We start from the raw sequence: 144,179 nt of genomic DNA, 5'->3' as shown, positions 1-144,179 counted from the left end.
TGAAAATAAAATGAACGCCTCACAAGCAGGGATTTAAATGAATTTGTCCCCACTCATTTAGGACAATTGCTGCAAAGGCAAAAGATCTGATGGTGAAGTGTTTTTCTTTCAGTTATAGGGAGCAGCAGCAATCACTGCTGTCAATGCTCCTTCAGGAAAATCACAAAGGGCATAGATCCGTATCTGTTATTAAATCTGGGAAAGGCACTGTACCTCGGCATTATATTTGTATCAGTTATTGGTGGGAAGTTGGGTGGCTGACTGATCCAGCATTTACTGGCCGTACATAATTGTCCTTAAGAAAGTGGAGATGCAACAGCTTCTTGATTAGTTCCAGTGTGTATGTTGGTGGATGACCCACAATGTCCATAGTGAGGGAGTTCCAGCATTTTGACAGTAAAGGCGCAGCGATACATTTCGAAGTAATGATGGTGATTGTCTCGGACACATTCTTGCAAGTTGTCTTGTCCCCATGTGTTTGCTCCCCATGATCATGTAGATGGAAGCAGTCGTGGGTTTGAAAGGTGCTGTCTGAAGATCTTTAGTGAATTCTGTAGTGCATTTTTAAAGTAGTACAAAACATGCTCCTGAATGTTGGTGGTGGAGAAACAGATGTTTGTGGATGTAGTGCAAATCAAGAGGAATACTTGAGTGTTGTTGATGCTGCTTCCATCCTGAGTACTGCCTTGGAGGTGTTGAGCAGTCTTCTGGGAGACAGAAGGCATGTTCCTGTCGCAGAATTCCTAACCTGGATTTATTGTCGCCATCTTTTACTGGCAAATCTATTTGAGTCACCCCAAGGATGCTAATAATGGCTAACGTTTTCAACTGTGTTACGCTTTTCCATCATTGAGGATGGGGGCATTTGTAGCTCCTCCTGCAATGATTTGTTCCGTAAAAACACCATTCACTGCATGTGGCACTTCTGATCCATTGTTTACAGATCGCTTATATCTGTCTACCATTTGCAGATTATGTTGTTTGGCATAAGACCATAAAACCAAATGACACACAAGCAGAGCTAGACCATTCAGCCAATTGAGTGCTCCGCCATTCAATCATGACTGATAATTTTCTCAAGCCGTAAACCTTGATCGACTTGAAGAACCCATCTGTCTCAGTCAGAAATACACTCAATGTTCTCGCTTCCACAGCCTTCTGTGGCAATCAATTCCAAAGACTCAACACACTCGAGTTAACCTCCGTTCTAAAAGATGTCCCTTTACGATAAGGCTGTGGTGTCGTGACCTAGGCTCTCCTGCCCATAGAGACACCTTTCCTATCTTTACTCTGACTAGGCTCTGTATGTTTCAAATATGTCCCTTCTCCTTCTCAACTCCATCGAGTATAGACCCAGAGTCCGCAAACGTTCTTCATATGTTAAGTTTTTCATTTCTGTGATCATTCTCATGAATGGTTTCTGTGCATTATCCAGGGCCAATAAATCCTTTCTGAGATATAGGGGCTCAAAACAGTGCACAATACAAATGTGGCCTGACTAGAGTTTCATAGATCCTCGGAAGTAAATCCCTGCTTTAATATTCCAGTCTATTCAAAACAATTGCCTTCATTGCGTATGCCTGCCTAACTATTGACTCAACCTGCAAGTGTACCTTGATGGGCTCATGAGCTAGAAGTCCCTTTGCACTTCAGAATTCTACTTTTTTCCCGATTTAGGAAATACTCCATGCCTCTATTCTTCCGACCAAAGTGCATGATCTCACATTTTTCCACGTTTTACTCTATATGTTCCTTCTTTGCCCACTCTCCTAAGCTGTCCAAATTCTTCTGCAGCCTCCCCCACAATGTTACCTGTGCATCTACCTATCTTTGTTTCCACTGTAGCCTTAGCCAGAATACCATCAGTTCCTTCATCTGGATCATTAATGCATGAAATGAATAGTTGTAGCACCAAAACTGAGCTTTGCAGAACACCACTTGTCGTCTGCTTCCATCCTGAGAAGTACCTGTTAATCGCCACTCTCAAATTTCTGCCAGACAGCTGTAATGGCATAGCGGTGAACCCCTCAGTTAATTAAACCAAACACCCAAAAATAAAACTCACCATCACTCGTAATCGATTAATATATGAGTAAAACAGAACTCCTAAATCCAATCATTTTTAAAAAGGCATCTATTTATTTTTTAATGCTAAGAGTGCACATTGAAGAACAGCTAACCACACTTCTAATACCCCGCATCTCTTAACTGCTTATTATCAGCCTCCAACGCTATAAAATTATACTGTTCCAATAAAACTCTAATTAAAATTACATTAAAGTTCTCCCTGAGTCGTCTTCCTTCTTTTATTGCGAGTATGTTTCAGGCGAGGAGGTACCTTTGACAGAGACTGTTTTAAATGGCAGTTGCCATGTCGATACTCTGCCTGACGTTAAACTGACTGCTTTTTAATATCCAAACATCAGATCGTTTGATTGGTTCGAGGTTAACAGAGCAATAAATTCAAACACGATTGTTTTTATTATACTGATGCATAATTTAAGCTGATTGGTTACATTCGGATTGTTGTCAAAACAGCAATGAACTCAGGTATCTATGTCACAGCCAAATGTTACATATTTTCAATGTTCCACTCCACTCAGCTAGTTAGTTATAAGACAGATGCTTGTCAGCTCTCAGTGCATACAGCATTTACTCTCTCTTCGAGGTAACGTACACACCTTCAACTTCACAATACATCCAAGCTACTATCTATATTGGCACCTTATCTCTGATACCATGAACCCTCATCTTAGTCAGTAGTCTCCTGTGAGGCATTTTGTCAAAGACTTTCTTGAACTCCAGTTCGATAGCAGCCTCTCCTCAGTCTAACCTGATCATTAATTCCTCAAATAATTTCAGCAGATTTGTCAGGTATGACTTCCCCTTGATGGAACCATGTTATCCTTCTGTTATTTTCCCGTGTGCTTCCAAATACTCAGAAATCTCATCCTTCACAATAGATTCCAGTAGGTTATTCAGGCCCAAAGATGGGCTAATTGGTCAGCAAGTGTTCCTCTTTTGAGTTACTCCCTTTTTAAACAGGGGTGTCATGTTAGTGATTTTCCAGTCTTCTGGGAACCTTCCTGTTTATAGCGATTCCTGAATTATCACCACTGACACCTCCACCATCTCTGCCAATATCTCCCTTCGAACTATTGGGTGTAATACATCTGGTTCAGGTGTTTTTACACCTTCAGGCCACTCTGTTTTTCTCGCACCTTCTCGTTGGTGGTGGCCACCATACAAAGCTCTGCTCCCTCACTCTCTTGAAATTTTGAGATATTTGCCTGTATTCCACTGTGAAGCATGATGCGAAATAAGTATTTCCATTCTCATCCATTTCCTTGTTGTCCAATGCTATCTCTCCAGCGTCAGTTCCCAGCCGCCCAGCGTCCACGTTGCCCTCTCTTTTGCCCTTGAATTATCTAAAGAAACTCTTGCACTCTTCCTTTATATTACCGGATAGCATAACTTCAAATTTAAGCTTTGCATTCCTTATTTCTTTTCTGTTGCCCTCTGTTCATCTTTGTGAGCTTTCCAATCTTTTGGTATCCCACGGCCCTTCGCCACATTGTATGTTCTCTGTTTTGCTCTTACGCTATCCCTGACTTCCCTCGTCACTGTGGTTGCCTGAACCTACCTATACCATTGTTCGTTTTCCTCAGTTTGAATCTCTGCTGTGTCTCCTGAATTACTCCCAGAAGCTCCGGCCATTTCTGTTTCATTGCCTTTCATGCTAGGCTCATCTACCAGTCAATTCTTCCTGCTCATCCCTCCCTCGACGTTGCTGCGTTTTGTAGCTTCATTCAGTTGACGTGGCATTTTTGTGTATGCTTGGTGCTACTCCTGCTGTACCCTCCTGCACATTCCACTAAACAAGGTTAATTCCATCATTTTATTTTAAGGTTTGAGTGGGGAGTATGCTGAACAATATGTTGCCGATTTTGATGGAAGACAATTTTGTTACTGTTGATGTCTGACCGGGCTTTATCGAACCTGAAATTGCTGGATCTGCTTGAAGTCTGGCCCATTTAGCCTGGTGACAGTGCCACATAACACATTGGATGGTTTTTAAATTCGTCTCGTCAAGGTCTGTGCGGTAGTCACTCTTGACAATATTTTCCTGTGCAAATGCATTTGCAGTCGGCATAGCAATAAAGATGAAAGCAAGTGTATTTTACCCCTCACCACCTGCCATGGCCCCATTCTAGCAACTTTATCTTTAGGACCCGAACCGTTCGATCAACAGTGCTACTGCTAATACACTGTCAGTGTTGAATATTGCAATTCACCACACATCCATTGTCCATTTTGCGCATTTGCCAGACTCGATGCTTATCCCATACATTATGCAGCATGTAGCAGTACTGATTCCTCAGATGTGGTAATCAGCATAAGTTTTCTTAACCATGTTTAATCTGACGTCACAAGATGGCAAGGGACTAGTGTCCATGCAGAGGACTTCTAGATGAACTTCATACCGATTTTAGGCCACTGTGCCGCCACCTTTGCTAGGACTTTCCTGCAAGTGGGACAGGACATATCTATGATGGCGATGGTGACATCTGGTTAATTGTCTCCACGGTTGACGATGTAAGCAAAATTAGACTAATGATGGAATAATCTGTGAAATAACTTTTGCAAATTTATTACTATTGTCAGATGTTGTAAGGAGGACTTGCAGGGTGACAGGGCTTATTGGATCTTAATCTTTCCCAGGACTTTGTTCGATGCCAGGTGATCCATCTGGATTTGTTTCTTTGTTGAAACGTCGAAGCGATTGTGCAACAGGATAGCTTGCTAGGCCATTTCAGAGGGTATGAACGTCAAGAACGGTGCTGTAGATCAGTACTCACTTGCAGTTCAGAGCAGATGAGGTTTCCTTCCCTGAAAGAGATTAATTAGCAAATGGTGTCATTTTTTCCAGCAAATGCACACGGATTCATGGCAATCAGTAGATTCTTCATTCAGATGAGTTATTTTGCATCGAATTAAAATTCCACCATCTGCTGTTTGAAGATTTGAAAACAAGTCCCCAAAGCGTTCGCTAAGTCTCTGGATTTCGAACTCAGTGAAAATACCACTGGACTCTTGCCTCCATGAAATACGTGGCACGCCGGCAATTATTCAGAAATAACTGGATTAAAGAGTTCCATCTTTGATTCATTCTTATACTGTATCTCCATTCCTTCAGATCCAAACACTGCTGAAAATGGGAACGACACGACATATTCAACTCAGAAACCGACAGAAACTTCTTCATCAAACAGAGCAGTGACGGCAGAAGCAGGTAACAGCCAGAGCTGAATCGCTGAAAAGTAATCTTTTCACAAAAGCAATTAATACAAGAAGAGTTATGTGCCAGGTGGTTTTAGCGGAGGGGAGAGTGACGTATTGACCAAGAAAAGAGGTACGCATTGACCAGGTTAGTCGTGTTCAGCTGTGTAATTGGAAACAATGAATGAGGGGAGTGAGATTAAGTGACTGGGGATCGTGAACTTGAGTAAATGATGGTGGTGAAATGTATTGACTGAGAGCAGTGGAAAATTGTGACAGAGGCAGCTGTCGTGTCATTTGAAGTGGACAGTGGGATGTATTGACTGAGGTAAATCGGATTAGTGGCTCATCTGTGTCGAATATCATATCAGAAATAGGGTTTTACGATGTTATTGAGCATAATGCCATTTAGAGATTGAGGGAAGCGATATGCAGTGACCGAATGAATTGCGTGTTCATGAGTGATGATAGTGTGATTGAATAACTGTAGTAAACGGAAGGTGATGCATCAAGCGAATCGATTAAATGACTGCAGTGAATCTGTTGGTGCCGAGAGGAATGGAATTTCGTGAGTTAATGCAGTGGGATATAATAACTAAGCAGACTTAGATACTGTGACTGAGACATGTGGACCTTGTGACCGAGAAAAGTGTGATAGAGTGACTGAGTGAAGTGGGATGTCAAGAACTATGATATAGATCTGATTGCACTTGCAGTTCAGAGCAGATGAGGATTTCTTCCCTGAAAGAGATTAATTAGCCAGTGGCGTCATTTTTCCAGCAAATGAAAATGGTTTCATGGCCATCAATAGATTCTTCATGCCAAATATGGTTTTTTGCATCGAATTAAAATTGCACCATCTGCAGTTTGAAGATTTGAAACCAGGTATACAGAATATCTGAACTAATAATAGTGAAAATACTGCTGGGGTCTTGCCTCCATGAAATACATGGCACGCTGGGAATTATTGACAAATATCTGAATTAAAGAGTTCCATCTTTGATTCATTTTGAAACTGTATCTCCATTCCTTCAGATCCAAACACTGCTGAAAATGGGAACGACACGACATATTCAACTCAGAAACCGACAGAAACCTCTTCATCAAACAGAGCAGTGGCGGCAGAAACAGGTAACAGCCGGAGCTGAATCGCTGAGAAGTATTTTTTCCACAATAGCAATGACGAAAAGCAGAGTAAAGTGCCAGAGCGCAGGTGGTTTAGGTAGGACAGAAGTGGTGGAAAGAAGGGAGCAGGGTCTGCATTTTTGTATAAATGGTGTATCAAGACAGTAATCAGAGATGAAATAACTGAAGGATCACCCAGTGAGGCTTTGTGGGTGGAGTAGAGAAATAAGACGGGGATGGTGACATTACTGGGGTTGTATTTTAGTCCCCCAAATAGTCAATGGGAATTAGAGGAACAAATATGCCGGGATATTGAGGATACCTGCAGGAGCAATTGGATTGTTATAGTAGGAGATTTTGATTTTTCTGACATAGACTGGGAATCCCATAGTGTTTAGAGATAGATGGGGTGGAATTTGAAAAGTGCATTCAGAAAACATTACAAAATCTGTATACAGAGGTCCGACTCGGGCAGGGACAAGTCTTGACCGAATCTTGGGAAATAAAGCAGGACAGCAAAACTATAGTGACAGAGGTGGAACCCTTTGGAACCATTAACCCTCGTTCTATTCACCTTAAAACCGTTTATTAAGAAGGACGAAACACGTCCACAGAAACATGTTCTAGATTGTGGCAAGGCGAATTTTGATGGAATTACACATGGTTTGCATGAGTTGATTCGAGTAGTTTGTTTCAGGCAAAGGCAAGTGGAAGGCCTTTAAAGTGGGATAGTTAGAGTACAAGATCTATATGTTTCTTTGAAGGTGAAGGGCAAGATTTGCAGGAATAAGGAACCCTGGAAGCCAAGTTTTATTGAGGCTTTGAACAGAAAAAAAAGAGGCATGGCTCAGTTGCATGCAGCTGGAATCAAGGGAATTCCTGGAAGGATATAGGAGAAACAGAATTTTACTGAGGAGAGGAATCATGACGGGAAAGTGGGCTCGAAATAGCCGTGGGTGAGTCGGTTATGGAGAATCCAAAGACGTTCCTTAAGTGTATTAAAGGAAATGCAATAATGAGACAGAGAATAGGACACCTCGAGGAGTATAGTGAACATGTAGATTTGGAAGTGTCAGAGATGGGCGACGTCCTCTACGAATATATCTTCTTTCTGTTTACTGTGGAGAAAGAGTTTGGAACTGGGCGAAATTAGTGGTCATATCTTGGGGACATTCCTTCCCAGCACAGAGGTGATATTGAACTTACTATAATGTGTGAAGGCGGATCAAACTTCTGGTCCCGACAAAATACATGCAAGAAGCATTCAAGATTCCAAAGAACAAATTTCGGGGGACCCCCAGCTGGCAGTCCCAGTCTATGTCAGTCATGGGTGAGGTCTCAGATGACTCGAGGGTAACGAATGTCGTACTCTGCTTCAACAAGGACTGCAAATAAACATCTGGGAACTATAGACCAACAATCCTAACATCTGAGAAAATTCTGGGAGGAAATGTATACATGAGTTAGGAAAAGCAGGGTTTGATTAGGAGTGGTCAGCATTGTTTTGTATGTGGGAGACCATGCCTCACAAATTTGTTAGAGTTCTTTGATCTATTAACCAGGAAGGTTGTCGATGACAAGGCGCATAAACTTGTCTATATTGATTTCAGTCAGGTCTTTCATAATGTCCCACGTGGTAGACTGCTCTGGAAAGTTAGATTGCATGGAACCTAGAAGAAGATGGCAATTTGATGCCTTGATGATAGAAAGCAGACCTTAATAGTGGAAGGATGCTCTTCGGACTGGAGGCCTTTGAATCGTGGAAGGCCTCAGGGGTCGGAGCTGTGACCATTCCTGATTGTTATCTATATTAATGATTTGGACGAGAATGTACAAATCGTGATTAGTAAGTTTCCAGATGACACTAAAACAGACAGTGAGGATGTTTGGCAGCAGAACGCGAAACATCTGCGACGGTAGGCTCAGAAATGGAAAATGGAGCTAAATATAGAGAAGTGTGTGGTGTTGCATTTTGGAAAATCAAATCAATGTTGGATTTTCGTGGTGAATGGTAGGCCCTTAAGGAGTACAGTGAAACGGAGGGATCTTGAGGTTCACGTGCACGATTCTCTGAATGTGTAGTCACAGGTAGACAGGGCGTTGAACAATGCTTTGGGCACATTGGTGTTCATCAGTCAGTGTATTGAGTATAGACGTTGGAAGCTATGTTGCAGTTGCACAGGACGTTTTCGAGGCTGTACCTTTGGGATTGTGTTCAGTACTGAGCGAAAGTCCACTGTGAGATTCTATTCCAAATCTGCTGCATCTTGTGCACCAGGTTGGGACATCTCTCTGACTTACATCTCTCTGATAATGCCTCAAATTTCCTTGATACATTCCCTCTCAGACGAAGTGCACGTTAATTCTGCGATTGACACTGCTATGAAGGTCAAAGCATTCACACTTTTCGTTAGATTCAAAAGTTGATGCAGGATTAAATTCAGGGCACTGAGTGTAAGATGCACACCCGAAAGGGAGGGTGATTTTTTTGAATGAAAGTTTGAGGTAAAGTTACTTTGAAAGGTACAATGAATTCACTGAAATGAATATATGGCATCGACTGCTGAGAATATGCTCTATTAATATGTTCTATTAATGAATAATAATTCTATTATTGGGAATAGAATTTCTTTTTGGTGTGACTTGTGCAGTTTGACTGTTTGAAGTGGAAAGCCATTATAGATGCCGCTAATTAAATTGACTTGAACAGAATCCTATTCCTTTGATGTTCTTATCATGCTGTATGAAAGGGTAATGCTTGCATTTTGTTAGCCTGGGATCTATTGACAGGGAAAATACCAATTGTTCAGGATTGGTCTTTATATTGGGACAGACAGCTGTGATGTCTTGACCGCTAATTTGTTGTGTTGCTCTCTCATGTGACTCCTAGATGTTTCAGCATTTCTTTCTTGCAGTGACAAGACTTTCATCAGCTCTGGAAACTGTAGGTATAAAAATCTCCAAAGTCCACTGAAAAATCGTCTTCCAAATCCATTCCATATCTGTAACATATAGTCCACCATTCTGATCACATCTCTCCGATTACACAGCATGCAGTGACCAAGTTAGTGGTGTTCAGTAGTCTGGTGTTGTGACTGAGCATAGTTGGAAACAATGATTCATGGGAGGGTGATTGAGTGACTGAGGAGAGAGAGGTGGATTAACTGATGCAGCTGATATATAGTGAGAGAGAGCAGTGGAATATTGTGACTGTGGAAGCTGTCGTGTCCTTTGAGAAGGAGAGTGTGAGTGAAATTAGTTTTACCATGTGTTTGAGGGTAGTGCCATTTAGACATTGCGGGAAGCGTTATGCAGTGACTGAGCGATGTGACTGAGGGAATTGCGTGTTTGTGAGTGATGGTAGTGTGATTGAATAACTGAGTAAAAAATTCCTGATGAAGGGCTTATGCTCGAAACGTCGAATTCTCTATTCCTGAGATGCTGCCTAACCTGCTGTGCTTTGACCAGCAACACATTTGCAGCTGTGATTGAATAACTGAGGCGAGTAGAAGGTGGTGTATCAATTGAATGGATCAAAAGATTTCGGCGAATCTGTCGGTACAAAGGGGGAATAGAATTTCGTGAGCTAATGCAGTGGGATGTCACGACTAAGCAGACTGCGATTCAGTGACTGTCATGTGTGGGACGTTGTGACTGAGGTAAGTGTGATAGAGTGACTGAGCGAAGTGGGATGTCAGTAACGTTCCTGTAGATCTGATCTCACTTGTAGGCGAGAGCAGATGAGGGTTTATTCCCAGAAGAGATTAATTAGCTGGTAGTGTAATCCTTTTTCCAGCAAATGAATATGGTTTCATGGTTATCAGTTGATTCTTCATTACAGATATATGATTTTTCATCGATTCCAACATCTGCAGTGTGAATATTGAAAACAGGTCTCCAAAGCATTCGCAGATTCGCTGGATTAGTAACTCAGTGAAAATGCTATTGTATCCTTGCCTCCATGAAATAGATTGCACCGCTGGGAATCATTACAAAATGTCTGAATTAAAGAGATCCATCTTTGAATCATTCTTAAACTGTATCTCCATTCCTTCAGATCCAAACACTGCTGAACATGGGGACGACACGACATATTCAACTCAGAAGCCGATGGAAAGTTTATCATCAAGCAGAGCAGTGACAGCAGAAACAGGTAACAGCCAGAGCTGAATCGCTGTGAAGTATTCTTTACGCAATAGCGATTAATACAAGCAGCGTACTGTGACAGGATACGGGTGGTTTGGGCGGAACAGAAGTGGTGGAAAGAAGGGAATGGGATTTGCATTTTTGTTAAGGCAAGTATCACAGCAGTAATCAGAGATGTGACAACTGAAGGATCAGCCAGTGAGGCTTTGTGGGTGAAGCTAAGAAGTAAGAAGGAGATAGTGACATTACTGGAGTTGAAATGTGTGCCCCCAAGTAGCCAACGGGCAAGAGAGGAACAAATATGCACTGGGGAGACTTGCAGGAGCAATTGGATTGTTATAGTAGGAGATTTTAAGTTTTACGACATAGACTTGGACTGCCATAGCGTTTAGTGGTTAGATGAGGCGGAATATGTTCAGTGCTGCATCAGGTGGAGAAACTGTATGAGTTATATCTTTCAGATAATGGCTCAAATTTCCTTGATATATTCCCTCTCAGCCGAAAGTACACATTAACTCTCCAGTTGACACTCTCATGAAGTTAAAAGCAATCTCACCTTCAGTTAGATCCACAAATAGCTGCAGGATTGAATTCAGGGCACTGACTGTGAGATGCACGCCCGAAAGGGAGTGTGATTTTTTTTTTGAATGAATGATTGAGGTAAAGTTACTAGAAAGTGTGCAATGAAGTCACTGAAATGAATATGTTGCCGAACTGCCGGAAATATGATCCAATGACTATTGCGAGTAGGATTTCATTTTGGTGTGACTTGTGAAATTTGTCTCTTTGGAGTGGGCTGCAATTGCAGATGTCGTGAATTAGAGTGCCTTAAAGCAGAATTCTATTCTTTTTGATGTTCTTATAATGCAGTAAGGACTGGTCGATGCTTGTATTTTGTTAGCCTAACTGTGAAATATTGACAGGAAAAAGATAAATCTTTCAAGATTGGCCTTTATATTGAGATGGACAGATGTGACATCTTGAGTACTAAATTATTCTGTTCCTTTTCCATGCGACTCCTAGATATATTTGCACTTCTTTCTTGCAGTGAGGAGACTTCCAACAACTCTGGGACCTGAAGGTATAAAATCCCCAAATTCACTGAGAAATCGTCTTCCAAATTCATTCCATCTTTTGTAACACATAATCCACCACTCTGATCACCATCTCTCAGATTACACGTCAAAATTAATTGCTAAATTCCCTCTTAGTCGGAATTACGCTTTCCATCTCCGATTGATTCTTTCATGATGTTAAAAATGCAAACACTACTTCAGATACATTCCACAAATATCTGAAATATTATGTCGAAAGACTGTCTCTCTTCCTCACTAGCATTTCAGTTCAGAGTAAGTGCAGGGTATTGCGACTTTTTTCAATGACTCCTGTGGATTGACGTTTCTGGGAGATGCGTAATTAAGGCTTCACGGGAAATGCAATGAAAGGATTCACTGGAATCATCGGCTATGAATATTGCATGTTGATCACTGTGACTTGTCCGCATTGATTTTTTGAAATAGAAGTTAATGGCACATGTCTAAAGCTATAAGCCTTGGGATTTGAACGTATTATTTTATATATTGTCATCGTGCAGATAGGACTGGGTGGTGCTGGCATTCTGTTATTCTAATTTTGATGAAGTGCCTGGGATTAGGACAGGTATCCAGGACTCTTCTCTATATTCAGACTGATGTTGTCAGGCTTGGAGGATTTGATCTATAAGGAGAGGCTGAACAGGCTGGGGCTGTCCAGAACTAGAGAGCATAGGCTTAGAGTGAAAGGAAAACTTAGAAAAGAGACCTACGGGGTAACTTTTTCTGCAGAGGTTGGTGCATGAATGGAATGAGCTGCCAGAGGATGTGGTGGGGGCTGGTACAATTGTAACATTTAAGAGGCATTTGGATGGGTATATGAAATAGGAAGGGTTTGGAGGGATATGGGCCATGTGCTGGCAGGTGGGACTAGATTGGGTTTGAATATCTGGTCGGCATGGACGGGTTGGACCGAAGGGTCTGTTTCCAAGCTGTACATATCGATGACTCTATGATAGTATATATGATATCATGCCTGACATTATGTGGTGCTCCTCTTTTCTGTAACTCCCAGAGATTCTTGCATTCTTTTATTGTAGTTCCAAATTTCCAACAAGTCATGGAACTGCAGGTAAAACATTTCCATCATCCTCTGAAAGATAGTTATCCAAACCGTTGCATCTTCTGCACCAGGATGTACTCACATTCGGATTATAACCCAAATTTGATTTTTAAATCCTCTCTTAGTCGGATTGGATTTTTTCCAATGGGTATTTTTGAGACATTGAAAGCAATATCACCAATAGGTCAGACAGTTGGCTGTAGGTTGTGCCAAGGACTCTGCCTGTCCTTCAGTAAGTTGGTATGCAGTGTGGAAAAGGTGTTATGTACTCTGACACAATTTATGAGAACAAGGGCTCTGAATTGTGAACCACGGCACATTCCACTCAGAAGAACAGCTCAGACTGAGAGTTCATGAACTGCAAACATGTGACTTCTGTGAAGGAAGTGAAACAGATTGACTGAGGGGAGAGTGACGTATTAACTAAGAAGAAAAGTGTGCAGTGACTAAGGGTGTGGTGTTCAGTAATGGGAATGAGCGTTGTTGGAAACAATGAATGAGGGGAGGGTGTTTGAATGACTGAGGCGAGAGAGATGGATTAACTGATGGTGGTGAAATGTAGTGACTGAGAGCAATGAAATATTGTGACAGAGGAAGCAGTTATGTCATTTGAGGTGGATATTGGAATGGAATGACTGAGGTGTGTAGGATTAGTGGCTCCTGTTTGTAAGATGTCATGTCTGAAATTAGTTTTGTGACGTGATTGAGGGTCATGCCATTTAGAAATTGAGGGAAGTGATTGCAGTGACTGAGGGATGAAGGATGCAGTGACAGAGTGAATTGCGTGTTCATGAATGATGGTAGTGCGATTGAATAACTGAGATAAACGGAAGATGTATGAAGCAAATTGATTAAATGACTGTGATGAATCGGTAGGTACTGAGGGGAATACAATTCGTGAGTTATGGCAGTGTGATGTACTAACTGAGCAGACTGCGATACAGTGTCTGAGACGTGTGGGACATTTTTACTGAGATGTGTAATAGAGTGACTGAGCGAAGTGGGATATAGTGACGGACGTGAATGGGAATTGGTAGTTGGGTCAATGTGATTTAGTGACTGAGGCGGTATGGATGTAGAGAATGAGATGTGTAAAACGTAGGGCTGAGGTGCAGTGGATCGGAGTGACTCAGTGTGAATTGGGACATTGTGCCTGAAGCATGTAGTGGCTGCAGGCCGTGGGAACATATTAAATGAGATCCCCACTATGCATTGACTGAGTGAAGGTGATGGCTATGGTGAGCCTTGTAGTTCCATGGGAAACTGTGATCCTGTTCTTTCGGAAGGCCATATATGTAATTAATGCAGCGTGAGTTTTTCACTTTGTCAATCTTGTCTGTGACATAGTGACTGTGATCAGGCCGAGAATTCACAATTGTTCATGTTGAGAATGCCCTTCATGATTTCCCACACTCCTTTATGTTGTGTTTCTCCTTGGTATTGCTTCTAGCCATGTGTTTTCGCTCCTTCATTGCACTTGCAAATGTTTCAACAACTCGGGGATCTAAAGGTCTAAAAATTCCAAAGACCACTCAGAAATTTTCTTTCAAATCTTCTTTTTCAACAGATATTACGACTCCGTTGTTATCTCTCAGATTATTCCCCAACATTGATTCTTAAGAAAGGAAAGAGAAGTACGGCACAGGAAAAGGCCGTTCAGCCCTCCAATCCTTTTCCAATCATCATGCCCACTCAGAAGCAAAAAAAACAAATCGTCATCCCTTATTTGGTCCGTATTTCTGTATTTCCCTCCAGTTCTGATAACCATCCAAATGCCTCTGAAATGTCGCCCATGTGACTGCTTCTGTAATCTTCTCTGGCAGTGCATACCCATCTCCAACTCCTCTCTGCAACAAAAACTCCTTTGTACATCTCACCATCTCACATTGAGTCTGTGACCCCCTTGTAATTGAAACAAAGATCAAAGATAATTTACAGCCCAGGAACAGGCCCTTCGGCCCTCCAAGCCTGAGCCGATCCAAATGTACGTCTAAACCTGTCGGTCAATTCCTAAGCATCTGTATCCCTCTGCTCCCCACCTAATCATGCATCTGTCCAGATGCATCTTAAATGCATCTACCGTGCCTGCCTCTACCACCTCTGCTGGCAACGCTTTCCAGACTGTGTGAAGGACATGCCACGTATATCCCCCTTAAACTTTCCACCTCACACCTTGAAAGCGTGACCTCTCGTTATGGAATCCTTCACCCTGGGAAACAGCTTGTCTCTATCCACCCAGTCGATACCCTTCATGATTTTATAAACCTCAATCAGGTCCCCCATAATCTCCTTTTATCTCATGAAAATAAACCTAATCTACTCAACCTCTCTTCATAGCTAGTACCTTCCATACCAGGCAACATCCTCATAAACCTTCACTGCACCCTCTCCAAAGCGTCCACATCCTTTTGGTAATGTGGCGACCAGAACTGTAACACTGTATTCCAAATGCTGTACAATTTTAACATGACTTGCGAGCTCTTATACTCAGCACCCCGTCCAATGAAGGAAAGCATTCTATATGCCTTCTTAACCATTCTATCCACCTGTGCAGCAACATTCATGGTACTATGAACCTGCACTCCCAGATCTCCCTGCCCAACAACTTTTCCCAATGCTCTTCAATTCATCATATTATTCGCTCTAGAATTAGTCTTGCTTCAATGCACCACCTCACATTTGTCTGAATTGAAATTCATCTGCCATTTTTCGGATCAATTCGCCAGTCGATCTGTATCCTCCTGTATTTTTTCACAGTCCCTTATGCTTTCTGCTACTCTATCAGTCTTCGTGTCATCTGCAAACTTGCTGATCATACCAACAGTGCCCTCTTCCGGATAATCTATATATATAACGAAAAACAGTGGCTCCAACACTGACCCCTGCGGAACCACACTGAACACCTTTCTCCATTTTGAGAAACGCCCTCTAGCTAATACACTTTGTCTCCTGTTGCTCAATCAGTTTTTTCATCCTCCAAGCTGGAACACCCTGCACACCATGTGACTTCACTTTCTCCATTAGTCTACCATTGGGAAACCTTATCAACACCTTACTAAAATCCATGTATATGACATCAAAAGCCCTTCCTTCATCTATCAATTTGTTCACTTCCTCGAAGAACTCTATTAAGTTGGTAAGGCACAACCTCCCCCGCACAAAACCGTGTTGCCTATCACTGATAAGCCCGTTCTTTTCTAAATATAAACAGATCCAATCCCTCAGTACTTTCTCCAGCAACGCTCCCACCACCGAAATCAGGCTCACTGGTCTGTAGTTATATACTCCCACTACCCTTCTTGTACAGGGGGATAACCTTCCACTCCTCAGGCACCTCACCTGCATTTAAGGATGCCACAAATATATCTGTCATGGCTCCAGTTATTTCCTCTCTCCCCTCCCTCAGCAACCTTGGATAGATGCCATCCGGTTCTGGGGATTTGTCCACCTTAATAACCTCTAGCCTACCCAACATCTCTTTCCTACTTATGTCAACGTGATCCAGGCTAATCAAACTTCTATCTCTAGTCTCAAGATTCATATTCCTCTCCTCAGTGACCACTGATGCAAATAATCATTCAGATTCTCACCCATTCTGTCAGGTTCGACGCACAGCCTTTCTTAATTATTCTTTGGTGGACCAATCCTTTCTCTAGTAACCCACTTGCGTCTTATATAAGAATAAAATGCTTGAGATTCTCCTTAATTCTGTATTTCATGACTGCTTTTAGTCCACTTAATTGCTCGTTTAAGACTAGTCTTATTCTTCCTATATTCCTCCAGCGCCTATTCTGTTCTGAGCTGCCCAGATGTTATGGACGCTTCCCTTTGCCTTTCAGCTAGTCGTACAATTTTTCCTGTCATCTACAGTTCACGAATGTTGCCCTTCTTACCCTTCAATGCGATATGCCTATCTGACACTATCTTTAACCTATCTTTGAAAGCCTACCACATATCAAATGTGGACCTCCCTTCAAATTGGAGCACCTGGAGGAAACCAACGCAGACAGGGGGAGAATGTCAGTCAGTCGCCTCAGGCAGGAATTGAACCTGGGTCTCTGGCGCTGTGAGGCAGCAATGCTAACGACTGTGCCACCATGCCACCCTGATGAAGGGCTTATGCCCGAAACGTCGAATTTCCTGTTCCCTGGATGCTGCCTGACCTGCTGCACTTTTCCACCAACACATTTTCAGTTCTTCCCTTCAAATAGCTGTGTTCAAACCACATTTCAGAGCTCCAGCCTAATTTTGATATAATTGGCCTTGGCCCAGTTTAGTACTCTTCCTTTAAGACCACTGTCATCTTTATCTACGAGTATTCTAAAATTTACAGAATTATGGTCACTGTTCCCAAAGTAATCCCCCACTGAAACGTCTACCACCTGTCCTGGCTCGTTCCGCAGTACCAGATCAAATATGGCCCCTTCCTTCATTGGACTGTTGATATACTGCTCTAGAAAGCTCAGCTACACACTTCGTACAAATTCTACCCCACCCAGACCACTGACGCTAAGTGTTTCCCAGTCAATGTTCAGAAAATTAAAATCTTCCATCACCACTAAACTAATGCCTCTACATCTTCCCATAATCTGTTTATTATTTGTTCTTCTACCTCACGCTCACTGTAATACAGCCCCAACAATGTAACTGCACCCTTCTTATTTCTCAGTTCCACCCATAATGCCTCACTGCCTACTATCTCCATAGTGTACTCCTTTAGCACAGCCGTGAGATGATCCCTGACGAGCAAAGAAACTCCACCGCCCCTCTTTTATTTCCCCCCTCTCCTTTATGAAGCGTCTATAACCTGGAACATTCAGTTGCTAATCATCATGCCCTTCCTTCAACCAAGTCTCTGTGATTGCAATAACATCATACTCCCAGGCACCAATCCAAGCTCTAAGTTCATCTGCCTTATACGCTATACTCCTTGCATGAAAGTAGATGCATTTCAGGCCACAAGTTCTTTTGACTTTATCCATTCCCTGCCTACTCTTCCCTTTATTAATGCTATCTTCATGATGCTTATAGTCTTGAGTTGCCACCTCGTTACCTACTTGTTTTCTCTTCTGGTTCCCAGTCCCCTGGCACATTAGTTTTAAAACTTTCCAATAGCAGTATCAAAAACTCCCCCAAGACATTGGTGCCGGCCTGGTTCAGATGTCCATCCATTTTATAATAGTCCTGCCTTCCCCAGAAGCGGTCCCAGTGTCCAACAAATCTGAAGCCCTTCAAAGTGGAGGAAAAAAAACCCTGACTAGTAAATACTCTAGGAATCGAAATTACCTGTTCTTAGTACCTGTATAGCAGTCTATCTCGGATAATCATCAGAATTCCATTTAAACTTTTCCTCTGATTTAAGTTTTCATGTGATTAAGAGATGAGAAGTGTCACGAGAAATCCTCAAAAGTTGTGTGATTGAGACTATGACTGAGTGCAGATTTCACTAAGAGTTCAAAGAGGGTTAGACACTAACAACATGTACTTGATCTGGTTTTGTGATTCGTGTATCATAGGAACAGACCAGTCAGTTGAAATTTAAAACCTGCATGTGCTTCCTGTTATTCTCCTTCTTCTAGCCCTGACCTTCTCCTCTTTCTCACTCAGGTCCTTAATCAGATTATGCATTGTACCAATTATTCCAGATAATTCATAGCTGTAAAGGAGCTTCCAGGATCTGTGTAATGTTTTTATTTTATATTTGTTGTCAAAATTATATCGATCACGTCAATCGACATTCTCTCCTCTCTCTCGCCTCATCTTCACCCACTCCATACTGTTAAAGTCCTACCTTTGCTCCATCACACTGACACCTGTTCCTGATTACATGATCGTCTAACGACCTGTTGAATGCTTCAACTGAGCCGAAAGTCTTCATTCTTCTCGATGATTCATCCCAAGTCCTAACACTTCTGATTTTTTTGCAACTTTTGGAACCATGTTTAAAACAGTGTCCGCTGGTTTTACAGCCAGTTATCACAAGTAAGAGATTCACTCCATCGACTTCAACCAAACTGCGATTGTAAAAATCTTTACTCATCCTCTTCTGCAGCTTGTCTTTATCAATGAAGTATATGGAAGGCTCCAGTTTGACAGTCGCTGACAGTTGTTTGATTTGAAGTCACAGCCACAGAGATTTAATCGGGTCATTTGATCTTGTTGTCTCGCGTCATAACCATCTCGTTTGGTATGGCGTTGATCTCGTTCCTGTATGCATTTAGGAAACATGATAAACATAACCTCTGTGTAAAGCTCTAACCCTGTGTTCCAGCATATCTAATTCTCCGACACCCCGTTCCAACATGTTATTTTCTTACTCTGTCGGTATTTCTTTTCTCTGCCCATATTCAAATCTTTACACGCATCATAATCTCGACAGCTCTCTTAACATCTCTGTATCACGAGTTATTTCCTCAATCCACGTCTCACGTGTTTGTCTTTCATTCCAGAATCAACAAGCCCTGCAACAGAACCACCTACTGAGTGCAAACGAGCAGATGATGAACATTTAACACCAGGTATCCAAAAGCTGCTGAGAGGAGAAATTCAACTTAATTGTTTCAGGCATTAACTTTAGAAATACTCCGTCTCTCACATAATCATTGGTGGTTCGTAATTGAAACTCTCCATGAGCCTGCTATACACATGTCCCTCTCATGTCTGAAAATATATCCCAAACCCTCAATCACTACATCCCACTGTCCTGAGATATTATATTACATTTTTCACTGTCACGACATTGCACTCACTTGAGTCACCATGTTCTACTCCCATCCTCACTGCATCCATTTCATAAATGTAAGTTGGACCTGCTGGGCTGAGCTGTCCGTTTATGTGGTGTAGAATTCACTTTTCCCAGTTACAGTACACTGTCAAAGTTTCGGTCTCTCACTTCTTGGTCTTAACACAGTACTACCATTTTCTCAAAGGACACATCGAATCCTAGTCTCATTCCCACATTGATTTGAAAACGTTTCACAAATGCGACAGAGAATGTAGGATATGAAAATAAAATGAACGCCTCACAAGCAGGGATTTAAATGAATTTGTCCCCACTCATTTAGGACAATTGCTGCAAAGGCAAAAGATCTGATGGTGAAGTGTTTTTCTTTCAGTTATAGGGAGCAGCAGCAATCACTGCTGTGAATGTTTCTTCAGGAAAATCACAAAGGGCATAGATCCGTATCTGTTATTAAATCTAGGAAAGGCACTGTGCCTCGGCATTATATTTGTATCAGTTATTGGTGGGAAGTTGGGTGGCTGACTGATCCAGCATTTACTGGCCGTACATAATTGTCCTTAAGAAAGTGGAGATGCAACAGCTTCTTGATTAGTTCCAGTGTGTATGTTGGTGGATGACCCACAATGTCCATAGTGAGGGAGTTCCAGCATTTTGACAGTAAAGGCGCAGCGATACATTTCGAAGTAATGATGGTGATTGTCTCGGACATATTCTTGCAAGTTGTCTTGTCCTCATGTGTTTGCTCCCCATGATCGTGTAGATGGAATCAGTCGTGGGTTCGTAAGATATTGTGTGAAGATCTTTAGTGAATTCTGTAGTGCATTTTTAAAGTAGTACAAACCATGCTCCTGAATGTTGGTGGTGGAGAAACAGATGTTTGTGGATGTAATGCAAATCAAGAGGAATACTTGAGTGTTGTTGATGCTGCTTCCATCCTGAGTACTGCCTTGGAGGTGTTGAGCAGTCTTCTAGGAGTCAGAAGGCATATTCCTGCCGCAGAATTCCTAACCTGGATTTATTGTCGCCATCTTTTAGTGGCAAATCTATATGAGTCACCCCAAGGATGTTAATAATGGCTAACGTTTTCAACTGTGTTACGCTTTTCCATCATTGAGGATGGGGGCATTTGTAGCTCCTCCTGCAATGAGTTGTTCCGTAAAAACACCATTCACTGCATGTGGCACTTCTGATCCATTGTTTACAGATCGCTTATATCTGTCTACCATTTGCAGATTATGTTGTTTGGCATAAGACCATAAAACCAAATGACACACAAGCAGAGCTAGGCCATTCAGCCCATCGAGTCTGCTCCGCCATTCAATCATGACTGATAATTTTCTCAAGCTGTAAACCTTGATCGACTTGAAGAACCCATCTATCTCAGTCCGAAATACACTCAATGTTCTCGCTTCCACAGCCTTCTGTGGCAATCAATTCCAAAGACTCAACACACTCGAGTTAATCTCCGTTCTAAAAACTGTCCCTTTACTATAAGGCTGTGGTGTCGTGACCTTGGCTCTCCTGCCCATAGAGACACCTTTCCTGTCTTTACTCTGACTCGGCTTTGTATGTTTCAAATATGTCCCTTCTCCTTCTAATCTCCATCGAGTATAGACCCAGAGTCCGCAAACGTTCTTCATATGTTAAGTTTTTCATTTCGGTAATCATTCTCATGAATGGTTTCTGTGCATTATCCAGGGCCAATATATCCTTTCTGAGATATATGGGCTCAAAACAGTGCACAATACAAATGTGGCCTGACTAGAGTTTCATAGATCCTCAGAAGTAAACCCCGGCTTTAATATTCCAGTCTATTCAAAACAATTGCCTTCATTGCGTATGCCTGCCTAACTATTGACTCAACCTGCAAGTTTACTTTGATGGGCTCATGAGCTAGAAGTCCCTTTGCACTTCAGAATTCTACTTTTTTCCCGATTTAGGAAATACTCCATGCCTCTATTCTTCCGACCAAAGTGCATGATCTCATATTTTTCCACGTTTTACTCTATATGTTCCTTCTTTGCCCACTCTCCTAAGTTGTCCAAATCCTTCTGCAGCCTCCCCCACAATGCTACCTGTGCATCTACCTTTCTTTGTTTCCACTGTAGCCTTAGCCAGAATACCATCAGTTCCTTCATCTGGATCATTAATGTATGAAATGAATAGTTGTAGCACCAAAACTGAGCTTTGCAGAACACCACTTGTCGTCTGCTGACATCCTGAGAAGTACCTGTTAATCGCCACTCTCAAAATTCTGCCAGGCAGCTGTAATGGCATAGCGGTGAACCCCTCAGTTAATTAAACCAAACACCCAAAAATAAAACTCACCATCACTCGTAATCGATTAATATATGAGTAAAACAGAACTCCTAAATCCAATCTTTTTAAAAAAGGCATCCATTTATTTTTTAATGCTAAGAGTGCACATTGAAGAACAGCTAACCACACCTCTAATACCCCCGCATCTCTTAACTGCTTATTATCAGCCTCCAACGCTATAAAATTATACTGTTCCAATAAAACTCTAATTAAAATTACATTAAAGTTCTCCCTGGGTGGCCTTCCTTCTTTTATTGCGAGTACGTTTCAGGTGAGGAGTTACCTTTGACAGAGACTGTTTTAAATGGCAGTTGCCATGTTGATACTCTGCCTGACGTTTAGACTGCCTGCTTTTTAATATCCAAACATCAGATCGTCTCATTGGTTCGACGTTAACAGAGCAATAAATTCAAACACGATTGTTTTTATTATACTGATGCATAATTTAAGCTGATTGGTTACATTCGGATTGTTGTCAAAACAGCAATGATCTCAGGTATCTATGTCACAGCCAAATGTTACATATTTTCAATGTTCCACTCCACTCAGCCAGTTAGTTATACGACAGATGCTTGTCAGCTCTCAGTGCAAAACAACATTTACGCTCTCTTCGAGGTAACGTACACACCTTCAACTTCATAAGACATCCAAGCTACTATCTATACTGGCACCTTATCTCTGATACCATGGACCCTCATCTTAGTCAGTAGTCTCCTGTGAGGCATTTTGTCAAAGACTTTCTTGAACTCCAGTTCGATAGCAGCCTCTCCTCGGTCTAACCTGATCATTACTTCCTCAAATAATTTCAGCAGATTTGTCAGGTATGACTTCCCTTTGATGGAACCATGTTATCCTTCTGTTATTTTCCCGTGTGCTTCCAAATACTCAGAAATCTCATCCTTCACAATAGATTCCAGTAGGTTATTCAGGCCCAAAGATGGGCTAATTGGTCAGCAAGTGTTCCTCTTTTGAGTTACTCCCTTTTTAAATAGGGGTGTCATGTTAGTGATTTTCCGGTCTTCTGGGAACCTTCCTGTTTATAGCGATTCCTGAATTATCACCACTGACACCTCCACCATCTCTGCAGATATCTCCCTTCGAACTATTGGGTGTAATACATCTGGTTCAGGTGTTTTTACACCTTCAGGCCACTCTGTTTTTCTCGCACCTTCTCGTTGGTGGTGGCCACCATACAAAGCTCTGCTCCCTCACTCTCTTGAAATTTTGAGATATTTGCCTGTATTCCACTGTGAAGAATGATGCGAAATAAGTATTTCCATTCTCATCCATTTCCTGGTTGTCCAATGCTATCTCTCCAGCGTCAGTTCCCAGCCGCCCAGCGTCCACGTTGCCCTCTCTTTTGCCCTTGAATTATCTAAAGAAACTCTTGCAGTCTTCCTTTATATTACCGGATAGCTTAACTTCAAATTTAAGCTTTGCATTCCTTATTTCTTTTCTGTTGCCCTCTGTTCATCTTTGTGAGCTTCCCAATCTTTTGGTATCCCACGGCCCTTCGCCACATTGTATGTTCTCTGTTTTGCTCTTACGCTATCCCTGACTTCCCTCGTCACTGTGGTTGCCTGAACCTACCTATGCCATTGTTCACTTTCCTCAGTTTGAATCTCTGCTGTGTCTCCTGAATTACTCCCAGAAGCTCCCGCCATTTCTGTTTCACTGCCTTTCATGCTAGGCTCATCTACCAGTCAATTCTTCCTGCTCATCCCTCCATCAATGATGCTGCGTTTTGTAGCTTCATTGGGTTGACGTGGCATTTTTGTGTATGCTTGGTGCTAATTCCGCTGTACCCTCCTGCACATTCCACTAAACAAGGTTAATTCCATCATTTTATTTTAAGGTTTGAGTGGGGAGTATGCTGAACAATATGTTGCCGATTTTGATGGAAGACAATTTTGTTACTGTTGATGTCTGACCGGGCTTTATCGAACCTGAAATTGCTAGATCTGCTTGAAGTCTGGCCCATTTAGCCTGGTGACAGTGCCACATAACACATTGGATGGTTTTTAAATTCGTCTCGTCAAGGACTGTGCGGTAGTCACTCTTGACAATATTTTCCTGTGCAAATGCATTTGCAGTCGGCATAGCAATAAAGATGAAAGCAAGTGTATTTTATCCCCTCACCACCTGCCATGGCCCCATTCTAGCAACTTTATCTTTAGGACCCGAACCGTTCGATCAACAGTGCTACTGCTAATACACTGTCGGTGTTGAATATTGCAATTCACCACACATCCATTGTCCATTTTGCGCATTTGCCAGACTCGATGCTTATCCCATACATTATGCAGCATGTAGCAGTACTGATTCCTCAGATGTGGTAATCAGCATAAGTTTTCTTAACCATGTTTAATCTGACGTCACAAGATGGCAAGGGACTAGTGTCCATGCAGAGGACTTCTAGATGAACTTCATACCGATTTTAGGCCACTGTGCCGCCACCTTTGCTAGGACTTTCCTGCAAGTGGGACAGGACATATCTATGATGGCGATGGTGACATCTGGTTAATTGTCTCCACGGTTGACGATGTAAGCAAAATTAGACTAATGATGGAATAATCTGTGAAATAACTTTTGCAAATTTATTACTATTGTCAGATGTTGTAAGGAGGACTTGCAGGGTGACAGGGCTTATTGGACCTTAATCTTTCCCAGGACTTTGTTCGATGCCAGGTGATCCATCTGGATTTATTTCTTTGTTGAAACATCGAAGCGATTGTGCAACAGGATAGCTTGCTAGGCCATTTCAGAGGGTATGAACGTCAAGAACGGTGCTGTAGATCAGTACTCACTTGCAGTTCAGAGCAGATGAGGTTTCCTTCCCTGAAAGAGATTAATTAGCAAATGGTGTCATTTTTTTCCAGCAAATGCACACGGATTCATGGCAATCAGTAGATTCTTCATTCAGATGAGTTATTTTGCATCGAATTAAAATTCCACCATCTGCTGTTTGAAGATTTGAAAACAGGTCCCCAAAGCGTTCGCTAAGTCTCTGGATTTCGAACTCAGTGAAAATACTACTGGACTCTTGCCTCCATGAAATACGTGGCACGCCGGCAATTTTTCAGAAATAACTGAATTAAAGAGTTCCATCTTTGATTCATTCTTATACTGTATCTCCATTCCTTCAGATCCAAACACTGCTGAAAATGGGAACGACACGACATATTCAACTCAGAAACCGACAGAAACTTCTTCATCAAACAGAGCAGTGACGGCAGAAGCAGGTAATGGCCAGCGCTGAATCGCTGAAAAGTACTTTTTACACAATAGCAATGACTAAAAGCAGCGTAATGTGCCAGAGCGCAGGTGGTTTAGGCGGGACAGAAGTGGTGGAAAGAAGGGAGCAGGGTCTGCATTTTTGTATAAGGGGTGTATCAAGGCAGTAATCAGGTGAAATAACTGAAGGATGACCCAGTGAGGCTTTGTGGGTGGAGTAGAGAAATAAGACGGGGATGGTGACATTACTGGGGTTGTATTTTAGTCCCCCAAATAGTCAATGGGAATTAGAGGAACAAATATGCCGGGATATTGAGGATACCTGCAGGAGCAATTGGATTGTTATAGTAGGAGATTTTGATTTTTCTGACATAGACTGGGAATCCCATAGTGTTTAGAGATAGATGGGGTGGAATTTGAAAAGTGCATTCAGAAAACATTACAAAATCTGTATACAGAGGTCCGACTCGGGCAGGGACAAGTCTTGACCGAATCTTGGGAAATAAAGCAGGACAGCAAAACTATAGTGACAGAGGTGGAACCCTTTGGAACCATTAACCCTCGTTCTATTCACCTTAAAACCGTTTATTAAGAAGGACGAAACACGTCCACAGAAACATGTTCTAGATTGTGGCAAGGCGAATTTTGATGGAATTACACATGGTTTGCATGAGTTGATTCGAGTAGTTTGTTTCAGGCAAAGGCAAGTGGAAGGCCTTTAAAGTGGGATAGTTAGAGTACAAGATCTATATGTTTCTTTGAAGGTGAAGGGCAAGATTTGCAGGAATAAGGAACCCTGGAAGCCAAGTTTTATTGAGGCTTTGAGCAGAAAAAAAAGAGGCATGGCTCAGTTGCATGCAGCTGGAATCAAGGGAATTCCTAGAAGGATATAGGAGAAACAGAATTTTACTGAGGAGAGGAATCATGACGGGAAAGTGGGCTCGAAATAGCCGTGGGTGAGTCGGTTATGGAGCATCCAAAGACGTTCCTTAAGTGTATTAAAGGAAATACAATAACGAGAGAGAGAATAGGACACCTCGAGGAGTATAGTGAACATGTAGATTTGGAAGTGTCAGAGATGGGCGACGTCCTCTACGAATATATCTTCTTTCTGTTTACTGTGGAGAAAGAGTTTGGAACTGGGCGAAATTAGTGGTCATATCTTGGGGACATTCCTTCCCAGCACAGAGGTGATATTGAACTTACTATAATGTGTGAAGGCGGATCAAACTTCTGGTCCCGACAAAATACATGCAAGAAGCATTCAAGATTCCAAAGAAGAAATTTAGGGGGACCCCCAGCTGGCAGTCCCAGTCTATGTCAGTCATGGGTGAGGTCTCAGATGACTCGAGGGTAACGAATGTCGTACTCTGCTTCAACAAGGACTGCAAATAAACATCTGGGAACTATAGACCAACAATCCTAACATCTGAGAAAATTCTGGGAGGAAATGTATACATGAGTTAGGAAAAGCAGGGTTTGATTAGGAGTAGTCAGCATTGTTTTGTATGTGGGAGACCATGCCTCACAAATTTGTTAGAGTTCTTTGATAAATTAACCAGGAAGGTTGTCGATGACAAGGCGCATAAATTTGTCTATATTGATTTCAGTCAGGTCTTTCATAATGTCCCACGTGGTAGACTGCTCTGGAAAGTTAGATTGCATGGAACCTAGAAGAAGATGGCAATTTGATGCCTTGATGATAGAAAGCAGACCTTAATAGTGGAAGGATGCTCTTCGGACTGGAGGCCTTTGAATCGTGGAAGGCCTCAGGGGTCGGAGCTGGGCCCATTCCTGATTGTTATCTATATTAATGATTTGGACGAGAATGTACAAATCGTGATTAGTAAGTTTCCAGATGACACTAAAACAGACAGTGAGGATGTTTGGCAGCAGAACGCGAAACATCTGCGACGGTGGGCTCAGAAATGGAAAATGGAGCTAAATATAGAGAAGTGTGTGGTGTTGCATTTTGGAAAATCAAATCAATGTTGGATTTTCGTGGTGAATGGTAGGCCCTTAAGGAGTACAGTGAAACGGAGGGATCTTGAGGTTCACGTGCACGATTCTCTGAATATGTAGTCACAGGTAGACAGGGCGTTGAACAATGCTTTGGGCACATTGGTGTTCATCAGTCAGTGTATTGAGTATAGACGTTGGAAGCTATGTTGCAGTTGCACAGGACGTTTTCGAGGCTGTACCTTTGGGATTGTGTTCAGTACTGAGCGAAAGTCCACTGTGAGATTCTATTCCAAATCTGCTGCATCTTGTGCACCAGGTTGGGACATCTCTCTGACTTACATCTCTCTGATAATGCCTCAAATTTCCTTGATACATTCCCTCTCAGTCGAAGTGCACGTTAATTCTGCGATTGACACTGCTATGAAGGTCAAAGCATTCACACTTTTCGTTAGATTCAAAAGTTGATGCAGGATTAAATTCAGGGCACTGAGTGTAAGATGCACACCCGAAAGGGAGGGTGATTTTTTTTGAATGAAAGTTTGAGGTAAAGTTACTTTGAAAGGTACAATGAATTCACTGAAATGAATATATGGCATCGACTGCTGAGAATATGCTCTATTAATATGTTCTATTAATGAATAATAATTCTATTATTGGGAATAGAATTTCTTTTTGGTGTGACTTGTGCAGTTTGACTGTTTGAAGTGGAAAGCCATTATAGATGCCGCTAATTAAATTGACTTGAACAGAATCCTATTCCTTTGATGTTCTTATCATGCTGTATGAAAGGGTAATGCTTGCATTTTGTTAGCCTGGGATCTATTGACAGGGAAAATACCAATTGTTCAGGATTGGTCTTTATATTGGGACAGACAGCTGTGATGTCTTGACCGCTAATTTGTTGTGTTGCTCTCTCATGTGACTCCTAGATGTTTCAGCATTTCTTTCTTGCAGTGACAAGACTTTCATCTGCTCTGGAAACTGTAGGTATAAAAATCTCCAAAGTCCACTGAAAAATCGTCTTCCAAATCCATTCCATATTTGTAACATATAGTCCACCATTCTGATCACATCTCTCTGATTACACAGCATGCAGTGACCAAGTTAGTGGTGTTGAGTAGTCTGATGTTGTGACTGAGCATAGTTGGAAACAATGAATGAGGGGAGGGTGATTGAGTGATTGAGGAGACAGAGGTGGATTAACTGATGCTGCTGATATATAGTGACGGAGAGCAGTGGAATATTGTGACTGTGGAAGCTGTCGTGTCCTTTGAGAAGGAGAGAGGGAGTGAAATTAGTTTTACCATGTGTTTGAGGGTAGTGCCATTTAGACATTGCGGGAAGCGTTATGCAGTGACTGAGCGATGTGACTGAGGGAATTGCGTGTTTGTGAGTGATGGTAGTGTGATTGAGTAACTGAGGCGAGTAGAAGGTGGTGTATCAATTGAATGGATCAAAAGATTTCGGCGAATCTGTCGGTACAGAGGGGGAATAGAATTTCGTGAGCTAATGCAGTGGGATGTCACGACTAAGCAGACTGCGATTCAGTGACTGTCATGTGTGGGACGTTGTGACTGAGGTAAGTGTGATAGAGTGACTGAGCGAAGTGGGATGTCAGTAACGTTCCTGTAGATCTGATCTCACTTGTAGGCGAGAGCAGATGAGGGTTTATTCCCAGAAGAGATTAATTAGCTGGTAGTGTAATCCTTTTTCCAGCAAATGAATATGGTTTCATGGTTATCAGTTGATTCTTCATTACAGATATATGATTTTTCATCGATTCCAACATCTGCAGTGTGAATATTGAAAACAGGTCTCCAAAGCATTCGCAGATTCGCTGGATTAATAACTCAGTGAAAATGCTATTGTATCCTTGCCTCCATGAAATAGATTGCACCGCTGGGAATCATTACAAAATTTCTGAATTAAAGAGATCCATCTTTGAATCATTCTTAAACTGTATCTCCATTCCTTCAGATCCAAACACTGCTGAACATGGGGACGACACGACATATTCAACTCAGAAGCCGATGGAAAGTTTATCATCAAGCAGAGCAGTGACAGCAGAAACAGGTAACAGCCAGAGCTGAATCGCTGTGAAGTATTCTTTACGCAATAGCGATTAATACAAGCAGCGTATTGTGACAGGGTACAGGTGGTTTGGGCGGAACAGAAGTGGTGGAAAGAAGGGAATGGGATTTGCATTTTTGTTAAGGCAAGTATCACAGCAGTAATCAGAGGTGTGACAACTGAAGGATCAGCCAGTGAGGCTTTGTGGGTGAAGCTAAGAAGTAAGAAGGAGATAGTGACATTACTGGAGTTGAAATGTGTGCCCCCAAGTAGCCAACGGGCAAGAGAGGAACAAATATGCACTGGGGAGACTTGCAGGAGCAATTGGATTGTTATAGTAGGAGATTTTAAGTTTTACGACATAGACTTGGACTGCCATAGCGTTTAGTGGTTAGATGAGGCGGAATATGTTCAGTGCTGCATCAGGTGGAGAAACTGTATGAGTTATATCTTTCAGATAATGGCTCAAATTTCCTTGATATATTCCCTCTCAGCCGAAAGTACACATTAACTCTCCAGTTGACACTCTCATGAAGTTAAAAGCAATCTCACCTTCAGTTAGATCCACAAATAGCTGCAGGATTGAATTCAGGGCACTGACTGTGAGATGCACGCCCGAAAGGGAGTGTGATTTTTTTTTTGAATGAATGATTGAGGTAAAGTTACTAGAAAGTGTGCAATGAAGTCACTGAAATGAATATGTTGCCGAACTGCCGGAAATATGATCCAATGACTATTGCGAGTAGGATTTCATTTTGGTGTGACTTGTGAAATTTGTCTCTTTGGAGTGGGCTGCAATTGCAGATGTCGTGAATTAGAGTGCCTTAAAGCAGAATTCTATTCTTTTTGATGTTCTTATAATGCAGTAAGGACTGGTCGATGCTTGTATTTTGTTAGCCTAACTGTGAAATATTGACAGGAAAAAGATAAATCTTTCAAGATTGGCCTTTATATTGAGATGGACAGATGTGACATCTTGAGTACTAAATTATTCTGTTCCTTTTCCATGCGACTCCTAGATATATTTGCACTTCTTTCTTGCAGTGAGGAGACTTCCAACAACTCTGGGACCTGAAGGTATAAAATCCCCAAATTCACTGAGAAATCGTCTTCCAAATTCATTCCATCTTTTGTAACACATAATCCACCACTCTGATCACCATCTCTCAGATTACACGTCAAAATTAATTGCTAAATTCCCTCTTAGTCGGAATTACGCTTTCCATCTCCGGTTGATTCTTTCATGATGTTAAAAATGCAAACACTACTTCAGATGCATTCCACAAATATCTGAAATATTATGTCGAAAGACTGTCTCTCTTCCTCACTAGCATTTCAGTTCAGAGTAAGTGCAGGGTATTGCGACTTTTTTCAATGACTCCTGTGGATTGACGTTTCTGGGAGATGCGTAATTAAGGCTTCACGGGAAATGCAATGAAAGGATTCACTGGAATCATCGGCTATGAATATTGCATGTTGATCACTGTGACTTGTCCGCATTGATTTTTTGAAATAGAAGTTAATGGCACATGTCTAAAGCTATAAGCCTTGGGATTTGAACGTATTATTTTATATATTGTCATCGTGCAGATAGGACTGGGTGGTGCTGGCATTCTGTTATTCTAATTTTGATGAAGTGCCTGGGATTAGGACAGGTATCCAGGACTCTTCTCTATATTCAGACTGATGTTGTCAGGCTTGGAGGATTTGATCTATAGGGAGAGGCTGAACAGGCTGGGGCTGTCCAGAACTAGAGAGCATAGGCTTAGAGTGAAAGGAAAACTTAGAAAAGAGACCTACGGGGTAACTTTTTCTGCAGAGGTTGGTGCATGAATGGAATGAGCTGCCAGAGGATGTGGTGGGGGCTGGTACAATTGTAACATTTAAGAGGCATTTGGATGGGTATATGAAATAGGAAGGGTTTGGAGGGATATGGGCCATGTGCTGGCAGGTGGGACTAGATTGGGTTTGAATATCTGGTCGGCATGGACGGGTTGGACCGAAGGGTCTGTTTCCAAGCTGTACATATCGATGACTCTATGATAGTATATATGATATCATGCCTGACATTATGTGGTGCTCCTCTTTTCTGTAACTCCCAGAGATTCTTGCATTCTTTTATTGTAGTTCCAAATTTCCAACAAGTCATGGAACTGCAGGTAAAACATTTCCATCATCCTCTGAAAGATAGTTATCCAAACCGTTGCATCTTCTGCACCAGGATGTACTCACATTCGGATTATAACCCAAATTTGATTTTTAAATCCTCTCTTAGTCGGATTGGATTTTTTCCAATGGGTATTTTTGAGACATTGAAAGCAATATCACCAATAGGTCAGACAGTTGGCTGTAGGTTGTGCCAAGGACTCTGCCTGTCCTTCAGTAAGTTGGTATGCAGTGTGGAAAAGGTGTTATGTACTCTGACACAATTTATGAGAACAAGGGCTCTGAATTGTGAACCACGGCACATACCACTCAGAAGAACAGCTCAGACTGAGAGTTCATGAACTGCAAACATGTGACTTCTGTGAAGGAAGTGAAACAGATTGACTGAGGGGAGAGTGACGTATTAACTAAGAAGAAAAGTGTGCAGTGACTAAGGGTGTGGTGTTCAGTAATGGGACTGAGCGTTGTTGGAAACAATGAATGAGGGGAGGGTGTTTGAATGACTGAGGCGAGAGAGATGGATTAACTGATGGTGGTGAAATGTAGTGACTGAGAGCAATGAAATATTGTGACAGAGGAAGCAGTTATGTCATTTGAGGTGGATATTGGAATGGAATGACTGAGGTGTGTAGGATTAGTGGCTCCTGTTTGTAAGATGTCATGTCTGAAATTAGTTTTGTGACGTGATTGAGGGTCATGCCATTTAGAAATTGAGGGAAGTGATTGCAGTGACTGAGGGATGAAGGATGCAGTGACAGAGTGAATTGCGTGTTCATGAATGATGGTAGTGCGATTGAATAACTGAGATAAACGGAAGATGTATGAAGCAAATTGATTAAATGACTGTGGTGAATCGGTAGGTACTGAGGGGAATGCAATTCGTGAGTTATGGAAGTGTGATGTACTAACTGAGCAGACTGCGATACAGTGTCTGAGACGTGTGGGACATTTTTACTGAGATGTGTAATAGAGTGACTGAGCGAAGTGGGATATAGTGACGGACGTGAATGGGAATTGGTAGCTGGGTCAATGTGATTTAGTGACTGAGGCGGTATGGATGTAGAGAATGAGATGTGTAAAACGTAGGGCTGAGGTGCAGTGGATCGGAGTGACTCAGTGTGAATTGGGACATTGTGCCTGAAGCATGCAGTGGCTGCAGGCCGTGGGAACATATTAAATGAGATCCCCATGATGCTTTGACTGAGTGAAGGTGATGGCTATGGTGAGCCTTGTAGTTCCATGGGAAACTGTGATCCTGTTCTTTCGGAAGGCCATATTTGTAATTAATGCAGCGTGAGTTTTTCACTTTGTCAATCTTGTCTGTGACATAGTGACTGTGATCAGGCCGAGAATTCACAATTGTTCATGTTGAGAACGCCCTTCGTGATTTCCCACACTCCTTTATGTTGTGTTTCTCCTTGGTATTGCTTCTAGCCATGTGTTTTCATTCCTTCATTGCACTTTCAAATGTTTCAACAACTCGGGGATCTAAAGGTCTAAAAATTCCAAAGACCACTCAGAAATTTTCTTTCAAATCTTCTTTTTCAACAGATATTACGACTCCGTTGTTATCTCTCAGATTATTCCCCAACATTGATTCTTAAGAAAAGAAAGAGACGTACGGCACAGGAACAGGCCCTTCAACCTTCCAATCCTTTGCCGATCATCATGCCCTCTCAGAAGCAAAAAAACAAATCGTCATCCCTTATTTGGTCCGTATTTCTGTATTTCCCTCCAGTTCTGATAACCATCCAAATGCCTCTGAAATGTCGCCCATGTGACTGCTTCTGTAATCTTCTCTGGCAATGCATACCCATCTCCACCTCCTCTCTGCAACAAAAACTCCTTCGTACATCTCACCATCTCATATTGAGTCTGTGACCCCCTTGTAATTGAAACAAAGAACAAAGATAATTTACAGCCCAGGAACAGGCCCTTCGGCCCTCCAAGCCTGAGCCGATCCAAATGTACGTCTAAACCTGTCGGTCAATTCCTAAGCATCTGTATCCCTCTGCTCCACACCCACACATGCATCTGTCCAGATGCATCTTAAATGCATCTACCGTGCCTGCCTCTACCACCTCTGCTGGCAACGCTTTCCAGACTGTGTGAAGGACATGCCACGTGTATCCCCCTTAAACTTTCCACCTCACACCTTGAAAGCGTGACCTCTCGTTATGGAATCCTTCACCCTGGGAAACAGCTTGTCTCTATCCACCCAGTCGATACCCTTCATGATTTTATAAACCTCAATCAGGTCCCCCATAATCTCCTTTTATCTCATGAAAATAAACCTAATCTACTCAACCTCTCTTCATAGCTAGCTCCTTCCATACCAGGCAACATCCTCGTAAACCTTCACTGCACCCTCTCCAAAGCGTCCACATCCTTTTGGTAATGTGGCGACCAGAACAGTAACACTGTATTCCAAATGCTGTACAATTTTAACATGACTTGCGAGCTCTTATACTCAGCACCCCGTCCAATGAAGGAAAGCATACGATACGCCTTCATAACCACTCTATCCACCTGTGCAGCAACATTCATGGTACTATGAACCTGCACTCCCAGATCTCCCTGCCCAACAACTTTTCCCAAGGCTCTTCAATTCATCATATTATTCGCTCTAGAATTAGTCTTGCTTCAATGCACCACCTCACATTTGTCTGAATTGAAATTCATCTGCCATTTTTCGGATCAACTCGCCAGTCGATCTATATCCTCCTGCATTTTTTCACAATCCCTTATGCTTTCTGCTACTCTATCAGTCTTCGCGTCATCTGCAAACTTGCTGATCATACCAACAGTGCCCTCTTCCGGATAATCTATATATATAACGAAAAACAGTGGCTCCAATACTGACCCCTGCGGAACCACACTGAACACCTTTCTCCATTTTGAGAAACGCCCTCTAGCTAATACACTTTGTCTCCTGTTGCTCGATCAGTTTTTTCATCCTCCAAGCTGGAGCACCCTGCACACCATGTGACTTCACTTTCTCCATTAGTCTACCATTGGGAAACCTTATCAACACCTTACTAAAATCCATGTATATGACATCAAAAGCCCTTCCTTCATCTATCAATTTGTTCACTTCCTCGAAGAACTCTATTAAGTTGGTAAGGCACAACCTCCCCCGCACAAAACCGTGTTGCCTATCACTGATAAGCCCGTTCTTTTCTAAATATAAACAGATCCAATCCCTCAGTACTATCTCCAGCAACGCTCCCACCACCAAAATCAGGCTCACTGGTCTATAGTTATATACTCCCACTACCCTTCTTGTACAGGGGGATAACCTTCCACTCCTCAGGCACCTCACCTGCATTTAAGGATGCCACAAATATATCTGTCATGGCTCCAGTTATTTCCTCTCTCCTCTCCCTCAGCAACCTTGGATAGATGCCATCCGGTTCTGGGGATTTGTCCACCTTAATAACCTCTAGCCTACCCAACATCTCTTTCCTACTTATGTCAACGTGATCCAGGCTAATCAAACTTCTATCTCTAGTCTCAAGATTCATATTCCTCTCCTCAGTGACCACTGATGCAAATAATCATTCAGATTCTCACCCATTCTGTCAGGTTCGACACACAGCCTTTCTTAATTATTCTTTAGTGGACCAATCCTTTCTCTAGTAACCCACTTGCGTCTTATATAAGAATAAAATGCTTGAGATTCTCCTTAATTCTGTATTTCATGACTGTTTTTAGTCCACTTAATTGCTCGTTTAAGACTAGTCTTATTCTTCCTATATTCCTCCAGCGCCTATTCTGTTCTGAGCTGCCCAGATGTTATGGACGCTTCCCTTTGCCTTTCAGCTAGTCGTACAATTTTTCCTGTCATCTACAGTTCACGAATGTTGCCCTTCTTACCCTTCAATGCGATATGCCTATCTGACACTATCTTTAACCTATCTTTGAAAGCCTACCACATATCAAATGTGGACCTCCCTTCAAATTGGAGCACCTGGAGGAAACCAACGCAGACAGGGGGAGAATGTCAGTCAGTCGCCTCAGGCAGGAATTGAACCTGGGTCTCTGGCGCTGTGAGGCAGCAATGCTAACGACTGTGCCACCATGCCACCCTGATGAAGGGCTTATGCCCGAAACGTCGAATTTCCTGTTCCCTGGATGCTGCCTGACCTGCTGCACTTTTCCAGCAACACATTTTCAGTTCTTCCCTTCAAATAGCTGTGTTCAAACCACATTTCAGAGCTCCAGCCTAATTTTGATATAATTGGCCTTGGCCCAGTTTAGTACTCTTCCTTTAAGACCACTGTCATCTTTATCTACGAGTATTCTAAAATTTACAGAATTATGGTCACTGTTCCCAAAGTAATCCCCCACTGAAACGTCTACCACCTGTCCTGGCTCGTTCCGCAGTACCAGATCAAATATGGCCCCTTCCTTCATTGGACTGTTGATATACTGCTCTAGAAAGCTCAGCTACACACTTCGTACAAATTCTACCCCACCCAGACCACTGACGCTAAGTGTTTCCCAGTCAATGTTCAGAAAATTAAAATCTTCCATCACCACTAAACTAATGCCTCTACATCTTCCCATAATCTGTTTATTATTTGTTCTTCTACCTCACGCTCACTGTTGGGAGGCCTGTAATACAGCCCCAACAATGTAACTGCACCCTTCTTATTTCTCAGTTCCACCCATAATGCCTCACTGCCTACTATCTCCATAGTGTACTCCTTTAGCACAGCCGTGAGATGATCCCTGACGAGCAAAGAAACTCCACCGCCCCTCTTTTATTTCCCCCCTCTCCTTTATGAAGCGTCTATAACCTGGAACATTCAGTTGCTAATCACCATGCCCTTCCTTCAACCAAGTCTCTGTGATTGCAATAACATCATACTCCCAGGCACCAATCCAAGCCCTAAGTTCATCTGCCTTATACGCTATACTCCTTGCATGAAAGTAGATGCATTTCAGGCCACAAGTTCTTTTGACTTTATCCATTCCCTGCCTACTCTTCCCTTTATTAATGCTATCTTCATGATGCTTATAGTCTTGAGTTGCCACCTCGTTACCTACTTGTTTTCTCTTCTGGTTCCCAGTCCCCTGGCACATTAGTTTTAAAACTTTCCAATAGCAGTATCAAAAACTCCCCCAAGACATTGGTGCCGGCCTGGTTCAGATGTCCATCCATTTTATAATAGTCCTGCCTTCCCCAGAAGCGGTCCCAGTGTCCAAAACTCTGAAGCCCTTCAAAGTGGAGGAAAAAACCCCTGACTAGTAAATACTCTAGGAATCGAAATTACCTGTTCTTAGTACTGTATAGCAGTCTATCTCGGCTAATCACCAGAATTCCATTTAAACTTTTCCTCTGATTTAAGTTTTCATGTGATTAATAGATGAGAAGTGTCACAAGAAATCCTCAAAACTTGTGTGATTGAGACTATGACACAGTGCAGATTTCACTAAGAGTTCAAAGAGGGTTAGACACTAACAACGTTTACTTGATCTGGTTTTGTGATTCGTATATCATAGGAACAGACCAGTCAGTTGAAATTTAAAACCTGCATGTGCTTCCTGTTATTCTCCTTCTTCTAGCCCTGACCTTCTCCTCTTTCTCACTCAGGTCCTTAATCAGATTATGCATTGTACCAATTATTTCAGATAATTCATAGCTTTAAAGGAGCTTCCAGGCTCTGTGTAATGTTTTTATTTTATATTTGTAGTCAGAATTATATCGATCACGTCAATCTACATTCTCTCCTCTCTCTCGCCTCTTCTTCACCCACTCCATACTGTTAAAGTCCTACCTTTGCTCCATCACACTGACACCTGTTCCTGATTACATGATCATCTAACGACCTGTTGAATGCTTCAACTGAGCCGAAAGTCTTCATTCTTCTCGAATGTTCATCCCAAGTCCTAACACTTCTGATTTTTTTGCAACTTTTGGAACCATGTTTAAAACAGTGTCCGCTGGTTTTACAGCCAGTTATCACAAGTAAGAGATTCACTCCATCTACTTCAACCAAACTGCGATTGTAAAAATCTTTACTCATCCTCTTCTGCAGCTTGTCTTTATCAATGAAGTATATGGAAGGCTCCAGTTTGACAGTCGCTGACAGTTGTTTGATTTGAAGTCACAGCCACAGAGATTTAATCGGGTCATTTGATCTTTTTGACTCGTGTCATAACCATCTCGTTTGGTATGGTGTTGATCTCGTTCCTGTATGCATTTAGGAAACATGATAAACATAACCTCTGTGTAAAGCTCTAACCCTGTGTTCCAGCATATCTAATTCTCCGACACCCCGGTCCAACATGTTATTTTCTTACTCTGTCAGTATTTCTATTCTCGGTCCATATTCAAATCTTTACACCCACCATAATCTCGACAGCTCTCTTTACATCTCTGTATCACTAGTTATTTCCTCAATCCACGTCTCACGTGTTTGTCTTTCATTCCAGAATCAACAAGCCCTGCAACAGAACCACCTACTGAGTGCAAACGAGCAGATGATGAACATTTAACACCAGGTATCCAAAAGCTGCTGAGAGGAGAAATTCAACTTAATTGTTTCAGGCATTAACCTTAGAAATACTCCGTCTCTCACATAATCATTGGTGGTTCGTAATTGAAACTCTCCATGAGCCTGCTATACACATGTCCACTCCAAGGAGGTACACTCAAGTCTCACAATATAAGACTAGTTGAAGAATTTCTACAGCACAGGATGAGCATTTCGTCCTCTATTGTCAGCACAATTTCTTTGAAAAAACAAATCAATCAAGATTCCTTGTAAATGACCTACCCGCCACGCCAGCAGTAACCAGCAGTGCAAGAAAGTTGCTCTTGAATCGCTACATTATCCAATGCCGTCGCTCCCCAACCTATCCTCTTGATTTGCTTTCCGTTCTTTCCCAGTAACTCCACGTTTTCAGTTTGAGACTGTTGTTGCATGAGATGGAAAAGTGCTCCTGTCCATTCCCCGGATCAATACTGTCTACGTCCAAAATGATTTTGAAAATGTCTTGATCTTCACCTCTCCAAAAAGAACAGTCCTAAATTAACAAAGTTATTGATGTTATTGAAGTGCAGTGGCAGCAGATCCATTCTTGCAAATCTTTCCCTGTTCCTGTCTAATGTCACGGTCTTACTCTGAATGTCCGTCACCCATAATTGGATGTAATCATCCACTGAAAGCTGAAAGCATGTCTTACACAGTTTCATGGAGAAAGTGAGGATTGCAGATGCTGGAGATCAGAACTGAAAATGTGTTGCTGGAAAAGCGCAGCAAGTCATGCAACATCCAAAGAGCATGAGAATCGATGTTTCGGGCATAAGCCCTACTTCAGGAATGATTCTTGAAGAAGGGCTCATGCCAGAAACGTCGCTTCTCCTGCTCTTTGGCTGCTGTCTGACGTGCTGCGCTTTTCCAGCAACACATTTTCAGCTTACACAGCTTCATCACAACGTCTTTGATCTTCCGCTCTATGCGAAAATTAATCAAGTCAAGATAGAATCATAGAACCCTTACAGTGCAGAAACAGGCCAGTTGGCACACCAATTCCACATCAACCCTCTGATGAGTATCACAACCATAATCTATTATTCACATTTCCCCTGAATAATGCACCTAACCTACACATTCTTCAACAAAATGGGTAATTACCAAGGCCAGTTCACTTAACCGGCACATCTTTGGACTGTGGGAGCAAAAGTGACATATACAGACGAAACCCACACAGACAGGGGGTGATTATGCAAATCACACACAGACAGTCGCCTGAAGCTGGAATTGAACCTGGCAGTCTGGCATTATACAGGTGCAGTGCTAACCACTGAACCATTGTGCCATGGAATTAAGCACCTGTGCCAACCAAAGTGTGAGAATCACTCCTAGCATACTTCTGATACTTTTAAAAAATGTTTGTGGAGCCTTACGTTGAGAATATTTCTCAGCTATTAATCATATTCGGGGCTTTGATGTGTTGAAGCTGAGTCCATATCCTCTCAACATTTTAGTGAGACTGGACTTGTCAGAGGAAGATTGTGAACATATCAATGGCCATGCTCAAGTGATGTACGTTGGCAGGAACAAGCTGGACACTTCTGACTATCTTGAAAAGGTAAGAGGTTTGTTCTGCAGTTATACTCAGTTACTTCAACCCCTGATTAAATGATCATAGTCAGCATTAACTGATTATCCGTAGTTGTAAATTTTAGCATATCATGGGCTGCATCATCAACATATCCCATGATGGTTATGGTAAACTGGCACTGACGAGTCTTCACTTTCTGATTCAGTGATGAACGGTCATTGATGGATTGGGAGACAGTTCCTCATAACGTAACATCCATATGACGGGATTCGTCAGTCATTGATGGGACAGGAGTTCTCATTCTTATAGACAAAATTGATATCAATGGTGAAAGGGGTTTGGTGATGTCTCCTGAGTTCATTCTGTCAGTTGCAGTATAACTGCAATTCCTCATTTTCATACCCGATTCCTCACCGAAAAATTGCATCTCTCCCCAGGTACAGATGATGCTGAAAGATCATCTCCCATGCAAGAATCTGCTGCCAAACTCGAAAAACACGGGAAAAAAGCACTAATGACCACTAAAGTGAAGAATATTCAGTGGTTGCGTAACAACTGAGAACTGGATCAATGAGTAGGATGTAGTCGGGGTAGGGCATTGGTGGACTGGAATTGTTGGGTGAAGGTGTTTGTGATATTGTGTGGCGTGTGTGTGATTGCGTTGGTGATGGGGTTTTTATGTACTGTGAAATGTGTATTATTGTGTCCGTGAAGACACTTTTCATACACTGTGCAGGGTGGAGTATTGTGTTTGTAAACATGCTTTTAATATTGTGAGAGGTATGGCTTATTGTGTTGGTGAAGGGATATATGATCTTTCGTGTTTGTTGGAGTATTTCGCATGTTAGACTTATACAGGGGAAGAAGGAAGATGTGAACAGTGTGAGAACTCGGGACCTGCAGAGAAAAACAAAGTCAATCTCGATTCTTTTCTTTTACTTTACAGACAACAGGGCAATCGCAAGGGGACCCTTCCAATAAAAAAATGGTGAATTCTTAATTTATGCTGCCTTTGGATAATACACAGAAATAGACACATGTCATTCCTCTCAAAAGACTGTAGAAACAATTTGAAGAGTGGGGTTAATGGTAGATTATTTTTAAAAGGAACAGTTGTGATTGCACTTAATGCCGTTCTCCAGAGGACGATTTTCTTGTCCCTTCTTCCAACTCAAACAGGAAGAAACTTTATTTCATTAACAGGTTTGAAGGTGTGAATTTAATTCAAGCATTCCGAGAGTTGTTGTTCTGTATGGGCTCACTGAGACTATTAGTAGGGGAGGCTGCAAAGGAGCAAAATTGACATGTCTGCATTAGCACGTTGCCAGTATATTGGAGGAAGTTCAGTCGGTACAAGGGCTTGCCTCATGAAGAATGCAGCATGGCAGTACACAGCTGGAAGGAACAGCTCTGAGTGGAGGCTGCATAAGCCCGTGTTGCTTACTGTGAGCAACCAGGTCGAGCAATATGTATAATTGAGAGAGGCATGGTCGTGGTGATGAGGAAACAGGTGTCTCCCTTCGACTAAGGGATACCAAAAAATGGGCACATTGTTTAACCATGAAATACAGGATGGTCACAGGGGAATTGTCAAGGCTATTGGCCGAGTGTGCAAATGGGACCCCTTTTGATATGGTATAGCTAAGTTAGCAGAGATTCGATGGATCAAAGTGCCTCTTCCGCATTGTGTTATTCTAAGATTCTATGAAAGAGGTTGGGAGACATGGGACTTTGCACGAGTAAGGACTCATATAAGATCACCAGAGATTGCAACATATTTGAAGAATGTCTGGTCGCAGCCGTAACGTAAATGATATTTGAATAGAAAATAAAACAGATTTGAGAGTGACTTAAAAATCAATATGTTTATAACAGAGAAACGAACATCAACACTTGGGATCATAGACATTAAAATATTATCACAAAAATGTTGCACACAACAGTCACTTGCGAATTTCTCTTCCATTCATTTCAATGTTTCATTTGTTAAAAGCTGGTCTCTGGAAATATAAGGAAACTTATCAAAAAAAACTATTTTATTAAACTTTGCTGAGACAATACACGGCAAAAAAGTCTGACAAGTCATTCAGAGGAGCAAGCATAATTAATCAGATATTGTATCGATTTCTAAAATTCTTTCCTCAGCATTATCCTTACCAAAACTGTTCATCCATTTGACAACTTCCTGCTGTACATTTGAAGATGTCACGGGGATTTGATAAATTAGCTAAATATCTGGAACATTACTCTGCAAATTAAATGAACACTGATCGAAACATATTGAAGCATCAATTCAAATTTCATAGTTTTAAGAATTTTGGTTTGTTTGTGTATTTCGTTAAGTTTGCTTAATAAATGAATGAAGTCTCAACTTCACTTCCGCAACTCACTGTGTTTTGGAACTGCATTACTTGGATCTCGTGTATATTGATTTTGGTCATGCATTTCATAAGTTTTCCCATGGCAGGCTCATTCAGGAAGAGTGAAGAAGAGATGCAGGGAAGCCTGTCTGTGTGGATGCTGAATTCACTGGCCCATAGAACACAAATGGTGGTGGTAGACAGGAAATATTCAGGCTGGAGGTCAGTAATCGGTGGTGTCATACAGGGATCGGTTCTGGGACCTCTGCTTTGGATGATGTTTTAGAAATGACTTGGACGAGGAGGTGGAAGGTTGGGTGAGTTTGTCCATGACACGAATGTTGGTGAATTTGTGACCAGTGTGGAGGGCTGTTGTAGGTTGCTACGGGACATTGACATGATGCAGAAATGGTTGATAAATGGCAGATGGAGTTTGAACTAGAAAAGTATGAAGTCCTTCACTTTGGAAGGTTGAATGTGAATGCAGAATATAGGGTTAAAGGAGGATGCTTCGCAGTGTGGAGGAACAGAGGGATCTGGGGATCCATGTGCATAGGTCCTCAAAGTTGCCACCCAAGATGTTAGAGTTCGTAAGAAGGCATATGGCATGCTTGCTTTCATTTGCAGGGAGATTGTCTTTAAGAGCTGCGTAGCCCTGGGGAGATTTACCAAGAAGCTGTCTGCCTGGAGCGGATGTCTTATGAAGGAAGGTTGATGGCTTTTCTCACTGGAGTGAAGACTGATGAGAGGTGACTTGATCGAGTTGGACAAGATGTTTAGAGGCTTGGATACAGTGGATGATCAGAGACTTCTTCCAAGGCCAGAAAATTCTATCATGATAGGCCATAATTTTAGAGTTATTGGGAGAAGCTTTATGGAGATGTCAGAGATAGGTTCTTTACTCGAAGAGTGGTGGGTGTGTGGGACGCACAACCAGCAGTTGTAGTACAGTCAGATACATCAGGGAGATTTAAGCGACTCACGGATAGACACATGGAAGTTAATACAATGAAGGTATGTAGGTTAGTCTGATCATAGAAGAAGATAAAATGTCGGCACAACATCAACGGCTGACGGACCTGTACAGTGATATACTCTTCTGTATTCTATGTTTTATGCTTGTATAAACAAAGACTTTCATTCTCCTGAAATATTTTATGACTCGTGACTCCAGCCCTTCGCTGTTTGGTGTTGGGCTACACATGAACTCAAATCCGCAAATCTGCCTTAGAAAGACACCAGCTGATGTATTTTGCTGCTAGATCATAACTCTCTCCTCCTTCTCTATCCAAGAGACGCATCCCACACTGAGAGTCTTGCTTTTTCAAGAGTGTAGTTTACAAATTCAATGACACCCATCTGTCAAACAGACACAGCAGTTAACATGGATGTTACAGCCGTGTGTATGAGTACAATAGTGGCTATCAAGGATGGGACATGGAAATGGAAGTTATCTTTCAATGACACTCCACTCCACAACGAAGGCAGAGCAAACCATACATTTATGCAATACAGAGGAGGACCGTTGCCCCAGAATGCCTGAACTGGTAAAGATACAAAAACTGTGAACGTGACCCACTTTCCAGAAATGGGACTCAGCCTTGAATGTTATGAAAATGTAAATGCAGATTTGTAAGGCTTGTGAGGACGCCAGTCTCAACATTCCTCTCAGGCAGTGCAAGTCAGACACCCAGGACCTCATGTCAAAGTTTTGTTCTCTTCGAATCTTCTCTGAAGCCGCTAACTTTCTTTTTAAAATTAAACCTCTCATTAGAGGAATTAAAATTAAAATTAAACCTTTCCCTTTAGAGGAATCGCATCATTTTGTTCACCCTTTTCATTTTCCGCCAAACCTCATCATTAAAGATGAAATTACAGGAGACTATGTTCCTACATATCTAGTGCTCTTTCCTTGCAGATAATGGTGGTACTGGCTTTGGATAGAGCCAAGATTTTCTTCATTGCACCTGCTGCAGGTTGTGCATTGCTGCAACTGATGTTCGGGGGTGGACCGGGTGTCTGATTACAGATGCAGGGCCATTCAGTCAGGACGCTTTGCCTTGGATTGTCTGAGAGTTTTCTGATCATTGCTGAAGTTTCATCCGTTTAGACAAATGAGGATTATGTGATCACCCTGCAGATTTGTGCCTAGTCGATGATGGGAATGTTTGGGAATCAGCAGATAAGTTAATCAATATAATATCCCGAGCCTCACAATCCATCTTGAACGACAGGGTAATTAATGGGTAACCTGTGGTTGTAAAACGTCTGCTCTTCCAGAAGGTTGTTGAAGAAGTGTTGCAAAAAATGATAACATGCAATGTTAAATTATTTGGGGTTTTGACTAATTTCTAAGTTTGGGTAGAGGATTGATTCACCATTTAAAAACAGAAAATAGGAAATCACAGTAAATCATTCACTATTCCTCGTTGGCAAGATGCAGATATTGGCATACGACAGGTTCAGGTCTCAGGGGCCAACTATTTTCAATCAATATTGCTGAATTGGATGAGGAGATAGAAAAAAAAACAAAGAGAGAGAAAAAGAAAAATGCTGATGACTCAAAAACAGTGGGGAATTCAGCCGCATTAAATAAACAAGACATTTATACATGAGTTTGGATTGCTGTAGTGATTGGCCTACAAACTGGCTGATGGATTTTCCTGCAGATAAATGTACAGTTATGTCTTTAGGAAGACGACGTACTATTTAAATCTGGAAAGAAACCAGAAATTATTCTTCAAAAGATTTAGAACTGTTACTGCCCCCAGAATCAAAATCGTCAACAGGTAACTTTGAGCAAGTGAAACAAAGAGAAAAGTTATGTATGAATGATTGTGGCATTTTCTGTTTAATTCTGAATATCAACAGCTCTTTACTAACAATATCAAAATTGAAACATTTATTAATATTTTATACAGTAAGGTACTGATGGATTTTTTTCCGTCAGACAATGTAAACTCATGAAAACATATTAGAAATTGCAGATGTGTTTCAAGTGGAATAACGTAAGATTAAAAACGTTTTAATTGATCAGAAAACAAAACACTTTTAAGGTATCACTGTAGTACACGACTAAGAAAATGACATTAATTCAGTTGGACAACTCACAGTAAGGAGCAGAAATAAGACAGACCTGCTGATTGTGGAAGTATGAAAGACAAACAGAAGTGGCTGGAGAAACTCAGCTGGTCTAGCAGTATCTGTGGAGAAAAAACGCTGTCAAGTTTCGAGTATAGTGTCATGTTTTCAAATCAATGTTGAATAATTAAACTTCAATTAAAACCGTAAGGATGATGAACAGTAGCACGGTATTTGATTCCACCAGCTTGCACTGTCAATCATGAAGGTCATGACTGGTCAGACAATCCTCACGTACACATTACATCCAGTTTCTCATCAGTGTTTATTCCTCTACTGACTAATAATCTATCTATCTCAGCCAGAGATATACAAATTTACCTTCTGGACAATGCTTTGTCACAGTAAGGAGCTCCAAATAGACAGGAACTATGAGAGAAGAAATTCCTCCTCATTCCAGCGTTAAGTTGGTTGAGTGAAGACCAAAGTCTGGATGCCCATATAAGAATGGACCCTTCACACTCTTTCAGCAATATTAGAGTCATAGAAATGTACAGCATGGAAACAGACCCTTCGGACCAACCCGTCCATGCCAACAAGATATCCCAACCCAATCTAGTCCCACCTGCCAGCACCCAGTCCATATCCCTCCAAACCCTTCTTATTCATATACCCATCCAAATGTCTCTTAAATGTTGCAATTGTACCAGCCTCCACCACTTCTGCAGGCAGCCCATTCCATGCACGCACCACCTTCTACATGAAAACATTGCCCCTTAGGCCTCTTTTATATCTTTCTCCTCTCACCCTAAACCTATGCCCTATGGTTCTGGACTCCCCGACCCCAGGGAAAAGAATTTACCTATTTATCCTATTCATGCCTCTCATAATTGTGTAAACCTTTATAAGGTCACCCCTCAGCCTCCAATGCTCCAGGGAAAATAGCCCCAGTCTGTTCAGCCTCTCCCTATAGCTCAAATCCTCCAACGCTGGCAACATATTTTCTGAACCCTTTCAAGATTCACAACATATTTCCGACAGGAAGGAGACCAGAATTGCACACAATATTCCAACAGCGGCCTAACCAATGTCCTGTACAGCCGCAACATGACCTCCCAACTCTTGTACTCAATACTCTGACCACGGTGGCACAATGCTTATCACTGCTGCCTCACAGCGCCAGAGACCGGGGTTCAATTCCCACCTCAGTCTGTGAGGTGGGAATTGACTGTGTGGAGTTTACACATTCTCCCTGTGTCTGCGTGGGTTTGCTTCAGTTTCCTCCCACAGTCCAAAAATGTGCAGGTTAGATGAATTGGCCAAGCTAAACTGCCCATAGGGTTAGATGAAGGGGTAAATGTAGGGGAATGGGTCTGGACGGGTTGCATTTCGGCCGGTCGGTGTGGACTTGTTGGGCCGAAGGGCCTGTTTCCACACTGTAAGCAATCTAATCTAATCATAAAGGAAAGCATACCAAACTCCTTCTTCACTATCATATCTATCTGCGACGCCACTTTCAAAGAGCCATGAACATGGACTCCAAGATCTCTTTTTTCAGCAACACTCCCTAGGACCTTATCATTAAGTGTATAAGTCCTACTAAGATTTGCTTTCCCAAAATGAAGCACCTCGCATTCATCTGAATTAAACTCCATCTGCCACTTCTCAGCCCATTTGGTCCAGATCCTGTTGTAATCTGAGGTAACCCTCTTCGTTGTCGACTACACCTCCAATTTTGCTATCATCTGCAACATTACTAACTGTACCTCTTATGCATGTATCCAAATCATTAATGTAAATGACAAAATGTAGAGGACACTGCAGTGATCCTTGTGGCACTTCACTGGTCACAGGCCTCCAGTCTGAAAAACAAACCTCCACTAGCACCCTCTGTCTTTCACCTTTGAGCCAGTTCAGTATCCAAATGGCTAGATCTCCCTGTATTCCATGAGATCTAACCTTGCTAACCAGTTTCCCATGGGGAACCTTGCTGAAGTCCATATAAGTCACATCTACCACTCTGGCCACATCAATCTTCTTTTTTGCTCTCTTCTATAAATTCAATCAAGTTTGTAAGATGTGATTTCCCTCGCACAAAGCCATGTTGACTATCCCTAATCAGTCCTTTCCAAATGCATGTACATCCTGTCTCTCAGGATTCCCTCCAGTAACTTGCCCACCACCGACGTCAGGCTCACTGGTGTATAGTTCCCTGGCTGATCTTTACTGCCCTTCTTAAACAGTGGCACGACGTTTGCCAACCTCCAGTCTTCTGGCACCACACCTGTCACTATTCATGATACAAATATCTCAGCAAGAGGCCCAGCAATCACTTCCCTAGCTTCCCACAGAGTTCTTGGGTACACCTGATCAGGTCCTGGGGATTTATCCACCTTTACCCGTTTCAGCATTTCCTCCTTTGTAATCTTGGCATTTTGCAAGATGTCACCATCTATTTCCCTGCAGTCTATATCTTCCATATCCTTTTCCACAGTAAACACTAATGCAAAATATTCATTTAGTATATCCCCCATTTTCTGTGGCTCCACACAAAGGCCGCCTTGCTGATCTTTGAGGGGGCCTATTCTCTCCCTAGTTACTCTTTTGTCCTTAATCTATTTGTAAAATCCCCTTCCATTCTCCTTAATTCTATTTGCCAAAGCTATCTCATGTCCCATTTTTGCCCTCCTGATTTCCCTCTTAAGTATACACCTACTTCCTTCATACTCTTCTAAGGATTCACTCCATCTATCCTGTCTGTACCTGACATATGCTTTCTTCTTTTTCTGAAGCAAACCCTCAATTTCTTTAGTCATCCAGCATTCCCTATACCTGTCAGCCTTCTCTTTCACCCTGAAAGGAATATACTTCTCTGGATTCTTCTTACCTAATTTCTGAAGGCTTCCCAGTTTCCAACCGTCCCGTTACCTGTGAACATCTGCCTCCAATCAGCTTTCGAAAGTTCTTCCATAATACCGTCAAAATTGGCCTTTCTCCAATTTAAAATTTGAAGTTTTAGATCTGGTCTATCCTTTTCTATCACTATTTCAAAACGAATAGAATTATGGTCGCTGGCCCCAAAGTGCTCCCCACCCCCGACACGTCAGTCACCAGCCCTGCCTTATTTCCCAAGAGTAGGTCAAGTTTTGCACCTTCTCTAGTAGGTTGAATCAGAAAACTGTCTTGTACACACTTAAGAAATTCCTCTCCATATAAACCTGTAGCACTATGACAGTCCCAGTCGATGTTTGGAAAGTTAAAAACCCCTATCATAACTATCCTATTTTTTTTACAGATAGCTGGCTGAGATCTCCTTAAAAGTTCGTTTCTCAATTTCCCTCTGACTATTAGGGGGTCGATAATACAATCACAATCTGGTGATCATCCCTTTCTTATTTCTCAGTTCCATCGAAATAACTTCCCTGGATATATTTCTGGGAATATCCTCCCTCAGCGCAGCTGTAATGAGATCCCTTATCAAAAATGCCACACACCCCCCCACCCCCCCCCCTCTCTTGCCTCCCTTTCTATCCTTCCTGTAACATTTGTATCCTGGAACATTAAGATGACAGTGTTGTTCGATTTTTTTAAAAATGCCATAGATGTGTTTGTCAACACTACTCACGGTAAATTTTACCCCAGTGTCCGAGAAACCACCAGAATTAGGCAGAAATTGCAATTTTGTGCTTGTTTTGCAAAGAGGCATGAAAACCAAAACATAAAATATAATTTACAACAGACTAAAGGCACAAGTTTCTGATTTTGAAGGAAGGAAAACTGTTACATTGGCTCTGTCTCTTTGCCCAAAACAGACGCCATTTTCTTTTGTGTGTGTGTGATTTCAGCAGAGGAGATATGTTTGTGGATCCGATTAACTGATCGTGTTAACGCTAGAATGATACTTCAAGAGCAAATTAACACTCTGTGCAGCTGGCTTCGAATACCACAGATTGTGGAATTTGAATGCAATGGAATATTTGAAACTTCGAGCCTAAGGATGACCATTTTTGATTTTCAGAGAAAAAAGGGAAAACAAAGAACTCTGGCTCAAATCCAAAAGAAATGAAACCAGACGGGACCAACACCCCACGATTCTACGGATTATCAAAAATCCATTTACCAGGAGCCCCCGTAAGACCCATAGTCTCACTACCCGGAACACCAACTTACAGACTGGCCAAAGAACGACACGCAAGACTGAAATAGCAAGTAGAAGAGTCACAGCACTCAATCCTCTCCACGCAGGAATTCATAAAAATCATCAAAAACACCAAAATAGAGAAAGACGAAACAATGATCTCATTCGACATAACAGCACCGTTCACCTCCATCAACATTGACCGAGCAAAGGAAACACTTACCACACTTTTAGAAGAGACCATCACACACGCACCAACCACCATCAATCACATTACCAACGAACACATCATGAAGCTAGTGGACCTGTGCCTCACCACCCACTTCACTTTCAACAACATAATCTATAAACAAACCAACGGCACACCCATGGGATCTCCGCTATCAGGATTCATAGCAGAAGCGGTAATGAAAAAACTAGAACAAACAGCCCTACCAACCATCAAACCAAAGATCTGGGTCCGTTACGTAGATGACACCTTTGTCATCACAAAACGAAGCAAGATAGAAGAGACATTTAACATCATCAACAACACCCTCACAGGCATAAAGTTCACCAAGGAGGAAGAAACCGACAACACACTCGCATTCTTGGACGTCACAGTCGAAAGAAAGGACAAGGTAGGACTACAAACCTGCGTATACAGAAAACCGACAAACACTGACCAAATACTTAACTACACCAGCAACCATCCCAACACACACAATCGAAGCTGTATCAGAACACTATTCCAATGAGCCACCACACACTGCAGCACAGTTTCAGCATAACCAGTGAGTTCTAGATTTCTACAATTCTTTGGTTGAAAAGATTTTCCCTTAGGTCTCTGTCATACTTAGATCTTTCACCTTCAACTTATTCTCAATGGCCATTTATCACTGCATCAAGGAGAAATTTTTTTTCTCTCTCTTCTCCATTTACACTTCCCATACTTTTATCAGTCTCAATCATCTCCAATCTCAAACTCCTCTGTTCTGAGGAAAGTCTGCTCAATCGCTCTTTTGACAATTGATATTCAAGAAACCTGGGCAAGCTTCCAGTAAGTTGCTTCTATACCCTCTCAGTGCATTGACATCCCTCGGATTACGTAGATCCTAGGACCTCATACAATCCCTTTGTGCTAGCCTATATATTAACCAGTTTCAGCATAACCACACTGCCATTAAACATTATGCTTAAACTAATAAAAGCAAGAATCCAATGCATCTTCTTTACCAATTTATTAATCCATCCCGATAGCTTAAATGGCCAATGTAACTGCACACCAGAATCCCATTAATCTTATGGAGCACATGACTGCAGATGGTGGGATCTGTACTGAAAACAAATGATGCTAGAGATCACAACGAGTCAAATATAACACTTGAAGAAAGAATAAGCTTACATTTCGAATCTCGATGATTCTTCTGATGAAGATCAACTAAATTTGAAACGTTATCTTACTCTCCCTCCATAAATGATGGTTGACCTACAGTGATCTCCAGTATTTGTTGTCTCCACTGATCCATGCCACTTCTGAGGATTATGCCAGTTTTTCGTTTATGCTTTAGTGTTACTGGACATATGTACTGACTTAATTGTGTGGTTAAAATTTGGGCACATGTGAAGGCATTGGACTGGGTACAGAAGGAAGGCAGTGCAGTATTGGACCACGGACTGCTGCCTCTGCATTTTTTCCAACAGCCTACCATGTGGAACCTAATCAAAGGCTTTACTGAAGTCCATGTACACCACATTGACTGTCCTATCCTCATCCATATGTGTGGTCACCTTCTCAAAAAACTCAATGAGGTTTGTGAGACATGACAAAACCATGTTGACTATCTTTCAGCCACCGTTATACTATCTTTGACTAACAAGGCCACACCTCCCCCTTTTTACCACCTTGCATGTTTTTAATGAAATATCTAAACCCTGGAACCTGCATCATTCATTCAGGACCGTGATCTAACCATGTCTCTGAAATGGCCACAACGGCAAAGTCCCAAGCTGCAAGTTCACCTACCTTACTTCGGATACGTCTGGTGTTGAAGTAGACACATTGCAAACCAGCTTGCTGTCTCCCAGCATATTCCTGTGACATAGAACATTGAATAAAACAGCGCAGAACAGGCCCTTCGGCCCTTGATGCTGCACCGATCTGTGAACTATTTTCAGCTTGTCCCCCTTCACTATCCCAAAATCATCCATGTGTTTATCTAAGGATTGTTTGAATCTCCCTAATGTGGCTGAATTAGTAAGTAGGGATTTCCACGCACTTACCATTCTCGGTGTAAAGAACCTACCTCTGAAATCTGTCTTAAATCTATCACCCCTAAATTTGGAGTTATGCCCCCTCGTACACGCTGACGTCATCATCCTAGAAAGAAGAGTTTCACTGTCGACCCTATGTAATCATCTGATCATCTTGTATGTCTCCATCGAATCCTGTCTTAGCTTTCTTCTTGCCAATGAGAACAGGTTCAAGTCTCAAGCCTTTCCTCATAAGACCTTCCCTCCGAATGACAGTGAACAGTGACAGTTACATCCCACCCATGCCTCCCTATACTCACCCTCCTGTGCACTGGAACTACAGCTCAGGTTTCCAGCCCCTGCTGAGCTAGTTTAAACACACCAGAATAGCACTGACAAATTTCCCACCAAGATATTAGTACCCCTCTTGTAAAAATGAAGACCATCCTGTTTGTAGAAATCCCACCTTCTCCAGAAGAACCTCAATTTTCCAAGTACCTTCAAACCTCCCTCCTGCAACGACCCTGCAGCCACGTGTTCAGCTGATATCTCTCCCTATTCCCATCGTCCGTGGTCCAATACTGCACTGCTTTCCTTCTGTACCCAGTCCAATGCCTTCACAAGTGCCCAAATTTTAACCGCACAATTAAGTCAGTACATATGAAATCGAGCAACACTGTCAGCTTAATGTTCCAGGATACAAATGTTACAGGAAGGATAGAAAAGGAGGCAAGAGAGGGGCGGCACGGTGGCACAGTGGTTAGCACTGCTGCCTCACAGCATCTGAGACCCGGGTTCAATTCCCGACTCAGGCGACAGACTGTGTGGAGTTTGCACGTTCTCCCCGTGTCTGCGTGGGTTTCCTCCGGGTGCTCCGGTTTCCTCCCACAGTCACAAAGATGTGCGGGTCAGGTGAATTGGCCATTCTAAATTGCCCGTAGTGTTAGGTAAGGGGTAAATGTAGGGGTATGGGTGGGTTGCGCTTCGGTGGGTCGGTGTGGACTTGTTGGGCTGAAGGGCCTGTTTCCACACTGTAAGTAATCTAATCTAAAGAGAGGAGGGAAAGTGGCGTTTTTGATAAGGGATCGCATTACAGCTGCGCTGAGGGAGGATATTCCCGGAAATACATCCAGGGAAGTTATTTAGGTGGAACTGAGAGATAAGAAAGTGATGATCACCTGATTGTGATTGTATTATAGACCCCCTAATACTCAGAGGGAAACTGAGAAACCAACTTGTAAGGAGATCTCAGCTATCTGTAAGAATAATAGTTATGGCCAGTGATATTAACTTTCCAAACATTGTCTGGGACTGCCATAGTGCTCCAGGTTTATACGGAGAGGAATTTCTTAAGTGTGTACAAGACAGTTTTCTGAATTCAGTATGTGGATGTACCTACTAGAGAAGGTGCAAAACTTGACCCACTCTTGGGAAATAAGGCAGGGCAGGTGACTGAGTTGTCGGCCGGGTGGGGGGGTGGCACTTTGGGGCCAGCGACTATAATTCTATTCATTTTGAAATAGTGATGGAAAAGGATAGACGAGATCTAAAAGTTCAAATTCTAAATTGGAGAAAGGCCGATTTTGACGGTATGAGACAAGAACTTTTGAAAGCTGATTGGAGGCAGATGTTCACAGGTGAAGGGACGGCTGGAAAATGGGAAGCCTTCAGAAATGCGATAACAAGAATCCAGAGAAAGTATATTCCTGTCAGGGTGAAAGGGAAGGCTGGTAGGTATAGGGAATGCTGGATGACTAAAGAAATTGAGGGTTTGGTTGAGAAAAGGAAGAAAGCATATGTCGGGTATAAACAGGACAGCTCGAGTGAATCCTTAGAAGAGTATAAAGGAAGTAGGAGTATACTTAAGAGGGAAATTAGAGAGCCAAAGGGGGACTTCAGGTAGCTTTGGCAAATAGAATTAAGGAGAACCGAAGTGGTTTTGCCAAATATATTGAGGACAAAAGGGTAACTAGGGAGGGAATAGGCCCCCTCAAAGATCAGCAAGGCGGCCTTTGTGTGGAGCCACAGAAAATGGGGGAGATACTAAATGAATATTTTGCAACAGTATTTACTGTGGAAAAGGATATGGAAGATATCGACTGTAAGGAAATAAATGGTGACATCTTGCAAAATGCCCAGATTACAAAGAAGGAAGTGCTGAAACGGGTAAAGGTGGATAAATCCCCAGGACCTGATCAGGTGTACCCGAGAACTCTGTGGTAAGCCAGACAAGTGATTGCTGGGCCTTTTGCTGAGATATTTGTATCATCGATAGTCACAGGTGAGGTGCTGGAAGATTGGAGGTTGGCAAACGTGGTGCCACTGTTGAAGAAGGGCGGTAAAGACAAGGCAGGGAATTATAGTCCAGTGAGCCTGACTTTGGTGGTGGGCAAGTTATTGGAGGGAATCCTGAGAGACAGGATGCACATTTTTGGAAAGGCTAGGACTGATTAGGGATAGTCAACATGGCTTTGTGCGTGGGAATCATATCTTACACACTTGATTGAGTTTATAGAAGAGAGCAAAAAAGAAGATTGATGTGGGCAGTGGTAGATGTGACTGATATGGGCTTCAGCGAGGTGTTCGACAAGGTTCCCCATGGGAGAATGATTAGCAAGGTTAAATCTCATGGAATACAGGGAGATCTAGCCATTTGAATACAGAACTGGCTCAAAGGTGAAAGACAGAGGGTGCTAGTGGAGGTTTGTTTTTCAGACTGGAGGCCTGTGACCAGTGGAGTGCCACAAGGATCAGTGCTGGGTCCTCTACATTGTGTCATTTACATAAATGATTTGGATGCGAGCATAAGAGGTACAGTTAGTAAGTTTGCAGATGATACCAAAATTCGAGTTGTAGAGGACAACGAAGAGGGTTACCTCAGATTACAACAGGATCTGGACCATGGGCTGAGAAGTGGCAGATGGAGTTTAATTCAGATAAATGTGAGGTGCTGCATTTTGGGAAAGCAAATCTTAGTAGGACTTATACACTTAATGGTAAGGTCCTAGGGAGTGTTGCTGAACAAAGACACCTCGGAGTGCAGGTTCATAGCTCTTTGAATGTGGTGTCGCTGATAGATACGATAGTGAAGAAGGAGTTTGGTATGCTTTCCTTTATGATTAGATTAGATTGCTTACAGTGTGGAAACAGGCCCTTCGGCCCAACAAGTCCACACTGCCCGGCCGAAGTGCAACCCGCCCAGACTCATTCCCCTACATTTACCCCTTTATCTAACCCTATGGGCAGTTTGGCTTGGCCAATTCACCTAACCTGCACATTTTTGGACTGTGGGAGGAAACCGGAGCAAACCCACGCAGACACAGGGAGAATGTGCAAACTCCACCCACTCAATTCCCACCTCACAGCCTGAGGTGGGATTTGAACCCGGGTCTCTGGAACTGTGAGGCAGCAGTGATAAGCACTGTGCCACCGTGGTCAGAGAATTGAGTACAGGAGTTGGGAGGTCATGTTGCAGCCGTACAGGACATTGGTTAGGCCACTGTTGGAATATTGCGTGCAATTCTGGTCTCCTTCCTATCGGAAAGATGTTGTGAAACTTGAAAGGGTTCAGAAAAGAAGTTGCCAGCGTCGGAGGGTTTGTACTTTCGGGAGAGGCTGAACAGACTGGGGCTATTTTCCCTGGAGCATTGGAGGCTGAGGGGTGACCTTATAGAGGTTTACACAATGAAGGGCATGGATAGAATAAATAGGTAAATTCATTTCCCTTGGATCAGGGAGTCCAGAACCATAGGGCATAGGTTTAGGGTGAGAGGGGATAGATATAAAAGAGACCTAAGGGGCAACGTTTTCACGCAGAGGGTGGTACGTGTATGGAATGGGCTGCCTGCAGAAGTGGTGGAGGCTGGTACAATTGCAACATTTAAGAGACATTTGGATGGGTATATGAATAAGAAGGGTTTGGAGGGATATGGGCCGGTTGCTGGCAGGTGGAACTAGATTGGGTTGGAATATCTTGTTGGCATGGACGGGTTGGACCGAAAGATCTGTTTCCTTGCTGTAATTTCTATGACTCTAATATTGCTGAAAGAGTGTGAAGGGTCCATTCTTATATGGGCATCCAGACTTTGGTCTTCACTCAACCAACTTAACGCTGGAATGAGGAGGAATTTCTCCTCTCATAGCTCCTGTCTATTTGGAGCTCCTTACTGTGACAAAGCATTGTCCAGAAGGTAAATTTGTATATCTCTGGCTGAGATAGATAGATTATTAGTCAGTAGAGGAATAAACACTGATGAGAAACTGGATGTAATGTGTACGTGAGGATTGTCTGACCAGTCATGACCTTCATGATTGACAGTGCAAGCTGGTGGAATCAAATACTGTACTACTCTTCATCGTCCTTACGGTTTTAATTGAAATTTAATTATTCAACTTTGATTTGAAAACATGACACTATACTCGAAACTTGACAGCGTTTTTTCTCCACAGATACCGCTAGACCAGCTGAGTTTCTCCAGCCACTTCTGTTTGTCTTTCATACTTCCACAATCAGCAGGTCTGTCTTATTTCTGCTCCTTATTGTGAGTTGTCCAACTGAATTAATGTCATTTTCTAAGTCGTGTTCTACAGTGATATCTTAAAAGTGTTTTGTTTTCTGATCCATTAAAACGATTTTATTCTTCGGTTGTTCCACTTGAAACACATTTGCAATTTCTAATATGTTTTCATGAGTATACATCGCATGACCAAAAAAAAATTCCATTAGTACTTTACTGTAATAAAATATTAATAAATGTTTAAAGTCTGGTTGAAGATTTGTAGCTCGGGTGTCCGTTGTTGTGGTTCTGTTCGCCGAGCTGGAAGTTTTTGCTGCAAACGTTTCGTTCCCTGGCTAGGGAACATCATCAGTGCTTTTGGAGCCTCCTGTGAAGCGCTGCTTTGATGTTTCTTCCGGTATTTATAGTGGTTTGTTCTTGCCGCTTCCGGGTGTCAGTTTCAGCTGTAGTGGTTTGTATATGGGGTTCAGGTCCATGTGTCTGTTAATGGAGTTTGTGGATGAATGCCATGCCTCTGGGAATTCCCTGGCTGTTCTCTGTCTGGCTTGTCCTATGATGGTAGTGTTTTCCCAGTCAAATTCATGTTCCTGGTTGTCCGAGTGTATGGCTACTAGGGATAGCTGGTCGTGTGGTTTTGTGGCTAGCTGATGTTCATGTATGCGGATTGTTAGCTGTCTTCCTGTTTGTCCTATATAGTGTTTTGTGCAGTCCTTGCATGGTTTGCACAAAACACTATATAGGACAAACAGGAAGACAGCTAACAATCCTCATCCATGAACATCAGCTAGCCACAAAACGACACGACCAGCTATCCCTAGTAGCCATACACTCAGACAACCAGGAACATGAATTTGACTGGGAAAACACTACCATCATAGGACAAGCCAGACAGAGAACAGCCAGGGAATTCCTAGAGGCATGGCATTCATCCACAAACTCCATTAACAGACACATGGACCTGAACCCCATATACAAACCACTACAGCTGAAACTGACACCCGGAAGCGGCAAGAACATCCATCAACAGACACATCGACCTGGACCCCACATACAAACTACTACAGCTGAAACTGACACCCGGAAGCGGCAAGAACAAACCACTATAAATACCGGAAGAAACATCAAAGCAGCGCTTCACAGGAGGCTCCAATAGCACTGATGATGTTCCCTAGCCAGGGAACGAAACGTTTGCAGCAAAAACTTCCAGCTCGGCGAACAGAACCACAACAATTAATAAATGTTTCAATTTTGATATTGTTAGTAAAGAGCTGTGAATGTTGATATTCGGAATTAAACAGAAAATGCCACAATCATTCATACATAACTTTTCTCTTTGTTTCACTTGCTCAAAGTTACCTGTTGACGATTTTGATTCTGGGGGCAGTAACTGTTCTGAATCTGTTGAAGAATAATTTCTGGTATTTCTTGAAACCAGATATGTATTATTTGACGAACAACCCTTGGTTTTATAAAATGTAATTTCTTATTTAGGTATCTGTGATCTGAAGAACAACTGAATTCATACATCATATTCTAACACAGTGTGCTCCATTTATCCTGATTCTGTTGGAACACATCTTGTTGACCAGTAAAGTGGGGCGAATAGAAATGACTCAGAAATGAAGAACCTAAAGAATTGATCATTTTGCTATTTGTTATTCGTGAAATTTCATTCTGTTATGGTCAGAGATTATATTTTATAATATCTGGAAATGAAAGCAATATTATTCGATAAAATTACCTTTCTTTGTGTTAGGAATGGGCTTGATGTTACCAATCATGAGTTGCTGCACAAACATAGCTTATTAAGCTGTAACACAGTCAAAATTCAGAGAACAGTTGAAAAGCGCCCTGAAGTATCCTTTTGCAGCATTTGTAAGGCATTTCAAAATTGAAAGATAAAATCGAAAATAAAAAGACTTGGACCAACCTCCAAATTGATCACAGTAATCGCGATTGAACATAATTATTGGATGTTTGCGTTTCTGCGGCTTACAATTCTCGCCTTTCATTTGCACAGGTATGAACATTGTACATAATTCCACATGTTCATGTTGCTTTGAGAGAAGTCACGTCTGCTCATGGTTTTATTTTAACTTCACCGCTCCCATCAAAAATCTATGGCCTCTCTTTGTACATGAAGTATTATCATCTCTACGCATACCTTGTTCATCCAGAGAGTAGATGGCTAAACTGTTAAATCTCTCTTCGTAAGACAAACCCACACATCTCTGGAACCAATTTCATGAACATTCCCTGATTTGCCTCCAATAACCTTGCACACTTTCTCTGTTCCCACGACTGCACTTAATTCTTCTAATGCAGCCACACTAAAGAATCGTCGAGGTTAAGTAACTCAGCGTCAAATGCCAGAATTATATTTAGCTTACATATGTACTGCTATACCTGCTCACATATACACGAGAATACACAGATCGGCGCCGGATTCTCAATGGCTTTCCAGAATCCACAAGTCTCAAGTCAGAAAGGATTAGTATCCCTCTCATTTGTCTGCATGACAGGAATCTTTAATTGTTTCTTTCCAGATTTAAATAGTACGTTGACTTTTTAAAGACATAACTTCAAATATATCCGCGGTATAATCCATCAGCCAGTTTGTAGGCCAATCACTACAGCAATCCAAACTCATCTATAAATGTCTTGTTTATTTAATGCGGCTCGATTCTCCACTGTTTTATTGCGTCATCAGCATTTTTCTTTTTCCCTCTCTCTGTCTTTTTTCTATCTCCTCATCCAATTCAGCAATATTGATTGAAAATAGTTGGCCCCTGAGACCTGAACCTGTCGTATGCCAATATCTGCATTTTGCCACCGAGGAATAGTGAATGATTTATTGTTATTTCCTATTTTTTGTTTTTAAATGGTGAATCAATCCTCTACCCAAACTTAGAAATTAGTCAAAACCCAAGTAACTTAACATTGCATGTTATCATTTTTTGCAGCACTTCTTCAACAACCTTCTGGAAGAGCAGACGTTTTACAACCACAGGTTACCCATTAATTACGTTCCTTGCATGTCGTTCAAGATGGATTGTGAGGCTCGGGATATTATATTGATTAACTTATCTGCTGATTCCCAAACATTCCCATCATCGACTAGGCACAAATCAGCAGGGTGATCACATAATCCTCATTTGTCTAAACGGATGAAACTTCAGCAATGATCGGAAAACTCTCAGACAATCCAAGGCAAAGCATCCTGCCTGAATGGCCCTGCATCTATAATCAGACACTTGCTCCACCCCCGAACATCAGTTGCAGCAATGCACAACCTGCAGCAGATGCAATGAAGAAAATCTCAGCTCCATCCAAAGCGAGTACCATCATTATCTGCAAGGAAAGAGCACTAGATATGTAGGAACATAGTCTCCTGTAATTTCATCTTGAAAGATGAGGTTTGGCGGAAAATTGAAAGGGTGAACAGAATGATGCGATTCCTCTAAAGGGGAAGGTTAACTAATGAGAGGTTTAATTTTCAAAAGAAAGTTAGCGGCTTCAGAGAAGATTCGAAGAAAACAAAACTTTGACATGAGGTCCTGGGTGTCTGACTGGCACTGTCTGAGAGGAATGTTGAGATCGGCGCCCTCACAAGCCTTACAAATCTGCATTTACATTTTCGTAACATTCAAGGCTGAGGCCCATTTCTGGAAAGTTGGTCACGTTCACAGTTTTTGTATCTTTACCAGTTCAGGCATTCTGGGGCAACGGTCCTCCTCTGTATTGCTTAAAGATATGGTTTGCTCTGCCTTAGTTGTGGAGTGGAGTGTCATTGAAAGATAACTTCCATTTCCATGTCCCATCCTTGATAGCCACTATTGTACTCATACACACGGCTGTAACATCTATGTTCACTGTTATGTCTATTTGACACATGGGTGTCATTGAATTTGTAAACTACACTCTTGAAAAAGCAAGACGCTCAGTGTGGGATGCGTCTCTTGGATAGAGAAGGAGGAGAGAGTTATGATCTAGCAGCAAAATACATCAGCTGGTGTCTTTCTAAGGCAGATTTGCGGATTTGAGTTCATGTGTAGCCCAACACCAAACAGCGAGGGGTTGGAGTCACGAGTCATAAAATATTTCAGGAGAATGAAAGTCTTTGTTTATACAAGCATAAAACGTAGAACACAGAATAGTATATCACTGTACAGGTTCATCAGCCGTTGATGTTGTGCCGACATTTTATCTTCTTCTATGATCAGACTAACCTACATACCTTCATTGTATTAACTTCCATGTGTCTATCCGTGAGTCGCTTAAATCTCCCTGATGTATCTGACTGTACTACAACTGCTGGGTGTGCATCCCAAAAACCCACCACTCTTCGAGTAAAGAACCTACCTCTCAATCTCCATAAAGCTTCTCCCAATAACTCTAAAATTATGCCCTATCATGATAGAATTTTCTGGCCTTGGAAGAAGTCTCTGTCCATCCACTGTATCCAAGCCTCTAGACATCTTGTCCAACTCGATCAAGTCACTTCTCATCCGTCTTCACTCCTGTGAGAAAAGCCATCAGCCTTCCTTCATCAGACATCCGCTCCAGGCAGACAGCTTCTTGGTAAATCTCCCCAGGACCATCTCTAAACCTTCCACATCGTTCCTATAATGAGGCACCAGGACTGAACACAATATTACAAATGTAGTCTAACCAGAAACCTTTCGAACTGCAGCATGGCTTCGCAGCTCTTAACATTAGTCTCCCTGCAAATGAAAGCAAGTACAACATATGCCTTCTAACAGACTCTATCATCTTGGGTTGCAACTTTGAGGACCGATGCACATGGAACCGATTCCTGTGTAACACCACCGATTATTGGGCTCCAGTCTGAATATTTTCTGTCTACCACCACCATTTGGGTTCTATGGGCCAGTGAATTCAGCATCCACACAGACAGGCTTCCCTGCATCTCTTCTTCTTTCTTCCTGAATGAGCCTGCCATGGGAAAACTTATGAAATGCATGACCAAAATCAATATACACGAGATCCAAATAATGCAGTTCCAAAACACAGTGAGTTGCTGAAGTGAAGTTGAGACTTCATTCATTTATTAAGCAAACTTAACGAAATACACAAACAAACCAAAATTCTTAAAACTATGAAATTTGAATTGATGCTTCAATATGTTTCGATCAGTGTTCATTTAATTTGCAGAGTAATGTTCCAGATATTTAGCTAATTTATCAAATCCCCGTGACATCTTCAAATGTACAGCAGGAAGTTGTCAAATGGATGAACAGTTTTGATAAGGATAATGCTGAGGAAAGAATTTTAGAAATCGATACAATATCTGATTAATTATGCTTGCTCCTCTGAATGACTTGTCAGACTTTTTTGCCGTGTATTGTCTCAGCAACTTTTTAAAAAATAGTTTTTTTTACAAGTTTCCTTATATTTCCAGAGACCAGCTTTTAACAAATGAAACATTGAAATAAATGGAAGAGAAATTCGCAAGTGACTGTTGTGTGCAACATTTTTGTGATAATATTTTAATGTCTATGATCCCAAGTGTTGATGTTCGTTTCTCTGTTATAAACATATTGATTTTTAAGTCACTCTCAAATCTGTTTTATTTTCTATTCAAATATCAAACGGCAGCGACCAGACATTCTTCAAATATGTTGCAATCTCTGGTGATCTTACATGAGTCCTTCCTCGTGCAAAGTCCCATGTCTCCCAACCTCTTTCATAGAATCTTAGAATAACACAATGCAGAAGAGGCACCTTGATCCATCGAATCTCTGCTAACTTAGCTGTACCATATCAAAAGGGGTCCCACTTGCACACTCGGCCAATAGCCTTGAAAATTAAGACACTAGTGTTCATGCAAGTATTGGCTAAAAGTTGACTACTCTCCAAGGCAAAGCGTTTCAGAATATCACCACTTCTGGGTTTTCTTTTTTGCCCCCTGTGACCATCCTGTATTTCACGGTAAAACAATGTGCCCATTTTTTGGTATTCCTTATTCGAAGGGAGACACCTGTTTCCTCATCACCACGACCATGCCTCTCTCAATCATACATATTGCTCGACATGGTTGCTCACAGTAATCAACACGGGCTTATGCAGCCTCCATTCAGAGCTGTTCCTTCCAGCTGTGTACTGCCATGCTGCATTCTTCATGAGGCAAGCCCTAGTCCCGACTGAACTTCCTCCAATATACTGGCAACGTGCTAATGCAGACATGTCAATTTTGCTCCTTTGCACCCTCCCCTACTAATAGTCTCAGTGAGCCCATACAGAACAAAAACTCTCGGAATGCTTGAATTAAATTCACACCCTCAAATCTGTTAATGAAATAAAGTTTCTTGCTGTTTGAGTTAGAAGAAGGGACAAAACATTCGTTCTCCGGAGAACGGCATTAAGTGCAATCACAACTGTTCCTTTTAAAAATAATCTACCATTAACCCCACTCTTCAATTTGTTTCTACAGTCCTTTGAGAGAAATGACATGTGTCTATTTCTGTGTCTTATTGAAAGGCAGCATGAATTAAGAATTCGTCTTTTTTTTATTGGATGGGGTCCCCTTGTGATTGCCCTGTTGTCTGTAAAGTAAAAGAAAAGAATCGAAATTGACTTTGCTTTTCTCTGCAGATCCCGAGTTTTCACATTGTTCACGTCTTCCTTCTTCCCCTGTAAAAGTCTGATATGCAAAATACTCCAACAAACACGACATATCATATATCCCTTCACCAACACAATAAGCCATACCTCTCACAATATTAAAAGCATGTTTGCAAACACAATAATCCACCCTCCACAGTGTATGAAAAGTGTCTTCACGGACACAATAATGCACCTCTCACAGTGCATAAAATCCCCTCCACCAACACAATTACACATACGCCACACAATATCACAAACACCTTCACCCAACAATTCCAGTCCACCAATGCCCTACCCCGACTACATCCTACTCATTGGTCCAGTTCTCAGTTGTTACGTAACCACTGAATATTCTTCACTTTAGTGGTCATTAGTGCTTTTTTTCCTTTTCTCCGAGTTTTGGCAGCAGATTCTTGCATGGGAGATGATCTTTCAGCATCATCTGTACCTGGGGAGAGATGCAATTTTTCGGTGAGGAATCCAGTATGAAAATGAGGAATTGCAGTTATACTGACAGAATGAACTCAGGAGACATCACCAAACCCCTTTCACCATTGATATCCATTTTGTCTAAAAGAATGAGAGCTCCTGTCCCATCAATGACTGACGAATCCCTTCATATGGATGTTACGTTATGAGGAACTGTCTCCCAATCCATCAATGACCGTTCATCACTGAATCAGAAAGTGAAGACTCGTCAGTGCCATTTTGCCATAACCATCACGGGATATGTTGATGATGCAGCCCATGATATGCTAAAATTAACAACTACGGATGATCAGTTAATGCTGACTATGATCATTTAATCAGGGGTTGAAGTAACTGAGTATAACTGCAGAACAAACCTCTTACCTTTTCAAGATAGTCAGAAGTGTCCAGCTTGTTCCTGCCAACGTACATCACTTGAGCATGGCCATTGATATGTTCACAATCTTCCTCTGACAAGTCCAGCATCACTAAAATGTTGAGAGGATATGGACTAAGCTTCAACACATCAAAGCCCCGAATATGATTAATAGCTGAGAAATATTTTCAACGTAAGGCTCCACAAACATTTTAAAAAGTTTCAGAAGTACAGAGAATAATGTGTGCAATCTCACAAATCTAAAGTATGCTAGGAACTATTAAAACACTTTGGTTGGCACAGGTGCTTAATTGCATGACACAATGGTTCAGTGGTTAGCACTGCACCTGTATATTGCCAGACTGCCAGATTCAATTCCAGTTTCAGGCGACTGTCTGTGTGTGATTTGCATCATCACCCCCTCTCTGTGTGGGTTTCCTCTGTATATGTCACTTTTCCTCCCACAGTCCTAAGATGTGCCGGTTAAGTGATCTGGCCTTGGTAGTTACCCATTTTGTTCAAGAATGTGTAGGTGAGTTGCATTATTCAGGGGAAATGTGAATAATAGATAATGGGTGTGATATTCATCAGAGGGTTGGTGTGGAATTGTTGTGCCCAACTGGCCTGGTTCTGCACTGTAGGAGTTCTATGATTCTATCTTGACTTCATTTATAGTCGCATAGAGCGAAGATCAAAGAAGTTGTGATGAAGCTGTTTAAGACGTGCTTTCAGCCTTCAGTGAATGATTGCATCCAATTGTGTGTGACGGACATTCAGAGTGAAACCGTGACATTAGATAGGAACAGGGAAAGATTTGCAAGAATGGATCTGCTCCCATTGGACTTAAATAACATAGATAACTTTGTTAATTTAGGACTGTTCTTTTTGGACAGGTGAAGATCAAGACACTTCCAAAATCATTTTGGACGTAGACAGTATTGATCCAGGGAATGGACAGGAGTTCTTTTCCATCTCATGCAACAACAGTCTCAAACTGAAAACGTGGAGTTACTGGGAAAGAACGGAAAGCAAATCAAGAGGATAGGTTGGGGAGTGACGGCATTGGATAACATAGCGATTCAAGAGCAACTTTCTTGCACTGCTGGTTACTGCTGGCGTGGCGGGTAGATCATTTACGAGGAATCTTGATTGATTTGTTTTTTCAAAGAAATTGTGCTGACAATTGAGGACGAAATGCTCATCCCGTGCTTCAGAAATTCTTCAACTACATCTTATATTGTGAGACTTAAGTGTACCTCCTTGGAGTGGACATGTGTATAGCAGGCTCATGGAGAGTTGCAATTACGAACCACAAGTGATTATGTGAGAGACGGAGTATTTCTAAAGTTAATGCCTGAAACAATTAAGTTGAATTTCTCCTCTCAGCAGCTTTTGGATACCTGGTGTTAAATGTTCATCATCTGCTCGTTTGCACTCAGTAGGTGGTTCTGTTGCAGGGCTTGTTGATTCTGGAATGAAAGACAAAAACGTGAGACGTGGATTGAGGAAATAACTAGTGATACAGAGATGTAAAGAGAGCTGTCGAGATTATGGTGGGTGTAAAGATTTGAATATGGGCAGAGAAAAGAAATACCGACAGAGTAAGAAAATGACATGTTGGAACAGGGTGTTGGAGAATTTGATATGATGGAACACAGGGTTAGAGCTTTACACAGAGGTTATGTTTATCATGTTTCCTAAATGCATACAGGAACGAGATCAACACCATACCAAACGAGATGGTTATGACGCGAGACAACAAGATTAAATCACTGTGGATGTGACTTCAAATCAAACAACTGGCAGCGACTGTCAAACTGGAGCCTTCCGTATACTTCCTTGAACAGGACAAGCTGCAGAAGAGGATGAGTAAAGATTTTTACAATCACAATTTTGTTGAAGTGAATGGAGTGAATCTCTTACTCGTGATAACTAGCTGTAAAACTAGCGGACGCTGTTTTAAACATGGTTCCAAAACTTATAGAAAATATAAAAGGAGGAGTTAGGACTTGGAATGAATCATCGAGAAGAGTGAAGACTTTCGGCTCAGTTGAAGCATTCAACAGGTCGTTAGACGATCTTGTAATTAGGAACAGGTGTCAGTGTGATGGAGCAAAGGTAGGACTATAACAGTATGGAGTGGGTGAAGAAGAGGCGAGAGAGAATGTTGACTGACGTTATCAACATAATTTTGACAACAAATATAAAATAAAAACATTACACAGAGCCTGGAAGCTCCTTTAAAGCTATGAATTATCTGAAATAATTGGTACAATGCCTAATCTGATTAAAGACCTGAGTGAGAAAGAGGAGAAGGTCAGGGCTAGAAGAAGAAGAATAACAGGAAGCATATAGAGGTTTTAAATTTCAACTGACTGGTCTGTTCCTATGATATACGAATCACAAAATCAGATCAAGTAAACGTTGTTAGTGTCTAACCCTCTTTGAACTCTTAGTAAAATCTGCACTCAGTCATAGTCTCAATCACACAATTTTTGAGGATTTCTCGTGACACTTCTCATCTCTTAATCACATGAAAACTTAAATCAGAGGAAAAGTTTAAATGGAATTCTGGTGATTATCCGAGATAGTATAAGTATAGTACAGTACTATACAGTACTAAGAACAGGTAATTTCGATTCCTAGAGTATTTACTAGTCAGGGTATTTTTCCTCCACTTTGAAGGGCTTCAGATTTGTTGGACACTGGGACCTCTTCTGGGGAAGGCAGGACTATTATAAAATGGATGGACATCTGAACCAGGCCGGCACCAATGTCTTGGGGGAGTTTTTGATACTGCTATTGGAAAGTTTTAAAACTAATGTGCCAGGGGACTGGGAACCAGAAGAGAAAACAAGTAGGTAACGAGGTGGCAACTCGAGACTGTAAGCATCATGAAGATAGCATTAATAAAGGGAAGAGTAGGCAGGGAATGGATAAAGTCAAAAGAACTGGTGGCCTGAAATGCATCTACTTTCATGCAAGGAGTATAGCGTATAAGACAGATGTACTTAGGGCTTGGATTGGTGCCTGGGAGTATGATGTTATTGCAGTCACAGAGACTTGGTTGAAGGAAGGGCATAATGATTAGCAACTGAATGTTCCAGGTTATAGACGCTTCATAAAGGAGAGGGGGAAATAAAAGAGGGGCGGTGGAGTTTCTTTGCTCGTCAGGGATCATCTCACGGCTGTGCTAAAGGAGTACACTATGGAGATAGTAAGCAGTGAGGCATTATGGGTGGAACTGAGAAATAAGAAGGGTGCAGTTACATTGTTGGGCCTGTATTACAGGCCTCCCAACAGTGAGCGTGAGATAGAAGAACAAATACTAAAAAGATTATGGGAAGATGTGGAGGCATCAGTTTAGTGGTGATGGGAGATTTTAATTTTCTGAACATTGACAGGATACACTTAGCGTCAGAGGTCTGGGTGGGGTAGAATTTATAAGAAGTGTGTAGGAGAGTTTTCTAGAGCAGTATATCAACAGTCCGATGAGGGAAGGAGCCATATTGGATCTGGTACTGCGGAACGAGCCAGGACAGGTGGTAGACGTCTCAGTGGGGGATTACTTTGGGAACAGTGACCACAATTCTGTCAGTTTTAGAATACTCGTAGATAAAGATGAGAGTGGTCCTAAGGGAAGAGTACAAAACTGGGCCAAGGCCAAATATATCAAAATTAGGCCGGATCTCTGAAATGTGGTTTGAATACAGCTATTTGAAGCGAAGTCCACATTTGATATGTGGTAGGCTTTCAAAGATAGTAAAAGATAGTGTCGGTTTGGCAAATCCCGTTGAAGGGTAGGAAGGGCAACATTCGTGAACTGTAGAATTGTATGACGAGCTGAGACGAAAAAGGAAGCGTCCATAAGATCTGGTCAGCTAAGAACAGAACAGGCGCTGGAGAAATATAGGAAGAATAAGACTAGTCTTAAACGAGCAATCAAGCAGACTAAAAGCGGTCATGAAATACAGAATTAAGGAGAATCCCAAGCATTTTATTCTTATATAAGAAGCAAGTGGGTTACTAGAGAAAGGATTGGTCCACTGAAGAATAATGAAAAAGAAGGCTGTGTGTCGAACCTGACAGAATGGGTGAGATTCTGAATGATTGCTTTGAATCAGTGTTCACTAAGGAGAGGAACATGAATCTTGAGATTAGAGATAGAAGTTTGCTTAGTCTGGATCACGTTGACATAAGCAGGAAAGAGATGTTGGGTAGGCTTGAGGTTATTAAGGTGGACAAATCCTCAGGACCGGATGGCATCTATCCAAGGTTGCTGAGGGAGGCGAGAGAGGAAATAACTGGAGCCCTGACAGATATATTTGTGGCATCCTTAAATACAGGTGAGGTGCCTGAGGACTGGAAGGTTATCCCCCTGTACAAGAAGGGTAGTGGGAGTATATAACCACAGACCAGTGAGCCTGATTTCGGTGGTGGGAAAGTTGCTGGAGAAAGGACTGGGGGATTGGATCTGTTTACATTTAGAAAAGAACGGGCTTGTCAGTGATAGGCAACAAGGTTTTGTGCGGGGGAGGTCGTTCCTTACCAACTTAATAGAGTTCTTCGAGGAAGGAAGAGCTGTTGATGTCATATACATGGATTTTAGTATGGCGTTTGATAAGATTCCCAATGGTAGACTAATGGAGAAAGTGAAGTCACATGGTGTGCAGGGTGTTCCAGCTAGGAGGGTAAAGAACTGATTGAGCAACAGGAGACAAAGTGTATTAGCTAGATGGAGAAAGGTGTTCAGTGTTGTTCCGCAGGGGTCAGTGTTGGAGCCACTGTGTTTTGTACTATACATAGATGATCCGGAAGAGGGCACTGTTGGTATGATCAGCAAGTTTGCAGATGACAGAAAGACTGATAGAGTAGCAGAAAGCATAAGGGACAGTGAAAAAAATACTGGAGGATATAGATAGACTGAAGATTTGTTCCTAAAAATGGCAGATGAATTTCAATCCAGAAAAATGTGAGGTGGTGCATTTAGACAAGACTAATTCTAGAGCGAATAATATGATGAATAGAAGGGCCTTGGGAAACGTTGATGGGCAGGGAGATCTGGGAGTTCAGGTTCATTGTACACTGAATGTTGCTGCACAGGTGGATAGAGTGGTCAAGAAGGCATATGGTATGCTTTCCTTCATAGGACGGGGTGTTGAGTATAAGAGCTCGCAAGTCATTTTAAAATTGGACAACATTTGGAATACTGTGTTACAGTTCTGGTCGCCACATTACCAAAAGGATGTGGACGCTTTGGAGAGGGTGCAAAGTAGGTTTACGAGGATGTTGCCTGGTATGGAAGGAGCTAGCTATGAAGAGAGGTTGAGTAGGTTTTCATGAGAGAAAAGGAGATTATGGGGGACCTGATTGAGGTTTATAAAATCATGAAGGGTATCGACCGGGTGGATAGGGACAAGCTGTTTCCCAGGATGAAGGATTCCATAACGAGAGGTCACACTTTCAAGGTGAGAGGTGGAATGTTTAAGGGGGATACACGTGGCATGTTCTTCACACAGAAGGTAGTGGGCGTTTGAAATGCGTTGCCAGCAGAGGTGGTAGAGGCAGGCACGGTAGATTCATTTAAGATGCATCTGGACAGATGCATGAGTAAGTGGGGAACAGAGGGATACAGATGCTTAGGAATTGACCGACAGTTTAGACAGTACATTTGGATAGGCTCAGGCTTGGAAGGCCGAAGGGCCTGTTCCTGGGCTGTAAATTATCTTTGTTCTTTGTTTCAATTGCAAGGGGGTCACAGACTCAATGTGAGATGGTGAGATGGAGTTTTTGTTGCAGAGAGGAGTTGGAGATGGATATGCATTGCCAGAAAAGGTTACAGAAGCAGTCACATGGGCGACATTTCAGAGGCATTTGGATGGTTATCAGAACTGGAGGAAAATACAGAAATACAGACCAAATAAGGAATGATGATTTGTTTTTACTTCAGATAGGGCATGATGATTGGCAAAGGATTGGAGAGCTGAACGGCCTTTTCCTGTGCCGTACTTCTCTTTCCTTTCTTAAGAATCAATGTTGGGGAATAATCTGAGAGATAACAATGGAGTCGTAATATGTGTTGAAAAAGAAGATTTGTAAGAAAATTTCTGAGTGGCCTTTGGAATTTTTAGAGCTTTAGATCCCCGAGTTGTTGAAACATTTGAAAGTGCAATGAAGGAGCGAAAACACATGGCTAGAAGCAATACCAAGGAGAAACACAACATAAAGGAGTGTGGGAAATCACGAAGGGCGTTCTCAACATGAACAATTGTGAATTCTCGGCCTGATCACAGTCACTATGTCACAGACAAGATTGACAAAGTGAAAAACTCACGCTGCATTAATTACAAATATGGCCTTCCGAAAGAACAGGATCACAGTTTCCCATGGAACTACAAGGCTCACCATAGCGATCACCTTCACTCAGTCAATGCATCATGGGGATGTCATTTAATATGTTCCCACTGCCTGCAGCCACTACATGCTTCAGGCACAATGTCCCAATTCACACTGAGTCACTCCGATCCACTGCACCTCAGCCCTACGTTTTACACACCTCAGTCTCTACATCCATACCGCCTCAGTCACTAAATCACATTGTCCCAGCTACTTATTCACATTCACGTCCGTCACTATATCCCACTTCACTCAGTCACTCTATTACACATCTCAGTAAAAATGTCCCACACGTCTCAGACACTGTATCGCAGTCTGCTCAGTTAGTATATCCCACTGTCATAACTCACGAATTGTATTCCCCTCAGTACCTATCGATTCACCACAGTCATTTAATCAATTTGCTTGACACATCTCCCATTTGTGGGCAGCACGGTGGCACAATGGTTAGCACTGCTGCCTCACTGCGCCTGAGACCCGGGTTCAATTCCCGACTCAGGCGACTGACTGTGTGGAGTTTGCACGTTCTCCCCATGTCTGCGTGGGTTTCCGCCGGGTGCTCCGGTTTCCTCCCACAGTCCAAAGATGTGCGGGTCAGGTGAATTGGCCATGCTAAATTGTCCGTAGTGTTATGTTAGGGGTATGGGTGGGTTGCGCTTCGGCGGGTCGGTGTGGACTTGTTGGGCCGAAGGGCCTGTTTCCACACTGTAAGTAATCTAATCATTCATCTCAGTTATTCAATCGCACTACCATCATTCTTGAACACGCAATTCCCTCTGTCGCTGCATCCTTCATCCCTCAGTCACTGCAATCACTTCCCTCAATTTCTAAATGGCACTACCCTCTATCACGCCACAAAACTAATTTCAGACATGACATTTTACACACAGGAGCCACTAATCCTACACACCTCAGTCATTCCATTCCAATATTCACCTCAAATGGCATGACTGCTTCCTCTGTCACAATATTCCAGTGCTCTCAGTCACAACATTTCACCGCCATCAGTTAATTCATCTCTCCCTCTCCTCAATCATTCAATCACCCTCCCCTCATTCGTTGTTTTCAACTACGCTCATTCACATTACTGAACATCACACCCTTAGTCACTGCACACGTTTCTTCTTAGTTAATATGTCACTCTCCTCTCAGTCAATACGTTTCACTTCCGTCACAGAAGTCACATGTTTGCAGTCTGAGCTGTTCTTCTGAGTGGTATGTGCCGTGGTTCACAATTCAGAGCTCTTGTTCTAGTAAAATTGTGTCAGAGTACATCACACCGTTTCCACACTGCATACCAACTTATTGAAGGACAGGCAGAACCTACAGCCAACTGTCAGACCTATTGGTGATATTGCTTTCAATGTCTCAAAAATACCCATTGGAAAAAAACCAATCCGACTAAGAGAGGATTTAAAAATCAAATTTGGGTTATAATCCGAATGTGAGTACATCCTGGTGCAGAAGATGCAACGGTTTGAATAAGTATCTTTCAGAAGATGGTGGAATTGTTTTACCTGCAGTTCCATGATTTGTTGGAAATTTGGAACTACAATAAAAGAATGCAAGAATCTCTGGGAGTTACAGAAAAGAGGAACACCACATAATGGCGGGCATGATATCATATCTACCATAGAATCATAGAAATGTACAGCATGGAAACAGACCCTTCGGTCCAACCCGTCCATGCCGACCCGATATCCCAACCCAATCTCGTCCCACCTGACAGCACACAGCCCATATCCCTCCAAAACCTTCCTATTTCATATACCCATCCAAATGTCTCTTGAATGTTACAATTGTACCAGCCTCCACCGCTTCCACTGGCAGCTCATTCCATTCATGCACCAACCTCGGCAGAAAACATTGCCCCGTAGATCTCTTTTCTATCTTTTCCCCTTTCACCCTAAACCTATGCCCTCTAGTTCTGGACTCCCCGACACCAGGGAAAAGACTTTGCCTATTAATCCTATCCATGTCCCTCATAATTTTTCAAACCTCTATAAAGACACCCCTCAGCCTCCAACGCTCCAGGGAATACAGCCCCAGCCTGTACAGCCTCTCCCTATAGACCAAATCCTCCAACCCTGGCAACATCAGTCTGAATATAGAGAAGAGTCCTGGATACCTGTTCTAATTCCAGGCACTTAATCAAAATTAGAACAACAAAATGCAAGCATCACCCAGTCCTTACTGCATTATAAGAACATCAAAAGGAAGAGGAGTCTGCTTTAAGGCACTCTAATTCACGACATCTGCAATTGCAGCCCACTCCAAAGAGACAAATTTCACAAGTCGCACCAAAATGAAATCCTACTCACAATAGTCATTGGATCATATTTCCGGCAGTGGGGCAACATATTCATTTCAGTGACTTCATTGCACCCTTTCTAGTAACTTTACCTCAATCATTCATTCAAAAAAAAATCACACTCCCTTTCGGGCGTGCATCTTGCAGTCAGTGCCCTGAATTGAATCCTGCAGCTATTTGTGGATCTAACTGAAGGTAAGATTGCTTTTAACTTCATGAGAGTGTCAGTTGGAGAGTTAATGTGTACTTTAGACTGAGAGGGAATATATCAAGGATATTTGAGGCATTATCTGACAGATATAAATCATACAGTTTCTCCATCTGATGCAGCACTTAACATATTCCGCCTCATCTAAGCACTAAATGCTATGGCAGTCCAAGTCAATGTCGTAAAACTTAAAATCTCCTACTATAACAATCCAATTGCTTCTGCAAGTCTCCCCAGTGCATATTTCTTCCTCTCTTGCCCGTTGGCTACTTGGGGGCCCACATTTCAACTCCAATAATGTCACTATCTCCTTCTTCTTAGCTTCACCCACAAAGCCTCACTGGGTGATCCTTCAGTTGTCACATCTCTGATTACTGCTGTGATACTTGCCTTAACAAAAATGCAAATCCCATTCCCTTCTTTCCACCACTTCTGTTCCGCCCAAACCACCTGTACCCTGTCACAATACGCTGCTTGTATTAATTGCTATTGCATAAAGAATACTTCTCAGCGATTCAGCTCTGGCTGTTACCTGTTTCTGCGGTCACTGCTCTGTTTGATGATAAACTTTCCATCGGCTTCTGAGTTGAATATGTCGTGTCGTCCCCATGTTCAGCAGTGTTTGGATCTGAAGGAATGGAGATACATTATAAGAATGATTCAAAGATGGATCTCTTTAATTCAGACATGGTGCAATGATTCCCAGCGTGTCATGTATTTCATGGAGGCAAGAATGCAATAGTGTTTTCACTGAGTTACTAATCCAGAGAATCTGCGAATGCTTTGGAGATTTGTTTTCAATCTTCACACTGCAGATGGTGGAATTTTAAATCGATGAAAAATAATATATCTGTAATGAAGAATCAACTGATGGCCATGAGACCATGTTCATTTGCTGGAAAAAGGATTACACTACTGGCTAATTAATCTCTTCTGGGAAGAAGCCCTCATCTGCTCTCGCCTACAAGTGAGATCAGATCTGCAGGAAAGTTACTGACATCCCACTTCGCTCAGTCACTCTATCACACTTACCTCAGTCACAATATCCCACATATGACAGTCACTGAATCGCAGTCTGCTTAGTCATGACATCTCACTGCATTAGCTCATGAAATTCTATTCCGCCTCTGTACTGACAGATTCGCTGCAATCTTTTGATCCATTCAATTGACGCACCACCTTCCTCTCGCCTCAGTTATTCAATCACACTACCATCACTCACAAACATGCAATTCCCTCAGTCACAGCATTTTCCATCGCTCAGTCACTGCATAACGCTTCCCGCAATGTCTAAATGACACTACCTTCAATTACATTGTAAAACTAATTTCAGACATGACATTCCAGACACGGGAACAACTAATCTAATACACCTCAATCACGGCTCACACTCTCCTCCTCAAAGGACATGACAGCTTCCACTGTCAAAATATTCCACTGCTCTCCATCACTACATTTCAACAGCATCAGTTAATCCACCTCTGTCTCCTCAATCACTCAATCACCCTCCCCTCATTCATTGTTTCCACCTGTGCTCAGTCACAACATCAGACTTCTGTACACCACTAACTTGGTCACTGGATGCTGTGTAATTGGAGAGATGTGATCAGAATGGTGGACTATATGTTACAAATATGGAATGGACTTGGAAGACGATTTCTTAGTGGACTTTGGAGTTCTTATACCTACAGGTTCCAGAGCAGATGAAAGTCTTGTCACTGCAAGAAAGAAATGCTGATGTATCTAGGAGTCACATGAGAGAGGAACACAACAAATTAGCTGTCAAGGCATCGCAGCTGTCTGACCCAATGTAAAGACCAATCCTGAAGAATTGGTCATTTCTCTGTAAATATAATCACAGGCTAACAAATTGCAAGCATCACCCTTTCATACAGCATGATAAGAAAATCAAAGGAATAGGATTCTGTTCAAGTCACTCTAATTTGCGACATGTCCAATTGCATTCCACTTCAAACAGTCAAACTGCACATGTCACACCAAACAGAAATTCTATTCCCAGTTATCATTGGAACATATTTTCAACAGTCGATGCAATATGGGCGGCACGGTGGCACAGTGGTTAGCACTGCTGCCTCACAGCGCCAGGAACCTGGGTTCAATTCCCGCCTCAGGCGGCTGACTGTGTGGAGTTTGCACGTTCTCCCCGTGTCTGCGTGGGTTTCCTCTGGGTGCTCCGGTTTCCTCCCACAGTCCAAAGATGTGCGCGTTAGGTGAATTGGTCATGCTAAATTGCCCGTAGTGTTAGGTAAGGGGTATATGTATGGGTGGGTTGCGCTTCGGCGGGTCGGTGTGGACTTGTTGGGCCGAAGGGCCTGTTTCCACACTGTAAGTAATCTAATCTATATTCATTTCAGTGAATTCATTGTACCTTTCAACGTTACTTGACCTCAAACTTTCATTCAAAAAAATCACACTCCCTTTCAGGCGTGCATCTTACACTCAGTGCCTTGAATTCAATCCTGCAGCTACTTGTGGATCTAATTGAAAGTGTGATTGCTTTAACCTTCACGGCAGTATCAATCGCAGAGTTAACGTGTACTTCCAGTGAGAGGGAATGTACCAAGGAAATTTGAGGCATTTTCAGAGACATATAAGTCATAGAGCTGCCCCAACCTAGCTCACAAGATGCAGCAGGTTGGGAATAGAATCTCACAGAGTCTTTCACTCAATACTGAACACAATCCCAAAAGTGCAACCTTGAAAACGTCCTGTGCAACTGCAACATAGCTTCCAACGTCTATCCTCAAAACCCTGACTGATGAACACCAATGTGCCCAAAGCATTGTTCAACGCCCTGTCTACCTGTGACTACACTTTCAGAGAATCGTGCACTTGAAACCCAAGGTCTCTCTGTTTCACTGTACTCCTTAAGGCCCGACTATTCACCACGAAAATCAAATATTGATTTGATTTTCCAAAATGCAACACCACACACTTGTATTTTTTAAACTCCATTTTCCATTTCTGAGCCCACTTCCGCAGACGTTTCAGGTTCTGCTGACAAACATCCTCACTGACTCTTTTAGTGTCATCTGGAAACTTACTAATCATGATTTGTACATTCTCATCCAAATCATTAATATCGATAACAATCAGGAATGGGCCCAGCTCCGAACGCTGAGGCCTTCCGCGATTTAAAGGCCTCCAGTCGGAAGAGCATCCTTTTACTATTACGGTCTGCTTTCCATCATCAAGACAATTGTGCATCAAATTGCCATCTTCCTCTGGATTCCATGCAATCTAACTTTCCAGAGCAGTCTACCACGTGGGACATTATGAAAGACCTGACTGAAATCAACATAGACGAGTTCAACCGCTTTGTCATCGTCAATCCTCCTGGTCAATTCATCAAAGAATTCTAACAAATTTGTGAGACATGATCTCCCACACACAAAACAATGCTGACTACTCCTAATCAAACCCTGCCTTTCCAAATTCACGTATATATTATATCCCAGAATTTTCTGAAGGAACTTATCGACTCCAGATGTTAGCATTATTGGTCTATGGTTCACAGATTTTTCTTAGCAGTCCTATGGAAACAGAGTGCGACATTTTTTACCGTCGAGCCTTCCGGGTCCTCGCCCGTGGCTAATGATGATACAAAAGGTGTCAGTTGGATCCATCGCAATTTCTTCCCTGGTCTCTTGAAGTCTTCTTGCATATATTTTGTCGGGACCATTTTGTCTGAAATGACATGACAGCTGCCTCTGTCACAATTTTCCTCTGCTCTCAGTCACTACATTTCACCACCATCGTTTAATCACGTTCATGCTCCTCAGTCACTTAATCTCACTCCCCTCATTCAATGTTTCCAATTACACTCAGTTACAGCATCACACCACTAACCTGGTCAATGCATTCCTCTTTTCTTAGTCAATATGTCACTCTGCCCTCAAACAATACATCACTCTCTCCTCAGTCAATACATTTCACTTCGCTCAGTCCATACATCGCACTTCCCTCAGTCACTCTGTCACATCCCGTCACACGATTGAAGTCTACGAACTCTAAGCTTGGCCTGTTGTTCTGAGTGGTATATGCTGCAGTTCACAATTCAGAGCTAGAGTTCCAGTAAACGGTTTCAGAGTATATCACGCCTTTTGCACAGTGTCCACACTGCACAGCAACTGACTGAAGGACATAGATTTGACTGCTGCTTATAAGATTAAGTAAAGGACTATCAGAATTTGTTATTGCTTTCAATGTGACGAAAATATCTATCAGAAAACATCCAGCCCGACTTAGAAAGAATTTAAATATCAAAATTGAGGCATAACCTGAATATGGCGCAGAAGATGACATGGGTTTGGAAGACGATATTTCAGAGGACGTTGGAGTTGTTTTACCGACAGTTCCATGACTTGTTTGAAGTTTTGTAACTGCAATAAAATAATGCAAGTGTGTCTCGGACACACAGAACAGAGGAGAACTACACAATTAAGGGCTTGACATCTACCAGTCTCAATATAGAGAGGAATCCTGAATACCTGGCCTCATCCCAGTCACTACCTCAAAATGACAATGACAAAATGTAAGCATCACCCAGTCCTTTCTGCATGATGATATCATACAAAAATAGGATCAAATTCCAGGGGGCGTAACGTTAGACATGTGCCATTAACTTATATTTGAAACAATCTACACGAACAAATCACAGCAATGAACATGCAAACCCCTCCGCCCAATAAACATTGCCAATCAATCCACCGAATCCTTGCATTCCATTTGCTGTGGTGCCTTAATTACGAATCTCCCAGAAATCATTCCACAGAATTAATTGAAAAAAGTCACATTACCCCGCACTTATTCGGTACTGAAACCTTACTGAGGTACAGAGACAATCCTTGGCGTAATGTTACCAATCGTTGTGGAATGAATCTGAAGTAGTGTTTGCATTTTGAACGTCATCAGTCGAAGATGGGAAGTGTAATTCCGACTACGAGGGAATTTAGCAATTAAGTTTGAAGTATAATCTGAGAGATGTGATCAGAATGGTGAACTATATGTCAAAAATATGGAATGTATTTGGAAGACGATTTCTCGGTGGACTTTGGAGTCCTTATACCTACAGGTTCCAGAGCTGATGAAAGTCTTATCACTGCATGAAAGAAATGCTGATACATCTAGGAGTCACATGAGAGAGGAACACAACAAATTAGCGGTCAAGACATCACAGCTGTCTATCCCAATGTAAAATTCTGAACAATTGATCATTTCCCTGTCAATAGATCACAGGCTAACAAAATGCAAGCATCACCCACTCATACTGCATGATAAGAATATCAAAGGAATAGGATTCTGTTCAAGTTATTCTAATTAGCGACATGTCCAATTGCATTCCACTTCAAACAGTCTAACTGCACAAGTCACACCAACAAGAAATTCTATTCCCAATAATCATTGGAACATATTCTCAGCAGTCGATGCAATATATTCATTTCAGTGAATTCATTGTACCTTTCAACGTAACTTTTCCTCAAACTTTCATTCAAAAAAAAATCACCCTCTCTTTCGGGCGTGCATCGCACACTCAGTGCCCTGAATTCAATCCTGAATCTACTTTTGGATCTAACTGAAAGTGTGTTTGCTTTGACCTTCATGGCAGTGTCAATCGCAGAATTAACGTGTACTTCGACTGAAAGGGAATGTATCAAGGACATTTGAGGCATTTTCAGAGAGATATAAATCATAGAGCTGCCACAACCTGGTACATAAGATGCAGCAGATTTGGAATAGAATCTCACAGTGGACTTTGGCTCAATATTGAACACAATCCCAAAAGTGCAGTCTCAAAAACGTCCTGTGCAACTGCAACATAGCTTCCAACGTCTATCCTCAATACCCTGACAGATGAACACCAATGTGCCCAAAGCATTGTTCAATGCCCTGTCTACCTATTATTACGCCTTCAGAGAATCGTGCATTTGAACCCCAAGGTCTCTCTGTTTCACTGTACTCCTTAAGGCCCTACCATTCACCAAGAAAACCGAACATTGAATTGAGTTTCCAAAATGCAACCCTACACACTTCTCTATATCTAACTCCATTTTCCATTTCTGAGCCCACTTTCGCAGATGTTTCAGGTTCTGCTGCCAAATATCCTCACTCACTCTTTTAATGTCATCTGGAAACTTACTAACCATGATTTCTACATTCTCGTCCAAATCATTAATATAGATAACAATCAGGAATGGGCCCAGCTTCGACCGCTGAGGCCTTCCGCGAATCACAGGCCTCCAGTCAGAAGAGCATCCTTCCTTACGGTCTGCTTCCTATCATCAAGGCAATTGTACATCAAATTGCCATCTTCCACTAGATTCCATGCACTCTAACTTTCCAGAGCAGTCTGCCACGTGGGACATTATGAAAGACCTGACTGAAATCAACATAGACGAGTTCAACTGCTTTGCCATCGTCAATCCTCCTGGTCAATTCATCAAAGAATTCTAACAAATTTGTGAGGCATGATCTCCCAAACTCAAAACAATGCTGACTACTCCTAATCAAACCCTGCCTTTCCAAATTCACGTATATATTATATCCCAGAATTTTCTGAAGGAACTTATCGATTCCAGATGTTAGCATTATTGGTCTACAGTTCCCAGATTTTTCTTTGCAGTCCTTATGGAAACAGAGTACGACATTCTTTACCGTCGAGTTCTCCGGGACTTCACCCGTGGCGAATGATGATGCAAAAGGTATCAGCTGGGTCCCTCACAATATCTTTTCCGGTCTCTATAAATATTCTTACATATATTTTGTCAGGACCAGAGGTTTGATGCACCTTCACACATTATAGTGCATACAATATCACCGCTATGCTGAGAAGGAATGTCCCCAAGATACAACCACTAATTTCGCCCAGTTCTATTCCTTCTCTAGTTATTCATTTTTCTTTAATACAACTGCGGAATCCTTTTGGATTCTCCATAATCCTCTCACCCTCAGCTATTTCGTGTCTCTTTTCGATTTCATGATTTCCTCCCTCAGTAAAGTCCTGTTTCCGCTGAATGCTTATAGGAATTCCCTTGATTCCAGCTGCCTGCAACTGAGCCATGTCTCCTATAACAATCCAATTGCTCCTGCAGGTCTCCCCAATATCCTGGCATATTTATTACTCATATTCCCATTGACTATTTGGGGGCCTAAAATACATCCCCAGTAATGTCACCATCCCCATCTTATTTCTCTACTCCATCTACAAGCCTCACTGGGTTATCCTTTAGTTATTTCATCTCTGATTACTGCCTCAATACACGCCTTATACAAAAATGCAGACCCTGCTCCCTTCTTTCCACCACTTCTGTCCCTCCTAAACCACCTGCGCTCTGGCACATTACTCTGCTTTTAGTCATTGCTATTGTGTAAAAAGTACTTTTCAGCGATTCAGCGCTGGCTGTTACCTGTTTCTGCCGCCACTGCTCTGTTTGATGAAGAACTTTCTGTCGGTTTCTGAGTTGAATATGTCGTGTCGTTCCCATTTTCAGCAGTGTTTGGATCTGAAGGAATGGAGATACAGTATAAGAATGAATCAAAGATGGAACTCTTTAATTCAGACATTTCTCAATAATTCCCAGCGTGCCATGTATTTCATGGAGGCAAGAGCCCAGCAGTATTTTCACTATTATTAATTCAGATATTCTGGATACCTGGTTTCAAATCTTCCAACTGCAGATGGTGCAATTTTAATTCGATGCAAAATAACATATTTGGCATGAAGAATCTATTGATGGCCATGAAACCATGTTCATTTGCTGGAAAACTGACGCCACTGGCTAATTAATCTCTTTCAGGGAAGGAAACCTCATCTGCTCTGAACTGGAAGTGAGTACTGATCTACAGCACTGTTCTTGACATCCCACTTCACTGAGTCACTCTATCACACTTTTCTCAGTCACAAGGTCCACACGTCTCAGTCACTGTATCTCAGTCTGTTTAGTTATTACATCCCACTGCATTAACTCACGAAATTCCATTCCTCTCGGTACCAACAGATTCACTGCAGTCATTTAATCTATTCACTTGAAGCATCACCTTCCGTTCACTTCAGTTATTCTATCACACTACCATCACTCACGAACACGCAATTCATTCAGTCGCTGCATATCGCTTCCCTCAATCTCTAAATGGCATTGTGCTCAATAACATCGTAAAACCTATTTCTGACATGATATTCGACACAGATGAGTAACTAATCCGATTTACCTCAGTCACTACATCCCACTTTCCACCTCAAATGACATGACAGCTGCCTCGGTCACAATTTGCCACAGCTCTCAGTCACTACATTTCACCACCATCGGTTACTCAAGTTCACGATCCCCAGTCACTTAATCTCACTCCCCTCATTCATTGTTTCCAATTACACTCAGTCACAGCATCACATTACTGAACACCAATAACCTCGTCAATGCTTACCTCTTTTCTTAGTCAATACATCACTCTTCCCTCAATCAATAATCACTCTCTCCTCAGTCAATACGTTTCACTTCGCTCAGTCCATACATCGCACTTCCCTCAGTCACATCCGTCACACGATTGCAGCCCACGAACTCTAAATTTGGCCTGTTGTTCTGAGTGGCATGTGCTGCGTTTCACAATTCAGAGCTAGAGTTCCAGTAAACGGTTTCAGAGAATATCACGCATTTTTCACAGTGTACACACTGCACAGCAACTAACTGAAGGACATAGGCCTTGACTAAATCTTATTAGCAACAGTTAAACCTATCAGAAGGTGTTATTGTTTTCAATGTCACGAAAATATCTAACAGAAAACATCCAGCCCGACTTAGAGAGAATTTAAATATCAAAATTGAGGCATAACCTGAATATGGCGCAGAAGATGACATGGGTTTGGAAGACGATATTTCAGAGGACGTTGGCGTTGTTTTACCGACAGCTCCATGACTTGTTAGACGTTTTGGAACTGCAATAAAATAATGTAAGTATGTCTCGGACATACAGAACAGAGGAGAACTACACAATTGATGGCATGACATCTACCAGTCTCAATATAGAGAAGAATCCTGAATACCTGGCCTAATCCCAGTCACTACCTCAAAATGACAATGACAAAATGTCAGCGTCAAACAGTCCTTTCTGCATGATGACATCATACAAAAACAGGATCAAATTCCAAGGGACGGAACGTTAGATATGTGCCATTAACTTCTATTTGAAATAATCTACACGTACAAGTTACAGCAATGAACATGCAAACCCCTCCGCACAAAAATCATTGCCAATCATTCCACTGAATCCTTGCATTCCGTTTGCTGTGGTGCCTTAATTACGAATCTCCCAGAAATCATTCCACAGAATTAATTGAAAAAAGTCACATGACCCCGCACTTACTCGGTACTGAAAACTTACTGAGGTCGAGAGACAATCCTTGACGTAATGTTACCGATCGTTGTGGAATGAATCTGAAGTAGTGTTTGCATTTTTCACGTCATGACAGAATCCATCGGAGATGGAAAGTGTAATTCCGACTAAGAGGGAATTTAATAATTAAGTTTGAAGTATAATCTGGGAGATGTGATCAGAATGGTGGACTATATGTCATAAATATGGAATGTATTTGGAAGACGATTTCTCAGTGGACTTTGGAGTTCTTATACCTACAGGTTCCAGAGCTGATGAAAGTCTTGTCACTGAAAGAAATGCTGATACATCTAGGTGTCACATGAGAGAGGAACACAACAAATAAACGGTCAAGATATCACAGCTACCTATCCCAATGTAAAGACCAATCCTGAACAAGTGGTCTTTTCCCTGTCAATAGATCACAGTCTAACACAATGCAAGCATCACCCATTCATACTGCATGATAAGAACATCAAAGGAATAGGATTCTGTTCAAGTTATTCTAATTAGCGACAAGTCCAATTGCATTTTACTTCAAACAGTCAAACTGCACAAGTCACACCAACAAGAAATTCTATTCCCAATAATCATTGGAACACATTCTCAGCAGTTGATGCAATATATTCATTTCAGTGAATTCATTGTACCTTTCAACGTAACTTTAACTCAAAGCTTTCATTCAAAAAAATCCCCCTCCCTTTCCGGGGTGCATCTTACACTCAGTGCCCTGAATTCAATCCTGCATCTAATTTTGGATCTAACTGAAAGTGTGATTGATTTGACCTTCATGACAGTGTCAATCGCAGAATTAACTTCGACTGAGAGGGAATGCAACAAGGGCATTTGAGGCATTTTCAGAGAGATATAAATCATAGAGCTGCCCCAACCTGGTGCATAAGATGCAGCAGATTTGGAATAGAATCTCACAGTGGACCTTGGCTCAATATTGAACACAATCCCAAAAGTGCAGTCTCAAAAACGTCCTGTGCAACTGCAACATAGCTTCCAACGTCTATACTCAATACCCTGACTGATGAACACCAATGTGCCCAAAGCATTGTTCAATGCCCAGTCTACCTAAGATTACGCCTTCAGAGAATCGTGCATTTGAACCCCAAGGTCTCTCTGTTTCTCTGTACTCCTTAAGGCCCTACCATTCACCAAGAAAATCGAACATTGAATTGAGTTTCCAAAATGCAACCCTACACACTTCTCTATATCTAACTCCATTTTCCATTTCTGAGCCCACTTTCGCAAATATTTCAGGTTCTGCTGCCAAATATCCTCACTCACTCTTTTAATGTCATCTGGAAACTTACTAATCATGATTTCTACATTCTCGTCCAAATCATTAATATAGATAACAATCAGGAATGGGCCCAGCTCCGAACGCTGAGGCGTTCCGTGAATCAAAGGCCTCCAGTCAGAAGAGCATCCTTCCTTACGGTCTGCTTCCCATCATCAAGGCAATTGTACATCAATTTGCCATCTTCCACTAGATTCCATGCACTCTAACTTTCCAGAGCAGTCTGCCACGTGGGACATTATGAAAGACCTGACTGAAATCAACATAGACGAGTTCAATAGCCTTGTCATCGTCAATCCTCCTGGTCAATTCATCAAAGAATTCTAACAAATTTGTGAGGCATGATCTCCCAAACTCAAAACAATGCTGACTACTCCTAATCAAACCCTGCCTTTCCAAATTCACGTATATATTATATACCAGAATTTTCTGAAGGAACTTATCGATTCCAGATGTTAGCATTATTGGTCTACAGTTCCCAGATTTTTCTTTGCAGTCCTTATGGAAACAGAGTACGACATTCTTTACCGTCGAGTTCTCCGGGACTTCACCCGTGGCGAATGATGATGCAAAAGGTATCAGCTGGGTCCCTCACAATTTCTTTTCCGGTCTCTATAAATATTCTTACATATATTTTGTCAGGACCAGAAGTTTGATGCACCTACACACATTATAATGCATACAATATCACCGCTATGCTGAGAAGGAATGCCCCCAAGATATGACCACTAATTTCGCCCAGTTCTATTCCTTCTCTAGTTATTCTTTTTCCTTTAATACAACTGCGGAATCCTTTTGGATTCTCCATAATCCTCTCACCCTCAGCTATTTCGTGTCTCTTTTCGATTTCATGATTTCCTCTCTCAGTAAAGTCCTGTTTCCCCTAAATGCTTGTACGAATTCCCTTGATTCCAGCTGCCTGCAACTGAGCCATGTCTCCTATAACAATCCAATTGCTCCTGCAGGTCTCCCCAATATCCCGGCATATTTATTACTCATATTCCCATTGACTATTTGGGGGCCTAAAATACATCCCCAGTAATGTCACCATCCCCTTCTTATTTCTCGACTCCATCTACAAGCCTCACTGGGTTATCCTTTAGTTATTTCATCTCTGATTACTGCCTCAATACACGCCTTATACAAAAATGCAGACCCTGCTCCCTTCTTTCCACCACTTCTGTCCCTCCTAAACCACCTGCGCTCTGGCACATTACTCTGCTTTTAGTCATTGCTATTGTGTAAAAAGTACTTTTCAGCGATTCAGCGCTGGCTGTTACCTGTTTCTGCCGCCACTGCTCTGTTTGATGAAGAACTTTCTGTCGGTTTCTGAGTTGAATATGTCGTGTCGTTCCCATTTTCAGCAGTGTTTGGATCTGAAGGAATGGAGATACAGTATAAGAATGAATCAAAGATGGAACTCTTTAATTCAGACATTTCTCAATAATTCCCAGCGTGCCATGTATTGCATGGAGGCAAGAGCCCAGCAGTATTTTCACTATTATTAATTCAGATATTCTGGATACCTGGTTTCAAATCTTCCAACTGCAGATGGTGCAATTTTAATTCGATGCAAAATAACATATTTGGCATGAAGAATCTATTGATGGCCATGAAACCATGTTCATTTGCTGGAAAACTGACGCCACTGGCTAATTAATCTCTTTCAGGGAAGGAAACCTCATCTGCTCTGAACTGGAAGTGAGTACTGATCTACAGCACTGTTCTTGACATCCCACTTCACTGAGTCACTCTATCACACTTTTCTCAGTCACAAGGTCCACACGTCTCAGTCACTGTATCTCAGTCTGTTTAGTTATTACATCCCACTGCATTAACTCACGAAATTCCATTCCTCTCGGTACCAACAGATTCACTGCAGTCATTTAATCTATTCACTTGAAGCATCACCTTCCGTTCACTTCAGTTATTCTATCACACTACCATCACTCACGAACACACAATTCATTCAGTCGCTGCATATCGCTTCCCTCAATCTCTAAATGGCATTGTGCTCAATAACATCGTAAAACCTATTTCTGACATGATATTCGACACAGATTAGCCACTAATCCGATTTACCTCAGTCACTACATCCCACTTTCCACCTCAAATGACATGACAGCTGCCTCGGTCACAATTTTCCACTGCTCTCGGTCACTACAATTCACCACCATCGGTTACTGAAGTTCACGCTCCGCAGTCACTTAATCTCATTCCCCTCATTCATTGTTTCCAATTACACTCAGTCACAGCATCACACTATTGAACACCAATAACCTGGTCAATGCTTACCTCTTTTCTTAGTCAATACATCACTCTTCCCTCAATCAATAATCACTCTCTCCTCAGTCAATACGTTTCACTTCGCTCAGTCCATACATCGCACTTCCCTCAGTCACATCCGTCACACGATTGCAGTCCACGAACTCTAAGTTTGGCCTGTTGTTCTGAGTGGCATGTGCTGCGTTTCACAATTCAGAGCTAGAGTTCCAGTAAACGGTTTCAGAGAATATCACGCATTTTTCACAGTGTACACACTGCACAGCAACTAACTGAAGGACATAGGCCTTGACTAAATCTTATTAGCAACAGTTAAACCAATCAGAAGGTGTTATTGTTTTCAATGTCACGAAAATATCTAACAGAAAACATCCAGCCCGACTTAGAGAGAATTTAAATATCAAAATTGAGGCATAACCTGAATATGGCGCAGAAGATGACACGGGTTTCGAAGACGATATTTCAGAGGACGTTGGCGTTGTTTTACCGACAGCTCCATGACTTGTTAGACGTTTTGGAGCTGCAATAAAATAATGTAAGTATGTCTCGGACATACAGAATAGAGGAGAACTACACAATTGATGACATGACATCTACCAGTCTCAATATAGAGAAGAATCCTGAATACCTGGCCTCATCCCAGTCACTACATCAAAATGAGAATGACAAAATGTCAGCGTCAAACAGTCCTTTCTGCATGATGACATCATACAAAAACAGGATCAAATTCCAAGGGACGGAACGTTAGATATGTGCCATTAACTTCTATTTGAAATAATCTACACGTACAAGTTACAGCAATCAACATGCAAACCCCTCCGCCCAATAATCATTGCCAATCATTCCACTGAATCCTTGCATTCCATTTGCTGTGGTGCCTTAATTACGAATCTCCCAGAAATCGTTCCACAGAATTAATTGAAAAAAGTCACATGACCCCGCACTTACTCGGTACTGAAACCTTACTGAAGTCGAGAGACAATCCTTGACGTAATGTTACCAATATTTATGGAATGAATCTGAAGTAGTGTTTGCCTTTTTAACGTCATGACAGGATCCATCGGAGATGGAAAGTGTAATTCCGACTAAGAAGGAATTTAATAATTAAGTTTGAAGTATAATCTGGGAGATGTGATCAGAATGGTGGACTATATGTCATAAATATGGAATGTATTTGGAAGACGATTTCTCAGTGGACTTTGGAGTTCTTATACCTACAGGTTCCAGAGCTGATGAAAGTCTTGTCACTGAATGAAATGCTGATACATCTAGGTGTCACATGAGAGAGGAACACAACAAATAAACGGTCAAGATATCACAGCTACCTATCCCAATGTAAAGACCAATCCTGAACAAATGGTCTTTTCCCTGTCAATAGATCACAGTCTAACACAATGCAAGCATCACCCATTCATACTGCATGATAAGAACATCAAAGGAATAGGATTCTGTTCAAGTTATTCTAATTAGCGACAAGTCCAATTGCATTTTACTTCAAACAGTCAAACTGCACAAGTCACACCAACAAGAAATTCTATTCCCAATAATCATTGGAACACATTCTCAGCAGTTGATGCAATATATTCATTTCAGTGAATTCATTGTACCTTTCAACGTAACTTTAACTCAAAGCTTTCATTCAAAAAAATCCCCCTCCCTTTCCGGGGTGCATCTTACACTCAGTGCCCTGAATTCAATCCTGCATCTAATTTTGGATCTAACTGAAAGTGTGATTGATTTGACCTTCATGACAGTGTCAATCGCAGAATTAACTTCGACTGAGAGGGAATGCAACAAGGGCATTTGAGGCATTTTCAGAGAGATATAAATCATAGAGCTGCCCCAACCTGGTGCATAAGATGCAGCAGATTTGGAATAGAATCTCACAGTGGACTTTGGCTCAATATTGAACACAATCCCAAAAGTGCAGTCTCAAAAACGTCCTGTGCAACTGCAACATAGCTTCCAACGTCTATACTCAATACCCTGACTGATGAACACCAATGTGCCCAAAGCATTGTTCAATGCCCCGTCTACCTAAGATTACGCCTTCAGAGAACCGTGCATTTGAACCCCAAGGTCTCTCTGTTTCTCTGTACTCCTTAAGGCCCTACCATTCACCAAGAAAATCGAACATTGAATTGAGTTTCCAAAATGCAACCCTACACACTTCTCTATATCTAACTCCATTTTCCATTTCTGAGCCCACTTTCGCAAATATTTCAGGTTCTGCTGCCAAATATCCTCACTCACTCTTTTAATGTCATCTGGAAACTTACTAATCATGATTTCTACATTCTCGTCCAAATCATTAATATAGATAACAATCAGGAATGGGCCCAGCTCCGAACGCTGAGGCGTTCCGTGAATCAAAGGCCTCCAGTCAGAAGAGCATCCTTCCTTACGGTCTGCTTCCCATCATCAAGGCAATTGTACATCAATTTGCCATCTTCCACTAGATTCCATGCACTCTAACTTTCCAGAGCAGTCTGCCACGTGGGACATTATGAAAGACCTGACTGAAATCAACATAGACGAGTTCAATAGCCTTGTCATCGTCAATCCTCCTGGTCAATTCATCAAAGAATTCTAACAAATTTGTGAGGCATGATCTCCCAAACACAAAACAATGCTGACTACTCCTAATCAAACCCTGCCTTTCCAAATTCACGTACATATTATATACCAGAATTTTCTGAAGGAACTTATCGATTCCAGATGTTAGCATTATTGGTCTACAGTTCCCAGATTTTTCTTTGCAGTCCTTATGGAAACAGAGTACGACATTCTTTACCGTCGAGTTCTCCGGGACTTCACCCGTGGCGAATGATGATGCAAAAGGTATCAGCTGGGTCCCTCACAATTTCTTTTCCGGTCTCTATAAATATTCTTACATATATTTTGTCAGGACCAGAAGTTTGATGCACCTACACACATTATAATGCATACAATATCACCGCTATGCTGAGAAGGAATGCCCCCAAGATATGACCACTAATTTCGCCCAGTTCTATTCCTTCTCTAGTTATTCTTTTTCCTTTAATACAACTGCGGAATCCTTTTGGATTCTCCATAATCCTCTCACCCTCAGCTATTTCGTGTCTCTTTTCGATTTCATGATTTCCTCTCTCAGTAAAGTCCTGTTTCCCCGAAATGCTTGTAGGAATTCCCTTGATTCCAGCTGCCTGCAACTGAGCCATGTCTCCTATAACAATCCAATTGCTCCTGCAGGTCTCCCCAATATCCCGGCATATTTATTACTCATATTCCCATTGACTATTTGGGGGCCTAAAATACATCCCCAGTAATGTCACCATCCCCTTCTTATTTCTCGACTCCATCTACAAGCCTCACTGGGTTATCCTTTAGTTATTTCATCTCTGATTACTGCCTCAAAACACGCCTTATACAAAAATGCAGACCCTGCTCCCTTCTTTCCACCACTTCTGTCCCGCCTAAACCACCTGCGCTCTGGCACATTACTCTGCTTTTAGTCATTGCTATTGTGTAAAAAGTACTTTTCAGCGATTCAGCGCTGGCTGTTACCTGTTTCTGCCGCCACTGCTCTGTTTGATGAAGAACTTTCTGTCGGTTTCTGAGTTGAATATGTCGTGTCGTTCCCATTTTCAGCAGCGTTTGGATCTGAAGGAATGGAGATACAGTATAAGAATGAATCAAAGATGGAACTCTTTAATTCAGATATTTCTCAATAATTCCCAGCGTGCCATGTATTTCATGGAGGCAAGAGCCCAGCAGTATTTTCACTGTTATTAATTCAGGTATTCTGGATACCTGGTTTCAAATCTTCAAACTGCAGATGGTGCAATTTTAATTCGATGCAAAATAACATATTTGGCATGAAGAATCTATTGACGGCCAAGAAACCATGTTCATTTGCTGGAAAACTGACGCCACTGGCTAATTAATCTCTTTCAGGGAAGGAAACCTCATCTGCTCTGAACTGGAAGTGAGTACTGATCTACAGCACCGTTCTTGACATCCCACTTCACTGAGTCACTCTATCACACTTTTCTCAGTCACAAGGTCCACACGTCTCAGTCACTGTATCTCAGTCTGTTTAGTTATTATATCCCACTGCATTAACTCACGAAATTCCATTCCTCTCGGTACCAACAGATTCACTGCAGTCATTTAATCTATTCACTTGAAGCATCACCTTCCGTTCACTTCAGTTATTCTATCACACTACCTTCACTCACGAACACGCAATTCATTCAGTCGCTGCATATCGCTTCCCTCAATCTCTAAATGGCATTGTGCTCAATAACATCGTAAAACCTATTTCTGACATGATATTCGACACAGATTAGCCACTAATCCGATTTACCTCAGTCACTACATCCCACTTTCCACCTCAAATGACATGACAGCTGCCTCGGTCACAATTTTCCACTGCTCTCGGTCACTACAATTCACCACCATCGGTTACTGAAGTTCACGCTCCGCAGTCACTTAATCTCACTCCCCTCATTCATTGTTTCCAATTACACTCAGTCACAGCATCACACTATTGAACACCAATAACCTGGTCAATGCATACCTCTTAGTCAATAAGTCACTCTTCCCTCAATCAATAATCGCTCTCTCCTCAGTCAATACGTTTCACTTCGCTCAGTCCATACATCGCACTTCCCTCAGTCACATCCGTCACACGATTGCAGTCCACGAACTCTAAGTTTGGCCTGTTGTTCTGAGTGGCATGTGCTGCGTTTCACAATTCAGAGCTAGAGTTCCAGTAAACGGTTTCAGAGAATATCACGCATTTTTCACAGTGTACACACTGCACAGCAACTAACTGAAGGACATAGGCCTTGACTAAATCTTATTAGCAACAGTTAAACCAATCAGAAGGTGTTATTGTTTTCAATGTCACGAAAATATCTAACAGAAAACATCCAGCCCGACTTAGAGAGAATTTAAATATCAAAATTGAGGCATAACCTGAATATGGCGCAGAAGATGACACGGGTTTCGAAGACGATATTTCAGAGGACGTTGGCGTTGTTTTACCGACAGCTCCATGACTTGTTAGACGTTTTGGAGCTGCAATAAAATAATGTAAGTATGTCTCGGACATACAGAACAGAGGAGAACTACACAATTGATGGCATGACATCTACCAGTCTCAATATAGAGAAGAATCCTGAATACCTGGCCTCATCCCAGTCACTACATCAAAATGAGAATGACAAAATGTCAGCGTCAAACAGTCCTTTCTGCATGATGACATCATACAAAAACAGGATCAAATTCCAAGGGACGGAACGTTAGATATGTGCCATTAACTTCTATTTGAAATAATCTACACGTACAAGTTACAGCAATCAACATGCAAACCCCTCCGCCCAATAATCATTGCCAATCATTCCACTGAATCCTTGCATTCCATTTGCTGTGGTGCCTTAATTACGAATCTCCCAGAAATCGTTCCACAGAATTAATTGAAAAAAGTCACATGACCCCGCACTTACTCGGTACTGAAACCTTACTGAAGTCGAGAGACAATCCTTGACGTAATGTTACCAATATTTATGGAATGAATCTGAAGTAGTGTTTGCCTTTTTAACGTCATGACAGGATCCATCGGAGATGGAAAGTGTAATTCCGACTAAGAAGGAATTTAATAATTAAGTTTGAAGTATAATCTGGGAGATGTGATCAGAATGGTGGACTATATGTCATAAATATGGAATGTATTTGGAAGACGATTTCTCAGTGGACTTTGGAGTTCTTATACCTACAGGTTCCAGAGCTGATGAAAGTCTTGTCACTGAATGAAATGCTGATACATCTAGGTGTCACATGAGAGAGGAACACAACAAATAAACGGTCAAGATATCACAGCTACCTATCCCAATGTAAAGACCAATCCTGAACAAATGGTCTTTTCCCTGTCAATAGATCACAGTCTAACACAATGCAAGCATCACCCATTCATACTGCATGATAAGAACATCAAAGGAATAGGATTCTGTTCAAGTTATTCTAATTAGCGACAAGTCCAATTGCATTTTACTTCAAACAGTCAAACTGCACAAGTCACACCAACAAGAAATTCTATTCCCAATAATCATTGGAACACATTCTCAGCAGTTGATGCAATATATTCATTTCAGTGAATTCATTGTACCTTTCAACGTAACTTTAACTCAAAGCTTTCATTCAAAAAAATCCCCCTCCCTTTCCGGGGTGCATCTTACACTCAGTGCCCTGAATTCAATCCTGCATCTAATTTTGGATCTAACTGAAAGTGTGATTGATTTGACCTTCATGACAGTGTCAATCGCAGAATTAACTTCGACTGAGAGGGAATGCAACAAGGGCATTTGAGGCATTTTCAGAGAGATATAAATCATAGAGCTGCCCCAACCTGGTGCATAAGATGCAGCAGATTTGGAATAGAATCTCACAGTGGACTTTGGCTCAATATTGAACACAATCCCAAAAGTGCAGTCTCAAAAACGTCCTGTGCAACTGCAACATAGCTTCCAACGTCTATACTCAATACCCTGACTGATGAACACCAATGTGCCCAAAGCATTGTTCAATGCCCCGTCTACCTAAGATTACGCCTTCAGAGAACCGTGCATTTGAACCCCAAGGTCTCTCTGTTTCTCTGTACTCCTTAAGGCCCTACCATTCACCAAGAAAATCGAACATTGAATTGAGTTTCCAAAATGCAACCCTACACACTTCTCTATATCTAACTCCATTTTCCATTTCTGAGCCCACTTTCGCAAATATTTCAGGTTCTGCTGCCAAATATCCTCACTCACTCTTTTAATGTCATCTGGAAACTTACTAATCATGATTTCTACATTCTCGTCCAAATCATTAATATAGATAACAATCAGGAATGGGCCCAGCTCCGAACGCTGAGGCGTTCCGTGAATCAAAGGCCTCCAGTCAGAAGAGCATCCTTCCTTACGGTCTGCTTCCCATCATCAAGGCAATTGTACATCAATTTGCCATCTTCCACTAGATTCCATGCACTCTAACTTTCCAGAGCAGTCTGCCACGTGGGACATTATGAAAGACCTGACTGAAATCAACATAGACGAGTTCAATAGCCTTGTCATCGTCAATCCTCCTGGTCAATTCATCAAAGAATTCTAACAAATTTGTGAGGCATGATCTCCCAAACACAAAACAATGCTGACTACTCCTAATCAAACCCTGCCTTTCCAAATTCACGTATATATTATATACCAGAATTTTCTGAAGGAACTTATCGATTCCAGATGTTAGCATTATTGGTCTACAGTTCCCAGATTTTTCTTTGCAGTCCTTATGGAAACAGAGTACGACATTCTTTACCGTCGAGTTCTCCGGGACTTCACCCGTGGCGAATGATGATGCAAAAGGTATCAGCTGGGTCCCTCACAATTTCTTTTCCGGTCTCTATAAATATTCTTACATATATTTTGTCAGGACCAGAAGTTTGATGCACCTACACACATTATAATGCATACAATATCACCGCTATGCTGAGAAGGAATGCCCCCAAGGTATGACCACTAATTTCGCCCAGTTCTATTCCTTCTCTAGTTATTCTTTTTCCTTTAATACAACTGCGGAATCCTTTTGGATTCTCCATAATCCTCTCACCCTCAGCTATTTCGTGTCTCTTTTCGATTTCATGATTTCCTCTCTCAGTAAAGTCCTGTTTCCCCGAAATGCTTGTAGGAATTCCCTTGATTCCAGCTGCCTGCAACTGAGCCATGTCTCCTATAACAATCCAATTGCTCCTGCAGGTCTCCCCAATATCCCGGCATATTTATTACTCATATTCCCATTGACTATTTGGGGGCCTAAAATACATCCCCAGTAATGTCACCATCCCCTTCTTATTTCTCGACTCCATCTACAAGCCTCACTGGGTTATCCTTTAGTTATTTCATCTCTGATTACTGCCTCAAAACACGCCTTATACAAAAATGCAGACCCTGCTCCCTTCTTTCCACCACTTCTGTCCCGCCTAAACCACCTGCGCTCTGGCACATTACTCTGCTTTTAGTCATTGCTATTGTGTAAAAAGTACTTTTCAGCGATTCAGCGCTGGCTGTTACCTGTTTCTGCCGCCACTGCTCTGTTTGATGAAGAACTTTCTGTCGGTTTCTGAGTTGAATATGTCGTGTCGTTCCCATTTTCAGCAGCGTTTGGATCTGAAGGAATGGAGATACAGTATAAGAATGAATCAAAGATGGAACTCTTTAATTCAGATATTTCTCAATAATTCCCAGCGTGCCATGTATTTCATGGAGGCAAGAGCCCAGCAGTATTTTCACTGTTATTAATTCAGGTATTCTGGATACCTGGTTTCAAATCTTCAAACTGCAGATGGTGCAATTTTAATTCGATGCAAAATAACATATTTGGCATGAAGAATCTATTGACGGCCAAGAAACCATGTTCATTTGCTGGAAAACTGACGCCACTGGCTAATTAATCTCTTTCAGGGAAGGAAACCTCATCTGCTCTGAACTGGAAGTGAGTACTGATCTACAGCACCGTTCTTGACATCCCACTTCACTGAGTCACTCTATCACACTTTTCTCAGTCACAAGGTCCACACGTCTCAGTCACTGTATCTCAGTCTGTTTAGTTATTATATCCCACTGCATTAACTCACGAAATTCCATTCCTCTCGGTACCAACAGATTCACTGCAGTCATTTAATCTATTCACTTGAAGCATCACCTTCCGTTCACTTCAGTTATTCTATCACACTACCTTCACTCACGAACACGCAATTCATTCAGTCGCTGCATATCGCTTCCCTCAATCTCTAAATGGCATTGTGCTCAATAACATCGTAAAACCTATTTCTGACATGATATTCGACACAGATTAGCCACTAATCCGATTTACCTCAGTCACTACATCCCACTTTCCACCTCAAATGACATGACAGCTGCCTCGGTCACAATTTTCCACTGCTCTCGGTCACTACAATTCACCACCATCGGTTACTGAAGTTCACGCTCCGCAGTCACTTAATCTCACTCCCCTCATTCATTGTTTCCAATTACACTCAGTCACAGCATCACACTATTGAACACCAATAACCTGGTCAATGCATACCTCTTAGTCAATAAGTCACTCTTCCCTCAATCAATAATCGCTCTCTCCTCAGTCAATACGTTTCACTTCGCTCAGTCCATACATCGCACTTCCCTCAGTCACATCCGTCACACGATTGCAGTCCACGAACTCTAAGTTTGGCCTGTTGTTCTGAGTGGCATGTGCTGCGTTTCACAATTCAGAGCTAGAGTTCCAGTAAACGGTTTCAGAGAATATCACGCATTTTTCACAGTGTACACACTGCACAGCAACTAACTGAAGGACATAGGCCTTGACTAAATCTTATTAGCAACAGTTAAACCAATCAGAAGGTGTTATTGTTTTCAATGTCACGAAAATATCTAACAGAAAACATCCAGCCCGACTTAGAGAGAATTTAAATATCAAAATTGAGGCATAACCTGAATATGGCGCAGAAGATGACACGGGTTTCGAAGACGATATTTCAGAGGACGTTGGCGTTGTTTTACCGACAGCTCCATGACTTGTTAGACGTTTTGGAGCTGCAATAAAATAATGTAAGTATGTCTCGGACATACAGAACAGAGGAGAACTACACAATTGATGGCATGACATCTACCAGTCTCAATATAGAGAAGAATCCTGAATACCTGGCCTCATCCCAGTCACTACATCAAAATGAGAATGACAAAATGTCAGCGTCAAACAGTCCTTTCTGCATGATGACATCATACAAAAACAGGATCAAATTCCAAGGGACGGAACGTTAGATATGTGCCATTAACTTCTATTTGAAATAATCTACACGTACAAGTTACAGCAATCAACATGCAAACCCCTCCGCCCAATAATCATTGCCAATCATTCCACTGAATCCTTGCATTCCATTTGCTGTGGTGCCTTAATTACGAATCTCCCAGAAATCGTTCCACAGAATTAATTGAAAAAAGTCACATGACCCCGCACTTACTCGGTACTGAAACCTTACTGAAGTCGAGAGACAATCCTTGACGTAATGTTACCAATATTTATGGAATGAATCTGAAGTAGTGTTTGCCTTTTTAACGTCATGACAGGATCCATCGGAGATGGAAAGTGTAATTCCGACTAAGAAGGAATTTAATAATTAAGTTTGAAGTATAATCTGGGAGATGTGATCAGAATGGTGGACTATATGTCATAAATATGGAATGTATTTGGAAGACGATTTCTCAGTGGACTTTGGAGTTCTTATACCTACAGGTTCCAGAGCTGATGAAAGTCTTGTCACTGAATGAAATGCTGATACATCTAGGTGTCACATGAGAGAGGAACACAACAAATAAACGGTCAAGATATCACAGCCGCCTATCCCAATGTAAAGACCAATCCTGAACAATTGGTCTTTTCCCTGTCAATAGATCACAGTCTAACACAATGCAAGCATCACCCATTCATACAGCATGATAAGAATATCAAAGGAATAGTATTCTGTTCAAGTCACTCTAATTAGCGACATCTGTAATTGCATTCCACTTCAAACAGTCTAACTGCACAAGTCACACCAACAAGAAATTCTATTCCCAATAATCATTGGAACACATTCTCAGCAGTCGATGCAATATATTCATTTCAGTGAATTCATTGTACCTTTCAACGTAACTTTAACTCAAAGCTTTCATTCAAAAAAATCACCCTCCCTTTCCAGGGTGCATCTTACACTCAGTGCCCTGAATTCAATCCTGCATCTAATTTTGGATCTAACTGAAAGTGTGATTGATTTGACCTTCATGACAGTGTCAATCGCAGAATTAACTTCGACTGAGAGGGAATGTACCATGGGCATTTGAGGCATTTTCAGAGAGATATAAGTCATAGAGCTGCCCCAACCTGGTGCATAAGATGCAGCAGATTTGGAATAGAATCTCACAGTGGACTTTGGCTCAATATTGAACACAATCCCAAAAGTGCAGTCTCAAAAACGTCCTGTGCAAATGCAACATAGCTTCCAACGTCTATTCTCAATAACCTGACTGATGAACACCAATGTGCCCAAAGCATTGTTCAATGCCCTGTCTACCTATGATTACACCGTCAGAGAATCGTGCACTTGAACCCCAAGGTCTCTCTGTTTCACTGTACTCCTTAAGGCCCTAATATTCATCACGAAAATCCAACATTGATTTGAGTTTCCAAAATGCAAGCCTACACACTTCTCTATATTTAACTCCATTTTCCATTTCTGAGCCCACTTTCGCAGATATTTCATGTTCTGCTGCCGAATATCCTCACTGACTCTTTTAAGGTCATCTGGAAACTTACTAATCATGATTTGTACATTCTCAACCAAATCATTAATAGCGATAACAATCAGGAATGGGCCCAGCACCGACCGCTGAGGCCTTCCGCGATTCAAAGGCATCCAGTCAAAAGAGCATCCTTCCACGATTGCGGTCTGCTTCCCATCATCAAGGCATCAAATTGCCATCTTCCACTGGATTCCATGCAAACTAACTTTTCAGAGCAGTCTACCACGTGGGACATTATGAAAGACCTCACTGAAATCAACATAGACGAGTTCAATAGCCTTGTCATCGTCAGTCCTCCTAGTAAACTCATCGAAGAAGTTTGTGAGGCATGATCTCCCACATACAAAACAACGCTGACTACTCCTGCATCTCTGCAGTATTCACTTGACGCATCATGTTGCAGTTGTATAAGACTCTGTTGCGGCCTCATCTGGAGTATTGTGTGCAGTTTTGGTCGCCATACTATAGGAAGGATGTGGAGGCATTGGAACGAGTGCAGAGGAGGTTTACCAGGATGTTGCCTGGTATGGTTGGAAGATCGTATGAGGAAAGGCTGAGGCACTTGGGGCTGTTCTCATTGGAGAAAAGAAGGTTTAGGGGAGATTTGATAGAGGTCTACAAGATGATTAGGGGTTTAGATAGGGTAGACACTGAGAACCTTTTACCGCTAATGGAGTCAGCTGTTACAAGGGGACACAGCTTTAAATTAAGGGGTGGAAGGTATAGGACAGATGTTAGGGGTAGATTCTTTACACATAGGGTTGTGAGTTCATGGAATGCCCTGCCAGTAGCAGTGGTGAACTCTCCCTCTTTATGGTCATTTAAGCGGGCATTGGATAGGCATTTGGAAGTTATTGGGCCAGTGTAGGTTAGGTAGGATTCGGTCGGCGCAACATTGAGGGCCGAAGGGCCTGTACTGCGCTGTATTTTTCTATGTTCTATGTTCTATCACCTTCCGTTCACTTCAGTTATTCTATCACACTACCTTCACTCACGAACACGCAATTCATTCAATTACTGCATATCGCTTCCCTCAATCTCTAAATGGCATTATGCTCAATAACATCGTAAAACCTATTTCTGACATGATATTCGACACAGATTAGCCACTAATCCGATTTACCTCAGTCACTACATCCCACTCTCTACTTCAAATGACAAGACAGCTGCCTCTGTCACAATTTTCCACTGCTCTCAGTCACTACATTTCACGACCATCGGTTACTGAAGTTCACACTCCGCAGTCACTTAATCTCACTGCCCTCATTCATTGTTTCCAATTACACTCAGACAAAGCATCACACCACTGACCACCACGAACCTGATCAATACATACCTCTTTTCTTAGTCAATACGTCACTCTCCCCTCAATCAAGACACTCAATCCCCTCTGCACAGTCAACACATTTCACTTCGCTCAGTCAATACATCACTCTTCCCTCAGTCACACCGTCACATCCGTCACACGATTGCAGTCCACGAACTCTAAGTTTGACCTGTCGCTCTGAGTGGTATGTGCTGCGTTTCACAATTCAGAGCTAGAGTTCCAGTAAACGTTTTCAGAGTATATCATGCCTTTTGCACAGTGTCCACACTGCACAGCAACTTACTGAAGGACAAAGTCTTTGACTGAATCTTATAAGCAACAGTCAAACCTATCAGAATTTGTTATTCTTTTCAATGTCAAGAAAATATCTATCAGAAAATATCCAGCCCGACTAAGAGAGAATTTAAATATCAAAATTGAAGCATTACCTGAATATGGTACAGAAGATGAAATGGGTTTGGAAGACGATATTTCTGAGGACGTTCGAGTTGTTTTACCGACAGTTCCATGACTTGTTAGAAGTTGTAGAACTGCAATAAAAGAATGCAAGTGTGTCTCGGACATACAGAACAGAGGAGAACCACTCAATTGAGGGCATGACATCTACCAGTCTCAATAGAGAGAAGAATCCTGAATACCTGGTCTAATCACAGTCACTACCTCAAAATGACAATGACGAAATGAAAGCATCATGTCTGCATGATGACATCATACAAAAATAGGATCAAATTCCAACGGACTTGACATGAGAAACAATCTACACGTACAAGTCACAGCAATCACCATGAAAATTTCTCCGCCCAATAATCATTGCCAATCATTCCACTGAATCCTTGCATTCCGTTTGCTGTGGTGCTTTACTTACGAATCTCCCAGCAACCATTTCACAGAATTAATTGAAAAAAGTCACATGACCCCGCACTTACTCGGTACTGAAACCTTACTGAAGTCGAGAGACAATCCTTGACGTAATGTTACGGATCTTTGTGGAATGAATCTGAAGTAGTGTTTGCATTTTAAACGTCATGAATGAATCAATCGGAGATGGGAAGTGTAATTCCGACTAAGAGGGAATTTAATAATTAAGTATGAAGTATAATCTGGGAGATGTGGTCAGAATGCGGACTATATGTCATAAATATGGAATGTATTTGGAAGACGATTTCTCAGTGGACTTTGGAGTTCTTATACCTACAGGTTCCAGAGCTGATGAAAGTTTTGTCACTGAAAGAAATGCTGATACATCTAGGTGTCACATGAGAGAGGAACACAACAAATAAACGGTCAAGATATCACAGCTACCTATCCCAATGTAAAGACCAATCCTGAACAAGTGGTCTTTTCCCTGTCAATAGATCACAGTCTAACACAATGCAAGCATCACCCATTCATACAGCATGATAAGAATATCAAAGGAATAGGATTCTGTTCAAGTCACTCTAATTAGCGACATCTGTAATTGCATTCCACTTCAAACAGTCTAACTGCACAAGTCACACCAACAAGAAATTCTATTCCCAATAATCATTGGAACATATTCTCAGCAGTCGATGCAATATATTCATTTCAGTGAATTCTTTGTACCTTTCAACGTTACTTTACCACAAACTTTCATTCAAACAAATCACACTCCCTTTCAGGCGTGCATCTTACACTCAGTGCCCTGAATTCAATCCTGCATCTACTTTTGGATCTAACTGAAAGTGTGATTGATTTGACCTTCATGGCAGTGTCAATCGCAGAATTAACTTCGACTGAGAGGGAATGAATCATGGGCATTTGAGGCATTTTCAGAGAGATATAAGTCAGAGAGCTGCCCCAACCTGGTGCATAAGATGCAGCAGATTTGGAATAGAATCTCACAGTGGACTTTGGCTCAATACTGAACACAATCCCAAAAGTACAGTCTCGTAAACGTCCTGTGCAACTGCAACATAACTTCCAAAATCTATGCTCAATACCCTGACTGATGAACACCAATGTGCCCAAAGCATTGTTCAATGCCCTGTCTACCTATGATTACACCTTCAGAGAATCGTGCACTTGAACCCCAAGGTCTCTCTGTTTCACTGTACTCCTTAAGGCCCTACCATTCACCACGAAAATCCGACATTGATTTGAGTTTCCAAAATGCAACCCTACACACTTCTCTATATCTAACTCCATTTTCCATTTCTGAGCCCACTTTCGCAGATATTTCAGGTTCTGCTGCCTAATATCCTCACTGACTCTTTTAATGTCATCTGGAAACTTACTAATCATGATTTCTACATTCTCATCCAAATCATTAATAGCGATAACAATCAGGAATGGGCCCAGCACCGACCCCTGAGGCCTTCCACAATTCAAAGGCCTCCAGTCGGAAGAGCATCCTTTTACTATTATGGTCTGCTTTCTATCATCAAGACAATTGTGCATCAAATTGCCATCTTCCTCTGGATTCCATGCAATCTAACTTTCCAGAGCAGTCTACCACGTGGGACATTATGAAAGACCTGACTGAAATCAACATAGACGAGCTCAATAGCCTTGTCATCGTCAATCCTGCTGGTCAATTCGTCAAAGAAATTTGTGAGGTACGATCTCCCACATACAAAACAATGCTGACTACTCCTTATCAAACCTTGCCTTTCCAAATTCATGTATACATTACACCCCAGAATTTTCTCAAGTAACGTATGTACTCCAGATGTTAGGATTGTTGGTCAATGGTTCCAAGATTTTTATTTGTTGTCCTTGTTGAAACTTAATACGACATTTGTTACCCTCGAGTCATCCGTGACCACACTCATGACTGACATAGAATGGGACTGCCAGCTGGGTCCTCCGAAATTTCTTCTCTGGAATCTTGAATGCTTCTTGCATGTATTTTGTCGGGACCAGAAGTTTGATCCACCTTCGCACATTGTCGTGCGTACAATATCACCTCTGTGCTGAGAATGAATGTCCCCAAGACATGACCACTAATTTCGCCCAGTTCCAAACTCTTTCTCCACCGTAAACATAAAGAAGATATATTCGTTGAGGACATTGCCCATCTCTGGCACTTCCAAATATACATGTTCACTATACTCCTCGAGGTGTCCTATTCTCTCTCCAGTTATTCTTTTTCCTTTAATATACCTAAGGAACCTCATTGGATTCTCCATAACCGACTCACCCACGGCTATTTCGAGCCCACTTTCCCTTCATGATTTCTCTCCTCAGTCAACTCCTGTTCCTCCTATATCCTTCTAGGAATTCCCTTGATTCCAGCTGCATGCAACTGAGCCATGTCTCCTTTTTTTCTGGTCAAAGCCTCAATATATATTGGCTTCCAGGGTTCCTTATTCCTGCAAATCTTGCCATTCCCCTTCAAAGAAACATATAGATCTTGTCCTCTAACTATCCCACTTTAAGGGCATTCCGCATGCCTTTCCCTGCAAACAAACTACTCGAATCAACTCATGCAAATCCTGTGTAATTCCATCAAAATTCGCCTTGCCCCAATTTATAACTTGATTCTGGGGACGTGTTTCGTCCTTCTTAATAAACAGTTTTAAGGTCAATAGAACGATGGTTACTTGTCCCAAAGGGTTCCACCTCTGTCACTTTAGTTATGCTGTCCTGCCTTATTTTCCAAGATTCAGTCAAGATTTGTCCCTTCCCGAGTCGGACCTCTGTATACAGATTTTGAAATGTTTTCTGAACGCACTTAACAAATTCCACCCCATCTAACACTAAACAATATGGGAGTCCCAGTCTATGTCAGAATAATCAAAATCTTCTACTACAACAATCCAATTGCTCCTGCAAGTACCTCCAAGATCTCCGTTTATTTATTCCTCTAATTCCCATTGATTATTTGGGGGCCTTAAATACAACCCCAGTAATGTCACCATCCCCGTCTTATTTCTCTACTACACCCACAAAGCCTCACTGGGTGATCCTTTATTTATTGCAACTCTGATTACTGCCTTGATACTCGCCTTTTACAAAAATGCAAATCCCACTAAATTTTATCCACCATATCTGTCCCACCTAAACCACCTGGCACATTACTCTGCTTGTATTCATTGCTATTGTGTAAAGAATACTTCTCAGCGATTCAGCTCTGGCTGTTACCTGTTTCTGCCGTCACTGCTCTATTTGATGAAGAAGTTTCTATCGGCTTCTGAGTTGAATATGTCATGTCATTTTCATTTTCAGCAGTGTTTGGATGTGAAGAAATGGAGGTACAGTATAAGAATGATTCAAAGATGGAACTCTTTAATTCAGTTATTTCTCAAAAATTGCTGGCGTGCCACGTATTTCATGGAGGCAAGAGTCCAGTAATATTTTCACTGAGTTAGTAATCCAGAGACTTAGCGAACGCTATGGGCACCTGTTTTCAAATCTTCAAACTGCAAATGATGAAATTTTAATTCGATGCAAAGTAACCTATCTGACATGAAGAATCTACTGATGGCCATGAATCCATGTGCATTTACTGGAAAACAATGATGCCACTGGCTAATTAATCTCTTTCAGGGAAGGAAACCTCATCTGCTCTGAACTGCATGTGAGTACAGATCTACAGCAACTTTCTTGACGTTCATACCCGCTGAAATGGCCTAGCAAGCTATCCTGTTCCACCAATCGCTTCGACGTTTCAACAACGAAACAAATCCAGATTGATCATCTGGCATTGAACAAAGCATTGGGAAAGATTAAGGTCCAATAAGCCTTGTTGCCCTGCAAGTGTTTCTTGCAACATCTGACAATAGTGATAAATTTACCAAATTCTTTTCACAGATTATTCCGTCATCAGCCTAATTTTGCTTACATCGTCAATCGTGGAGACAATTAACCAGATGTCACTATCGCCATCATAGATATGTCTTGTCCCACTTGCAGGACAGTCCTAGCAGAGGTGGCTGCACAGTGGCCTCAAATCGGAATGAAGTTCACCTAGAAATCATCTGCATGGACACTAGTCCCTTGCCATCTTGTGACGTCAGATTAAACATGGTTAAGAAAACTTATGCTGATTACCACATCTGAGGAATCAGTACTGCTACATGCTGCATAATGTATGGGATAAGCATCGAGTCTGGCAAATGCGCAAAATGGACAATGGATGTGTGGGGAGTTGCAATATTCAACACCGACAGTGTATTAGCAGTAGCACTGTTGATCCAACGGTTCGGGTCCTAAAGATAAAGCTGCTCGAATGGGGCTGTAGCAGGTGGTGAGGGGGTAAAATACACTTGCTTTCATCTTTATTGCTATGCCGACTGCAGATGCATTGGCACAGGAAAATATTGTCAAGAGTGACTACCGCACAGTCCTTGTCGAGACGAATTTAAAAACCATCCAGTGTGTTATGTGGCACTGTCACCAGGCTAAATGGGACAGACTTCAAGCAGATCTAGCAATTTCAGGTTCGATAAAGCCCGGTCAGACATCAACAGTAACAAAATTGTCTTCCATCAAAATCGGCAACATATTGTTCAGCATACTCCCCACTCAAACCTTAAAATAAAATGATGGAATTAACCTTGTTTAGTGGAATGTGCAGGAGGGTACAGCAGGAGTAGCACCAAGCATACACAAAAATGCCACGTCAACTCAATGAAGCTACAAAATGCAGCATCGTTGAGGGAGGGATGAGCGAGGTAGAATTGACTGGTAGATGAGCCTAGCATGAAAAGCAGTGAAACAGAAATGGCGGGAGCTTCTGGGAGTAATTCAGGAGACACAGCAGAGATTCAAACTGAGGAAAACGAACAATGATATAGGTAGGTTCAGGCAACCACAGTGACGAGGGAAGTCAGGGATAGCGTAAGAGCAAAACAGAGAACATACAATGTGGCGAAGGGCCGTGGGATACCAAAAGATTGGGAAGCTCACAAAGATGAACAGAGGGCAACAGAAAAGAAATAAGGAATGCAAAGCTTAAATATGAAGTTAAGCTATCCGGTAATATAAAGGAAGACTGCAAGAGTTTCTTTAGATAATTCAAGGGCAAAAGAGAGGGCAACGTGGACGCTGGGCGGCTGGGAACTGACGCTGGAGAGATAGCATTGGAGAACAAGGAAATGGATGAGAATGGAAATACTTATTTCGCGTCATTCTTCACAGTGGAATACAGGCAAATATCTCAAAATTTCAAGAGAGTGAGGGAGCAGAGCTTTGGATGGTGACCACCACCAACGAGAAGGTGCGAGAAAAACAGAGTGGCCTGAAGGTGTAAACACACCTGAACCAGATGTATTACACCCAATAGTTCGAAGGGAGATATTGGCAGAGATGGTGGAGGTGTCAGTGGTGACAATTCAGGAATCGCTATAAACAGGAAGGTTCCCAGAAGACTGGAAAATCAGTAACATGACACCCCTGTTTAAAAAGGGAGTAACTCAAAAGAGGAACACTTGCTGACCAATTAGCCCATCTTCGGGCCTGAATAACCTACTGGAATCCATTGTGAAGGATGAGATTTCTGAGTATTTGGAAGCACATGGGAAAATAACAGAAAGACAACATGGTTCCATCAAGGGGAAGTCATACCTGACAAATCTGCTGAAATTATTTGAGGAAGTAATGATCAGGTTAGACTGAGGAGAGGCTGCTATCTAACTGGAGTTCAAGAAAGTCTTTGACAAAATGCCTCACAGGAGACTACTGACTAAGATGAGGGTCCATGGTATCAGAGGTATGGTGCCAGTATAGATAGCAGCTTGGATGTCTTATGAAGTTGAAGGTGTGTCCGTTATCTCGAAGAGAGAGTAAATGCTGTATGCACTGAGAGCTGACAAGCATCTGTCGTATAACTAACTAGCTGAGTGGAGTGGAACATTGAAAATATGTAACATTTGGCTGTGACATAGATACCTGAGTTCATTGCTGTTTGACAACAATCCGAATGTAACCAAACTGCTTAAATTATGCACCAGGATACTAAAAAAAATCGTGTTTGAACTTATTGCTCTGTTAACCTCGAACCAATGAGACGATCTGATGTTTGGATATTAAAAAACAAGCATTTTAAACGTCAGGCAGAGTATTGACGTGTCAACTGTAATTTAAAACAGTCTCTGTGAAAGGTACATCCGCAATAAATGAAGGAAGACCACCCAGGGAGAACCTTAATGTAATTTTAATTAGTGTTTTATTGGAACAGTATATTGTTATAGAGTTGGAGGCTGATAATAAGCAGTTAAGAGATGCGAGGGTATTAGAGGTGTGGATAGCTGTTCTTCAATGTGCACTCTTAGCATTAAAAAATAAATTGATGCCTTTTATAAAAAAAAAGGTTGGATTTAGGAGTTCTGTTTTACTCATACTAATCGATTACGATTGATGGTGAGTTTTATTTTTGGGTGTTTGTTTTAATTAACTGAGGGGTTCACCGCTATGCCGTTACAGCTGTCTGGCAGAAATCTGAGAGTGGAGATTAACAGGTACTTCTCAGGATGGAAGCAGGTGACAAGTGCTGTTCTGCAAAGCTCAGTTTTGGTGCTACAACTTTTCATTTCATACATTAATGATCCAGATGAAGAAACTGAGGTTATTCTGGCTAAGACTACAGTGAAAACAAAGAAAGGTATATGCACTGGTAACATTGTGGGGGAGGCTGCAGAAGGATTTGGACAGCTTAGGAGAGTGGGCAAAGAAGTAACATATCGAGTAAAATGTGGAAAAATGTGAGATCATGCACTTTGGTCGGAAGAATAGAGGCATGGAATATTTCCTAAATTGGGAAAAAAGTAGAATTCTGAAGTGCAAAGGGGCTTCTAGCTCATGAGTCCATCAAAGTAAACTTGCAGGTTGAGTCAATCGTTAGGCAGGCATACGCAATGAAGGCAATTGTTCTGAATGGACTGGAATATTAAAGCAGGGATTTACTTCTGAGGATCTATGAAACTCTAGTCAGGCTACATTTGTATTGTGCACTGTTTTGAGACCCTGTATCTCAGAATGGATATATTGTCCCTGGCTAATGCACAGAAACCATTCATGAGAATGATCCCAGAAATGAAAAACATAACATATGAAGAACGTTTGCGGACTCTGGGTCTATACTCGATGGAGTTGAGAAGGAGAAGGGTCATATTTGAAACATACAGAGCCTAGTCAGAGTAAAGTTTGGAAAGGTGTCTCTATGGGCAGGAGAGCCTAGGTCACGACACCACAGCCTTATAGTAAAGGGACATCTTTTAGAACGGAGGTTAACTCGAGCGTGTTGAGTCTTTGAACTTGATTGCCACAGAAGGCTGTGGAGACGAGAACATTGAGTGTATTTCAGACTGAGATAGATGGGTTTTTCAAGTCGATCAAGGTTTATGGCTTGAGAAAATTATCAGTCATGATTGAATGGCGGAGCAGACTCGATGGGCTGAATGGCCTAGCTCTGCTTGTATGTCATTTGGTTTTATGGTCTTATGCCAAACAACATAATCTGCAAATGGTAGACAGATATAAGCGATCTGTAAACAATGGATCAGAAGTGCCACATGCAGTGAATGGTGTTTTTACCGAACAAATCATTGCAGGAGGAGCTACAAATGCCCCCATCCTCGATGATGGAAAAGCGGAACACAGTTGGAAACATTAGCCATTATTAGCATCCTTGGGGTGACTCATATAGATTTGCCACTAAAAGATGGCGACAATAAATCCAGGTTAGGAATTCTGCGGCAGGAACATGCCTTCTGACTCCCAGAAGACTGCTCAACACTTCCAAGGCAGTACTCAGGATGGAAGCAGCATCAACAACGCTGAAGTATTCCTCTTGATTTTCATTACAACCACAAACATCTGTTTTTCCACCACCAACATTCAGGAGCATGTTTTGTACTACTTTAAAAATGCACTACAGAATTCACTCAAGATCTTCAGACAGCACCTTTCAAACCCACGACTGCTTCCATCTACACGATCATGGGGAGCAAACACATGGGGACAAGACAACTTGCAAGAATGTGTCCGAGACAATCACCATCATTACTTCGAAATGTATCGCTGCGCCTTTACTGTCAAAATGCTGGAACTCCCTCACTATGGACATTGTGGGTCATCCACCAACATACACACTGGAACTAATCAAGAAGCTGTTGCATCTCCATTTTCTCAAGGACAATTATGCACGGCCAGTAAATGCTGGATCAGTCAGCCACCCAACTTCCCACCAATAACTGATACAAATATAATGCCGAAACACAGTGCCTTTCCCAGATTTAATAACAGATACGGATCTATGCCCTTTGTGATTTTCCTGAATAAACATTGACAGCAGTGATTGCTGCTGCTCCCTATAACTGAAAGAAAAACACTTCACCATCAGATCTTTTGTCTCCGCAGTAATTGTACTAAGTGAGTGGGGACAAATTCATTTAAATCCCTGCTTGTGAGGTGTTCATTTTATTTTCATATCCTACATTCTCTGTCGCATTTGTGAAATGTTCTCAAATTAATGTGGGAATGAGACGAGGATTCGATGTGTCCTTTGAGTAGATGGCAGTACTGTGTTAAGACCAAGAAATGAGAGACCGAAACTTTGACAGTGCACTGTAACTGGGAAAGTGAATTTTACACCACATAAACAGACAGCTCAGCCCAGCAGGTCCAACTTGCGTTTATGAAATGGATGCAGTGAGGATGGGAGTAGAACATGGTGACTCAAGTGAGTGCAATGTCGTGACAGTGGAAAATGTAATATAATATCTCAGGACAGTGGGATGTAGTGATTGAGGTACTGGGATGTGTTTTCTGACATGAGAGGGACATCATAACAGATTGCAGAGTGATGTAGTTATTATAATGAGCATGATACTGTTGTTGAGGGAAGTTAGAAATGTTCACCGGGGGAGTGTGAGGCATTGATTAAGATGTGGTAGAATGTAGGAACTAAAGCGAATTGAATTTCATGGCTTAAGGGAGAGGAGTGCTTCGACCGAAAGAAGTTGGATGTTATGCCTTGGAAACCAGCATCCTGTTTCTGTGGATTGTTTCCTTTCATAATTAAGACAGGGAGGAGCTTTCACATTGCCAATCATTCTGTGCTGCAGTGGCGGATTGTTACATTCTATTCACGTCTTGTCTGAGCGCAGTGACTTCCCAACTACATAATGTTCTCTTCCTCTTTTCAATTAACTCGGCTCGCTTTCGTATATTGTATTTCAAAAGTTTTCAACGACTCAGTGATTGAAAGTTCAAACTACTTCCAAAGTCATTGGAATGATATTTTCTTTGTGGAGTGAGACACCCCAAAGTTGCCCTTGTGAGTAATGTAAAAAGAGAACTGTACCTGTGCAGTAGGCAGCACACTGAGGCAACGCCTTCAGTTCATAAACAAAGTAACTGCTGCAGTTTTTGATCTTTATCTCATGGACCCAGTAACATGGATTTTTATCCCAGTTTATACACACTCTCCTGGTCACTTCCCCATCGGCCACGGTGGGATGAGAACCTGTAATAAGGTTTATCAGTATTGAAGAATGTAATCAATGTGAACAGTGCTGGACAGTGAACATCTGTTTAATAAGTTATGAAATTACCCTGTAACCACGCTGTTCCACGTGTCGAGCAGTGACGTGGTGGGACAGCCACCTCTGGCATCTTCCATCCACCGGAGCTGAAACAGCAATCACAGAGAAAGCTAATGATGGCAATCTTCCATAACAGCATACCCAATTAAAGTTCATTGACGTCACCATACTTCCCATCCCAAAGCAGGTTAACCTTCCTCAGAGGCTCATCATGGACCCATAGAGGTTTGGAGCATATGAAAAAAAAAGTCCTTTATCTCATTGTGTTGCAACAGTCAAAAACAGTTTGAAAACCAAATTTCCAAGTGCTTGTCCATCAACCTACTTTGCTTTAACATTGTAAGTATCTATCTAAACATCTCTTTCATAATGTGAGAGGTTTCCACTTAGTCTCCTCATGGACAGTAAGCACAGATTACCATTACCTCTGGACAAAATCATTTAAAGCTATGCCATCTAGGTTTGGACTCCCCTCCCCAGAAATTACAAAAAAGACCTTGACAATTGAAGGTCTGCATTCCCCTCGTGACTTTATAAATTCTATCAGTTTACCCCTCAGCCATTGATGCTTATGGCAACCAACATCGGGAGGAGCATCGAGACCTCAGTCGATCTACCTCTACTTCAAGTCTTCCACTCATTTATGCGACAAATCCTTGATATAATGACAGATTTTCTGATTAGCCTTTCTGATTACTTTCTGTCTCTGTTTGCTTTATTTCTTTGTCTCGTTCATAAGAAAACGCAGGGCCGTTTGTGTTGCAGCTTACTGCACCTATACCAGCCCCCATTTACATTGTTATATGGTCTAACTTCCAAAGTTCTCAAATTCTCATGACGCCCAATTTATTGCCCACTTCTTTAACCTGACGATTAGATAAATTACTTGCAGTGTGAAAACAGGCCCTTCGGCCCAACAAGTCCACACTGACCCTCCGAACACCAACGCACCTAGACCCATTCCCCCATATTTGCCCGTGTACCTCACACTATGGACAATTTACCATGGCCAATTCATCTAACCTGCACATATTTGGACAGTGGGAGGAAACCGGAGCAAACCCACGCAGACACGGGGAGAATGTGCAAACTCCACACAGGCTATCGCCCGAAGGCAGGAATCGAACCCAGGTCTCTGGCGCTGTGAAGCAGCAGTGCTAACTACTTTGCCACCCATTAGCTTATCAATATAATTCTGTAAACTCGTTGCATCCCCTTCACAACCTGTGAGGCTCAATATGTTCTTCTCCTCCTGTTTAAAATGTCTCCATCTGTCTAGATTTATCACCCTTGGCCTTACTATGGCGCTATTTTGTTCGTCATACAGAAACTGATATCGTTTCTCCTGTGTCTCTCTGAGCCCTCTTCATCGGTGCCTATTTACATTGTTGCACATCAGACCAAATCCATCAATACCTGTCATGAGATAACCTTGACATATCCTTTATCTTATTAAAAAGGAAGCACAAAGCGTGGCTTTCCAGATGTGATTATATTTGGTCAAACTAATGGTTTTAGCAAAATGCATTTTTTCCCCAGTCTAGAGTTAAAATACAAAAAAATTGGCATGACTTTAATTCTATCTAAATACTTGATGAAGTAATTATATATTAACGATGACTCATCAACTGTTCCATCAGAGTACCATTTCAGAAACACATCCTTGACAAAAAAGCAAAGTCAGGAAGTGGACTTCCCATGTTTGTGATTTTCTCCAGTGCAGGACAAAGCACAACTATAGCAGCAGAATGAGACCTCATCTATTTCGTTTTTACAGCAGAGAGAGGGTTGTGTCTTCAGTTCCAATTCCGAAAAGCCCAACTCCAACAACTGACAGCAAAAACTAAAACACTATTACTGTGTGAGCCAGACTCTCACGCTCATGCTTCTTTTGTCCACTTTTATGAAAGAACCAAAACTATTGAATCATCTTTACATGGAGTAGATTATCGTGGTAATGTTCACGACACTTGTTTCCTCGAGAAACAAGATGGAACAAATCCTTCTTAGAGGCCATCCTGTCACAATGTTTAATCAGTTATTTTTCCACCTGATGGTTCTGACTTCACCCAGTTCCCGTCCATGCAGTCAAACAAAGGTAGTCTCATGATGAAAAGCACATTATCCATCTTGAATGGATTATTGCCAGGTAGAAATCTGTATTACCTTTTGAATCGATACCATCCGTGTTTAAGTTGCACATCACATTCTGCTTTACCAGTACATTCAGTCTCAGTGCAATTCAAACTTCTCCAGGGATCTACCAACACTTTGTGAGACACACACGGGTCAGTGTTTCCAGATTCTGAAACTGTGTGACAAAAAATGTTTGATAGTGATATTCAGCACTGTTACAAAACAAGAGAGACGTGTTATTCTCTGAATCACAGAATCATAAAATAGTTCAACATCAAACAGGCCCCTCAGTCTGTGAAATTGCATGGCAAAGAAAAAAACACTGATCCCATTTCCCATGAATAGGCCAAAGCATTGAGTTCAATGACGCCACGAATGCTCATCGTAGGAACTTATGAAAGTCGTGAGGTTACCCATTTGCAATACTTTCCCAGACAGTCCATTTCAGACACCATCTACACGAGACGATGGGTGAAGTTCCTTTCAAATCTCATGCACTTCAGCATTAAAAAATCTGCCCCTTTGCTTTTGAGCCGTCCAACCAAGAGTACAGCTGATTTACATTCCACACTGGAATTGCCCCTCATAATTGTGTACAGTTGCATCAGATGATGTGGTGGTGCCAATGTAGGACAGGGGTGGACAAAGTTAAAAATCACACAGTACCAGAATCATAGTCCAAAAGGTTTGCTTCAAAGCACCAGCTTTCAAAGCGCTGCTCCTTTGACAGGAAACTAGTGGGACAGGATCATAAGACACAGAATTTACAGCAAAAGATCGCAGTGTCATTCAATTAAAACGATATATTGAGCAAACCTAGATTGCTGGTACAATTTTCATCTTTGATTGGTTCGGTTCGTTAATATGTACGTCCCAGAACTTCTATTAAGACATATTCTCGAGATAATCTAATGTTTTATCGAAAGAAAATGTGACATCTCAGCTCAGAGAATATATTAAATGTCTGAGGTTAGAGTATGTCTCTGTCACACTCTTGAGTCAGGCGTTCTATTTTCAAAGTAGAAATTTATAAGCTGTTACATGGATTGACGGCCTGCAAGCTGTGAGTGTGGTGCTGGAAAAGTACAGCAAGTCAGGCAGCATTCAAGGAGCAGGAGAATCGCCATTTCGAGCATAAGCCCTTCATCATGAATGAGGCTTGTGGGCCGTGAGTGCTGAGAGGTAAATAGCAGGGAAATGGGGCTGGGAGGAAGGTAGATGAGAAAGTGTCAGGTAGATGAAGTTGTGAGTGAAAGTGTTAGTCGGAGAGGAGGGTAAAGAATACCGGTGGGAAGGAAGGTGGACAGGTCAAGTTGGCAGTGCTGTGTTGGAAGCTTGGGACTGGGATAAGGTGGGGGGAGGGAAAACAAGGAAACTGATGATGTTCACATTGATCCAGTGTGGTTCTGTGTCTCACGGTGGAAGATGAGACGTCGAGTGGTGAGGGTTTTTAGTGATGGAGGAGGCCCAGCACTTACGTGTCTGTAGTGGAGTGGGAGGGAGAGTTAAGGTGTTCAGCGACGGGTTGGTGAGGTTGGTTGGTGCGAGTGACATAGAGATGTTCCCTGAAATGATCCACAAATTGGCCTCCTGTCTCCTCAGTGGAATGTCAACAAAATTGTCTGTAATGGATACAGTAGATGACGTGTGTGGAAGTACACATACATTTCTGACAGATGTGTAAGGACCCTTTAAGGCTTTGGATGGAAGTGAGGGGGGTGGTGACCTTGCGAAATGCAAATCCTGCACCCACATCTCTGTGACACCCACACGAAGCAACTCCATTTCCCCGTGGTTGAATACTTTAACTTCCCCTCCCAATCCGCCAAGGACTGCAGGTCCTCAGATTTCTCCACCACCAAACCCTAACCATCTGACACCTGAAAGAAGAATGTCTCCTCTTCCACGTTGTGACACTGCACGGGATCAATGTAGATATCACCATTTTCCTCATTTCCCCTCTCCTCACCTTAATCAAGTCCCAAACCTCCAACCCAGCACCGCCCTCTTGATCTGTCCATCTTCCTTCCTACCTATCTGTCCCCACTTCCTCCCTGACCTCTCACTCACACTCCCACGTTCACCCACCAGTCACAATCCCAGCTACCTCTCCCGAAGACGACACTCCCCCCTGTTTATCCCTCATACTCCCACCCCGAACTACATTCCTGGGGAAGCCTTATGCCCGAAACATTGATTCTCTTGCTCCTCTGATGCTGCCTGACCTGCTGTGCATTTCCAGCACCTCACTCTCGACTCTGATCTCCAGCATCTGCAGTGCCAACTTTCTCTTGCCTGCAGGTCGTGTGATTTTTCAGCAAAAATGCAATGTGTCTGCAAATACATTGTGGTTTTGCTGAAAAAGCACACGACCTGCAGGCAGTCAATGCAGACAGTCAATCCGTATAACATTTCATAAATCCTACTTTACGGAGTTAATTACAGGAGAACTGTACCTGCTAACAGGTAGTTAAGGCCAAATGTAACAAGAAACAACGAAAATACTTTTTATACGAAGGCACTTTGCAGATTTGCAGTAATTTCAATGAAAGGACTTTAAAACAAAAAGTCACCAGTTTGTCACTTCTGAGATCAAAATATGAAACGCTGAAAAAGAGCAAACAATAGAACAGCTCCGAAGAAGCGCCGAATCCTGGAAATGTCAGTTGGTTGAGGTCCTGTCCTAACATTAATCAGTTAGCAGAGAAGTTGGGTCGCAGGATTGTGCTTACTTACTTGTGAGGTCTGATATTTGGTACTACGTGGAATAAATTCTGAACTGTTGTTTCAGTATTTGATTGTCTGCGAGATTTCGTAATAAGTAACCGAATAAAAGGTATTTTCTTGTCAATTTACCACAATAAACTCATGGCTGATCTGAGGAATAAATCCATCGACCAGCCACTTGCTTCATTCCTTTATTCCACATTCCTTCATCCTTTACGTCATTCAGACACGGAAGAAAAGCTGTCTCTGATTTAAAAAGAAACATTGATCCAGCATATACTGCTGTTTATGGAAAAGATTTCAAAAAATCTACCAGCCCTTCTGTCTGGAACTGCTTCCTAACTTTTCACCAGAACCATTTAGTCCCAATCCTGAGACTATCCTCTCTATTTCTAGAATTTCCAGTGGAAATACTGATATTTCTTTATTTTCTTTCTTCTGTTCATATTTGAAGACTCTGATCAGAGAAACAGGCCTAATTTGTCCATTCACTCCCGAAGTCTATGTGTTATTCCTACAACCTATAACCTACATCATTATCCCTCCAAGGACAGTACACCTTTACAAAGATGTGAATCCCAGATCTCCTCACATTACTGTCAGTGTCTGATTCTTTACTCAGAAAATAGTTGGAGCGTAAAACGCACTGCCTGCAAAAGTAGCAGATTCGCCACCTTTAAGGGAATTTAAATGATCATTGAGTAGGCATGCACAAGAGATAACCTAGTGTAGGTTATATGGGCTTCAGACTGGTTTCACAGGTCTGCGCCACATCAAGGGCTGAAGGGCCTATAGTGCACTGCAATCTTCTATGTTCTAAGTCCTATATTCTATCTCTTCGAACAGTCCACAACTCCTCTTTATTTCTGCTACATGCTTAAACCCAGCTTCCCTCCTTTTGTTGGAATGAATTTTTTTCCTGAGCTGTATCTTATTTAGTGAGACATTAAAAAGTTAGGGCCATAAAAAATGTAGAACAGCAATCAGCCATTTGGACCCTTTGCTATCTCTTCCATTCACTACAATTTTGGCTAATCAGATATTTCCACTTAATTGCTTTTCCCCATAATCCTTGTCTTCTCTCATGATTAGGAATCTGTCATCTCAGCTTTAAATAAACACAAGCACCCGGTAATTCTTTGAGCAAGAATTTTCAATGTTGCACAAGGTTCTAGTACTCTGTTCTGTTAGCCTTCCTTCTAAAATGAGCAACTTTACATTTTCACACCTTCGAATCCATTTGCAAACAGTGTTCCCACTGTCAGAGCAAAGATCTTTCTGCTAAATTCCAGGCTGGATTTGTTCTTGCTAATATTATGTTTATAAGATAGAACCGTATAATCAGGGAATAAAGCAGCCCAGAAGAGTCCTTCGGGCCATTGAGTCTGTGTTGCCACAAGACACCAATGAGTACACTCGTCCTATCCAACAATTGGCTCATAGCCGTGAATGGTATAGCATTGTAAGTGTTCATGCAAGCACCACCATCCACCATCTTGGTGAAATGGTTCTTCCTTGAATCCAATCAAAGCCACTTTAAAATTATGACATCTCATTATTACTTCGACTGGTGGAGACGGAGGTGGGAGGGGGAAGGTTTCTCATGTATATCAGCACAAATACTTTCTCGAAACTCTTGACAATTTTCCTCATGATCTTTTGGACCTCTATCAGGTCTTCTTTCAAATTTCTCTGCTTCACAGAAGTAGCCAAAAATATGCAGCTTTTATTCATTGCGAAGATGCTGCACCATAGGCAACAAGCAGGTGAATCTCCTTTGGATCGGGTATCCAACACAATCACATCGCATTTTAAGTCTGGTAACCAGAACGCCTTGCAATATCCCTGCTGTGAATAACCAAAGTCCTGCACTTCGCCAATGTGCAGCCCTTGCTCTTATAATCTATGGCAAAATTTAAAAAAGCAAGAATTATGTATTCCTCCTTAACTATCCCAATGCGTTCTCTTTCCACTTTTAGCGACCTGCTTAGAGCACCACAAGTCCCTCTATTTCTCCGAGTTCTCTCTTTTGACATTGAGTATTCGTTTGACATTGTCCACGTTTTTCCAATTTGAATATTCTTGCGCTTCTCAGAGTTATCTCCAATATGCCACTGACGTGTCTCCGTGTCCAAATCCAAACATTACCCCCCCCCCCCTCCCCCAACCTACCACAACAACATCAGTGGCACGGTAGCTCAGTGGCTAGCACTGCTGCCTCAAAGCACCAGGGACTCGCGTTCAGTTTCAGCCTCGGCGGCCTGTCTGGTGAAGTCTGCTCATTCTTCCCATAACTACGTGGGTTTCCACTGGATGCTCTGGTTTACTCCCACGGTCTAATGATGTGCCTTTTAGGTGGATTGGCCTTATTAACTTGCTCCAGAGTATTCAGGAGTGTTGGGTTAGCAATGGGAAATGCCAGTTTACAGGAATAGGGTCTGGGTGTGATACTCTTTGGAGTGTCAGTGTGGTCTCGAATGGCTTGCTTCCAAACTGTAGGGATTCGATTATTTAAAAAAAAATAAACAATCAAGGAGTCAGTGCTGATCCATGCCATCCATTATTTTGGATATAATGTGATAGATATTTGCAAAGGAGAAAAGCTCAATAAAATATATGGTCACTGTGAGTCACACCATTCAGTGACTTCAGCTCACCTCTGGTGCTCACCTTTTCTCGCTTTACTTTGTAATCGGAAGATATTACCATTAGTCACAATACCTCATGGCATCACACACCACATCTCCCTCCCCTCAGTCACTATGTCACACTCACCTGAATCATTATATCTCAAATCCCTCAATCATCACATCTCACTCACTTCAGTTAATATGTCACACTCACCTAAGTCACTGCATTCAACTCACTTCAGTTACTGCGTTAGTGACCGTGTCATCATTCATTCCATCACACACATCTTAATAGCTACATACCCCTCTCTTCAGTTTCAGAATCACAGTCACCTCAGTCACTACACCTAAATGCCATGCCGCATCTCAATCCCTACATCACGTCAATACACTCTTCTCAGTAAGTGAATCCGTAATCCACACTGACACAGCACCTACTCGGCTCAGTCACAGCATCTCCCTCTCCTTATTCAATAGAGACGACATACCTCAGGTATGTCATTTCACTCCCCTCAGTCATTTCATCCTCACTGTCCTAACTCAGTGCACTCGACATCCCTCAATTTCTGCATCAGCGTGGTGGCCTTCTTGTGGTACATGATAATCCCTCAGAATAAAAAGGCCTCAGCCTTTCCTGTGCTCGAGACAATTGCAGAGTGATCTCCCAGCCTCATGAAACTCATCGACCAGCCATTAGCCCAAACTCCTTCATCCTTTACTTCACGCATGCACGGAAGAAACATTGTCTCAAATTTAATGAGAAACACTGATCCAGCATATAATGCCATTTACGGAAAATATTTCAAAACATTTACCACCTGGTTAGTGACTGGAAGTGCTTCCTAACTTTTCTCCAGAACCGTCAATCCAAATTCTGAGAATGCGCACCTTATTTCTAGAATTTCCAATGGGAATAGTTTATATCTTTTTTTCTTCTGTTCACATCTTGAGGACTCCGATCAGAGAAATAGACCTCATTTGTCGATTCAGTCCGGAAATGTAATCACTGAAGTCTATGTGTCACTCCATTAACCCTACATCATTATCCATCCAAGGACAGTATACCTTTTCAAAGACATGAATCCCAGATCTTCTCACATTACTGTCAGAGTGGTCTAACTAGGGTTTTGTATAGCTGCAAGAATATTTATACTCTAATCCTATAGATATAAAGGTAGTATTGCATTATCTTTCTTAGTTATTTTCTGAACTCATTTATGATATTTTAAAGGGCCTAGTAACTGATCCCTTGAGCCACTCTGTACATCCACTATATTTATCTTTATATTGGTCAGAAAGTACCCTGACTGATCATTTCAGATCCAAAATAGATTAACACACGCTTTCTTGTATTGAAGCCAATCTGCCACAGTTACCCCCATTTATTTAGTCTTTTAAATTCCTTTGCAACTCTATGCAATCTTCCAATTTGTATATTATTCTGTGTAACCTAATGTCATGAGAAAACTCGGATGCGATCCTGTCATCCAAGTTGTTAAGAAATGATGTGAATAATTAAGACCTATTGCAGGTGTTTGTGGGACACCACTAGTCACATGTTGCCAATCGGAGCACTGTGGATAGTCCCCATATTTTGTTGCTTTGTACTCAAATTTTCCAGCTATGTCAGCAACTCGCTCTCAATTCTGCGGGATTATAATTTAGTTAAAAATTCAAAAATGGGGCTTTATTCAATCTCTCATGGAAGCATATATGGGTAACATTCATCAACATTCTGCAGCACTATTTTCCACTTGGCTCCAAGCCCCCATCCCATTCACTGCATTCCATCATCTCCCGACGGCTGTGAATATGTGTTCAGATTCCTGCAGAATGTTTGAAGTCCAAAAGCTTATAGGTTAGGGATGAGCAACATGAGTGCGATCCCTGCTTCAAATGCCGTCGTTCTGTGGTTCATTCCTGCACCTAGCTATCAAGCAGCTGGAGATATGGTGTGACTTCAGACAGCAAACTGAAGAAGAACTGTAAAAGGAATGCTCAGTTTGCTTTGCTGTAACCCTTTGCATTGTTTATTTACGAAGCAGAATGTGTGTAAATTCTTTGGTGTGACTTGATGTTAAAGCGACACTTCATTTTCAGTCATTCTATAACATAACAGAAGTGTACCTGTGCAGTAAGCGCCTTTTGCTTTCTTTGTTTGTTTTCTTGTTTTCTTCAAATAATACACAAAGTAATTGGAACAGTTTTGAATCGTTATCTGTTCGGTCCAACTGCAGATGTTGCCTTTCCAGTTGAAACATACTGTGCCATCCGTTTTTCCCTGGGACTCGGTGGGATGAGTACCTGCAATAACCAGTTCACAATTTGATTATCTTGCTTTTAGGGGCAACGAATGCGAATACATGTTCTGTGGAAAGAGTGAACGCACCATTTAACCAGCCTGAAGCTTCTGTGGAGCAATGATATGCTGGAACAGCAGTCTCTGGCATTTTCCATCCACCGGAACTGAACAAAGGAGAAAGAGCGAACTCATCACAGTTGTTAATTGACTGTCCCATTCGAGAGGAATGGACACTGTGTTCAACGGTTTCTCATAATGGCCACCTTCAACTTGCTCTTCTCTTTCAATAGGTGACACTTTAACTTCTGTCTCCATTCCATATCATGACATGGACTTCCAAACCACATTATCAACATATACTAGACATTCATGCAGCAGTAATAAACTGACAGTTGCATTTTACATAAGCTTCCACGTATTGCCATTCATGGTGATGACAAGCATAAGGTGACTTGGTTATAAACTCAGGTGTTGACAGATATAGGATAGATGTCAGAGATAGTTTCTTTACTCAGAGTATATTCAGAGGTGGAACGCACTGGCTGCAACAGTAGTAGACTCTCCAAATTTAAGGGCATCTAAATGGTCTTTAGATAGGCGTACAGACAAGAACGGAATAGGATGGGTTAGATGAGATTCAGATTGGTTTCAAAAGGTTGTGCAACATCGAGGGCCGAAGGGCCTGTGCTGCACTGTAATGTTTTGTGAAATGGTTCTTTCTCGATTTCAATCAAAACCACTTAAAAATTATGCCACCTTGTTCTTATTTCGACCTGGTGGGGACGGGGTTTGGAGGGGGAAGGTTCCCCCTGCTTATCAGTGCAAAAAATTTCTAGAAACTCTTGACAGTTTTCCTCATACTATTGCAGACTTCCATCAAGTCTTCTTTCAAAGTTCTCTGCTTCAAAGAAATAGCCACACATATGCAGCTTTTTGTTTCATTGCTGAAATGATGCATCCTAGGCAACAACCTGGTGAACCTCCTTTGCACCCTATCCAATGCAATGCTCCCAGAGTATCACACAATACAGCCGCTGTGAATAACCAAAGTTCTGCACTCCTCCAACTTGTTCTACTTGCTCTTATAATTTATGCCTGGACTGAAAAAGGCAAGAATTATGCACACCTCCTGAACTATCCCATTGCACTCTCTTGCCACTTGCAGCGATATGTGCAGGATCATCACAAGTCCCTTTATGTTTCTCCAAGCTCTTGACATTTAGCATTCGTTTGACATGTTCCTTTTTCCAGTTGGAATCACCTTTCACTGACTAGAATTATCTCCCATCTGCCACTGATTTGTCAAAGTGACAAAATCCTTCCCTATCTCCCCCCCCCCCCCCGCCTCCTCACTCTACCACCATATGTGAAGCAGCAGCATTAGTGACACGGGAGCTCAGTGGTTAGCATTGCTGTCTCAAATCGCCAGGGTTCCACGTTCAGTTTCAGTATCGGAGGAACGTCTGTATGAAATTTGCTTATACTTGCAGCATTGGCATTGGTTCCCTCTGGCTGCTCTAGTTTACTCTCCCATGTGTTTCCACATCCTTGTCCAAATCTAAAGCACACGATATTACACATTTTTACTCTGCTGTTACACACTCCTAATACTGTATTGATAGATTATAGAAGGTAGATTACGCTTTCTCTGTTACCTGTTAAACCTGTACCATCTATTCTCGAGTTCATTATCGCTCTTCACCTCATTGGAACATTGAGTATTATTGCAATCTATGCTCCTCCAAGCATCATTTAGTACTTTGTGATTTACACACGGGTCAGTCTCTGCTGTCGAGAGTTCTATATGATAGAAAGATGTTTTAACGTGATTGTGCAAATTATCACCAATATCACAAAGCGAACTGCACATACATTCACACATCCATAACTGCAATTTCAAGGTCCCATAGCGACCTGGAAAGAAGAAACATCACTTCGTCCTCTGGAATACCAGTTCCCGAGTAAAGGAACAAAATGAAGGTATAGAGATCTGATCATAAAAAGCGATATTCCAATGCATCTGGAAAGTATAGGACTGAATGAACTGTTCTCAGAGAAGGGAGAACAGAGAACGAGAGGTCAAGGTGGAAAGATGGATGGTGAAAGAAGAAATTAACAACCAAGAACAAATTTAGTTTGACGCAACAGTTGTTTGAATTCAAAACAGCACTGCCAGAAAGTACCGAAACAGATTCATCCAAACTTAAAAGATCCAGCATCTCCTCTTCTGTAATATGGATATTTTTCAAAATATCACCATGTTTTCGACACATTCTGTAACTTACATATCGTTCACCACAGAAAACACTGATGCAAAATACTCGATTCTTATTTTCCCATCTCATGTGGCTCCACACATAGTGTGCCTTGCTGATCTTTGAGGGACCGTATTGTCTCCCTGGTTACTTTTTTGTCCTCAGAGTTGAAAAGTGTGGTGCTGGGAAAACACAGCAGGCTAGGCAGCATCCGAGGAGCAGGAGAATCGACGTTTGGGCATAAGCCCTTCTTCAGGAAAAAGGCTGGTGTGCCAAGCGGGCTGAGATAAAAGGTAGGGGGGAGGGAATTTGGGGGAGGGGCGCTGGGAGTACGATAGGTGGAAGGAAGTGAGGGTGAGGGTGAGGGTGTTAGGCCGGAGAGGGGGTGGGGGCGGAGAGGTCAGGAAGAAGATTGAAGGTCAAGAGGGCGGTGGTGAATCCGAGGGTTGGGACTGAAATAAAGTGGGGGGAGGGGAAATGAGGAAGCAGGAGGAATCTACATTCATCCCGTGTGGTTGGAGGGTTCCTAGGCGGAAGATGAGGCTCTCTTCATCCAGGCGTCGTGTGGCCAGGGTCTGGAGATGGAATTGATCAGTAGTAACAAACAGCATTGATGAAGTCCCAGCAATGGATATGCTTTACATGGACTGCAGTAAGGCATTTGAAATGTGTCCTCATGATCGACTGGTTAGCAAGGATAAATCTCATGGAATGCAGGGAGAACTAGCCATTTGGATACCGAACTGGCTTGAAGATAGAAGACCGACGGTGTTAGTGGAAGGTTGATTTTCAAACTGGAGGCCTGTGAACAGTGGTGTACCACAAGGAGGGGTGATCTTTCCACTGCTTCTGATCACTGATATAAATGATTTGGATTTGAGCATAGGACGTATGCTGAATACATTTGCAGATGACACCAAAATTGGAGCTGTCGTGGTGCACGAAGGAGGTTACCTCAGAGCACAACTGGATCTTAGTCAGATGGGCCAATGGGCTGAGGAGTGTCAGATGGAGATTAATTTAGATAAATGCGAGGTGCTGCATTTCTGAAAGGCGAATCAGAGCAGAACTTATACACTTAATGGTCACGTTCTAGGGAGTGTTGCTGACCGAAGAGACCATGGAATGCAGTTCATAGCTCCTTGAAAGTGGAGTCGCAGGTAGATAGGATGGTGAACTTGGGATTTGGTATGCTTTCCGTTATTGGACAGAGCATTGAGTACTGCAGTTGGGAAGTCATGACGTTAGTTAGGACACTTTTGGAATATTTTATGCAATTCTGGTCTGCATTCTAGCAGAAGGATATTTGGAAACTTTGAACGATTAAGAAAAGATTTGCAAGCATGTTGCCAGGGTTGGAGGATTTGAGCTAAAGGGAAAGGCTGAATAAGCTGATGCTGTTCTCCCTGATTCATCCGCAACTGAGGGGTGACTGTGTAGAGATTAAAAATTGATGTGATTCACGGTTAGGGTAAATAGACAAGATATTTTCCCTGGGATGGCGGAGTCTGGAGGCGAAAAATCTACAAGGGGTCTAAAGGGTAATATTTTCATGCAGAGAATGGTGGGTGCATGGATTCATTTGCCAGAGGAAATGGTGGAGGCTAATGCAATTGTAACTTTTATAAGGCATCTGGATGGGAATATTATTAGGAAACGTTAAGAGGGATATTGGACGAGTGATGGCAAATTAGACTCGATTAGGATATCTGGTCAGCATGTGGAATTGGATCAAAGAGTCTGTTTCTATGCTGTCCAACTCTATGATTAAGTTAGTTAGGATATGATGTGATAGACATTTCAAAAGGAAACAAGCCCAATAATATATAACTGCCATGAACAGCCACACCATTCAGTTAATTTACCTGACCTCTGGTACTCACCTTCTCTCACTTTGATGTGTAATTGGAAGACACTGCCATCAGCCACACGTCACGTCCTCACACACCCCATCTCACTCCCCTCAGTCACTGTATCTCACTCCCCTCAGTCACTGTATCTCACTCCCCTCAGTCACTGTATCACACTCATCTCAGTCACTGCCTTCGGAACCGCGTCTTCATTCATTGCATCACACACATCTCAATAACCACATCCCCTCCCCTCAGTTATGGAATCTCAGTCACCTCTGTCATTACACCCGAATGCCAAGCTGCATTATATTCCCCTCCGTCACTTTGAGGCACTTTCCTCAGTCAATGAATTCATTATCCACTCCGACACAGCACCAAACCCAGCTCAGTCACACCAGCTCCCTCTCCTTATTCAGGGAAGACAGCATACCTCAGGCACACTATTCCACTCCCCTTAGTCACTGCACCCTCCATGCTCTAACTCAGTACACTCCAAACCCCTCAATTTCTGCACGTGGTCTTCTTGTGGTACGTGGTAGTCCCTCGGCCTGAAAAGGTCTCAGCGTGGTTTCTTGGCCTCGAGGCAATTCCAAAGCGATCTCCCAGCCTCCTGGAACTCGAGATGAAGCCCAGTGTGGTCTGTAATCAGCGTCCAGTGCGTGCAGAATGTGCAGTGTGTTGTATTCTGGGTTGGAATATTGTTGCTCAGAAACTTTAATTCTCCAAAACTGGCATTTTTATTTCTCCAGTTCTTCGATTAGATTAGATTCCTTACAGTACAGAACCAGGGCCTTCAGCCCGACAAGTCTACACCGACCCTCTGACCTAATACAATCCATTCCCATCGGACACTTCATTCCACACCTTTTGGTCACTGTGTGATATTATTCTGTGTTGCAACATGGAATTATCCTCAGTCACTGTATCGCATTTCTCCCAGTTGTTACCTTCAGTCAACACATCCCACTCCCCAAAGACACTACATCTCAATTATTTCATTACTTCAATATATTCCCCTCAGTCACTGTGTCACATTCTCACTCGCTGTGTCCTGTTTACCCGTTCACGAAACTCCACTCCGAAAAGACACAACATCATGGTCCCATTTTTGACAGAATGCAACTCATCACAATCTCTGCATTTCTCACGCCTCAATTACGATCTCCGAATTCAGTTATTGACTGCATTCCACTCCCCTCAGTGACAGCACGACACTATCCTCAGGAATTGCATTCCACTCTTCGAAATTACTGAAACCCACTCCCCTCAGTGACTATATTCACTTCCCACCGTCACCACTTCTTACTTTCCTCTCTATCTGCATCTCACTCCAATAAGTCACTCCATCGTGATCCACTCAGACACTCGGTCACTCCCCTCAGTCACCATACCATGCTGACAGCAGTCTCTATATTCCACGTCTCTCAGTTTCTGTATCCCATTTCCCTCAGTCACTAAACCTCACCACCCTAAGTTACTGATACCCACAGTTCTCATTCATTGTTTCCCACTTACCTGAGTTACTGTATCCAAAACCGCACAATGGCTAAATCCCAGGCCATCTCACTCATTCAAACCGACTAACCTCAGTTAACACATCCCACTCACCTCAGGCTTCATATCATAATCCACTCAGTTATTACATTCCACTTTGGTCATTCACTTCAATGCATTCCACATAGTCGCTAAATCTGACACCCCTGCTATAATATTCTAATCAACTCAGTTACAATATCACACTCACCTCAGTGATTACTTCCCACAAGCCTCACTCCTACACACCCTGCCCAAGCCCTCCACCCCCTTGGCATGGTCTGTCCTCTTACCAGTCTCACTGTTGAGCTCTCCCACTCCTGCAATCTCTTTCACAGAACGTGTGAGTGAGAGGAAAAGCTGAAAGCGCCATTCACTTATTTCTCAGCTTGAACGGTTAATATTATGCATCTGCTTTAATCGCCTTCTTCACTTACAAATTTGAGGGTTAATTCTCACAATCGCAAATCTGTTCAGAATGCATGATGCAGAGAATCACACTGTATGTGATTAGTAAACAGCTCTGTGCCTGTATAATAAGCAATGCTGTGGGGATAGCCACCCTTGGCCTATGTAGAAATGAAACAAATAATTAAAAGGAAAGATATCTTGATTTCTATGATCACAGATCAGCCACAATCTCATTGAATGTTCAAACGGGCTTGAGGCCTGAATGTTGCAATGAAAGACTGGAGCGGTCTGGTTAATTTCTCTCCCATGCTATTGGCAGGGTTAATAGCAGATTTCACAGACAAATTAAGAATCATATGAATGCTGCATCGTGTGTACACTGGAGCAACATGAATCCGACTCGATACAGTATCAATTAAAATAGTGATGAAAAGATTCCAAACTGAATTTGGTGACTTGGTCCATTCAATAATCAGCAGATGGCTCTGGTGGCATTTCTAATTGTTGTTGCCATTGTAATTTGGTAAGAACTGTGGGTAGAAAATTAGTCACTTCAGCCTCTACTGATTCCAGATATTCCCCATTTGGAAAAAAAGGCTGGTTAATCCTTTATCAGTTCAATATGAATGAGCTCACTATTGGGAACGAGGAAGTCGATTTAACAAACTCCTACCATTCAACTTAGTTTTCAAATTTCCATTTATGTTCTGTGTACACTGCAAAAAAGGCATCGTTCTTTGCAACATGCAAATCGCAGGAATATTCATAAAGTCACGAATGTATGGTACCAGGTGAGCTGTTGTTCCCATTTAGTCTAAATTTAAATAAACCACAATGAAGTTTGACTATTATGCAAATGACTTACTCAGCAACCCGAGAATCAGCAGCAGTGTCCTCATCTCAATATGTGATATTCTAGAAAGTGAAACAGAAAATTTATGTTAGAGAAGGGGAATTCAAGCGAGAATAGGAGAAAATGTGTCGTGTTTGGGGGCGGAGGGGGGCCGGGAATTAACTGCAGAGAATTTAATTTTACTGGTTTTGTGCTCTGTCAGTGTGACACAGAGACACAATAGTTAGCACTGCTGCCTCACAGTGCTCGGGTCGATTCTACTGTCGGACAAATTCCTGTGTGGATTTCATACATTTTCCCCTTGTCTGCGTCGTTTATTCTGAGTGCTCTGGTTTTCTCCTACAGTTTAAAGATGTGCAAATTAGGTGAATTACTTATGCGAAATTGCACATACTATATATGGATTTGCACGTTAGGTGGGTTAGTCATGGGTAATGCGGGCTTAAAGGAATATGGTCGGGGGGAGGGTGTGGGTGAGATGCTCTTTGGACAGTCTCTATGGACACAATGGGCCGAATAGACTTATTTTACACTGTTGGTTTTCTCTATTTCTATGATCTCGCCCCATCACTTGGACCCTTACACACAAATTTAACTTCGCCCCTTTCACTCAGGACTTCACCTATGGAGTGTAATCTACACAATTTCCTCACTGGGAACCCAGCGGACAGAAATTTTTCTGTCTCCTGCCCTGCAATATTTGTAAATGTTGAGGCTGGAAACACTGAAAAGTGTTTGGATTGCGTTTCATAACATTGAAGGCTATGAGCATCAATTGAGAAACTGGGTTGAGTGTAGCCATTAGCTTCGTTTTCTGTTCTGTATAATTGCTACTGTGCTGTAGTCAATGAAAACGATGTCAGACATTTGCTCATCTTTTTCATCACTCATGACCTCCACTGCTCTGGAGAGAACGACATTTTCCCTGGTGGCTCCATAAGGCAAAAAGGAAGTTATACAATGGAGATTCATGTTTTCATGACAGGTTGGTCTAAGAAAATAAGGCAAGATTTTCCCATGAACTCTTCACGCAGGCTATTAAAACCATTCTCTATTTTTGTTTTCAAAATCATGTATAGATTAAAGACGTGGGTAGAACAGGGACAAGAATGGCTGTTGCACGTTCCAGGGTTCAAATGTTTTAGTAGGATCAGACATGGGGGTAAAAAAGGGGGAGGCGTGGCATTACTTGTCAAAGACAGTATCACAGCAGTGGAATGGACGATGGAAGAGGACTTGCCATCTGAGGTAGTTTGGGCTGAGGTTAGAAATAGGAAAGGTGAGGTCACCCTGTTAGGTGTTTTCTACAGGCCTCCTAATAGTCCTAGAGAAGTAGAGGATAATATTGCGAGGATGATTCAGGAAAAGAGTGAAGGTAGCAGGGTGGTTGTTATGGGGGACTTTAACTTCCCAGATATTGACTGGGAGAGCTATAGCTCGAGTTCATTAGATGGGTCGGTGTTTGTACAATGTGTGCAGGAGGGTTTCCTGACACAATATGTCGACAGGCCAACAAGAGGGGAGGCTATATTGGATTTGGTTCTAGGTAATGAACCAGGCCAGGTGTTAGACTTGGAGGTAGGTGAGCACTTCGGGGACAGTGACCACAACTCGGTGACTTTTACTTTAGTGATGGAGAGGGATAATCGTGTGCCGCAGGGCAAGAGCTATAGCTGGGGGCAGGGAAATTATGATGCAGTGAGGCATGACTTAGGTTGTGTGGATTGGAAAAACAGGCTTCAAGAGAAGAACACTAATGAGATGTGGGGATTGTTCAAGGAGCAGCTACTGCGTGTCCTCGATAGGTATGTACCAGTCAGGCATGGTGTAAAGGGCCTTGTGAGGCAGCCGTGGTTTAGTAAGGAATTGGAGTCCCTTGTGAAAGGGAAGAAGGCGGCATATGTAAAGATGAGGCGTGAAGGTTCAGTAGGGGCGATTGAGAGTTATAAGGTAGCCAGGAAGGAGCTAAAGAGGGAGCTAAGAAAAGCGAGAAGGGGACATGAAAAGTCTTTAGCTGGTAGGATTAGGGAAAACCCAAAGGCTTTCTATAGGTATGTCAAGAATAAAAGGATGACTAGGGTAGGTATCGGTCCAGTCAAGGATAGTAGTGGGAAGTTGTGTGTGGAGGCGGAGGAGATTGGAGAGACATTAAATCAGTACTTTTCATCAGTATTCACTCAGGAACAGGACACTGTTGCTGATGTGAATATGGAATCACAAATAATTAGAATGGATGCCCTGGAAATATGCAGGGAAGAGGTTTTGGGAATATTGGAAAGGATGAATATAGATAAGTCTCCTGGGCCTGATGGCATTTACCCCAGGATTCTATGGGAAGCTAGGGAGGAGATAGCAGAGCCATTGGCCTGGATTTTTATGTCGTCATTGTCAACGGGAATAGTACCAGAGGACTGGAGGATAGCGAATGTGGTCCCATTGTTCAAGAAAGGGAGTAGGGATAGCCCTAGTAACTATAGGCCAGTGAGTCTGACTTCAGTGGTGGGCAAAGTCTTAGAGAGAATGGTAAGGGATAAGATTTATGAACATCTGGGTAGGAATAACGTGATCAGGGATAGCCAGCATGGTTTTGTGAAGGGCAGGTCGTGCCTCACAAACCTTATTGAGTTCTTTGAGAAGGTGACTAAGGAAGTGGATGAGGGTAAAGCAGTAGATGTTGTGTATATGGATTTTAGTAAGGCGTTCGATAAGGTTCCCCATGGTAGGCTAATGCTAAAACTTCAGAGGTATGGCATTGAGGATACATTAGAGGTTTGGATTAGGAATTGGCTGGCTGGAAGGAGACAGAGGGTAGTAGTTGATGGATTATGTTCATCTTGGAGCGCAGTTAGTAGCGGTGTACCACAAGGATCTGTTTTGGGACCATTGCTTTTTGTTATCTTTATAAATGATCTAGAGGAAGGACTTGAAAGCTGGGTAAGCAAGTTTGCGGATGACACGAAAGTCGGTGGAGTTGTGGATAGTGAGGAAGGAAGTGGTAGGTTACAGCGGGATATAGACAAGTTGCAGAGCTGGGCGGAAATGTGGCAAATGGAATTCAATGTAGCTAAGTGCGAAGTCGTTCACTTTGGTAGGAATAACAAGAAGATGGATTACTGGGCTAATGGTAGGCTACTTGGTAGTGTGGATGAGCAGAGGGATCTTGGTGTCTATGTACACAGATCTCTGAAAGTTGCCACCCAGGTAAATAGTGCTGTGAGGAAGGCATATGGTGTACTGGGCTTTATTGGCAGAGGAATTGAGTTCCGGAGTCCTGAGGTCATGTTGCAGTTGTATAAGACTCTGGTGAGGCCTCATCTGGAGTATTGTGTGCAGTTTAGGTCGCCATACTATAGGAAGGATGTGGAAGCTTTAGAACGAGTGCAGAGGAGGTTTACCAGGATGCTGCCTGGAATGGTAGGAAGATCGTATGAGGAAAGGCTGAGGCACTTGGGGCTGTTCTCATTGGAGAAGAGAAGGTTTAGGGGAGATCTGATAGAAGTGTATAAGATGATTAGGGGTTTAGATAGGGTAGATACTAAGAACCTTTTACCGCTAATGGAGTCAGGTGTTACTAGGGGACATAGCTTTAAATTAAGGGGTGGTAGGTATAGGACAGATGTTAGGGGTAGATTCTTCACACAGCGGGTTGTGAGTTCATGGAATGCCCTGCCCGTATCAGTGGTGAACTCTCCTTCTTTATGTTCATTTAAGCGGGCATTGGATAGGCATTTGGAAGTTATTGGGCTAGTATAGGTTAGGTAGAACTCGGTCGGCGCAACATCGAGGGCCGAAGGGCCTGTACTGCGCTGTATCCTTCTATGTTCTATGTTCTATATCTCCATGACCACTTCTTTTGTATTATCCCAAGCATCCACAAATTTGCTTCATATATCACCAGCCGCAATGAGCTTATTGTTCAAGAACCTGCCAGCGCAGCTAATACTCCATTACTTTGCCAACAATTTTACCTCTTCAGAGAGACAGATCAAATTCTCCCTTGCTCACTCACTCACCCAGACCCGAAGCAATCTCTCTCCATTACTGGAGCTGTGAAATATTGATTGCTGCATCCCACTATCTCTCGGTTGACTTGAAATTTCGTATCCACTTTCAAAAAGACATCGAAAGACAGAAGGAGCTACGTCTGCTTTTTTGATTAGATTAGACTTAGACTTACAGTGTGGAAACAGGCCCTTCGGCCCAACAAGCCCACACCGACCCGCCGAAGCGCAACCCACCCATACCCCTACATTTACCCCTTACCTAACACTACGGGCAATTTAGCTTGACAAATTCACCTGACCCGCACATCTTTGTGACTGTGGGAGGAAACCGGAGCACCCGGAGGAAACCCACACAGACACGGGGAGAACGTGCAAACTCCACACAGTCAGTCGCCTGAGTCGGGAATCGAACCCGGGTCTACAGGCGCTGTGAGGCAGCAGTGCTAACCACTGTGCCACCGTGCCACCCACTTTTCTCACTGATAAACTAATGGATATTTAACGTTCATGTTCATCCCCCAATCTGGGGTCCAGACAGATTAACATCAACTCTGTGTTTCATTCTTCAAATGGGCCCAACAAACGAACTACAATTTAATTGTTTATACTTGTTTTAAACTTGAAATGTCTACAGTAACGTACGTAGGACTGCCTACGATATGACACATATAATGATTATGGTAAACTGTGTCATTTTAATTGAAAAATCCACAGAACCAAATTAAGAAATATTTACTTCTGCATTTTTTTCATGTTTTTGTTGCAAACTGCATTGTTTTGATGGCATTGTTTAACATATCCTAGAATGATTAGTCTGTCATGAAGAGTGCTGTGTAATTAACATTGGCCGACATACTGACCTTTTATCCATGCCTCTGTAAACAGCTGGGATGACATGAAGTTAGGCATAGATCTTGGCAGGTGTTATGTGAATTGAAAATGTGTTGCTGGAAAAGCGCAGCAGGTTAGGCAGCATCCAAGGAACAGGAAATTCGACGTTTCGGGCATAAGCCCTTCATCAGGAAAGTTTTATGTGAAGGTTATAAGGTGAAAGATGCGGTATAGTGAGGCAATATGCGACATTATCGACTTTTGGAGAGGAAGTGGAAGAAAATACTTTATGAAATGGACTGTGATGACAGTTTAAACCAAAATCAGAGATTGTTGTAGCTCTACAGGTGATGTAAGCATCTGTGGAGGAATAATCAGTTTATGTTTGAGTTCTCAAAACCCTTCATGTAAAACCAGAAATGTTAAATCTGTTTCTCTCTCCTCAGGTCACGCCAGACCTGCTGAGTTCGTCACAACGTTTTGTATCGTTTTCAGATTGCCAACATTTGCGGTTGGGCCGGTCTCACTTTCCAGAAAGGAAGTATCTGTTCGTTTTGCTCCATCAGGTGGAATATCAAGATGACAGGATTTTAAGGTGAGAGGCAGACATTTATGTGCATTTGGGAGGCGGGAGGGGTATGGCGAAGTTAAAAGAAAATCCGTGCAAGTTGTAGTGGTGGTCGGGATTGCACTGACAACAAGCAAGTGGAGTTGGCGAACGTCGAATCATTTACAGAATACTTGGATGAACACTTGTGCCTTACTATTCAAGGGTATGGGTTAAGGACGTGAATTTGACATGGCCAGTGTATTTTAATGGTTCAGAGTCAAGAGGGTGAACGTGGCTCTCAAAAATTAGAGGATTCTGTGAAGTAGACAATTGGTGGATTACCCTGAGAGTCAACAAACCACGGGTGGATTGAAGGATTGAAAAGGAGAGTACTCCATGGCGAGGCCAGCCGTTGTGGGAAAGAAAGTTCCTCTGTTTGGATCATTCTGCGTCACAAATCAGCTGATCTACCAGTTGAGCTACAAAAGTCCATTTGGTTTGAATATCACATGGAAGTCAAAGGTACACCACAGACATTGAGATGTAACTATCAACATCACAAAGCCCCCCGCCACACAGAATCCAACACTAACAATTCCAATACTTTCACAGAATGTGACACCTACACTGACATCACTTGACATCGCTGAGGTGCATCTAAATACTTATTCACAATATGTTTCCAACGTAATGAGAGTTTTGACTTCCCAGTACAAGTTCTGCGGGAAGCAATAACCTCACACAACCTTGAGATCTCCTGCCCTGATTTTACATCTATGTTCTAGCCATTTCAACGACCCCTCCACATGATGCTGAAAAGTTCTTTGGCGAGTTTTGAGAAGATTTGTAGCTCAGGTTTAGGTTCTGGATATTGGTTCGCTCACTGAGCTGGAACATTCATTTTCAGATGTTTCATCACTGTGCGAGGTAACATATTCAGTGAAGCCCAGAATGAAGCTTTGGTTGTGTAGCCTTCTATTTATATGTTTGAGTTTCCTCGGGTCGGTGATGTCATTTCCTGTGGTGACATCGTTTCCTATGGTGATGTCATTTCCTGTTTTCTTTCTCAGGCGAATGTTAGATGGGGTCCAAGTCAATGTGGTTATTGATAGAGTTCCGGTCAGAATGCCATGCTTCGAGGTATTCTCGTGCATTTCTCTGTTTGACTTGTCCTTGGGGAAATTCATACTGGCATTGACAGGAAACCAACACAAATTTTGAACTACAGAAGAAATCATCCCAACGTCTACAAATGAAGCTGCATTAGAACACTATTTCAATGATCCGGCACACACCACAGCACAGAGGATATACGCAGAATGGAGGAAGATCACTGAAACAGTGTGATTAAAAAGAACAGGTACCCAATAAATACTGTCCACCGATTACTGAGCAACAAACCCAAACTAGCAGACAAAACATGTCCAGAAACCCTAGCCAATCCCTCCTGCATCAAAGACATCTCAGAAACGACTGACAGACGACTCAAACCTCTTGGCATCATGATAGCCAACAAACCCATGAACACACTAAAACAGTTTCTCGTCAACTTGAAAGACCCTTTCCGAACACTAAGCAAAACTAATGTTATTTACAATATACCTTGCAAGAACTGCAACAAACACTGCATTGGACAACAGGCAGAACACTAGTCACCTGGATACATGAACATCATCTCACCACAAAATTACGTTACCCTCTCACTCGTATCCTGACAGAGGCATGGAATTGAGGGTGATTTTGCAGTTTGGATTAGAAATTAGCTTTCTGCAAGAAGGGAGCGAGCGGTGGTTTTTGACAAATATTCAGCCTGGTGTCCAGTTACTAGTGGTGTGCCGCAAGGATCTGTTTTGGGACCACTGCTGTTTGTCATTTTTAGAAATGACTTAGACGCAGGCGTAGGTGGATGGATTAGTAAGTTTGCAGACGACACTAAAGTCGGTGGAGCAGTGGACAGTTTCGTAGAATGTTACAGGTTGCAGAGGGACTTTGGATAAGGTGCAGAATTGGGCTGAGAGGTGACAAATGGAGTTCAATGCAGTTAAATGTGAGGTGATGCACTTTGGGAAGAATAACAGGATGGCAGAGTACTGGGTCAATGGGGAAAGATTCTTGGTAGCGTGGATGTGCAGAGGGATCTTGGAGTCCATCTACATAGATCCCTGAAAGTTGCCACCGAGGTGGATAGTGCCGTTAAGAAGGCATACAGTGTGTTAGATTTCATTGGTAGAGGGATTGAGTTCTGGAGCTGCAATATCATGTTGCGACTGTACAAAACGCAGGTGTGGCCACACTTGGAATATTGTGTACAGCTCTGGTCCCCTGAAAATTTTGGGTGGGACGTGAAAACATTGAAATAGGTGCAGAGGAGACTTGCCAGGTTGTTGCCTGGTCTGGAGTGAAGGTCTTATGTGGAAAGGCTGAAAGACTTGACTCTCTTCTCATTGGAAAGAAGAAGGCTCAGAGGGGATTGGATAGAGACACACAGCATGATCAGAGGATCAGATAGGGCAGACCGTGAAAATCTTTCTCCTATGTTAATTATGTCAGCTTGTACGAGGGGACATAACTACAATATGAGGGGTGATAGATTTAAGACAGATGTCAGAGGCAGGTCCTTTACACAGAGAGTGGTAAGGGCGTGGAATGCCCTTCCTGCTCATGCAGTCAACTCAGCCACATCAGGGAGATTTAACCAATCCTTAGATAAGCATATGGATGATTTTGGGAGAGAGTAGGTGAAGGGCTGAGAATAGTTCACAGGTCGGTGCAACATCGAGGGCTGAAGGGCCTGTTCTGCGCTGTGTTGTTCTATGTTCTATGTTTTATATATGGATGAGGATGGACACCACTTCGACTGGGGCAACACATCCATCCTCGGACAAGCCATACAGAGACATGCACGAGCAATCCTACAAGCATGGCATTCTAACCGGAAATATACCAATAAAAACATTGACTTGGATCCATCTACCACTCCCTGAGGAAAAGAACATGAAACGACAGCACCACAGGAAGGCATGACACCACAGGAAATAACATTATCAGCTCTAGGAATCTCACACATATAAATGGAGAGCAGGCTACACCACCAGTGCTTCGTTCGGAGGCTCAATAGGCAATAGACAATAGGTGCAGGAGGAGGCCATTCTGCCCCTCGAGCCTGCACCAACATTCATTATGATCATGGCTGATCATCCTCAATCAGTATCCTGTTCCTGCCTTATCTCTATAACCCTTGATTCCACTGTCCTTGATAGCTCTTTCCAACTCTTTCTTAAACGAATCCAGAGACTGGGCCTCCACTGCCTTCTGGGGTAGAGAATTCCACACAGCCATCACACTCTGGGTGCAGAAGTTTCTCCTCATCTCTGTCCTAAATGCCGACCCCTTATTTTTAAGCTGTGTCCTCTGGTTCGGGACTCACACATCAGCGGAAACATGTTTCCTGCCTCCAGACTATCCAATCCTTTAATAATCTTATACGTCTCAATCAGATCCCCTTTCAGTACAAGCCCAGTCGCTCCAATCTTTCAACATAAGATAGTCCCGCCATTCCAGGAATTGACCTCATGAACCTGCACTGCACTCCCTCAATAGCTAGAATGTCTTTCCTCAAATTTGGAGACCAGAACTGCGCACAATATTCCAGGTGCGGTCTCACCAGGGCCCAGTACAACTGCAGAAGAACCTCTTTGCTTCTATACTCAATCCCTCTTGTTATGAAGGCCAGCATGCTATTAGCCTTCTTCACTACCTGCTGTACCTGCATGCTTGCCTTCATTGACTGGTGTACAAGAACAGCCAGATCGCTTTGTATTGCCCCTTTACCTAATTTGGCTCCATTTAGTAGTAATTTGCCTTCCTGTTCTTGCCACCAAAGTGGATAACCACACATTTATGCACATTAAACTGCATCTGCCATGCATCCGTCCACTCATCTAGCCTGTCCAGGTCACCCTGTAATCTCCTAACATCCTCCTCACATTTCACCCTGCCACCCAGCTTTGTATCATCAGCAAATTTGCGAATGTCACTATTAATACCATCTTCTATATCATTAATATATATTGTAAAAAGCTGTGGTCCCAGCACTGATCCTTGCGGTACCCCACTGGTCACTGTCTGCTATTTCAAAATGGAGCCATTTATCACTACTCTTTGTTTCCTGTCAGCCAACCAACTTTCAATCCAAGTCAGTAGTTTTCCCCCAATGCCATGCGCCATAATTTTGCTCACTAACCTCCTATGTGGACTTTATCAAATGCTTTCTGAAAGTCCAGGTACACTGCATCCACTGGTTCTCCATCTTCAGAGTTACATCCTCAAAAAATTCCAGAAGATTAGTCAAGCATGATTTTTCCTTCATAAATCCATGCTGACTGTGACCTATCAATTTACTGCTATCCAGATGTGTCGCTGACAATGTTACCTCGTATGGTGATGAAACATCTGAAAATGTACCTTCCACTTCTGTGAACAAACTTAAATCCAGAAACGTTCTTTGTTGTCTGCTTTGTCCATACCTTTCTTAGTTTTGTTGCATCTGCATCGGGCCCACGCTTCGACATTCCCCAGCTTAACCCAATGCCCACAGCCACACGTGTCATATGCTATGCTCCTAGGATAAACATCACAGACTGTTCAAGCGTTCTTCATAGAACATAAAACATAGAAAAATACAGCGCAGTACAGGCCTCTGGTCCTCGATGTTGCGCCTACCCAAGCCTACCTAACCTACACTAGCCCACTATCCTCCATATACCTATCTAATGCCCGTTTAAATGCCCATAAAGAGGGAGAGTCCACCACTGCTACTGGCAGGGCATTCCATGAACTCACGACTCGCTGAGTAAAGAATCTACCCCTAACATCTGTCCTATACCTACCTCCCCTTAATTTAAAGCTATGCCCCCTCGTAATATCTGACTCCATACGTGGAAAAAGGTTCTCATGGTCAACCTTATCTAAACCCCTCATCATCTTGTACACCTCTATCAAGTCACCACTAAACCTTCTTTTCTCCAATGAAAACAGCCCCAAGTGCCTCAGCCTTTCCTCATACAATCTTCCTACCATACCAGGCATCATCCTGGTAAACCTCCTCTGCACCCGTTCCAATGCCTCCACATCCTTCCTATAGTATGGCGCCAAAACTGCACACAATACTCTAGATGCGGCCACACCAGAGTCTTATACAACTGCAACTTGACCTCAGGACTCCGGAACTCAATTCCTCTAGCAATAAAAGCCAGTACACCATATGCCTTCTTCACAGCACTATTTACCTGGGTGGCAACTTTCAGAGATCTTTCAGACACCAAGATCCCTCTGCTCATCCACACTACCAAGTATCCGACCATTAGCCCAGTACTCCATCTTCTTGTTACTTTTACCAAAGTGAATCACTTCACACTTACCTACATTGAACTCCATTTGCTACCTTTCTGCCCAGCTCTGCAGCTTATCTATATTCCGCTGTAACCTGTCACATCCTTCCTCACTGTCAACAACTCCAACGACTTTCTTATCATCCGCAAACTTGCTCACCCAAACTTCTATGCCCTCCTCCAGGTCATTTATAAAAACGACAAACAGGAATGGTCCCAAAACAGATCCTTGCGGAACACCGCTCGTAACTGCACTCCAAGATGAACCTTTACCATCAACTACTACCCTCTGTCTTCTTCCAGCCAGCCAATTCCTAATCCAAACCTCCAACTCACCCTCAATGCCATACCTACGTATTTTTTTGCAGTAGCCTACCATGGGGAAGCTTATCAAACGCCTTACTAAAATCCATATACACCACATCTACCGCTTTACCCTCGTCCATCTCCTGAGTCACCTTCGCAAAGAATTCAATTAGGTTTGTGAGGCACGACCTGCCCTTCACAAAACCATTCTGACTATCCTTGATCACATTATTCCTATCCAGATGTTCATCAATCCTATCCCTTACAATTCTATCTAAGACTTTACCCACAACAGAAGTGAGACTCACCAGCCTATAGTTACTAGAGTTATCCCTACTCCCCGTCTTGAACAAGGGAACCACATTTGCTATCCTCCAGTCTTCTGGCACTATTCGTGTAGACAACGAGGACATAAAAATCAAGGCCAATGGCTCTACAATCTCCTCCCTTGTTTCCCAGAGAATCCCAGGGTAAATGCCATCAGGCCCAGGGGACATATCTATTTTCACCCTTTCCAGAATTTCCAATACCTCTTCCCTACATATCTCAAAGCCATCCATTCTAATTAATTGTGACTCAGTATTCACATCGGCAACAATGTCCTGTTCCTGAGTGAATACTGACGAAAAGTATTTATTCAGTGTCTCTCCAATCTCTTCAGCCTCCACGCACAACTTCCCACTACTATCCCTGACTGGATCTATTCCTACCCTAGTCATTCTTTTATTCCTGACATACCTATAGAAAGCCCTTGGGTTTTCCCTAATCCTACCAACCAAGGACTTTTCATGTCCCCTCCTTGTTGCTCTTAGCTCTCTCTTTAGATCCTTCCTGGCTACCTTATAACTCTCAATCGCCCCTACTGAACCTTCACCCCCTCAGTCCATCCCCTTAGTCAATGATTACCATTGTCCTCAGTGACTGCATCCCACTCAGTATGTTCCTTTCCCCTCACTCATAAATCCAACCTCACCTCAGTAATTCCCTCCCACTACTTTCAGTCACTATATCTTATTAGCCTCAGTTACCACATGCCATTCCATTCAGTCAGTGCACCCCACTATCCTCATTCAATTCAACCCGTTCACTTCAGTCACTGCATCCGATTCCCTTAAGTCAGACTATCCCATTCACCTCAGTCAATACTTCTCATTCCACTCAGTCAATACAGCCCCTTCCACTCAGTTATTGTATCAGACACAAGTCAGTGATTTCTTAATCCCACTTGCCCCGCCCATGTCCTTCTCCACCTTGTTGTGGTATCGACTCTTCCTCGGAACACATTTGGGCTGCCACACTACTGTAACCACTCTCGCAGACAGAGTGTGAATATCAGCGAAAACAGAACACGACTGTTCATTGTAGTGAAAAGGTCACAATGTGTTTCTGACATTTACTGCTTTCTTTATGGATAAGCATTAATGGTTTGTGAAACATTAAATTCTGCTGGTCATGCAAAACCTGTTAATCAAATTATGGGTGATTTATGAATAATTCTCCCTTCAGTTTCATATTTTGTGCCACACCCTGACTACCGTATGTTGTTCTGGAAACCGCATATTACAGGAGGGATATAACTGTCCTGCAGAGTGTGCACAGGACATTGACCAGGATATTCACAGATATTGACAGAAGGGAGCCGGCTTCAGCATAAACATAAGTGAATGAGAGAAGCTTTCAATCTTGGTTCCTAATTTCATCTCACTGAACTTCTCATCAGGCATGATGGGCTGAGTGTCCTAACTCTTTTGATAGAACATTTAGATTAGATTAAATTACTTACAGTGTGGAAACAGACCCTTCGGCCCAAATAGTCCACACCGACCCGCCGAAGCAGAACCCACCCATACCCCTACATTTACATCTTACCTAAGACAACGGGCAATTTAGCATGGCCAATTCGCCCGACCCGCACATCTTTGGACTGTGGGAGGAAAGAGCTGAAAATGTGTTGCTGGAAACGCGCAGCAGGTCAGGCAGCATCCAAAGAGCAGCATTATGCCCGAAACGTCGATTCTCCTGCTCTGTGGAGGCTTCCTGACCTGCTGCGCTTTTCCAGCAACACATTTTCAGCTCTGATCTCCAGCCCTCACTTTCTCTACTGTGGGAGGAAACCGGAGCACCCGGAGGAAACCCATGCAGACACGGGGAGTGCAGGCCCAGGGCAGGAAATTGGGACGAGTGTTGAGATTACTGTGTTTTTGGTTGTGTTAAAACTGTGCAGGATTAAATCAGACATCGTTGTGAAACATTTGCTATTCTATTTTCAACGTCCATCACCTTCTCTGTGTCTACATTTCAGTCAACTGCTCCAATGGAGAATAATGCATTACTCGGTAGCTCCAGAAAGCAAACAAAAATGAATAAAAAACAAACATGTCAGGTTTGCTGGACAAACAAGTCGTAGAAAATCTCAGCACTTTAAAAGATAGGTTTCTGAAAAGGATCTGATTTCTTTTTTCGAAATAATTTGTAGATTGATCGCTGCCTTTGTATTATCACAAACATCCAACATTTCCTTTGGTATTTAATGTAACACATGCTACTTATTGTTCTAGAGTTTGTAGAGCACAAATAATAGGCCATTCTTTCCCCATACAGACTTCCTCTCCACAGACACAGATTGAGATTTCCCTCACTCACTCATTCCAACCTAAAATGCCAGTGTGATCTTTACAATTCGTCATCACTGTGGCCACAAAATGCAACGTGGGATCAACCAATTTCTCTCATTCCGTCCCCACAAGATTGACATCGACCTCCCAACTTCAAATGGTGCATTGAGAGGCAGAGGGCAATTCAACTGTTTCTGTCAATGACAACCCAATTGACTTTACTTCTATGTTTCTCGTTCACTGTGAACCAGATAGAGTCATATCCGGCACTTTCCTTGAAAGAAACCCAAACAAACAAAACAATTTTCGATGGGTAAACCTTTGAGCCCAACAATGATTTTTCCACATGAACAATCCCCAAGCACCCAATCATTAAAACCTATGCATTCCTGGTACAGGCTTTTTCTTCTTTAGCTCCATTTCCAATCCTGATGTTTTGAAACGCTGTCAACATTCGAAACAAAATGTCCATGAAAGGAGCATTGCATCGGTAGAATAATCACCAAGTCAATCATTGATGGGCTTACTTCAATCATTAGTTCACATTGGGCTGCTTACCAAATCTCCAAAGGTAATGCTGGTGTTGAGGTACAGCAGGTTATATGTTCATGTCATTCCTCTTCAGTCAGGCAGAATGTCTTGATATAACGAATGGCACATTCAGCGCTACCCACTATGTTACACATGCAATGACAGTGGTTATTATGCTATTTATGGTACGCCAAAGATTTACATTAATGTACGTTCAATGCAAACTCAGGATTTTGCATTGGAAGAATTTAAATACCCGAAACAAAGAAGCATCTCATTAGTTTGTTTTTTAGTCTCGTAACAGACTTCCGTGATGAAGGATGTATGGTAACTGAGATTAGCTTCAGAATAAGCAACAGAAATAATCTGAGAAGAGATATGGGCAGGTTTTATCTGCAGAATACAAATTTGAAACATAGAATATAATGAGACAAAATGTGACATTATCTCAATTTAAATGCAAATTGGACAGAATGGCAAAATGGAAATGAAAACCATGCTATTATAAAGCAAAATGAACATTCAGCAGTTCTTGCATCCTCTGTGGAAAGAGAAACAAAGCTAGTATTTCTGGTCCAGAGAATCTTCTTCACAATTTAAAACCTGAAACGTTAAATCTCCAGGGATGCTGTCAGTCCTATTGCAATTTATCCAGACATTTCAGTTTTTGTTTCAGATTCCGAGCATCCACAATCCTTTGTTTCCTTCGCTTCTTTTTCTTTTGTATGACAGCCCCAAGATTGTGATACAATGGAAATGCCTAGCTTTGTTGTCTGAAGACACGCAAAGTCGCCAAAGTCATGCAGGACCACAGGCATGTTCTTCCACTAAAGGCAGAAGGCTGTTAGTCAACAAGGGTCAAAAATAGTGCAGCATCGTTTTAAAGTGAGAGACAGGACGTTTGGAGAAGATTTGAGAGAAATGAATAGTTACAGTATGGATTGCACAGTCTTGGAGGGATGTTGACATGGGAAATGTCACAATCTTTAAACAAGACTTGGAAAAACAGTTGAAGTAACATAGTATTCAATGTTATGCGTCTCCTCCGGGAGAGTAGGTGTTTTGCACATCGTGTATTGTTTACAGGAGGTTCACTTCCAACTGCAGGAGGCGATGAAAGAGACAATTAGTGGCAATTTCACTGAAGGGTCAACACACCTCAGCTGGAGGAAAGGGTTGAGAAGGAAGTGCGGTCATGGCATTCTATGCCGTTGTGGGAAGTGAAGCCACTCGGTTGGGACCCCACTGCAAATCGACAATCATACCAAGTGAACGACCAACCACAATGTTTACCTTGTTTAATACACAGACACCATGCAGTTACTGAGTCATAGAAAACCTGCAACACCAAAAAAAGGGCCTTCCACTGATCAACTTATGGCCAGACAACAACAAAAGCCCAATTCATCAACTTTACTAACACCTTCCATCCCGACCTGAAATTCACCTGGACTGTCTCAGACTCCTCCCTCCCCTTCCTAGACCTTTCCATCTCTAGCTCGGGCGACCGACTCAACACAGACATCTATTATAAACCGACTGACTCCCACAGCTACCTGGACTACACCTCCTCCCACCCTGCCCCCTGTAAAAACGCCATCCCATATTCCCAATTCCTTCGTCTCCGCCGCATCTGCTCCCAGGAGGACCAATTCCAACACCGCACAGCCCAGATGGCCTCCTTCTTCAAGGACCGCAGATTCCCCCCAGACGTGATCGACAATGTCCTCCACCGCATCTCCTCCACTTCCCGCTCCTCCGCCCTTGAGCCCCGCTCCTCCAACCGCCACCAAGACAGAACCCCACTGGTTCTCACCTACCACCCCACCAACCTCCGCATACAACGTATCATCCGCCGCCATTTCCGCCACCTCCAAACGGACCCCACCACCAAGGATATATTTCCCTCCCCTCCCCTATCAGCGTTCCGCAAGGACCACTCCCTCCGTGACTCCCTCGTCAGATCCACACCCCCCACCAACCCAACCTCCACCCCCGGCACCTTCCCCTGCAACCGCAGGAAATGTAAAACTTGCGCCCACACCTCCACACTCCCTTCCCTCCAAGGCCCCAAGGGATCCTTCCATATCCGCCACAAGTTCACCTGTACCTCCACACACATCATCTATTGCATCCGCTGCACCCGATGTGGCCTCCTCTATATTGGTGAGACAGGCCGCTTACTTGCGGAACGCTTCAGAGAACACCTCCGGGCCGCCCGGACCAACCAACCCAATCACCCCGTGGCTCAACACTTTAACTCTCCCTCCCACTCCACCGAGGACATGCAGGTCCTTGGACTCCTCCACCGGCAGAACATAACAACACGACGGCTGGAGGAGGAGCGCCTCATCTTCCGCCTGGGAACCCTCCAACCACAAGGTATGAATTCAGATTTCTCCAGTTTCCTCATTTCCCCTCACCCCACCTTGTCTCAGTCGGTTCCCTCAACTCAGCACTGCCCTCCTAACCTGCAATCCTCTTCCTGACCTCTCCGCCCCCACCCCACTCCGGCCTATCACCCTCACCTTGACCTCCTTCCACCTATCCCACCTCCATCGCCCCTCCCCCAAGTCCCTCCTCCCTACCTTTTATCTTAGCCTGCTTGGCTACACTCTCTCATTCCGGATGAAGGGCTTATGCTCGAAACGTCGAATTCTCTATTCCTGAGATGCTGCCTAACCTGCTGTGCTTTAACCAGCAACACATTTGCAGCCCAATAATTCGAAATCCATTTTACAATATTTAACCCAGAATCTTGTTTATCTTCGTAATGTAAAGGCATACCTAAATATTTGTTTCCAATTATATGAGGGACTCAGAACCCCACCCCAATTCTGTATGAAATTTTGGCTCACACATCCTTCACACGTTCTGCCCATTACCTCAAATCTATGTTCCCATCCGTGACTTTGATGTCTCCATCAACGTGAAAAGTTGCTTTTCATCTTTAGAACATAGAACATTACATCGCAGCACAGGCCCTTCGGCCCTTGATGATGTGCCGACCTGTGAGAACAATCTGAAGCCCGTCTAAGCTGCACTATTCCATTCTCGTTCATATGCCTATCCAATGACAATTTAATTACTCTGTTTACTCTGTCTAGATCCGCCATAATATTATTCATTTACAGTATTTTCTAATCCCAATATCCTCTGCTATGAGTAAACTATACCTCATCTGTTCAAATCCTCTTCATTTGTGAGAATATTCAGCCCAGGGAAGATCGCGGTAAATTGTCTCTGCACCCTAACTGCTGCAATCAAATCCCTCCACAATGTCGGTTCAGTAACAGCATTCAATTCGCCAGCTGTAGTGCAATTAACTTTACAGGAGGCTGCATTAATTTGGATAAATATATTGTCTTCTGTGTCTGTGCGGGTTTCAGGGGTTGCTTTAGTTTCAGTGTCGTCACTCATGTTAATGATTTTTTGTCAGAGTATGTCTTAGTTTAAAGGACAGTATTAATTTGTCACCTAATGTACTGTCAGGATCATTTCACCAAGTGGTTGGTGGGAATCTGGAACTCAATGTCTGTAAGGGTGGTCGAGACAGAAACCTTCAAAACTTTAGAGAGGTATTGAGGTATGAGCTTTTGTTACAAAGGGGTACAGCGCTCTGAAACAAAAGCTCGAAACAGGATCAGAATAGCAGCCAAACAATATTTTTTTCTGTGTTATTAATATCTAACGATCTTTGCATCTATTTTTCATAATTTCAGAATCTGTATTAGTTTCAGACATTTCAACATGCTTCAGATATTTGATTTCCTACAATGTCACTGCGAGCTGGAACCATGGGACACAGTCTCAGAACAGGGCATGGAGCGTTCAGTATTAAGATGATCAGAGAGTTTCCAAACAGACACTGTGGGGTACACCCGAAACGTTGATTTCTCGACGTCCTCATACTCAGTGCGATGCTGTGCTCTTTCACCTGACTGTTGCTTACCTGTGGATCTCTCTGGTTCAGAACGTAATTGAGGTCAAGACTGTCAATACGTTCCAGAAGGAGACTGGTGACCTTCTGAGGGCAATCGGGATGAACTGATAGAGGAAGAATGTGGAAAAAAATCATTGTGGTGAAAGGTCGCAAGTACTTTCCACACGTCCACGGAACTACGATGCATATATGCACTCGTTAATGAATGCTGTAATCATATGCCTATGTGTACTGTGAGATAACTTACAGAAATTGTTGGCGACATCGATTCAAATATTATTTCCTATTCAGCATTATGCAATCACTAGGACACCAAGGAAGGACATTTCGTCTATTTAGCCGTATATAACGTTTCAATGTGTTATTTTGTCAGATGATCGAGTGCCTTTCCTGCAGTATTCACGTGAAATATGCAGTTCACAAGTTTGAGGCAGCAGTATCTTTAATTATTTTTTCCAGGCATAAATAAGCTTGACCAGGATTTTAAACTGAAGCATTGGATCTGAGTGTCTGCAATGGACTAATTTACTGAAATATCAAATGTCACCGCTCATGCCTTTTTTTAAAAAAAACTGAGTTTTGAGATTAAAGGTAGTATATCCATGCAAATGCAAACTTTTCAACTAAAATAAGGAAAAGCAGGATGCAAAATCGAGATCAAATGTTCACTCAAACATTGAAGGAATATCTGAACAAAGCATTTCTTTTTCCACAGCCCGATGGACGAAGACAATTCTTTGGTGAAAATCGACATGAAATTCAGTTTCAGCTACAAAAAGATTCCTGTTAAACATATTTGTCTTGTTCATGGGTTTTTCAAATAATGTGATTTATTTTCTTCCATAGAGACTTCCCCAGGTTCTTTAGCTCTTCTCTGAATTTGTTCTGGGTAGCTGCATAAATGCATGGGTTCAGGAAACAACTCAACAACTTCAGCATATCTCCTGTTTCAGTCGCGATGAATTCAGGGTTGCTAAAGTCACCTCGATAGTAATTACCGTGTGACAATCTGGTCATGACCAAACTCACAGAATGTGTCAACCAAAGCAATATGAAACTGCCTGATACCGAGAACAATAAAATAATGGACTTCCTCCGGTTTTCCATCCCTGAATTGTTTTGCTTCTCAGATCTGTGACCCTGGAGTCCAATG

General features: G+C 42.3%; 1 protein-coding gene across 5 annotated transcripts; it reads right to left on the bottom strand.

The window, feature by feature from the left end:
• Positions 1-60,744: 60,744 nt before the first annotated feature.
• Positions 60,745-139,180, bottom strand: LOC132809105 (mucin-5AC-like). Of its 5 annotated transcripts, XM_060822508.1 has the most exons (20): positions 124,869-124,918; positions 118,039-118,115; positions 117,777-117,953; positions 110,323-110,467; positions 108,166-108,242; positions 107,916-108,077; positions 98,077-98,178; positions 94,474-94,575; positions 93,058-93,153; positions 89,930-90,031; positions 88,514-88,609; positions 85,386-85,487; positions 83,965-84,060; positions 80,837-80,938; positions 79,416-79,511; positions 76,290-76,391; positions 72,521-72,616; positions 64,474-64,542; positions 63,082-63,185; positions 60,745-62,677 (listed from the first exon to the last, which is right to left on the bottom strand). In XM_060822508.1, exons 2-20 carry the CDS (start codon positions 118,097-118,099, stop codon positions 62,600-62,602), a joined length of 1,965 nt encoding a protein of 654 aa, XP_060678491.1. In that variant the 5' UTR covers positions 118,100-118,115; positions 124,869-124,918; the 3' UTR covers positions 60,745-62,599. The 5 variants fall into 5 exon arrangements, with proteins under 5 accessions (XP_060678491.1, XP_060678494.1, XP_060678492.1 ...); XM_060822511.1 differs by lacking the exons at positions 117,777-117,953; positions 118,039-118,115 and adding an exon at positions 139,111-139,180; XM_060822509.1 differs by lacking the exon at positions 76,290-76,391.
• Between the last annotated feature and the right edge of the window lie 4,999 nt (positions 139,181-144,179).

The sequence above is a fragment of the Hemiscyllium ocellatum genome, unplaced genomic scaffold, assembly GCF_020745735.1.
Source record: "Hemiscyllium ocellatum isolate sHemOce1 unplaced genomic scaffold, sHemOce1.pat.X.cur. R10, whole genome shotgun sequence".
In the NCBI taxonomy this organism is placed as follows: domain Eukaryota; kingdom Metazoa; phylum Chordata; class Chondrichthyes; order Orectolobiformes; family Hemiscylliidae; genus Hemiscyllium; species Hemiscyllium ocellatum.
Note: the sequence above shows the minus strand (reverse complement) of the source record. Positions and strands in the feature narration are given on the sequence as shown.

Excerpts from the sequence above, each read along its gene's own strand:
- LOC132809105 (XM_060822508.1), bottom strand. The coding sequence starts at position 118,099 with ATGCCAGAGACTGCTGTTCCAGCATATCATTGCTCCACAGAAGCTTCA. Across the intron at positions 90,032-93,057 it reads AGCAGTGGCGGCAGAAACAG|CTCCAAAACGTCTAACAAGT; the intron begins GTAACAGCCAGC and ends ATTTTATTGCAG. Across the intron at positions 80,939-83,964 it reads AGCAGTGGCGGCAGAAACAG|TTCCAAAACGTCTAACAAGT; the intron begins GTAACAGCCAGC and ends ATTTTATTGCAG.